Source organism: Pecten maximus, chromosome 7 (assembly GCF_902652985.1).
Source record: "Pecten maximus chromosome 7, xPecMax1.1, whole genome shotgun sequence".
NCBI lineage: Eukaryota > Metazoa > Mollusca > Bivalvia > Pectinida > Pectinidae > Pecten > Pecten maximus.
In genome coordinates this window covers 23,740,514-23,868,355 of record NC_047021.1, presented here as the reverse complement: position 1 = coordinate 23,868,355, position 127,842 = coordinate 23,740,514, and the positions used below count along the sequence as shown (strand labels likewise).

At 35.5% G+C, this 127,842-nt stretch overlaps 5 protein-coding genes and 2 long non-coding RNA genes across 8 annotated transcripts; 5 read left to right on the top strand and 2 right to left on the bottom strand.

Annotated features, from left to right (window-relative positions):
* Positions 1-48,337: 48,337 nt before the first annotated feature.
* LOC117331135 lies at positions 48,338-50,086 on the top strand. Its single transcript, XM_033889730.1, has 4 exons — positions 48,338-48,367; positions 48,764-48,892; positions 49,570-49,669; positions 50,010-50,086. Exons 1-4 carry the CDS (start codon positions 48,350-48,352, stop codon positions 50,084-50,086), a joined length of 324 nt encoding a protein of 107 aa, XP_033745621.1. The 5' UTR covers positions 48,338-48,349.
* Positions 50,087-50,166: 80 nt separating this feature from the next.
* On the top strand, positions 50,167-51,069 carry LOC117330311. The gene is made up of 3 exons (XR_004533322.1): positions 50,167-50,178; positions 50,548-50,724; positions 50,953-51,069. It is a non-coding gene; the product is annotated as an uncharacterized LOC117330311 (long non-coding RNA).
* Positions 51,070-72,957: 21,888 nt separating this feature from the next.
* Positions 72,958-78,400, bottom strand: LOC117330310. Its single transcript, XM_033888500.1, has 2 exons — positions 77,625-78,400; positions 72,958-74,175 (listed from the first exon to the last, which is right to left on the bottom strand). The coding sequence occupies exons 1-2, from the start codon at positions 78,030-78,032 to the stop codon at positions 73,621-73,623; spliced, it is 963 nt and encodes a 320-aa protein (XP_033744391.1). The 5' UTR covers positions 78,033-78,400; the 3' UTR covers positions 72,958-73,620.
* Positions 78,401-81,931: 3,531 nt separating this feature from the next.
* On the top strand, positions 81,932-83,730 carry LOC117331134. Its single transcript, XM_033889729.1, has 4 exons — positions 81,932-82,072; positions 82,607-82,782; positions 83,159-83,321; positions 83,713-83,730. The coding sequence occupies exons 1-4, from the start codon at positions 81,947-81,949 to the stop codon at positions 83,728-83,730; spliced, it is 483 nt and encodes a 160-aa protein (XP_033745620.1). The 5' UTR covers positions 81,932-81,946.
* A 405-nt stretch (positions 83,731-84,135) lies between these two features.
* On the top strand, positions 84,136-95,561 carry LOC117330307. The gene is made up of 15 exons (XM_033888499.1): positions 84,136-84,321; positions 84,765-84,854; positions 85,340-85,499; positions 86,562-86,722; positions 87,513-87,663; positions 88,369-88,559; positions 88,831-88,926; positions 89,221-89,371; positions 90,741-90,892; positions 91,852-92,005; positions 93,304-93,470; positions 93,911-94,001; positions 94,384-94,608; positions 94,916-95,045; positions 95,366-95,561. Exons 1-15 carry the CDS (start codon positions 84,146-84,148, stop codon positions 95,473-95,475), a joined length of 2,205 nt encoding a protein of 734 aa, XP_033744390.1. The 5' UTR covers positions 84,136-84,145; the 3' UTR covers positions 95,476-95,561.
* Positions 95,562-96,355: 794 nt separating this feature from the next.
* LOC117330306 lies at positions 96,356-98,355 on the bottom strand. The gene is made up of 3 exons (XR_004533321.1): positions 97,933-98,355; positions 97,410-97,544; positions 96,356-96,948 (listed from the first exon to the last, which is right to left on the bottom strand). It is a non-coding gene; the product is annotated as an uncharacterized LOC117330306 (long non-coding RNA).
* Positions 98,094-116,500, top strand: LOC117330305 (GRAM domain-containing protein 4-like). Of its 2 annotated transcripts, none has more exons than XM_033888498.1 (18): positions 98,094-98,198; positions 100,095-100,254; positions 100,494-100,620; positions 103,343-103,452; positions 104,208-104,370; positions 104,838-104,863; positions 105,320-105,411; positions 106,257-106,348; positions 106,838-106,889; positions 107,293-107,358; positions 107,954-107,997; positions 108,713-108,819; positions 109,655-109,809; positions 110,007-110,124; positions 110,732-110,822; positions 111,529-111,610; positions 113,221-113,286; positions 114,748-116,500. In XM_033888498.1, the coding sequence occupies exons 2-18, from the start codon at positions 100,107-100,109 to the stop codon at positions 114,964-114,966; spliced, it is 1,758 nt and encodes a 585-aa protein (XP_033744389.1). In that variant the 5' UTR covers positions 98,094-98,198; positions 100,095-100,106; the 3' UTR covers positions 114,967-116,500. The 2 variants fall into 2 exon arrangements, with proteins under 2 accessions (XP_033744389.1, XP_033744388.1); XM_033888497.1 differs by lacking the exon at positions 98,094-98,198 and adding an exon at positions 98,639-98,964.
* Positions 116,501-127,842: the final 11,342 nt, after the last annotated feature.

The window sequence follows — 127,842 nt, the reverse complement described above, 5'->3', positions numbered from 1 at the left end:
TTCTAGTGTTTCTTAACAGCAAACTAGCTGTGGTCACCTAGCTTGTGTACAAGACAGAGATGTCATAAATGTTATGGATAACAAATACTGTCACAACGGTTTCTGTTCATAAAAGTAAGAACAGTTTCTGTTCATATAGAAATATAAACAACGTTTTATTTGTTTTTAGTGCATCTAATTTAATAGCTACATACTTTGATATAACATTTGTCATATGTCTATTATGTTTCGAATGGGACACGGCGATAACCTTGAGCCTTGCGAGCGATGTAGGTTTCTAATGCTGACATAATGTGGAATATGGGTCACATGCTTTGCTTTCGGTTTCACTTATCGAAATAATGTTTACTCGGGTGCTTCAAAGCAACGCAATGCTTTACGTTTTTGGAATTTTGAACGGCAAATGTCTAAAAATATTAATAATAAAAACCCGTCAGTTCACAACGATTTTGAATATTTGATACTTTAGGTTTTTGATCAAAATCTAACAACTCCAAATATTTTTGAATATTAGATATTTTAAAGTTTTGATCAAAAATCTAAAAATCTGAAATTCCGAAATGTTTTAGATTTTGAATTGTTAAGTATTACACGGACCAATGTGCAGATTGGCTGTATAACATTGTACATTGCATGCTGATTTAGAATAAAAACAAACACGAGTCTCATGAGGCCTGTGTCGCACACTTGGATATTCAGCAAGTATTGCAATACATTTACTATTTTGGTACCTGCCTCTATCAACTTTTTCTTTAAAATGAATTTGGTGTGCTGATTTGGATGTCGGCATCAGTTAGACTCATTACACGCTGTGCTTGACAATAATAGTTAATCTGAGACGGAACTTGTTGATTGTGAATATATCAATTGATTAAACACATAAAAATTATTAAACAAGAATGTTGAGTTGTTCACAATACTGGTGTCTTTACGTAGATTTACTTGAACTATATAATTTTTTCTTGATTATGTCATCCTGAAATGTTTATTAATGAAAAGATAAAAAAAAAATGATCTTGATGTTTGACACAGTGACACTGACCTGTGGTCAGCTGACTTTTCTTTAAGTCTGACTTCACTTCATAATGTCATAACATAATGTTCACCGGTGAAAAGGTACAACAATTGACCCTGACCTTTGATCTTGGCTTCCGTTCAATTAACTTGTTTAATAAGTTTTAAAATTACTTTTTCAAACAACTTATCACAATGCCTAAAATTAATTAAAATTGTTCTCTTTAGTGCGTCATGTAGGCGCTGATCAGGATATCGGCTACAGTCAATTTTCGTATCCATTACATTTGTTAGGTGATACAACAACTTCTTAGGATATACTGATGAGACAGGCTGTTTACTCCAAAGACAAACTTTTAATTAGTTGAAGGATATGAGTAGGTCCTGAATGTTATCAAAGTTACATTGTGTATATATTTTAAGTCGGCATCAGTTCCACGCTAACACAAGGAGACGAACATGGACGTACGTACCGCAGCCACCCATATTACCCAGGCATACACCTCACTCATGCATGTCGCACACAGGGGAGGCCATTCTTAAATTACCAAAGATGTTGATAGGATGTTAAATTATACATAACCAAACACAAACTGTGTCCACTGATTATGTGTCCTTCGGTAATGTTACCTCCTATGTAGTCTTAGATTTATTTTACTTAGCGATATGTATATAAAGACGACTTACACTGTACGTAAACATAATAATGGTGGTCATCGCCCGCGTAATACATATCGGAATAATAGTACCAAATTTCACACATAATGCATTTTGCCTCCAGATGTCCATACTTAGTTTTATTGGACATACTATGTGACTTTATTAGACAGTCTAGTTTCCAGCTTTACAAGAAAAATACTTCAACAGGCCCATCTGAAGGAGATATTTGAGCAAGTGACGCGATAATATCGAAAGCGAGGCTGCTCTGTAACATTGGTTTGAATACAAATTTTACGCCAGTGATGAGTCCAAATGCTAGAGTACGAGCTTTTTATTTATTTCAACTACGACTTCATTAAAGATCGATAGTTTTATTTAGTTTTGATAAAAACTTAGTTTTTTTTCATTATTAAGACCTTAATTAATGCATTATAGGAAAGCGATAGGGATAAGGCAGAGCGTAAAAAGTAGACTTCCACCAACCTTAATCAAGTACGATTCGATACCTCTCCGTGTCTTGTTCAATAACATTCCCTGAAAATATCTTTCCTTCTGTAGATATCTTGGAATATTGTCTGTGGCGTAGTAGTTTTCTTTCTTTTATAGCTGTGGAACATATATAAAGCTTCTATTCGGAAACAGTTTACATATACAAGGTTATGAACATTGGAAAGCCGCAGTATTTACCACGAGATTCATAACAATAACATTTATATTTTTATATTATTTTTGTGTCTGTACTTTTACATATTCAGTTTGTTATTTCGTTACAAACTTTACCTGCTTATTATTGATTGGCCCCTGAGAATATAAAAAAATAACAATAGTTTCTTTCAAACACGTTTTTCATTCGGCTGTTTTTTGTTTACATCAGAACATCATCTTAAGCACTGCATTATGTGATTGGGGAGCCTTATATGTGAACCTCATTTGCATGTTATATCGTCCTCGACGGTTTTAATAGGTAAGGGGTTTGCATCTTTATTTATGTAATTTAGTACCAATCATTATCAGATCCCTGCTGTACGTAAAATTTAATAAGGGATATGGACAATCTGGACTTTTCTCTTTGTTTCATTTAATCAGGAAATTTAAATTTGCTTGGGCGGTGACCGCCTTTAATACTTATGATATATGTCTTTATTTGTTGTAATTAAATGGATGCTTTCTTGGTACGTTGTAAATAAAAGAATTTAGGAATGGAATTCAGTTCCCATTTTCCCTGTCATTTTTACCATTACAAAAAACGTCAATGACAGGATTTCAGTTATACAAAGAGAGACAATCCCTTTTAAATGTTCAGCTGTGATGTAAGTTACTCTGAAGTATAACACAAACTCTTAACAATAACTTCCCGCATGCCGCAATACCTTTGCAAAATCAAAAATAGTATCAGTATGTGGCATTTATTAGGATGTTACGATGAAGTCCTGGAGACGAAACAGAAGTGCATTTGTTTATTATCCGACTGGTTGATATCTTCTAACTGTGGACTGCAAGTTCCACAGGTTTACGTTTTACCCTACATACCAGGCCAACATTCTTCGTGAATAGAAACACGGGTATAGAATATACACATCTCATGGTCTTTAATATGCTCCAATAAACAAAAATGTATTGGGTCACGGGGTACCTGTACATACCAGGTTTCAATATTTTTAAGACATTTTTAATTACCCTGATTCCCCTTTAAGATTTCCACAATTCGTGGCGTCCAGCAACACTACAAGTCTTGGAAGGATAACACAACTGTACGGTTCTGTATAATACAATATTTATTACTAGATTCTTATTAAAATTTTATTTTCACTGGAGTGTATATTAAACAATCAACCAACAAGGACACACATCCTCATAAAAAGCACATTTACGTGACAAGATTTACACTGAATCCAGATTTTTGAAACATTGGTTACAATCTAATTAAAATCTAGATGGCCATTCTCATTACGTTACATAAACATCTAACAACATCCCATAAGGGGTCACGTCGGAGTGACCTTTTGGATAGGCCAATCAAATTACTACTTCCAAAATCTTGAAAGTGAATTTTACATGTCCGAATTAGCATGATTAGAGTCTTACGTACGAATTAGTAAATCGTACGTACGATTTTTTTTATAGTGACCCTAATACGCTTCCGTAGGTTATCATTGTATTGTAATCAGGATGAAATATTTTGTGTGGGTTAAATAGGAATTATTGTTTTTCCTAGTTTACAAATTCTTCAAATAGACTGTTCGAATATATGTTGGAATAAATCATACAATTTTCGCCTGCCTGTCTCGGTCGTATAAGACTGGTATATAAGTATTTAAAAAAAATAATGCTTACTTTAAAAATACAACATATTCCATTTTTTTAATGAAGTCTAACATCAGGAAGTACCATTGCTAGGAAACAATAATTCCATAATGCCATGCCTAGAACTATTAATCATAATAATGTATTTAAAGATGAATTCAGATTGTCGAGTTGTCTCGCTTTGAGTTAATGCGGTACAATTCCTTCATATGTAAATCACAAATTAAAATGTTAAATGTCACTGTGACGAGAAACACGAAAGAAATGTGCAGAAACATTTTTTTTAACAAATTACAATTGACAAAACCAGTCTTCATGATATAAGACAGACGCCGATACCAAAGACGGTTAGATTATCTACTCAGAAACCCTTAAACCAATTTCAATGAAGCTTTGAAGAAACCTTTCCTGGCTAAAGACCAACTCACGTTGTGAATTACATACTCTCACCCCCAGGAGATAGAGAGGCAGGTCAAAAGGGTTCAAATTGACTGAATATTTTTTTCTCTTGACCCAAATAAGAAACAAGCAAATACTCTTCATATATTTGGCATCATGGGAAGGGGTTAATTTTACTGTAGTTTATATAGGGATATCACGTTATTGACTATGGTTTGTTTAATATCTATTTCAAATCATTTTATCATAGTTAGAATTAACAGTATTGGATGACAGTTTGATGGTAAGCATATTTTGGACATTATTGACCCCCACAAGCTGGTGGCCTGAGCCAAAATTGGACAAATTGACTGAAGCAAATATTCTTTATAAATGGAAGAGTCTTAATGTGCTCTACCAAAATTGTGAATTTCATGACCGTAGGGTTTAATCTGTGCTTTGAGGAGGGCAATTTTTACTATAGTTTATAGAGGTCAACCACATGTTTGACCATCATATCGTGAATTTAAAATAAAATTAATTCTAACTTGGGTAAAATTAGCAGATTGCATGCACATGTTGGCTCAAACTGACCCCTAGAGGCTGATGAGCGCGTTCAAAAAGGGTCAAATTGACAGGAATATTTCAGAACTCAGTTGTCCGTTAAGGCCCATGAGCTTGGTATCAACAACATGAAGTTGAAATTTGGTTTCGACTCCCGTCCAGATAAGCTCGTTGATATGTTAAACATCGAATGAAAACATAAGGTAACATAGTTTGTTCCCATGGGTATCCCAATAGTCTTGTTAAAATAATTCATGTTCGATTCGATACATTTCTTCTGTGTGTGTGTGTGTGTGTGTGTGTGTGTGTGCGTGTGCGTGTGCGCGTGTGTGTGTGTGTGCAAATTACAGTCCCCAATTTAATGTGAAAGTATTTACCAAGATTGCACACATGATCAACTCTTAATAAATAAGATGAACATATACGCTAAATATGAAGTTTAAATGACAAGTTGTGTAGGAGACAGAGCCTAGACATATCTAAATCCTTACACTCGCTTCTTGTCCTTCTCGTCGTTGCACTTGGCCTAATGTTTGTTTACTTGATTAATCGCCCCGTGAATCGCCAGGGTCATTTTGAGGCGGAGTCTCCTTGTAGAAGTTGATGACTACCTCACTGAACTACATACACCGTACAACGTACCGGACGGGCGTCGCATGTCACCAAGAGCAACTCTCATAAGGTGTAATTGCCCATGGACCTTGAAGGTACAGACCGGCCTGTTGCTCAGCGTTTCGAGAAATAGAAACCGTCACGTATAGGGAATGTCGAACTTCGCAACTCGGATCTTCCCCTGAGGTAACGAAGACGGCGCTATCATTCAGCCATCATTTGAGAGTAGCTCCGTATACGAGTCTACGAGGCGACTTAACTTTGGTTTTTTAACTTTTCATTTTCTTAATTACCTTAGCTGTTGATAGGACGTTGACACTGCTCACTATTACAAACATGTACATAGCACAGCATCCCAAAACACACACACGCTCACCACACAGACATATACAAACTATCAATGTGATCGACGCACGTCCTATAGACCTCTTTTTTCTTTCACATGGTTTTTCAGGCTCTTAAAGCTGACAGTGCAAGTTAAAAAGCATCTAATTGAGATTAAAAAAAATAATACATGTACAGATTTCCAAAAATCGTTTCCGAGACATTCCCCAGTTATGGTAGTGTCGTATCTAAGGACGGGCAGACATTTTTCTTTTTTGTTATGCGTGGATACAACCACACCGCCGCTGCTATAAAAAGAACGTGCTTCGTCACACTCGCATTCACTCTAACCTCAGGTGTTCACGGTGGCACACCTGTATCACCTACACTACATCTGTACATCACGTGACCTACAACTGTATTCGCGAACGACACCAAACAGACGAAGCACTTACCTGTAACCTGAGCAGAAAGATGGTCAGTGTCTCTCAGTTTATCTTTCAAATCTTGTTCAAAATAAAATCTCCAAATAAATGCTGAAAATGCATAACGAATTAATCCGAAATACTCTATCCATTTTCTCACGTGTTTTTCGTGGGTGCAGCCATTTCGATAACAAGTAAACAGTCCGAGGAGTTCCAATTTTTACTCGCGTCTACACTAGCACTCGGAACACCTCGGATGTATTCATATTGTCCACACTACACTACACTACACTAGGGCTGTTGTAGTGCAGTTTTATCACGCTTCAATTGCGTTATGACACGTGCACAAATGATACGAAGACACGGAAAATATATCGATGGAAACTATGGATATAATACTGTAACAGTTGTAAAGACTCAGGTAGGAGTTCTGTTTATAATTGTATTAGGTGCATGTTTTTGTTGAGGCCCAAATTTATTGTATTGACAAAATTTTCTTTTCTTTCTTTTATTGTAAAATAAAATAAATATATATTTATATATATAATTACCTCTTCAAATTCCATATCCAAGTTCTACAGTTGCGTACAATGAAAACAAAAACCCGTTGGCGTATGTATTGAGAACGTATACTATATAATAATGGAGAGAAGTGTCGCTTTGGGCATGTATCGATAGACTGATACTTGTCTCAATGAACGCACGCGCCTTTATAGCGGTTCGTATCCATGCATAACGAAAAAGAAAAATGTCTGCCCGTCCTTAGATACGACCCTACCATAACTGGGGCATGTCTCAAAAACGATTTTCGGAAATCTGTACATGTGTTGTTTTTTTTCTAAATCTCAATTGGATGCTTTTTAACTTGCACTGTCAGCTTTAAGTCTTCTTTTGATTTCCATTTACAAATAGTCATATTTCAAAGTTTTGATTTCTTTTTATGACTCTTAGTATAGAAATATTCTGGACTATTGCACAAACACCCACTTGTTTTAACTACATAATCACTAAGACACACTTATAATCACCGAAATCTCAACTTTCCTGTAAGCTGGAAAGTTGCGATGACTGCCGTGCTGCAGTGTTGACATCTGATTGACTAAATTCCGAAATTTCACGCGGTGTTCAATAGTTCGCACTCAACCGTGCAGTATTCATTTTAACCGTGCAATAGTTCAAAATATAGCTTATGCGTAAAGTTAAGGGAAATCAAACGCATTATGAAATAGTTTTGTTTTGTTTTGTATTGATTGTTGTCCTATCTACAATACGGTAATTTAAGGGCGACCCCGATTCGTGTGAGATGCATGGTCGAAGTGAATGTGTGTTTTGGGAGGATGCTGTATGTTCATGTCTATCTCTTTGTGATAGCCGATAACTTTTTTATTTCTCTAAAAAACTGTTGTCGATGGCTCACCTTGTAAATATGGCATGAATCTAACGTGTTCTGATGAGTGTAAAAGGTTCACACATATCTAATCTTAATTGCGAAATGCAGATTAGTGTTTATTTCTGCATTAAGTTAAGTATGCATTGTCATGGATACTGTTTGACAATGGTGCTGAATTGTATGTCATTTGGAGAGCTCTAGTGCATAACAATCACCGACATACTGTTTTCTTCTTTCAAAATAACAATTGTTGAACAGAAATTCTGCAGAACAATAGTACTTAGTATTTATGCCTCCTTCATTGTAATGTTTTTTTTTATTATCATTTCTATAGATACTCGAATTTATGAAAAGAAAATCTTAAAATCACCGATACGAAAACTGTAACGAGATACTAACATATCGACCCTTACAATGTCTGTCGTGTGTTATTCTGATACTCGCTGAATACCTAGTGATTATAACATTTAATTGATAGGTGCTATTAGTGGAGTACGCTGAGCTGTCAGCGGCAGACATTCTCATTATGATATCCTGTCTCTTGCTAATGAACCACCAACAACATGCTGAAAGGAAATAGCATCTCACTGCTGCCTTGCAACGTTTATATTTATAGCCTTTTAAAGGAAGATCGTGACATCTTCTCATACAATATCATATTAACTACACAACCTGCAGGATTTTCAAACAACCTTCTTAATTTAATTACGCTTCTGTTGACATGTAAATGTACTCTTATTGAATCAGTTATACAAACGGACTCACACATATTGATTCGCAAATAATTAAGTAATATTTCTGTTTGACATTTTTACTGACCAAGAGGTCCAAGGGTCTGAACGGTCACTCGAGGACTAAAATATTTCTCTGAGAAACGTTTCACTTAATTTGTCCCTTTTTGGTCCCGCCAATCAGTCCCTGGGGGTCGGTCAGACAAACATGTACAACATTAAGCCGTCAAACCGAATTAGAATTTATTCCAATCGAAATTCAACAAATGGTTGTCAAAATGTGATTTCTTTGTATAAATTATTGTTAGGTCAACCCTCTTTCAAGGGGCAAACATAAGACCACGGGATCATGAAATTCATAATTTTGGTAAAACATCTTAATATCCTTTAACCTATGAAGAATATTAGATTCTACCTTTTAAGGGTCTTAAACGAAAATGAAAATTTTGTTAATTTGACCCATTTTGTCCTAGCCATTAGCTCATAGGGGTCAGCCAGGGCCAGCATGTATATAACAACAAAAGTATTAACTATAGTAAAGTTTGCCCCTTCCAAGGGTTAAACGCGAGAGTCCGGGGTCGTGAAACACAATAATGATAAAGCACCTTTATTGGATTAATTGGATTTATTGGATCTGGGTCTTGAGAGGAGATATTTGAAATTTTAGTCAATTTGTCCCCTTTTTGCCCCAACAGCCAGTCCTCTGAGGTTTGGGGACCATATAGTTCACAATTTCGGTTGCTTTCGGCCATGGGCGTTTCTGCATAATTTCATTAAAATCGGTTCAGGGTTCTCCAGGGAGATGGCGAACATGTTAATTGTTGGCGGAAGCACGAAGATGTAATAGAATAGGTCACATGAGTTTCGATGAGGTTTCTCTAATGGTTTTTGGAGGCATCTACTTAGTAATAACCTCATTTGTCAGCAAGACACTGCTCGCCCACATAATGCGAGCGTCTGGCAATATTTTATGACAGCAATATCCATCCTCTTGAATTTTCTTGCTTTCATCCCGAGATGCCTCCCATGGAGCATATTCGGGATGGGTTTTGTAAATTTATCAGAAAGCTTCAGAACACTCTAACCATACCGCGCCCAGATGATTGCAGCATTGACAGGGTGGCTGTACTCCTAATGAATTATATATATTCAGACATGGTGCCACTATCCCGTCGAATTAACTTTACTTCCAAACATTTTCAAATCGTTATAAATATTTAGACTGTTATAGAATATACAATATAAGTATTCGTGCGTATTTATAAAACACACTCGCACATACCTGTTTATACACGCAAAGTGCTATTTCTTAGACGACCGACTTATTAGAGCACCGTATCAGAAATACGGATGCCGTACAGTAATCACTCTGTCCGTTCGTCTGGTCGTCTGGACGAATTTATTTGTTTGGTCAACTCACAATTCACGCCTATAGAAGACGCATTTTCATAAAAACAAATTGTGCATTTACCTCAGAAATTACAATTAAACATCTCTGTACATCCATTTAGTCATGGAAATAGAAGTGAAATCCGTATCAAAATCAAACAATGTGTGTTGCACCTCACACAGGTTATAGGGCAAAACAGTGCAATTCACAAGTCAACCTCGTCTGAACATCAGCAAATATTACTCCTGGCTCTTAAGTATTCAATAACGATTTACACTGAACTTTGTCAAGGTGTTCGGTTCAAAAAATGCATTCTCAGGTAAAAATTGAAGATTATTTTTTAATCTTTCAACTGATGAACATTTTCTCATGGTACTAAAGCAATAATAATAAGAATCAAGGTAGTTTGACTCTGGATTCGATAAAATATATCAGACTTTTCAAATGAATATACCGTCGTATTGAGATGGAAGGAACCAAGAGTCCATTGCTTTGGAAGTCAAAATGTCAAGCTGAGCCTCAGCAATAAGGGCTGCTAATTGAAAGGGATTAATAGAATCTTTCACCCCTTTTGGGGTGAGATAGGGGGATCTCAACCTGAGGGGGGGGGGGGGGGGGGGGGGGAGATTGTTAGATTCCCTACACGAGGCTTTCCGATTGTTTGGGAACTTAACAATCTCCCCCGAGGGTTGAGATCCCCTTATCTCATCCAAAAAAGGGGTGAATGATTATTTTTCTCTTACCTTGTTTTCCAATCTAGTGTGAACCAAATCCAAACGTATGTAAACAACAACACGTGGACGGCGGGTGACTGTTGTGATAAGGCGTGAGCAGATATCGATGCTTTACACCTTACGATGTTGATTTCTTATAAAATATTCCGATTAGCTTATCAAAAAGGAAACTCAACACTCAGTTAACTCTGATAATTAAAACTTATTTAAAAAAAATTTGCGAATAATACTAATATTTAACATTCAAACGTTCCGGGTCAGGTCATATTGACGTCACCCTATCGAGACAAGAGCACGTTCAAAGAGCACGTTCAAGAGCACGTTCAAAGAGCACGTTCAAAGAGCACGTGAAGTTTGTCTTTTCCTAGGGTGAAATTAGAAAATCTCACCCCGATAAAACTGCGGATATTCCTATGCAGGGTAAGAGAAATAAAGCTCCAGGATTGGGCTCTTTCTGACTTGTCAGTATTCTAGTTTTATATAGTATTTGCACTTCTGTTTAATCTTTATGCATAGAAGTTCAACAAAATTAACAATGCCAGTCTTTACATCGTAAACCATTTGATAAAAGAAACATCTCGGGCATTCGACAAACAAACCATTCACTTACATTTCAAGTGCATTTTCAGTACACAAGGTGCGTCTAGTGCTCTGGAAAATTTCGACTGCCAGCATCACTACCGTTAGGCACGTAATTACTGTTATTAGATGAAGACCCTTCGAGCAATTGCTTTAATGACACTTGTAATGTCAAGAGATAGGATCTTATAATCTGTGAATCACTGTATTAACAGAAGTCATTTTCATGCGACGGTACCGATTTAATACGTTGTTTCTCAGAAGAAATCTTCTAACTCTATATATTAAGCTAAACAACATATATATATAAGGTGTCAAAGAGGATTGGTTTGAGAACAACCGTATTTTGTACCATTTAATTAATCATAGGTAGGCACATAGACGTAGCAACGACTCGCAGTTTAATGATATATGCAAATTAATTTGAATTGTCTATGATGTCTATAATTGCTTCTCTATATATTTTGTTACGCCATGTTATGCTGCAGCCTCCCACACCTAGCATCTCGCTAACAGGAGAGGCTGTCTTGATCATAGTTGTTGATAGGATGTTAAAAAAATTCAAGCCAGACCAAATCGAAGCTCAAAATCATCAAAACGAGGAATGAATATGAACAACCTCTATATATTTACATTAATCATTTGTCGTTTGTACACTGCTTATTAAAGAGTACCAAAATGTTAACAAAATAATCGTAATTTTAAATTGAAATCCTTAAGTGACGATGTTGGTTTAATTTCTATAATTTCAAAGTGAATAACATTTTTAGTCGGCGATATAAATCCAAATAAAACATTTTTCTTTAAAATATGTCGACGTATTTGGTACTCATGTATATATATGAATTAGTGTTGCCTGGCTTCGTTCGCCCCTGGCATCAATAATGAGTACGAAACAGCTGAAGGATGCATTAGTTATAACTACTAAAGACATGAACTGTATCCTTCCATTGTGAGATTTGCACTTGAGTCCGTTCTCATATATGTAATAAGAAAACCCCACGAGACTTCCAGTTGTCCATGTCTTTTGGAGTAAATCAGGAAGAGGTGTCTACTATAGATATTATTCGGGCGATACAATGATAGACTTGTTATCCCCATGACAATGACATTTCATACCGATATATGTTTAAGCGTTAATAAATTGGTTGTGTATATGGTGACAGAGGACGGTTGTCAAAGAGACGACAGTAAAATAAAACGTAAACCTGGAAGTAAGACAAGAAATAAACCATCGTTTAAAATTCATGCGTTTCGATAGAGTTATTGAAGGTAATAATTTCTAGTTAGAATAGTATAAAGTAAATACAAACAGTTGTTATGATTAGTAATGCTATATTGTTATAAAGAATTGTGGAAAATAATTAACCAATCGATTTACCTGGACGACAGGGGCGTACGTATGTTAATGATTGATCTTTCCGTATATTTTGATTCAAGCTAAAAAGTGTTGAAGGTGTACACTTTAACAGAACACTAAAATATAATTTTCACTATTAAAATAAAAATAAAAAAAGATAGGGAAATCACTTTCATCTCCGATTGCAGTAATATGTAGCGACACGACACAAGGATACTACTGGTTATAGTATATTCACTACCTCAGAATGAAAATGCAGAAATGATTGCTGCAATAAAATAGTATATCGAATATGTCTTATGTCATCATGTTTATTAGATAATTTACAAATGAAACACATTCTACATTTTTAGATTGGTACTCACCTAATACTACATGTAGTATGACGTAATGGTTGAAATGCAATGCAATTCAGATATCCAGGACGAGTATATGTTCAATGATTAATGACGATTGAAATGCGTATAGGTTATTTGCATGTATTTATCAAACTACCCAATTAAGGATAGTGAGTTCGGTATAGTAAAAAAACTATAAAGTTTAATCGAATCTGATATATGAAATGACAAAAACATAAAGGACACGTAAAGCATTGTGTAAAACTGCTGTGAATATAGGTTGTGTATGCTTACACATCTGCTTCATAAGTTATATCATTTCTGATATATTACAATTCCAACGGAATCTGACGATTCAATTAGGTGACATTCAACGTCTCCCGATGCATTTAAATATCATTGTTTTCTGCCATATAACCCCATCACTTCCGGGATACTGGGAATGACCGTAAATAGTTTTGATCGTTAAGCGACGCACATCGTAAATGAGCGTTTGTTTTTTATTTATCGATGTGTTACCATATGTAATCCTAGAAACTAATGTCTAAATTTCAACACTAACGACTACCTGGGGACATATCTTTCTCTCATATCTCGCCATGTTGGATAGAGTTTGCCCATGTAAGATAAATCTATCTTACATAGCATTTCACGCGCGCGGATTAATCTGCGTTCAAGGGGGACAACTCTCACAACGTCGTCTGCTTGTGTTCACATCCGACAGTCCTTGTCGTCGGTGTCGGTTTTGAAACGTTGGACTTAACTATACAAATACATACATTCTTAGATAAATATATATCATAGCAGTAAAGCAATAGGGCTACACGGTTAAACGATTAGACATTTCATCTGAGCGAACATATAACTCCGTTACTGTAACAAACAGTTAGACTACGCCTACAGGCCTGTTGTAACCGTTACAGTACAATACAGACTTGCCTACCCGACAGATTTGTCAGTTGTCATTAAAAACATGTAAACACACACAATCACCTGGCAATGACAGGAAGTAAAATAAAAGCCATACATCAAAAAAAAAATGAAAATGTCAAACGTCACAACCTATGAAATGGTTCCGTTTGCGTCAGCAGGGGGCCATGGAATTTGTTTACTCTACTGTACTGTCAGTAACTGCTAGGCCTACTCAGTAACCTATGAATTTGGAAGTTGGGAATTGGCTGTTAAATGAACGAACATTCGGTAAAAATGACACCCCTAGATGTTCATATAAAAATATTTATTTTAATTGTAACTCAGAGTCTATATTTGTGTAGAGTAACCATGAAAACTAACTGCCATCCTAGCCTTTCAATATGATCATCGTTAGCCTATCGACTGACCTACCTTCGTCATTCCATCAAGACAACCGGTTAAACACATATAATCCTATGTCACAGAAAAGATCGAATACTCGTATAGAGTCACTGTTCGCTGGTTCACACACGAAGTTACCAAAATCACAGTGAATTTAAAATTACCAGCCACGAAACATCGCCGCGTCATGGCGATCGAGATCGACATCACTCTCAATATCCTTGAACTATGAATGGAATTCCAATGACAGTCGTGACGTCATGCAGTGACGTAGTATTTTATCAAAAAAAATTGACTTGACATTTAAAAGTACAGTGTGTTCTGTGAAATGATTAAATATGCCGAGGTGCAAATCAAGTTATATGTGAAGTTGGAAAACTCATTTCAGCGTTGGCTTTCAGTATTGTTGATAGAACTTCTTTTTCTCGGATGTTGACAATTTGATCACGGCCACGTACAAGTCGGTCAAGTTACGGTAATTTTTATCGGCGAATTGTTCATTCGTTCATTACTTAACCACAAAATGAATGAAATTTGTGTCCAAACTTAGTTTGCCAAAATAGGGTATGATCTTTCAGAATATCACAAGTATATTTAGTAAAAACGTCAAATAAAGAAATTAAAAAAATTGAAGAAAATGGATGGCTGAGGGACACTTTCGCCAGAAATTCGGTAATGATATAAGAGAAAAAGACTCTTTCATTATGTGTGTATGTAGGATAGGGATATTCCACCCTCGGGATCACAAAATGTAGTAAAACCCTCGGCAAGCCTCGGGTTTCACCACATTTTGTGACCCCTCGGGTGGAATATCCCTATCCTACATATACACATATGAAAGAGTCTTATAATCTTCGTTATGGACATACATTAATCTGTTTAACACGTTCCATAAAACAGCTGAAATTACATGTTTATAACAAAATGCCGATATCCGTATTTGGGGACGCTGTCAAATAATTAATTGGAATCGGACATAGCAAACAAAATGAAGTCGTTTTAGATACATACATACGAAGTGCACTCTATAATGTGGTAGTCACAGGGAGTGTCATTGTCAATAGTATCAATATCACAGTTGATATATCTACATAATATACCACGACCTTTTTCGGGACCTGGGGAATTAAACAAAAACGTCAAACACTGATGGCATGCAATTAATGCGTAATAATTGTACATGCTACTCCATCGCATAATCGTAAGAGGCAACCTAATTTGGGATTAGGATCTTACTTTATTTCTTCTTTCTAAACAACAACAACAACAACAACAACAACAACCCCTATTTTTCGATGAAACCAAGCGACAGTTCTACAACACGATATATTTGAAATCATGTACCAAATTATTGCAATATTATCTCTCTGTCAATCGAGACCATTCCCATCGACATATCTTGAACGGTTTGTCGACCATCTCAGTTTTCTTGAAATTTGGTCGTTTCATTTGGCCGATTGAGTTCCTAACCTTAAAGAATATTGTGTATTGACAATCACGCGAGTGTATTCGGTTAAACGTTCGACCCTGTGATGAAGCCTTTGGATTTTGTCCTCTTGCCGATACATGCCGGAGTGTTTAGAAATGGTAGTTGCTACTCCTGCTTAGACGTCAGCCTTATGAGAGTTGGACGACTTATTCTCACGTTGTCAGGTAATGTGACCGGGTGTTGTGTCATGTTAGGTGTATTCGACAGTGTGCCTCAGTGAATGGTAGCATCACACTTCAACTTCCTAAAACACTCATGACTCTGGTACACACGATTAGAGAAACATGTATATATATGCCCTTGATTCATTAGAGATTTCAGCTTTGCCTTGATAATTGCATAGAAAATATTTCAAACTTGGTTACAATTACAAAATTGTGAAATCCATGACCCTTTGTCTTAAGTTAACCGTCCGTTTCATTGTCATAAACGATGGTCCGTTTCCAGAGTCAGCCCTTTTCAAGCAGAACGTTAACATGATGTTATAGTGACGTAACATAATAGTGACGTCATAATAGATAGTGATTGATAGTGATCGGGTGAGTGAGAACTATCGCTTCATAGTACCCCTGTGTGTAGCCAATAGGAAGTTAGTCAGTCACATGGTATACTACTAAAAGAAATAATTTCTTTCTGTCTACATGTATTTGGTTTTTGTATCATCCATAATACGTAATTTTTCTACTAGTTTTATCAAAACCAAAATTGCAAATGGAAGTCAGATGACCTGTTTTCTCTCAGTCTACAATTACAATTGATTTTTAATATATTTCGTAACACGAGTTGCTTTATGGCCGTTTTTAGGTCACCTGAGACAAAGTTTCAAGTGACCTATTCTAATCGTCGTGCGTCGTCCGTCCTGCGTCCGTAAACAGTTTCTATTTTTGACTTCTTCTCCAAAACCCCTAAACCAAATTCAATGAAATTTAGCGGGAAGCATATATGGCTAAAGGTCAACCAAAATTGTTAATCATATGGTCCCCACCCCCAAGGGGCATGAGGGGCGGGGCTAAAAAGGGTCAAATTGACTAAAACTTCCAAAATCTTCTCTACTCTCAGATATGATGGAATCAAAAAACTCTTCATAGATGGAAGGGTCTTAAGGTGCTTTACCAAAATTGTGAATTTCATGACCCTGGGGTCACACGTTTGCCCCTGGGGAGGGGGTAAACTTTACTATAGTTTATATAGGGAAATCACATTTTTGACTATAATTTGTTTGATTTTATTGGAATTCATTCTAACTTGGTTAACATAATCAGCTTGTGATGTCAGTGTGATGTTATACACATGTTGGCATTGACTGACCCCCAGTGGCTGATGGGCGGGGCTAAAATGGGTCAAATTGACTGAAATTTCAAAAATCTTCTTCTCTACTTTCAGATATGGTAGAATCAAATACTCTTCATAGATGGAAGGGTCTTAAGCTGCTTTACCAAAATTGTGAATTTCATGACCCTGGGGTCACACGTTTGCCCCTGGGGAGGGGGTAAACTTTACTATAGTTTATATAGGGAAATCACATTTATGACTATAATTTGTTTGATTTTATTGGAATTCATTCTAACTTGGTTAACATAATCAGCTTGTGATGGCAGTTTGATGGTATACACATGTTGGCCTTGACTGATCCCCAGGGGCTGATGGGCGGGGCTAAAAAGGGTCAAATTGACTGAAATTGCAAAAATCTTCTTCTCTACTTTCAGATATGATAGAATCAAATACTCTTCAAAGATGGAAGGGTCTTGAGGTGCTTTCCCATTTCATGACCCTGGGGTCTCACGTTTGCCCCTGGGGAAGGGGTAAATTTTACTATAGTTTATATAGGGAAATCATTTTTTGAATATGATTTGTTTAATTTCTTTTGGAATTCATTCTAACTTGGTTAACATTATCAGCAGTGGATGGCAGCTTAATGGTATACACAGGTTGGTCCTGACAGACCCCTAGGGGCTGATGGGCGGGGTCAAAAAGGGTCAATTAAATTAACTGAAAATTTCAAATCTCAGGTGACCGTTAAGGCCCATGGGCCTCTTGTTTTATAGCATATGATATTCTTAACTTTAAACGTCCACTGCAGATACAAATTCACATAAAGGGAAATTGTTTATGTTAGAGACTCTCTTATTTGCCTTGTGTTTCTGTTGTCTTATATTGAGGATAAGTCTTTACCTACATTCGCCTAGGATTTGTATGACAGGTGTCGTTGACAGGGCAGAACACACTTACCTTACGAAAGACCTGCCGCCCCTCCCTCCCTTTGTTTTTTTCTTTTCATGCCACTTCTAAGGCCCCTGCTTGGCAGGAACACTAACTGTTTATACAAAACAGATGAGAGACCCATTCTCTCTAACTACCAATAAGAATCATGACTTCTCGGTGTAACTTGGATCTCGGAGGGAATCGTTGCTATATTTTGTTCATATTTGCCCTTGTTTTATCAATTGGGTTGAAAAAATCATTTGCATGTCCGTATTCTTTATTTCATTCTCATTCCTGTAATACTGCTCAAATAGTAACTGCATGTTTAGATTAAGCTGTTTTTCATATGAACATATCCTATGTCAAGTAAGAAGTGGAAAACGATAAATACCGAATTTGAAGAAAACTTATTATATTTTTGTATTTGTAACTCAACATCAATTATACGGTATAGCAAATTACGGCTTGTGCAAATACAGGGAAACTGTAATTGGTTGGTTGGTTTGATTTGTTTAACGTCTTATTAACAGCTTAGGTCATTTAAGGACGGCCTCCCGTGTTTGCGATATGCATGCGTGTGGTGAGTGCGTATGTGTGTTTTAGGAGGCTGTGGTATGTACGTGGTAAGTCTCCTTGTGATAGGCCGGAACTTTTGCCGATTTATAGTGCTACCTCACTGAAGCGGAATCTGTAAAAGAACAATCCTATCCATTAACGCTGGTCCTGTAGGGTTCACTTTCGCGTCCCGATCACGTGTCCATGTTTTGGCCCTGATGATCTTTATAGTGTGGATGGATTGTTAAAATGTAATATGTAGCTTACAACCCAATGCATGCTCAATACCTCATGTAAGTGTTGTTTCCATTTCGTCAATCGCCGGCGTTGTATACACGTAACACCTTGTGTACCACCTTGTATTACGTTTACTACGGTTAGCAGTCCAGATGAAGCCTCTCTTATTTGTGTAATCAGGTGGGTTTTAATGGACCGATTAATGAACTGTTTATGAAATTTGATTGGCTGATACACACAAAGTAAGGTATTGGTCAGGAAGTTTTGGTGCTCACATTTGTACATTCATTAAAGTAAACAGGCGAAATACGGCGGTAAGCGATTCGGTAGAGACAGGTCCTAAGAAGAATTTTAGGGACTTAATCGCAAAGATTACGTGTCATAGATACACCAATGCATCCATTCATGTCTAGGTTACCTCGATTACGATAATAAAGACGTTACGGTACGAAGGCATTAAGATGGTTGAATCTATTTTCATGTGTCCTATACTGTACTTCTTAGTTAAATTTAATATGAGTAAAGATCTGAAGTTTGGAAGCGTTTATAAAATATTATTTTGATGCAGTGTTTGAAATTGTACAATATCATAAGACATTTGTAGTCGATGTTTATGTAAAGCGTTTATTATGAACTGATTTTAAAAAATGAAATCATAAAGGATATTAGTTCTTCTCTGTTCTGTCTTCTTGCTGTAAGTATGAGCATTTTAATCAATTGGAAAGTATCTTTGATTGACAAACACCTGTTACCACATCAATTTAAACTTTTAGATGGATAAATTTTACACGACGATTATTCATTAACAAATATCCTTGAGGTAAGACCAGGTTTTTCGGAAGAATAAACGTCTTTTCCCTCATCAACGTCAAATGCAATCTTGATCAAATTAAAGAAAACTCGATATTATCAACGAACTGTTATCTTTTAACTGCTACTACATAATAAATCGAATATTCGTTGATTAATCCGTTTGTTTTCTTTTCTTCTTTGATTTGATTGTATTTGTTACATTCGAAAAAAAAATTTACTTCATTCGAATGATAAATAAATAAAAACAAAAACAAAAACCTGCCACTTCATCTGTGCACAAACGATATTTCGTAATACACATATCTGGTTCACAGAACAGGGATAATAAATGGAGATGTGCTCAACTCTCGATATGTAAATGAGCCACGAAAAGTGTTCCTTACACGCATTCGAAATTTGGTTTGTTTTGAAGAATGGTGAGATGACTATCAGAGCCTCAAAGTCATATGCCCTGGTTACTGCCGTAAAGGCAAAGAATATGAGTGAGCAACATCAGTACATAATTAACAGCTTACGAAGGTCAACGAGACAAAAATAAGAGTTCAACGGTAAAATCTGCCATAAATTGCCGGTGAAACTTCCCGGATATTGATAAACAAATGAAGTGGGTGTCTTCGGCAGTATGCTTCAGTGAGGTAGCACTATAAATCGGCAAAAGTTCCGACCTATCACAAGGAGACTTAACACGAACATACCGCCGTCTCCCAAAACACATACGCACTAACGCATGCATGTCGCACGCACGGGAGGCCGTCCTTAAATGAACTTAGCTGTTAATAGGACGTTAAACAAAATAAACCAAACCAAACCAAACCATGCTTTTCTGTTTATCATCCGGGGATTATACTCACATAATGTCGGTTCACAAATGGAGATATGTAATACATACTTGCGTTTTCTTTGACGTATCTTTGATGGAGATAACAATGAATATGATCCCATAAGGGGTACCGAAGCTTAGCCTGAGCAAGCTTTCTATATAAACATAAAACCTCCAGAGGCTTTAATCAAGCATTTACATGATTATATGTCAAACAACAATGTGATATATTTTCAATTATTTTATTTACTAAAGATTGACTTTAACTACATTAAATCATACAATACGAGCAATACAAACTGAATTTTTTACATAGTTGTCGTGTATCAAATAACATCTGTCTTAAGATGTCCATAAAAAACTCTCACATGTTAAATACACCGACCGAAAACTTTCTCCATCTCTACGTGAAGACAATGGCTTCTTTCACACCTTCCTTATCAGTGGGACTGGTCTACACGTCTGTATGTGGAACAGGTTGTCTCATTTCATAAAATTATCGAATAACAATGTTTTTTCACGCACACACTCATGCATATATATCAAAAGGAAGAACGATCCTCACATATGAGCACGCGACATCATTTACGATTATGTACGCACAAAAACTAGTATAAGCCACTTCTTGCATTTGTGTGAAAACTAGTTCTGCAACTCGCATCAGTACGTACACTGCTTTGCACTGAATTCATACCATTCGTTTAAAGAGACGGCCAGACAGACAGACAGACAGACAGAAAATAAAGACAGAGGCGATATGTAATATCAATATGTGTGTACCTCGGCTAAAACTTAACGCAATAAAAACAGCCTGCGTGATTTTTGCCTTTTTTTGGAATTTGCAACTGTATCATAAGTTTAGGAACATTATTCTGTATTGACACATTTAACTTTGCTTTGCGGAGAAACAATTGATATCTTCACTGCGACTTCGTCGTCTCTTATGAAGTGGATTCCACATTTGTTTGTTACATGAGGAGGTTTCAAGTGGAATGTTTTCAAGCTTTTCATATACAAAAATTATGTATAAATACATCTCCTCTTTATTTAATTGGAATAACGATAATTTTAACGATAACACCAGAGGAAAGAAAGCATGTGTTAAGGAATGCGGCATTTCTGCTAGATCTGTTTTTATTCCACTACCCGACTTCTGAATGTTAAAATTTGGTATTTCTCGTACTTGATGACAATCGAGTCGTTTGTAAAGCATCCTCCCGCGCGGCTTACCGGAACACCTGAACCTACTATGCAAGTCAATAACAATATTTTGGTCTAAGATGCATCCTTTAATCACCTTGAACATAACTGGTACTAATATGCCACGATAAACAACGATACAGTTAAAAATAATTAGTGAAATACATAACTTGATCATTTACCGGTTTATGTTTGAACAAAGTGTCTTATTAGGCAATGTATACAATCGACGATGCTATAAAATTCACTTGCTAGGATTTGATGTATTGTCTATTTTTCAATTGACACCCGCTAGCGTTTCGTTGATGACATAAGGAGCAATGTTTTTCTGAATCTTATACGGTGCCCTTTTTCCAATCAGTACCTGATCTTCGCCGGCTGTAACCTGATTTGGTAGTGCTGAGCATGGTCTACATGTACAACCATTCGGGATATTAACCCTTACAGCGATACGACGAAGACTTTGTCCATCACTCGAAGGACATCGGAGAATTGTCATTTTTGTTTCGAATTCAGTATTTTTGCAGCATTCACAAACATGTTCTACATCTTCCGGGTTTGTTGAAGATGGCCGTGAATATGACGGGCATGTGCCTGAGCAACCCCAGGATAGAAGACGTTTTGGCTGACAGTTACGGAAGGTGAGAGTGTGAATGATACGTCCCCGATTGCATTGGCAGCTTACAATAGTCAGGACCAAAAGAAGGTATACGCACACATGTTCTATGCGTGGTAAGTGCGTCATCTCTGCCATGTTTTCTGCAATAAGATATTATTAAAATTTAATATGAGAAGAGAAGTGTGAAATTTAAAATTAAAAAATTAATTTTTATATGCGCAGCATGTCAGCTCTTTGTTTTTATCGTTCATCAGTAAAAAGCATTACAGTGCAATGTAGCTTTAGCACATTTAGGACAGAAATGCTAAATTAATTTTGACTTATTGGTGACGCCATTGACACACATGTATGCTTTTAAAATTAACATTGTACTACATCACAAAAACAGCAATACTAAGTCATATGTTGGAATTAATTGTGATAATGAAAAAAACACATATGTTATTAAACTAATATAAATCCTTGTAATATTGAAAATTGTTGGTTTTTGTATTGTTTAACGTCCTATCGACACCTGTGGTGTTTTCAACATAAGCAAAACATAAATTGCAATAAACAAATTGCAACGAGATATAAAATGCCACACTAGAATGGAATAACTTTAAATATCGAGTTATAAAGTGTCAACAACTTTTGAATCATCTAAAAAATCATATATTTAGAACTACTATCACTTTTAATCAGAATTTGGACTTGAGGATTGTTTTCCTGAAAACTGGACATTTATTATTTGTCACATGAATTTTGTAGACGCTATGACGTTAATAAAATGTTTTCTGTCAGAACTAGATTGTTACCGAGTCGTCGAGTTATCAGAGTTCGAAATAATGAATATTTAATTGAAATGCAACAGGACCTCGATATTTGACAGCAATTAATCGTCTTCGCAAGTACATGTTAAACCATCAATACTTTTCTGTAAATAACGACTGATACTATTGATAAAAATAGATAACCTTTATTTCATCAACACTACTCTCGCTCTAGTTATGGTGATATTTCACTGCAATTAAAATAAATCAACATACACGAAAGGGAAATGTTCCGCTTTCTTCGTAAATCGTGATAAACTACCATCTTATATACTATGGGTGAGGAAGTGAACAAGGCTGTTATCTCCAGTAATGCATGGTTTATATGCCAGGATCGACACCCACATCCGAGACTCCTTATGACTTCCCCGGGGCTAGCTGAACGATCCTAATTACGCCCAGAAAAGGAGGTCAATATTAAAACTAATGGGTAGAGACCTTCAGTCTATCAAATCTATTTAAATGTCGAGACACAGATGTCACTGTCTACAGGAGGCGAGGTCTTCAAATATAAAGTCTTGAAAGAGAACGGGACGTCGTGCAGATAAGGGACACATATTTCAATAACAACGACACACAAATGATAAAGATGCACATTGTTATTATTACGTGGGACATGTTACATTAATACTAATATAACTGTCGGTATGTTTTTTGATAATATATTGCATCTTGACATACTGCTTTTAAGAAAACGGATCATCAAATACCAGACACGAAATACAAGTACATCACAATGCAAAATGTATTATTTTGTTTTTCCCATTTTTTTTTCAGAACAACTATCTTTTCGGAAAGTCATTAAAATAGAACTATAATAAATCCTATACTTATATTAAATATTGCAATGTGTTGTCTATGGTGCTAATATCATTATAACACTAAGTCCGGCCAAAATGACCTGTCACATTGACCTTTCAATGAGATTTTTATAACAAAAACGTTAATGAACTATATAACATGTTGCTTAATATAAAGCTAACAAATACAAAGCAACGAACCATACCGTATTCTCGTAAGCTTAACAATCCATAAAACAAGATTTCAACTACCAGTTGTCCATAAACTAGTATATCGAATTGCCATTGTTTTTTTTTATTGGTAACTTACAGTGTATGTGCAAGCTTAAGTGTAGATAGTTACCCAATTAGTCCTGTATGGATATACATATGTATGAATATTGACTGACTAATTCCACCACATATGTGTCACAGCTTGCAAACAAAAATGCCATCCCTCATTTCAATATCAGCATTATGATTAAATGTGTAATTATTAAAATTCGGGAACTTTTTTCTTTGGTTGTCACAGGAAAAGTGAGCGGGGTTTAGTTGTCTGCCAATAGATTTTGCAAAACGCTGTGGATAAACTTGACATCAAAATATTTCAAAACGTAGATCACAAGGTAAATATTTGATTGCAGGTATTATTAAACGAAACTATAGAAAATAAAAATATAAGTGTTCACCTTTTATTTTGTTTCGTTTATGAGATCATAAATCGAGTGCAGAAGTCGATTTACTCAACATACCCCGTACTCCATTGGATATATGTTCTCAAAAACTATACAAATTGATAATGCAATACATTTATTTGTGACATTATTAAAGCAAAACCAAGAAGTGAACAGTACGAGTCCTTCACAAAAAAAGTATAAATTACATGTATGAATTGATTAAATGCATATGTTATCACACATGGGTTTAAGACAAAAATTGAATGTAATGTTTTCTGCCGTTTAAAAGATTACCTTCAACGTTGTATGTCGATGTTCGTTTTAAAGCATTTTTTGTTAATTAAACGAATTAACGTATGGAATGTTTTATCAGTTTGAACAAAAAAAACATTTAAAAAAACGTGGCGAACTAGACTTAATTTAAAATAGAATTAGCGATATATCTTAATAACCTAAAGCACTACGGAAGACAATAAAAAAAATGAAGAAATGTTTATCTCAGAAAAATTAACAGTGTTGGTGTTTTAAACAAGATAGCTGTTAAAACCATAGTTTTAAAATGCCATGACTACGAGACGTTTTGGGCATATAAATGTTTTCCTTAATCTGTATTTGTCGATTAAATACCACATACCTTGACGCAGGGTAATGTTATCGAGTGTTATAAGATACTATGCAATTGACATGAGCCATATCCATATAACCTGAGCTGTTGTGAAAACTTAAGACCCCAAACAAGCCACGTTGTGCTACTGAATCAGGTGATAATACAGTAGTGCAGAACTAAACACTATTGTGTACTTCTGTATAAAGTAATACTTAACAAACTAGATAGGCGATACGTAGCATACATTTACTAGATTTAACAACTTCACATTCGATGTACAACCTCACTGTACCACTTGTGTTAACAGCTTAAAGCCGTAAATCAGGTCAAAACGTAGTCGTAGAATATCTTGTCGAACAGTCTGAATTACATTTTTTAAGAACTGAACTTGGCCTTAAATCACGGCAACATCTCTGGGAAGCCAAGAAAGCTATGTCATTATAGTTTATAAATGGGAAGCTATGATCACAAAGGGAGATTAGTAAATTATGATTAAAACATTCACTGAATGTTATCAGTCATATATTGATGCATGCGATTACCATACTCAAAATGAAACAAAATATGAAAGTAATTTTTGCTTACTTTATTCTTCAAAATTGCAATACATAAATATGTATTATATGACTGTATTATGTAGATCAATCTATAAATCATCTTTGCAATGATTGAAGCCTAATAAAGAAATATGTGTATCACTTATCACATATTTGATTTTATCTATAATTGCTTAAAACATAGCAATTTCTTTTTACCGCAATGTAAGTACATCTCAAAGATTAGCACATGCATATATCGTATAATACATGAAAGATACTCATAAGCTAGAACACCAGAAAATCGCCACCTACCTGATAAATGGAATGATCTCGTCTTCTTTGAGTATCTTCGTTGTAGAAATGATGAACGCTTTTGGCCCTATTCCTATTTATACAGGAGAAATTATTCACACCTACCAGCCGGACCCTGTCATTGAACGGGTGCGGCGGAGGCGTGACCTAGTTGTAGTACAGAAAAGTCATCAGTGCCGTTACTGCTACTGAGTTAAATGGCAATCCGTTTGTTTTTAACTCTGATGATATTAACATATTAAATGTCTATATTATCGCTATGTAGGCGCAGTAATATCGGCAAACAACGACGTGTTTGGCTTTTGTTCGTTAATCGCTTCTGGTCAGCAAATCTAACATTAAGAGGTTTACAAGAATATCAACAGTAAAGCATTTTTTAAACAGTATAATCGTCAAAGGAAGAAATTTGTTCACACTCAACCCAATATATATGTCTAGCAATGCATTGAACTTACTATCGTTGATATTTTGGTGTAGATGCGTCCGCTTCCGCATACCGTGGTGACAATACTAAAAATTAGACCCCGGAATTAACCTTCAGTAAGGGTCTTGAGTATAGATATATTATTTAAAATCACCGACAGATATTGTTTAAAAACATACATATTTGGTTTGGTTTTTATTTGTTTAACTTCCTATCAGCAGCTTAGGTCATTTCAGAACGGCCCCGTGCGTACGATATACATCTGTGTGGTGAGTGGGTATGTGTGTTTTTGGAGGTTGCGATAAGTTCGTTTTAAGTCTCCTTGTGATAGTCCGGAATCTTTGCCGGTTTATAGTGCTACCTCACTGAAGCATACTGCCGAAGACACCCAACAGGATACCCTACTCGGTCACATCATACTGACCACGGGCAAACCAGTCGTCCCACTCTCGTTTACCAAATCCTTAGTCCAAAGTATCACAGACCAGTCCTCGTTTTGAACAGCTGCATGATGTTCCTAACATCGTAGACCAGTCCTAGAAGGACAAAACAGCTGCATTTTGCAGTTTTATATTCATATACGGCATTGACAGTACATGTTAATTTCATATTGTAATGAGTTTTTGTACAAAACTTAAGCTCCTCACTCACTATAGGTTCCACATTTTTCAAACGATATTTGAATAAAATGACTGATGAATGCCCATAAAACATAACTTTATCTGTATTTGGTTTGAGTGCATTGGAGGCAAGTCTATAGCAAAATGTTGATCGCAAAGCTATCAGTCACCATTATTAAACAATCGCATCAAAAGAGATAACCAATTGACCAGTGACTGCTGCAGTAGAAATATTACCAAAATATGAATAAAACTACATTATCAAATATTCTTTTAAAACTCTCGTCACTGATTTTAATGTCAACATTTCAAATGCAAATATACATACAGAGGAGACTAACAATCCTGTATTCTGTTCACTTTTAGAGTTTGGGAGACTGAACAATTTAAAATATATTTATAATTGGTGTGAATATGTGCACAAGTGAAAATAGAATAAAATTAGAAAGTAGAAACATTCCTTTAGGAATACGGGCCACGGTGGCCGAGTTGTTAAGGTGTCTCGGCACTTAATCACTAGCCCTCCACCTCGTGGTTGCGAGTTCGAAACCTACGTGGGCCAATTGCTTGTTACTGGCCGTAGATCGGTCATTTTTCTCCGGGCACTCCGGCTTTCCTCAACCTCCAAAACTAGGCACGTCCTTAAATGACCCTGGCTGTTAATAGGACGTTAAGCAAAACAAACTAAACCAGAACCTTTATGAATACGTTTTAGTGACTAACTTTGAAAATGGGCGATGACTGCTTGACATATAATTGTTTCTCCTTTGAGAATACAGAATAACCAATGTTAAACCACATGGAAAATATGTTCTATTAAGTAGTTTTCCTGCACCAATGAATAAACAAAACGTAAATAGAACCGAGACCGTAATATATTATTTTACCTCGGTTTTCTTTTTCTAATAATGGCGCGTTGCAGTGCTTGATATAACCGATTTACAGCGAATATTATATCATTTTCTACATGCAAATTCCAAAACGATATCAAATTTTAGATAACAGAAATATGAATGTAAATATATATTTTCAATGAATAATCTACAATGCAAAAACAGTACATTCAAACTCATCAAAGGTTTATGAGTATGGATGAAGGTGCGGGGTTAGGGGCACACAACATAACAATTCATTTTAGTTATATAATGGTAATTATAGCATCATATACATGTATGTAAGTGTATTCTTAGGAAGGTGGGAGCAGGGTTTAGGCATCGAGACCCGAAAACCGCCAGTCAACTCAAGTGATTGTATAAAATAAAGGTCGTTCAGTCAGTGTTGCATACCTAGGACGCTATCCTCCTAGTACAAACACAAATATCTCTGTATCTATGGAGGTATTAAGCCAACATGGTAATCCGTTAGTAATCTCGTGATCGCCGGTATTAATGTTTGCACCTACATAACGAAAATTTCTCTATGTCGTGTTATTTGATCAAAAAAGGATACATAAAAATACATCCTACTGCACCAGGAAAAAGATTGGAAATTTATTCACTGTAATAACACTGATTGTTTATATGATTTTCTAAAAGGTACGATTTAATTCTCTATCGGGTGTGACACGTTGATAACACATCCGTATGTGTAACATTGGTATTTAAATATAAACTTGTTTGAGAAGAAAATAATCGAAACGCACGAAGAATGTTATTGTGGGAAGAAATCCGAACACCGATGAAAACCTACGTGGTCAGGAAGATGACCCCAAATCTGTTCACGTCCAATCGAGAAATCGACCCCCGGTCATTAAGTTGATTGGCGAATGTGTTATACAACCTGATCACCAATTACCGGTTTTTGGATGCGTTTCGTTATTATCAACTGGATGTTGTAGGATATTTTGTTTAGGGTCATCTAAACGACTTATTGCGTTACTGGGGTCAGGGTTAACAGAATAAATTATTAGTTTGCAACATATCTTTGCTTCTGTCATTTAATTTGCTATACTGTTAGTGGATTTGGGCAAAATCTGCAAAAACAAGGCATGTGTTAGTTTGTTTTGTTTAATGTGTTAAATGTCCTCGCAACATGCGGGGTCATATGAGGTTGGGTGTCAAGGAGAAACGTAGAGAGAGAAAATAAAGCACAGAATGGGAGCAGTGAGAAAAGATCGAAACTGCTAAGCTTCGTATTGTTGTAATGGATGTGGGTGCAGAATTTCAATGTCCCCTAAATAGAAGACGCGAAGAAAATCGCTGGGTACAAAAGAGAAACCGCCCCGACCATACAGGGGACCCGTAATTTGTCACCTCTTACAACATACAGTGAGATATAGCAGGCATATTTTCCACGCACCTGCGGGGATTGAGAACATCATTAGCTCGAGTGGATCGCATAGTAGTAAATTGCACCAAACAACTATGTCGTTATGATCTCTACAGCATGCATGTAGAAATATAATCCGCTTCGTTTCCATCCGACAGATATTTCGCATGCTGACCGTTTCAATATCATATTAAGTTAAACCATTAGAATTATGTGTTTGGAAAATAATAATATAAGATATGTTTTATGTTTATGAGATATCTTATGTAAGATCGCATACACTTTTCATATAATATATACGGTATATAATGTATTAAATAAGATATCTTATATAATATATAAGATATCTTATACACTTTTCTTCATGATTTTATATTTAAAATATCTATATTCAATTATATCTTATTAAATATATAAAATATCTTATATAATATACAAGATATCTTATAAAGAAAAGTGTATGATATATCTTATAAAGAATAAGACTATGCTCCCTCTGTAAGGTCACTTCCGTTTTTTTGTTTGAAGGTCAGAAGTATGGCTAAAAGAGTAGCCGAAACGGCGGCTGCCGCCATCAACTCAATAAAATGATAACATATTATGAATATAACAATTTTAAATATGTATCAAATCATTGTATGAAGTTTCAGCTTCTGTCATGTTTTCCGATGAGATTTCCCTGGCTCCGTCATCAATTACAGGAGGCTTCTTTATCTCAAATTCAAATACCGTTCTTTATAAGATATTTTATTTACAAATTATATAAGATATCCTTTATAATTTTCTTTATAAGGACCACAGAACCAAATCAAAAATAGATTGTGGGTTCCCCGTAGATTTAATAGGAAGGTGAATGCATCCGGGCCTACTGGTAGGATATTCAGGTGAGAGGAGTTTCCAAAAATGTATGTGTGAACTGGGCAATACATGTAAATATACAGAAAAAAAAGTTTTTATCTAGCCTGTTATTGTCAGGGGGAGTTAATTAAGTGTGAAATTTGTTGTACATTTAGGTGATTGTTTTTGTGCTAAATTCAATACAAGATGGTGGCCCAATATAAAAATAGTTCAAATTGGTAGAATTTTTAAATATTCTATTTACAGGTTTCTTCAAAATTATTGCTAGTGGACCAGTGTTGAAAACTCCATTTAAGAAGGACAGTTGTTATCGTTTGGTTTGGTTTATTTGGTTTAACGTCCTATTAACATCTAAGGTCATTTAAGGACGGCCTCCCGTGCGTGCGACATGTACGAGTGTGGTGAGTGCGTATGTGTGTTTTGGGAGGCTGTGGTACGTTCGTGTGAAGTCTCCTTGTGATAGGCCAGAACTTTTGCCGATTTAAAGTGCTATCTCACTGAAGCATACTGCCGAAGACGCGCAGCAGCACACCCCACCCGGTCACATTATACTGACAACGGGCGAACCAGTCGTCGTCCAACTCCTAATTTGCTGAGCGCTAAGCAGGAGCAGCAACTACCATTTTTAAAGACTCTGGTATTTCTCGGCTAGGAGACAGAACCCAAAGCCTTCCTCACAGCGGCGAACGCTCAACTAAAGGCCAAAAGTGAGGCTTTGTCAAGGGAGACATTAGGAAGAAGAAAGTTGTTAAGAAAGAAGAGAAAAGATAAAATCCCAAGTTTAGTCGCCTCTTACGATCATGCAATGGGGGCAGCAGGTACAATTCTTACGCCCTACCTGTAGGGAAAGTTGTTATCGTTAACATTATCGTCTATGGGAATCATTTTGTTTAGGGGTTCCTATAAAATATCAAATATAATATATAAGATATCTAATATAATATATAAGATATCTGATATAATATATAAGATATCGTATAGAATATATAAGATTTCGTATAGAATATATAAGATATCTTAATTAATTTTCTTTTAAAATTTTTTTATACCTTTTATGCGATATCTTATATATTATTTAAGATATCTTATATCTTTTATGAGATATTTCGTTTATTATTTAAGATATCTTATAAAGTATATGAGATACCTTACATATAATAAGTTTATAAGATATCTTAAATGATTTGGAAAATTCCTAGATCAACGTTGGTCCGTGAATAAATGACAACTTGGCTTGCCATATTGTCATGGTAGTTATTTCAGATACAAATCGAAAAGCACTTTTGAATATATAGATATATAATCATAATTATATACATTCTAAATAAATACTAGTTCGCCCGTTGGAAATCAATAAGCATCCGTACAGGGGCTCTATCATGTAAAGAGACCATCCTTCAATGAACTTTGTTTATAGGACGTAAAACATTGCCAAACCACTCCTACGTTTCTGTTAAGTTTTCTGACATCGTGACATCTGAGTGCAGAAATGGCAGTAGAATACTTTAAATTACATCAGTCTGAGGGAGTGGCAAATGTTTGAAAAGACATGGGCCATGGTTTGACTGACGGCTGTGGACGACAGAAACAAATTATATAATATAGTGTGCTGAATCCGGGCTACATATTTTAAATAAAATGTTTATCTTAACGGGGGTTTCTAGTCTTCTTCGATTTAACACCGGCAATTCATTTCATTGGATCTCTGACAAGAAACGTACATACATGTATATTTTCCTTATTACAATTACTTCAATGGTATCTATTAAAAAACCTCTATTTTGCTTACAGTTGATAATGTATAACTAACTATATCAAGATGTATTTTCGCTGGGTGTCTTCGGCAGTATGCTTCAGTGAGGTAGCACTATAAATCGGCAAATGTTCCTGCCTATCACAAGGAGACTTAACACGAACATACCGCAGCCTTCCAAAACACACATACGCACTCGCCACACGCATGCATGTTGCACGCACGGGAGGCCGTCCTTAAATGACCTTAGCACATATTTAAAACAACTGAGCGTACTTTAAATAAAGCATCTTTAGTGAACTGTCACCAATATATAACCCTATAGAGCATCCTTAATGTGCCTTGTCTATGTGTTGAATATTCGTTTTGTAAACAACCTCATCGACTGCTTTTATGAAACCACACTACGATAACCGGATATCACGTATTTTTAATCTTAAAGCATCTTTATTTTCAACTCTGATAACACACCTTAAAAGTGAGATTAATGAAAAGTGTTTGGGTCCCAGCTCGAGTGTCACCTGTACATCCTGACAGGGCGTCACTAAAGATGTCGGCGGGTCGGTTTGTATCCTTTCTTCTTATTTGTTTGACAATTTCGTATGGTGAAATTTTGCACAACAATGACACAAATTTTGTTGATGTTCTTATTTACAACGTATCGATGACACTTTACAAACACAGTGAACAGGTGTTGAATTTCCAGGGTATGCAATCACTGTACAAGAAATATCCGCCGGTGTTGTTGCAGCCATTAGAATCTGATGCTATTTTGGATAATATAGCGCTTAACATAAGGACCCGTCTGATCAAAGGAAGTAATATTTTACAACGCAATAAAAAATTTATTGAAGCATCGTACAAATTGGAACAGGTAAATCAACAGAATCAAGAGGCATGTTGTGAACGAAAAACGTCCCAGCCCGACGGTAACATATTCAAAGAATCTTTGGGCAGTGTGTGTTACAAAAATCCGATAAGAGGGAGATACATTCCGAGTTTTGAGGCTACGGAACTGTTTAAACACAACACAGAAGAGGACTTTAACAACATTTTTGTACAGCAGTATTTTGGAGATTCCGATGGAAGTTATTTGCAATACCCTTCTCCTTCGGACAGGAGTTGCAATAACACAACAATGAGGAATCATATATTCAGGTACTTATTCTGCTGTATACGTGTTCATGTACACAAACCCTGCATGTAAATCGGTGTATTGATTATATTAAACCATTAATTATGAGGTCTTACATAAAACGTAAAATCGTTAAACTTTCGAATATCAAAAAACAGTGTTTGAAAATAAGTGTGTTCAAATATTCTTAAAGAAGAAAAATAAACTTTATAAGAAGTAGAGAAAACTAAACTTATCATAAAGGTTATTTTAGAACTGATACATGATAAAATACCATTTTCATGTACCTAAATTCACACTGATAGAAACGATTATTTACATGCTTGCGCACGGTAATAAATACACTCGGTTCTTGAAACCTTGCAATAATTGCGGTTATTTCATTAGACATGAATATATTCCCCCTAGTGTGTTCAATTCAAAGTCACGTGTGAACATGGTTACACCATTGTTCAGCTATATGATTGACCTTCACGTTGAATGTGATCAAAACTGAATCACGTAGTTAAAGTTTAATTTGTCTTATTACAATCACAACAATATCAGGTCATTGACCAATGCTGTTAATGTAGTATCCCAAAAATATGAGTCATGCATATGATCTACGATATTTCCGCAAATGATGAAGTGTATACAACTTTCTGTAACCTTGAACATTACGTAAGAAATTCGATTTTGTATGTTGAAAATCGGTGATTAATTATCTTCGCGCTCAGTTTTTTTAGTGGGACGGTTTGTCCGCTAATTGTCAGTGTAATGTGACCGAGACAACAAACACGAACATATAAGTGTCCGTCAATAATGGCATATGAAACACTCATAAGATGCTAAATCATGAGAAAAAGATTTCTAATCGAACATCAGACCTACGTTTGAGTACAGTTCGTAAGATCCCCTCAATGTAAGTACCTTATGTAGCCTGAACCCTATTGTTATGTGACACCAGGGAAACGACAAAACAACGTGATGAAATATGAAAGGGGACATAACTTTTAGATCAAAAGAATTTACTGTGTAATGTCATAGTGAATTTTATGAAATCTGTTGTAATATAAACATTATTGGACATTTTACATTTTCCATAATTTTGGATTTCTTCGCCGTCTAATTATTCTTTGTAAAAATGTTACATTTATAAATAATTTAATTACATCTCAACCAGCTGTCCGTCTTTTGAAAGGAATATGTATAATTCCCCTTTTCTCATTGTTATCGGAGTAAACCGCGCAATATGTATGTACATTTATCTTTTGATGTTAAATGAGTTACTTAACTGGTCCGGCCAGGTATGACACCTAGCCTCGGACAAAGGACAATTAAGGTCATTATCTCACCTGTCTGAAATATGGCCATCTGAGTACTAAAATGCCACCTGTCAAACATTTGTATTAACTCTAGCTTAAATACTATGTGTAACATTTTGTAAAATTAATTAGAACCTAGAGTTCGGACTGCACGGGTCGATTTTCGGATATTCCGTAAATCGTCTGCCGACTCTTTAAACGTTTGACTTATTAAATTTTACATTTGGACTACTATTCACCATCTATGGATTTTTATACTTTTTCACAACAAAAACCTTGTGAAAGTAACATTGTAAGGCAATGTTTTTGTCCTTCCATCATCTAATATTTCTCATAATTCATCACTACGTGTAAGGTTATATAATATTTCCATATGATGATGAGATATAAATGTCGCCTACCACCCCCCCACCCCCTTCCATTGCCCCCACCACTACCACGACCCCCACCAACCACACATACACACACAAATAATGATAAAAAATAAAATTCGTACCTGTAGATAAAGTTTCTGAATTAGAATATGATTCTCCCTTTTACGACTAAACATTTACATTTGTTAACCTCATATGTATACATGTAGCCAATTACCTAACATTTATGCTAGTAAGATCTTACTTGAAAAGTTATTACACTAATTGAATACATTTCTTCTATTTTAATGTAGCTCCTGTGGAGTATACTCTTTTAACGAAAGTAAGATTTACTGGGTTATACAATGTTTTTATCCCGACTTTGCTCTCCCCGAGGAGTTTCAATATCAGCTATGTATGAATAAAACAACACACACAAGTGAGCACTCAAGACAAAAAGACGTAAAAACAGATGATCTAACATGACAATTACTGTCATTTTTACGCCAGGTTTGTGGGCGGAACGACCGTTCCCATTTCTTATTGATCTTGTGACAAGGTTTGGTTATTATTGCAAGAGTATATGGTTCCTGCCAGTTTTCGTGTTAAGCTTTTTTTCTCTTTGTATCAATCAGTTATACTGTTTAAGGCAAGTTGAGTGGGGATGACTTTTTTGGGTTGAAAGGAGATATAACAACCTTATTTCGTTTCTTTCCAAAACTGTTAATACCGAAAGAGTTCCAAAAAAGGAGAATATACAAGTAAATGAAAATAAATAAAAAGTACTCACGTGGGTGGTTATTAGTAAAATACATAACCGAATAGTCTGTCACAGGAAGAGTCTAGCATTTCATACCTCGATGATGATGATGATGATGATGATGATGATGATGATGATGATGATGATGATGATTTTCCTTGGTCCCTTGTTGTGGCAATCCTATTTTAAGACCTTTGATTTTGACAGTTGAAGTAGATTATCGTTATTTCTTTAGAAGAACTGAAAGGGTATTTCTGAAACTTGAGGTATCGGTTCAACTTGATCCCTAGTTATGCCTGTTGAAGTTCTGTCGTTAGGAATTGTACCTGCTGTCCTATTGCATGATGGTTAGAGGGAACTAAATTTCCGATATTTTCCTTGTTCTTCCCTTAAAACACCTTTCTTCTTCCTACATGTAATGTCTCCCTTGACACTGTCTCACTTTTGACTTTTAGTTGAACGTTCGCCCCTGTGAGGAAGGCTTTGGGTTCTGTCAATAGGTCAAGACATACAGGAGCCTATATAAATGGTAGTTGCTAATACTGCTTAACTCTCAGCCTGATGAGAGTAAAACAACTGGTTCTCCCGTTGTCAGGATAATATGACTGTATTGGGTGTCTTTCTGGTTTCTTCAGGCATGCTTCAGTGTGGTAGCACCAGGTCCGCGCTATCACTAAGAGACAAACACAAACATACCGCAGCCTTCCAAAATACACACGCATACACCTCATCCATGCATATCGCACGAAGGGAAGGCCGTCTTTAAATGACCTTAACTAATGATAGGATGTTAAGCGCTCGTACATCTCTAAACCTAAGTTATCACTATTTCTTTTATGTGTATGTCCGATAGATTTAAACCAACTTAAGCTTGACAATGGCATTTCTCAAAAACTTTTGATTTGTCTTTCTAGCATATTTAGGACTTTTGTGGTCCCTTATCGGACATGCCAAGGCTAATTGGCAAACGAATTGACTGGAAGGCGGCATTTGTTTTTTAATTTGTTAGTTTTTATCGCTATTTCTCACAAAATTATTGATGAATCTTTGTCAGATTCCCTTGGTTTCAAATAAATACGAGGAAAATATAATAAGATGAAAAAAGATCAGTCTAACATTGATTCAATAAAGATAATTTAATGTCGAGCACCTATCATCCTTAGAGACCTCTACTTTTATTTGGTGTGGTTTTAAGCTTCTGTACTATGTATTAATGTATATTGTCCCTGCAAAAAAACTCTGGAAGGAAATTTTACATTATGCATTACCACCTTTAGCTTAATTGATTCAATTTAGCTTGAGTGCATCTTCTTTTCTTCAACATTTACTTCACTTAGCCCCTTTGAGGACTTTCGCTTTGATGGTCCATATTAATAGTGTGAAAATTCAATTTGCTCGTACGTTCAGCGACCTTCTTCCGGGAATGCGTTGTAAGCGTTGCTAGTAGTTTTTAGATTAACTGTAGCCCTGTATCGCACGGCACCGTTTCAGAATATTCACACGCATTTATTAATTCAATTTTCGTCTTCTTAATTTACAAATATTCAGTTTTATCAATTAATCTAGTTAGGTGATTTAAAGTCTGTTTGATAGGTGATATAGGTGTTTTTTTCTTGTTTTTATAATTCTTCTTTATCCTTCCAGTAACTGGTATGTGCTAACAGCATCTCCAAAAAAGAAGAACGTTATCATACTAATAGACGCCAGTGGATCTATGGCATGGAACATAGGGGGACTTGGCCATGTCGACACACCACATAGGATAGATGTGGCGAAGGAAGCTGCCTACACCGTCATAGATACACTTAGTCCCACAGATCATGTATGTATATTGACCTCCAGTCAGACGGACCATTATATATTTGTGCGACTTCAGATGAGGTATATTCCTGATTTACGGACCTGGTTCAACAATATACAACGAGACCGAAGGTTCAGACCTGGTCCGTAAATCTGAGGTCAACCGAAAATGTTTTATTATATAACATTCACACTGATAAGAACTTTCATGAACACATGGCAAGGCCCATATTTAAATCGCCAGGTAGAGCATACAAATAAAATTACATACATAATTTGTTTACAAACACCATTAATATTGCGTTTATGACGTGAATTATAATTGTGGTGTTACAATAACCGTCAAAATTGTTATAGATCGAGGTGTGTAACACTTTTCTGTTCATATAACGAGTTCTGTAACAGACGCGCCACAAAACTTCTCTTCTCATTTCAGTCATGTAATAGTGTATTCATAATGACTATGTTTTCCTTTTTCCTGATCGGTCAATTCTCCATATTAAGGAATAAGAAAATTAACCAATCAGCGCGCTTCTAGAACAGTGGTATTGATGATTTCGTTGAGAAAATGGCATTTTCGAGTTCATTTTTTCCCTTAGGAATGAAAGATATTCCGATATCCCAATATGAAGGATAGAAAGGATAATAACATTTTTTTCGTGGTATATTGAGTAAAATTAATTTTTTTTTTGCTCTAAATTTCATTGATTTAATTAAATTAAAAAATTGAATGTAAATTTTCTCGAAAAATTGTAAAATAAACTGCTGTTTTAACAACAATAATAGTCTCCGATACAATATATACCTTTGTAAACGTTGGTTGTTAAACCATCCATTTAATTTTTGCTAGATTCGAAATTTAACTAGTAATCAGAACTTTGACCTTTTCCGTGATCGTTTGAGAGATTCTCCAACATGAACTTGTAACTTCGTTACACGGTTGTTATGATTGTTACGAAGAAAAACAAATATATACAATTGTATATCAATATATATCAGAATGTATAACTAAACCTGGGAGAATTGCTTAAATACCGGCACTTAGTTTGATGGCTTGGGGATATACGCTATTTTATACGGAAATTAGTTTCGAGATGATGGCTTACGTAGGTTTGCCTGATGGCAAATCTATTTGCTTCTCTAGCATTAAATTTTGTTGAAATGAAACACTGGAATCAGGTTATCCCACTATCTATCTGTCTTTCAATCTTTTATGAAACCGCTTATTTCAGTGAGGTAGCACTATAAATCGGCAAAAGTTCCGGCCTATCACAAGGAGACTCATCATGAACATACCGCAGCCTCTCAAAACACACATACGCAATCACCACACGTATGCATATCGCCAACACGGGAGGCCGCCCTTAAATGACCTAAGCTGTTAATAGGACGTTAAACAAATAAAACCAAATTCATTTTAGGATTATTATGCTCACGTTCCTATGCTTGCCTCCTGGCGAGGGGCGTAAGTTCTGGTGATTTTTTTAAAGAAAGGGACGACTATCTTTGCAAAAAAAACTTCAATTTACCTGTGAGATTTTCTCTGAATTGTTACGTTTAATTACCTAGGTTGGAGTACTGTCGTTTGGTGATCACACGAAGAGTCCGCCCAGCTGTCTCGGGACACACATGGGCAAGGCAAGCGGACACAACAAGGCACTTCTGAAAGATTTCATCGAAAAGATCGTTCTTCAAAGTAATGTTTTATATCATGATACATGCATCCTATTGCTCGTGTCAACACCATGGACCTTTTTGGATTATTTCTTTTTCCTTTGCTTCTTTGCACATCAGTTTGACCACGCGTTTCCCCAAAAAATACTTATGGAATGATAATGATAATAAATCGTTATATGAACTTGGATATAAGTGATCTTTTTTGATTGAGCAAGATGTGTCTTTGATCAGTGTGACCGGGGTTTGGCCTAGATTTACAGTGCGTGGCGATTGCTCAATTTAGCAAATGTACATGATTTCATGCTATAGACACCACACCCAGTAATCCGCCGGTGGAGTGTATGTGAAATCGTTTCACCACGAAGATGCTACGAGAAATTAAAAGATGAATATGGCAATTGTCGTAAACGAAGCAGGAAATGTTTTAAACAACTTTTGCCAAAAACGCTTGCGATATTATAGTGAAAAACAACACTTTGTTGCCAATGAAGGTCATGTCATTGAAGTTAATCAGGAAATTACGCCAATAATATTTCTTCTTATCATATTAATATACACTGTATTTGGATAAAATATGTAAACATCCGGAGATTTGCAAATGTAATCAACATAAGCGATTCAGGTAAAATAAAGAAGTTAATCCTTCACTATCTCTGAATGTAGTAATTGTAGAAAGGAAAGGTGAGGAAAGAAAAAAATCCTTTTTCCTTGTTCTATAATAACAAAAACATCAATGTGGAAAAAACCGGCCAATCACGCGTTTGGTAATCAATGAATCTTTGATTGGGACATACACGATTAAACCACATACGAGCTAGTTTTAAGGCCGTCTCAGGTGACCTTTTGCGGTCGCCTTTTGTCTCGCGTCATCCGTCGTAAACAATTTACATTTTTTACTTCTAAGTAATCAGAAATCCTGGGTCATGATATTTGGCCATAAGCATGCTGATATAGAGTTGACATATATGTTACCTAGCATACTTTCAAGGTTACAGGGGTCAAATTTGTTAGAATCTTTAAATGACTTCTAGGTCCAATGTCATGCTATTGGGCGAGAAGCATGCTTGGATGAAGGGTTATAAGATTTGTTCATTTGTCTTCAAGTTCACACTGGTCAAATGTGTTCAATTCTTGAACCCATGAACTATCATTATGTTTTGCAGAACGCGGGTGACCGTTAAGCCCTTTGGCCTTTATTGATAACAGAAGTTGTGGCTATGGAACATGCAAAACGCTCAGAAATAAAATGAAATTAAGATAAGGCTTTTTATTCTATCTTCATGCTTTGCTGTCGTGTTAATTTGAGGGACTGAAAGTGTTAAAAACGAATACAGTATTACAGAAACCAGAATAGCATTATATAACGTATCAATAACAATTGTTTACAGATAACACGTACTTCAAAGAAGCTTTTATAGAGGCATTCAAATTGATGTCAACTACTAAACAAAGGTTTGCGGTAAGTAAATGTTTTCTGTAGTTTTAATCCTTACCTCAATGTTCTCGAAGTAATTAGATATCTACTCGTAATAATCCTATGAAATAGAAAACAGGGCGTGTTCGAGGGATCATAGTATTCCCAACTTCTGTATGAATGATTATTAATCGGACTTGTATAAAAAGTATTAGGCCAACTAGATAAATCGTGACGAAATAGTCGGTCATACGGATTTGTGTTGTATACACTCAAAACTAGAGCACGCCAGATTATTGGCTCAAACTCCGACCTTTATTGTTCTTATGTTAAATGACACATATGAGATTAGACATTACAAGGGTATATGTTCTAGTACATATTGTAATGCAATACAATATGCTATACATGCAAATATCTAAAATTAGATTATAATTGCATTGTACAATGCAATACAGCTGTATATTAAGGAATACTAACACTATCGTCGTACAATTATATTCTGCTAATGATATCACATGCAAATAGCACGGTTGCATTGAAATCTGTAACTTAACTTGTAAAGGTAATATGTTGGATACTATATGTGGTTTGCTGCTGATAAATAACACTACTGGCATATGCATACATGTATATTAATACAATATTTATAATAATTCAAACAACTTTAAGCAATTTTGCAACCATGCCAAGCATATGTATTAAAATCAACTTTATTTCTAATTGAATCTGATAAAAAATAGTATACTGATTGCATCATATATAAACAATTAAGGAATTACCACACCTCACTCTCAGTCATAAAACACCACCTTAACATTGTCGCGATCATATACGGGATACAATACATTTGTGTTTTTGAGAAGTTGTTATTGTTAAATTCATTCAATTCTTTGTTGTTTTGAGTAAACAGTTTGAGTTTAAAAGCTGAACCAGTTTAAAATAAATAGGTCGTTTGTAATAATAACGTTTAATGAACTCGGGCCTCAATTCAACATAAAAGTCACATTTATGTATGGAATGAAATTCATCGTTTGTCATTATTGTTACACATGGTGCAAAATCGTTTCTAAATATACCTTGTTCAATATTTAAGTATGTGAAATATGGCGGAAACCAGCAATTCACTTTTTGTATGAATTGTTCAATGGCTTTTCTTAACAAAACATATTTAACCGTTGATAAAGAAACCCTCTTGATCATTTTAAAATATTGATATATATATATCATACTTTCTCTGTTCAATGATTTTATAACGTGTCGACTATTTATAACAGTTTAATTCTAATTTAGTATGTTCATTTCATATGCCCGAGGTCAACCTGTCATTTCAAAATGTCCGTTCTTCGTAACACGCCTTTAAAACGCATTTTTTTTCATGTCCTTAATTTGGACAAGTACTTTATGATTTACAGATAACGTCAATCTTCCTAATTTATAGTAAACACTAAATTAATTGGTTACACGATGAAATGCCATGCAGAGGGAATCTAGTTGTTGTACAAGTGTATCTTGTTTTCATTTTTTATATGTAAGATTTGTCCTCAATTTTTCAGACACAGTTCGAGGATTCCGAAGATATCATTCTGATGCTTACCGACGGAATTCCTACCGAGAACCCGCCACATAAGAAGTTACTTCAGGCTATCGTAGACGGACAGAGCACAATGGTACCGTTTATATACTAATTATATCCATAATTATATATTTACGTTGTAATGTGTAGATTAATAGAGACCTAATCATTTACGTCGGAATACATTTTTTCTACCACTGCCAGTCCGTGTGTTAGAAGATCAGGCATACACTTGATGTCAACATTATGCGATGAGATAATACTCCAACACTATTTTGCTAACAATAGATTTTGTGTTAATTTCTTACATCGTCGTTTTTTTTTTCCTGTCTGATATTTTAGCAGATACAATATGATTATTCTAGAAGAAATATATTGTCCATCAAATGATAGTTCATTGTCGCGTTATCCAGAAAACAGTTGATGATTTTAAAATTGTTGGAAGTTACCGGGGAAACTTCTTGACTCTACACAACTTTGGAGTTAGACACATGTAATTTGTTAAAGTTCGAAACAAAGCGACAAACATCCATCAGTTGTTATGAACCTCCACTTGTACACACAAGTTGCGTTTGTCATAAACACGGCAACAGTAGCTGATAACAACATACGGGTACCTGCCATGTATCTATTAACACGGGCAAACACACCTGATATCCCTTAGATACAATATACTCCTGTTTTTATTTTAGGCTGTATAAGAAGGAAGATGTTTGTTAATGTTCATGTTTTAAGCGAAAAATTGATTTTATTCATCGTAAAATTACTGTTGAATTAAATTCTACAAGAAAATATTTCTCAAAATTTAGTTGTAACGAAATCGGTAAGTGTCACGGATAAAAACATGTGTGTTGACAACGTTTTTAACTCCATCTTCATAGATTATACTGGTCCTACCTCTATTCCCATCACAGTATTTTGGATTCTATAAATTCAGTTTATATATTGCTAGCTTGATGATATTATTATAATGTTAGGCAAGATTTAGGTTACCAGTAAAGCGGATCCTGTTCACATAGTATTTCCTTTATTTCGTTTTTTGATCCAAAAGTATCCAATGTCACTTTGACTTACATAAGTAAAAAGAAAGTAATACAATGCATAACGTGAGATTATAAAATATAAGAGCGACTAACAATTAGATTATCTTTCATCAGAACAGCTGACTAGCACATTTTGTGACCAGCTTTGATATGAATGTATTAATGACGTAAACAAACAGCTCTAATTGTGAACAGCTGTTTTGTATCACTAGAAGTCTTCTCAGTAGAAGTCCACACGTTAATAAGCTCTTGGTTGCCACAGTCTTGTTATTCCATCATAATAACTAAGATAAATCCTACGTGTTTAACGATGCAGTTATTCTGAAATAAAATCGGTCACATGAGCTAACAACTGTGTGCAAAATGTAGGTTAATAGAATCGATAACGCCATAAATGTTTCCGATGGGTCTTCAGAACGGTAGCCGTCCTTAATTGCAACACGACAACCAGGGATGTCAAGGAACTTCGAACATGTCCTACTTTTTATCGCATGAAAAGAAATGATAATTCTCGATGAGATCGTGTGTCAATCATAAAATGTTCTCGTTTTTGGTCACAAATATATCTCGAGACCACGTCTTGTGTTTTCTGTAAGCAGACGACAAATATCCCGTTTTACCTTAGTATTGTAGGTCGTGCAGTTTTCTGCTTCATATCTTTTTACTTTTTTTCCGCTTTTCAGAACAACAGTGTGCATGTGTTCCTGTATGCTTTAGGGTGGGAAATGTTCGACGGGAAAAACGCTAATCTCAATATTCAAACACTAATGAAACTGGCTGATCAAAACAACAAACTACTTACTCCTCCTGGGAGTTCACCCGATGTTCTACAGTGGCAGGTAGGATATCTGTGTAACAATACGTACATATCACCGAAAAACCCTTATTGAAGTTCTTTACATGTTTTACAATGCAAGGTTGTATAGAATTGAAATAAACACTATATACGAGGGCTGATATATATGCCGTGAGCCTCGTATTGAAGGAGATACTCAAGGATGTTCTTTTTTTTAAGTCCTACTTTTCTCTGCCAATATAGGGCCGTGTACCCTAGGACTGGTATCATTTGGTTAGTTTTTTTATCGCAGAGGTAGCACTCTAAAGTAAACAAGACAAGCGGCTTCTGGAAAAGGGACACTTAGGGTTAGGGTGAAAGACTCTGTCATTGCAATGGCTGCCATTTACGATTGTGGCTTTAAATTGATTGAACATTCGCCTTATTCACCTGATCTCACTCCATCAGACTTTTATCTATTCCCAAAACTGAAAACAGCTATTTTATACACCCTAACCCTAGTCCTAACCCTAACATGCAGTGGATGACTTTCTGAACAGCCAAGCAAAGGAGTTCTATAAAAGTGGCATTGAGGCCCTTAATCACCGCTGGCAAAAGTGAATAGATACTGAAGGGGATAATGTTGAAAAATAATACAATATGTCCGGCAAAATTCAAATCTCACAAATTATCAATCAGTCCTGGTATATCATAACACAGCTGATACCTACCGGGAATTCGTATGTTTTACAATGCAGGAAAGAAAAGTTTTGTAATGATTAGTATATATTTCATAACACAACACAAACCCTAACGGAAGTCTTGATGGTCTGGTACATAACACGGTTATCCCGGAAATACCATTTATAATACATTGATATTGTACATACCACACATATCCAAGCGATACCATTTATAATACATTGATATTGTACATAACACAGCTATGCAAGCGATACCATTCATAATACATTGATATTCTACATATCACGGCGATACCATTCATAAAACATCGACATTGTACATAACACTGTGATACCATTCATAAAACATTGACATTGTACATTACACGGAGATACCATTTATAAAACATTGACAGCGTACATTACACGGCAATTCCGCTGATACCATTCATAAAACATTAACAGCGTACATTACACGGCAATTCCGGTGATACCATTCATAAAACATTGACATTGTACATTACACGGCGATACCATTTATAATACTTTGATATTGTACATTAGACGATAAGAATATTTCAACAACAGCAATCATAATTACATTGAAATCGTTTACTCTGAAAGACGAATTAAATTTGTCACTGGTGTTGTGGCAATGTTTTCCCGGTTATATTTGTTGGTCCCCGTGGTTACATTATATATTTTGTTGTTTTAACAATGAATTCCCGCACGCGGTTTTCGGTCCCGTATTTACATTTTCTTGTTCTAACAATGACCTCCTGGACACACAGTCCCCTGCTTATATTGTATATATTATTTTATAACAAGGATTTCCCGGATACACCTGTCGGCCCTCCAGGTTATATCACTTTTATTTCTGATGATGATGGGAAACATCTGAACAACATCCTTGGTATATATTACACGCATTTACCAAAAGTGAACCTTACGACGCCTACCATTAGCCTGCCTTACGTCAAACAGACACTTGGTAAGTCCATAATAGAGCAGGAGTGATGAGGAGTATTGCTTTGTTTTCCCAACATATTCGTCGCTTTTATGTCTAATCAATACTGTTTTTGTGATTACGCCATTTGTTTATTGATCCATCGTTTGTGATTTTGTACAAAAATAAGATTAAAAAATCAATAACTTAAAAAATGGACCTATATTTAGGTCACGTGGTGACTCTTGGACTTCCGGTCTCCGATGATGATGGTGACTTTGTAGGCGTGGTAGCGTTAGACATATCCTTGCGAGGTTTAATTTACGATGTTCATCAGTTTGAAGCCGGTCATCATGACAGCTATGTCTTTGTGGCTGGTGTCGGAGGTAAGATTTGTCGTAAGCTAATTTAATATTTATCCCGACAGAATGATAAGTTTATGGTGGAGTATTTTTTTCATAATTATATGTACGTACAATGTTCAGTGTTCAAAATAAAAACAATATTCAAGCTAATTCCATTATCTGCTATTTTAATATCATGTCTGCCATATCTTGCTTGAACAACTTCAGTTTCCTTCACATTACATACGATGAAAACCACCAGTTGGTAATGTAAATGAATATTGTTCTCCATGAAGCTTTTCAGTTGCAGAACAAACATGACTTACCTGGCTCACAAGGTTAACCTGAATATTTAAAACTGACTAGATGATAGAGCTATCCTATATAGGATTACACCAAAAACTACTTTTCCAAATTCACCAGACTGATTAAACATCAGGGGTTAGTGAGCAGTTCCTATATTTTCGTTCCATGGTTCCCACCGTAGCTTTATATTCATTTTGCGACATATAAACGTTTATCAATTTGACTTCATATGAAGTATTATTTGCTTGCATTTTATAAGACTCGTAATAGACGACTAGATTTCTAAACCATCTTGTTCGCCCATTTTCAGCTTAATGTGGCGAATTTTGGTATCTTTGGCAGTTTGCATCAATTACGTAGCTCTATAAATTCGGCATAAATTTAGCTGTATCACAAGGAGACAAGTATTTACACAACGTAGTCTCCAAAAGCACTCTCACACACAGGAGACGTCGTCATTTAATGACACGGGTGCTGATAGGACGTAGAACAATACAAAACCTATTCATTCCAAGTTGACATTTTCAACTATATTCGCCATTGTTAACTCTTTGGTTATTCTTATTGCGAAATTATTAATTACGAAATAAGCACGCACAGAAATTAAATGCTTTTTGATAGATAAACTTCCTTCAATAGGTACAATGATTTGGCATCCTCTTCTCAGACGGCCTCGTTACCAGAAGGGAAGCCGCCTGTTCCATATTCGGGACCTTGAACCGTCTCTAAGCGACGAAGCCGTGTACAACATATCGCGTGGCATAAAGGGGCGTCAGGCGACTCATGTTCGTATCAAACGTTAAGATAAAATACTCACTTTTAGAATGTTATGATTTCCTCCATTTAAAGCGAACAAACATTGACGACGGTAGAATGGGCAACATCGACACCTACATGATATTACATAATTATGTAAGATTCAATTGTTTCACTTGTATATTACGTCATGAAATTGTTTATTGTTATCTTGCTACATTTGCCTACATAGTACATGTTTTTCGTTTTTTTTTTACTTGATAAAACTGTGAAATTGATTAATGATAATATAACTATTGATATAACTATTTGTTAGGTAGGGTATAAGAATCCTACCCAGTGCCCGTTACGTGATAATGAAAAGACAAATGAGTTCGGGATCTGATTCCCCCATTTTTAGGTCATCTGATCTGAATGGTAAGGATGACCTATAGACATCGTGTTTTGTCCGTCGTCGTAAACTTTACACATTTTATACTTTCTCTCAAGATTCAGTTTTAACTTACGTGAAATAATCTTGAAATGGTCCTGACTAAGTGTAATTATTATTCATCGAGTCGGTCTGGAATCCAAGATGATCGCCATGGCAGCCATCTTGAAAAACGCATTTTAAACTTCTCCAATTCCACTGGTGCCATTGAGCTGAAAATGTATAGGAATGCTAACAAAGGGGAGCCATCAAAGTTTTGTTATTTTTCGGCATTGTAAAAACGTTGACATGGCAGTCGTGGCGGCCATTTTGTAACATGATTGCACAATCATGATTGTCCTGAACACCTATTTTAAACTTCTTCTCAAGTTCCACCAGTAAGATTCAGCTCTTACTTACCTGAAATGATCCTGAGATGAGCCTGACCAAATGTTGCTACTTTTGCGGGTCGGCCAAAATTCAAGATGGCTATATTTGGCAACACTACCCCTATAGTTGCTAATGATTACAATGGTCTTTAGAGTCAAATGACCGTTTAGGCACATGGACCTCTTGTTTCTTTTCCAAATGCTTACCTTTAAGTGTCTTACTTTTGGCCTTTAGTGTAGCATTCGCCTTTGTGAGGACAGCTTTGGATGTTGTACCCGGCCAAGACATACACGATACCTTTCGAATCGGGCTGGGAGTCCTGCTTGGTGTCTTCGGCAGTATGCCTCAGTTAGGTAGCACTATAAAACGGCCAAAGTTCCGGCCTATCACATGGAGACTTAACACGAACATACCGCAGCCTCCCAAAACACACATACGCACTCACCACACCCATGCATATCGCACGCACGGGAGGCCGTCCTTACATAACCTAAGCTGTTGATAGGACGTTAAACAAATAAAACCAAACCAAACCAAATACTACTTTTAACGCTAAGCTTTGAAAAGCGACGACTCGTTTTCCCCTTGTCAGTATAATATAATCGTTGTGATGACCTCCTGGTGTCCTTCAGAATTTTACTTCATTAAGGTAGCCCTATAACGTCAGCATTAGCTCCGCACTATAAAAAGGTGACAAAAAGGACCTAACGTAGCCTCCCAAAGCACACACACAATCAACACACGCATGCAACTCGAGCACAGTGGTGGCTGTCCTTAAGTGACCATAGTTGTTGATAGTTCATATGACAAAACTAAATTTTCATATGACCTGACGTTCAGGTTTTTTTTTATTAATTCCTTGTTATTGTCGATAGGCTGAAGATTCGAAAACCTGTCTCGTGACTTTCTACTACACTCCAGTCAGTGGGTTTGAAGAAAATTTCGTCGTTATATTGAAGAAATGTGAAAATAAGAACATGGAGACATATGAGAATGTAAGTGATATAATTTTGCACGTTTGGTTTCAGCTTTAGGTAAAATTAAAGAGACCCAGAACCTTGATATTCGGTCAGTATCATGCTAGAATGAAGAATTGCAAAATGTGTTCGAATGAATGACCTTGACCTACTTTTCAAGGTCCAGGGGTCAAATGACTTAAGCCCTTTAAACAACTTTTCAATAACCAAGAGGCCCCGTATAATGATATCGGGCCAGTAGCATGTTGGGATGAAGGGCCACCAAGTTTTTGAAAATGAAACTTGACCTACTAACAAGGTCACATGGCTTAGATTTGTTTATTGTTTGTTTAAAAGTAAAACATCATATATAGTATACACATCAGAACAGTGACCATCAGGCCCCCTGAGCCTCTTGTTTATAATCCTTTTCAGACTTCAGCTGTTGGACCAAACTCAAGGGTAACATTGCAGAATATGGTATATGATAAGATAAAACTCGCCAATCCCCACATTTGCATTCGTGAAGGGATCCCTGTGCTAAGCAACGAGGCAGTTACATGGGTAAGGTTTTAAATAAATGAGGATCCAAGATAAAAGAAATCCGATTTAATGTCATCAGTTTCACAAAATGTACTGTAGTGCATTACATTAGGTAACACTTTGGAATGAAGATTTGCTTTTGACAAAATCTAGTATTGACTCACAGTTAGAGTGGAGGCCAATTTAGTGAACTCTGTTTTACAAAGAGTAAGTATGATCGATTGAAAACAAGAACTGACAGTTGTATATATTTATAACATAACAAAAAAGTTATTGTGCTATTACCACCCTCAAAACGATTGGTATCGGCAAAGTATCATATCTTAAAGTTTGTCCACAGAATGTAGCTCAAAATTATAATAGTAAGCAATTAGCCATGTTGATTATGTGCGATTTATGGAATTACTGGCTCGCGTCGTTTAGTAGTATCGCGGCCAATCATCATGCAAATCTAAAGTTAACTTTGGATTGATATCATATGATGTATAGTTGCAGTTATATTTTGAAGGACTTTCACGCGCGTTTTCGTTGCGCTATACATATGTATTTTTATTGAATGTACTTTTTCCCGGGATTATGTTTGTCTGTCTTTGACAAAGCTTTTTCGTTTTGTTCCACGTCAATGCTTTTCTTGGTGTTGTATTTTGTCTACCTGGGTTTCAGTTTTCTGTATGAAAGTAAAACCATATCTCCTTTAGTTTCCATCAGATGTAGAAGCTGGACACACACGCATTCAAAATCTCTCTCAAATAGATGAAGGCTTGTTTGACAACATTACCGATTTCTCTTTACAATTTGGTAAGTAACACTTGGTTATTCAAGGATATGGATATTTCTAGCTGCAAATCACATCCTTTTGGTACAAATATACTATATTTCATGAAGAATTAATGTTATTTTTTTGTCTGTGGAATATAGTGAAATACAATGTACAATAACACTTTAGTTACCAAGCAAGAATAAAATACTGGACAAATAACATTGCATAAAACTAACCAATTGCTAGTAGACAGATCAGCAAATTTTACCTGAATGTAATATTAAATGAGTTATTTTCTGTATTTATATGTAATAAATATTATACAGTGCTTTCAATATTACATTGTTTTATTTATTTTAAATCCTGGTTTTGTTATAGGCGTATCGAGCGGAACAGCTATTGATGTGTTTCTTACAAAACAACGAACGAATTCTAGCGCCGCACTTTGGAGGTGAGTGTATGTTTACACTAAAAGCTTTGAATAAACCTCACTTTGGAGGCGAGTGTACGTATACCATTATAGCTTTGACTATGCCGTACTTTGGAGGTGAGTGTATGTTTACACTAAAAGCTTTGAATAAACCTCACTTTGGAGGCGAGTGTACGTATACCATTATAGCTTTGACTATGCCGTACTTTGGAGGTGAGTGTATGTTTACACTAAAAGCTTTGAATAAACCTCGTTTTGGAGACGAGTGTACGTATACCATTATAGCTTTGAATATGCCGCACTTTGGCGGTGAGTGTATGTATACACGTACGGGAAGCTTTAGATAAGTCTCACTTTGGAGATGCGTGTATGAATACCCTTAACACTTTGAATATGCAGCACTTTTGAGATGTGTGAATGTATACATTAACGCTTTGAATATACCGCATTTATATAGATTATATGAATCAAATGTTTATGGGACAGGTACGTTGGAACAGAAAATGGCGTGTTCCAAGTTTATCCCGGAACGATGTTATCCGACGTTTATGATCCTCGTCTGGACACGTGGTACAAAGAGGCTATCGGACACAAAAATGCAACAGTGTTTCTCCCACAAAGTAACACTACCATTACACTTGCTCGAGCTTTCTTCAGGGACAGGTAATCATAACAGACAATAAAGATATGTATTTAGGTAGGTCTCAATACCAAGTGCGTTTTAATGTCTTGCATGCACCCGGATTTCGTAGTCATCAACATAATAACGGGCAAACAAGGTAATTATGTAATTAACCTACAGTTCGGATCATTGCTTTCATAATTAAGTAATATTGCATTGTTTATTCATATAAGAAAAACTAACGTCTGTTTAATGCACCACTATTACAGAGGGCGTGTCGCTGGTGTGTTGGCTGCGGACGTCGATACCAGGCAAATGGACGCAGTGTTCACCAACATTCTACAGCCCTGTATCAGGGAGAACAAGCACTGTTTTATTATAAATGACGATGGGTTGGTAAAAAGATGGTGGCGTTTTTGTTATAATGATCATCTACACATGCCTTAAATAACTACGTGTGTCGGAATCCTTTATGCACTCTTAATCACTAACGATGAATGTCGCGACCATTAACATGCTTTTAATTTCTAACGGTGAATATCTGAATCATTTACACTCTTAAGGTCCCAAACAGTCTATATCAGAATCATTTAAACGCTTTAGGTCACTAACGATGATTGTTTTAATTTATTCCAAGCTCTGAATGATATAAACACGAAGCTAACTTTATTTGCTGGAGTAAACTGGCTACGACAATGTTTGTTTTTTAGGTACGTTATGTATGAAGAAACGCATGGGCTAACCCATAAGCATGTCATTCAGGTTTTGCCTGAGGTCGCCAGTTCATTACTACAAAAAGGACTGCTAGAGGTAAAGAGACGTTCATTGACATTTAATGTATATATACACAATAGCACAAAAACGTGCGTCTTTTCTACAATTCTTACCAGACAGTAACTTCTATAGTGAGTTACACCTTAGGAGCTCAGTCAGCCTGGAAGTACGTGCTTGCATCTTGACTTCAGTAATATTCAATTGAAACACTACTAAATTTTCGATTATGTTGCCCCCTCGTAAATGTATTCGAGTGGCACAGTGGTAATGCACTTGCCTTTCACCTAGGCGGCTGGGGTTCGATTCTCCAATCGGACGTGAAAAAGTATAGGGCCACCTTCCCGATCACGTGGGTTTTCCCAGGATACCCCGGCTTCCTCCAACGGTAAGACCCCTCGCGCGCTTCCATCCTGGCCAACAAGCATGATTAATATCGGTTTAAATGAATTGTTTCGCAATTGTTGTACAATAAATAAAGTTTACATTTCAAATGTGTTCCCATAGTAAAGTGCTTCGTAATAAGCCAAATACAATGTCTAAAAAGGGAAAAACAATATTTTTCTCATCAGATGGTTGTGGACTAACCATATCTCCTTACATCCATGGTCTGTTGTCCGTCCGTCTGTTAGTGATCCTTGTTGTCGCTATTTCTGGAAGGAACTTCTAAAACTTCCCTTTGGTTCCGAGTTGTGCTTATTTGATTTTGAGTCTGATTTTGAAACAAAACGGCCGACAGGCAGCTACCTTTAATTTTGACAGTACTTCTCAAGTATGTTTCCCTTGATACCTTTTTGTGCTCATTTGATTTGGAGTCTGATCGGGATATAAAATGGCCGACAGGAGACCATCTTTGACAATTTAAGTTTGTTATCGCTATTCTTGACAAGAACAGGGAAATATTTCTCAAATTTAACATGTAAATTTCCCTTTGTCCCTAGTGGTGTCCATTCAATTTTGAGTTTGACTAGGAAATCGCAATGGCCAGCAGACAGTTGTTTTCCTCGTTGTTATCAGATTATTGAAAGGAAAAGAGTCAAGACGGGAAAAGTACAGAAAAATTCATTCTTGCATAGAACCAATAAAGATCATTCAATTGTCGGGGCCGTGATCCCTTCGGGATATCTTGTTTAATCATACTTTCACCCGTCTTCATTTAAATATAAGAACGTCATTACACGGATGACATGATTATGATGAAGAAATATTCTTTATATAAGATGACGCCACCTCAATCGGGAGGAGCGTAAAGCATGAATGTGGCGGAAGATACAAGCATGAACTTTTTCGGTCCGATCACAGAGAGATGTAGAGAACTAATTGAACTAAAACAAATGTTCGCATGTTCAATAATAACTAGTCTATTAGTATAATGTGTTGATTTTAGCGAAGGACTCATGATTTACCCATGCTAAGGCACCTTAATGACACGAGTCGAGACAAAGGATTGTCATTTACATTTTCAATGGTAAAAGAAGCCTGTGAATCAGATTAAGATTTGTTTTGTAATCATAATTTTTGGATGTATACACTTTTCGATTGCTGTGAAACGTGTGTCCTTGTTTCAATCGATCTTGAAGGCACGTTGGTATGAGGGAGAGCCCTCGTAACTGGCGACGGTGAATGTGAAGCAAATTCCTTAGCCTACTATTGTAGAAATCATACTACGTCTGTGTAATACAAAACCTGTATGTTTAAAATGTTCTAAATATAAAAGATACACAGATATATTGAATAATTTCTTGTAAAAACTCTGTTGTCTAAGTAAATTATTACAACAAACGACATTTTCGCCAAAAATCAATATTGACCCGAATCTATGAACTCCACGGAGCGGCGTCACTAGCTCTAGGTATTCTATCTCATAACACTGTCTGTTTTTCACTTTTTTATGGCATTGATACAGAAAATAAAACACAAAATATCATTCTGGAAGTACCGGCCAATCCACAGATTCGCTGTTTTTGGCAGTGAAAATGTAAAGAACGATAATTCGTCTTTTATCACGTCATTACTGTGCATTAGCATGCACAGATCGCGAATCAACCACTGGAATCAAAACCCTGTACCGATCGTCTACTTATTGCAGAACATGCCAAAAATGATTTTAGTTAAATTAGCTATCGAAATCTCTCCGTGATCGGATCGAAATAAACCATGCTCATATCTTTCGCCATATTCACGCCCCCTCCGTTGCTGTGTCGCGCAACCTTTTACAAGGCACAATAGTTCTGCGCCCTCCGTTAATCTCCGTGGTGTGTATGGCCTATAAAGCTATGAATAGGTCTAATCATGTTGCATGTTTGCAATGAAATATCTGGGAATTAAATGGAATATCGTAGAACATGAAAAATTAATTCTACTAAATATGATTTAATAACATCCTAATCAGGAAGAAAGATGAATGATAGAAATATATGCAATTTAATGAGATTAAACTTGCATTTATAAACCGAATCCTAATTGATAAGCATGAACTGATATATACCGGACATCCTTCTAACAAGTACAAAACAACAGGAATTACCATTGATTCGAAATTTCTATTGTCACAATGACGTTTAAAAATCCCTTAGCTGTGACATTCGAATGCCCACCTTGAAAGATTGTTCGTTACCATTCGATTGCAAATATAATTTATAAAAGCCTGGCTAAATTTTCACTACAACTCCGTTAATATCTACTCTAAATGCCACGACTCTGAAATTTACGGTACTCGGTTAATACATCAGTGAAACTATCTAGCCGTCGTGAATGTTGTTTAGGGAGTTCATACTAATTCGTATTTAATTGGATTTTGTTCATGTCAGTTGCTTTTTAATCGCTGCCATTTCGTTAATTTTGCGGTAATTTTGTAAGGAATTTGAAGGTTCGGTTCTTGTTAGTGTTATTTTAGCCTTATACCAAATTATATCGACAGTTGACAATGTTTATATTTTTACCAATCAGAAGGTAACATTTAGTTTCGATGAAATTAGAACAGAGAAAAGACAGGCACCTTGTTAAATTACCAGCAGGTAATTAATGTTTTGACTATAAGGTCGGTGACATGAAAACTCTACATCAAAACGACACTATATTCCAAATGGACAAAAACAGTTTCACCTTACAACGTCATCATGCATCGTTCATACCCGCACATTGTAAGTATGTCCGTCAACAATTCATCAACAGTTCTATAGGTGTACATTGACGGAATTCAAGACATTCGGAACAAGTTCTTAATCACTAGTGTATCATCATACACAAGATAGGGGGTTCAGGCATATGAGTTTACTTTTATGTCTGTGGATATTGAAAATTCATTATGTATTCCGAGATGCGAGTTCTTTCGTACATGTCTATTGACATGAGAATATGAGAATACCCTTTATGTATTCCAAAACGCCATAATGGCAACCATGAACCTACATTGATATCGATGATCTCTCTTTATAATTTCCTTTCCGAGCGTTAATAAAATGCAATCAATGAAATACACATTCTCAGGAAATTAAAGGGACATTTGATTTATCTTAAAATTATGATTCTGTTTCTATTCTATCTCTATCTCTTCCCTTCTTACACCACCAAACCATTTCCCTGATATGAGAGACAGTTCGTAGTAGCACGTTACTGTTATGTAAGCTCACTTTGCAACACATGGTAAACATCACGAACGAAACTATTTCATCGCCTTGATTGATGTTTGCTTTCTGTGCAATAAAACGTTTGTCCGTATCAATATCCATTAAAATGCCTAGTGGTTCTGTTGTGAACACCGCGGTTCTTATTTCGAGATTTACATAGCGAATGTCATTGATAAAGCGAAAGGTGCTTACTCTTCTGGTACACCAGGTCTTATTTACATTGAATAGCTATGTTTATTTGAGGATTTACTTTCTTACAAAGGTTAGTGTATGTTGGTTTGTATTTTTCATAATGACACTGTCTGGTTGTAGAAAGTTAATATACATTTCATGTTGTTGTAATCTAAATTCCCATTTTAACACCTTGTATGGTTTGTTTTATTTTCAATATTCTTTCTCATTAATTCAATTTTCTACGTTTTTTTGGCATTGGTGATTTAAACTTAGTGGTCAGTTACTTATTTTCTCAGTTTGTAGTTGTCAAGGCAACTCATCACTTCATGAAATCCTGCTTAGCGCTCAGCTTATTAGGAGTGGGATGACTGGTTGGCCCGTTGTCAGTATAATGTGACCGGGTGGGGTGTCCTGCTGGGTGTCTTCTGTAGTATGCTTCAGTGAAAAAGCACTATAAATCGGCAACAGTTCCGGCCTATCACAAGGAGACTTAACCCGAATATACCGCAGCCTCCCTAAACACACATTCGCACTCACTATTCACATGCATATCGCAAACACGGGAAGCCGTCCTTAAATGACCTAATTTTTAAGCTGTTAATAGGACGTTAATCAAATAAAACCAAAACAAACCAAATCATCCTAATGTTTCCTTCGTTATATTATACAGTTATTGTATGGATGTGAAGGAAATAGCACTTTTATTGTCCCCCGAGACACATTTACATTATTCCTTTTTGTTCAAGTCTAGTAATAAAAGCAAAGTCTGTTTCAATGATCAAATTTCAATGTAAATTCAAAATAAACAAAAAAGGGCATTACTTGTTGTGTGTTACCGTTGTCGTTGTCTTTCAGAAACAATCCTCTCCGACGCATCTTCATCCAGATTATATAATCTTGTAGATGAAGCCATTTTCCGAAATGTTCCTGTAGTATTCAATCGAACGATTTTAGTAAACGCTTACGTTTTCGAAAGAGTTTTCGGACTTTATCCTAACACAAAGGATGGCGGTAGAGAGGATCCAAAGGGATATGACAAATGCATTGTCCAATCAGAATGTACAAAGTAAACAATTCGCGAAAATATGAATGCGTTAATTCCGGGTAAATAGCACTTTCGATTATTAACCTGGTAAATAGCACTTTTGGAGGATGTGTTTCAAATAGCAATTATATTGTCTACCTTTTATATAGTGTAAAATGAGGAAAGGTGTAAATAACAGCGACTATAATTCGACAAAGAACTACATAAGCGGGTGTTTTTATTAAAGCAGACTAGTTTGCGTTGTATGTTGAATGAAGTATCTTTTACGCGAATTCATTTTAATGTTGTTTTAGAACAGTTCATCTTTAATAACTCCCATTAAGATGTCTTTAAGTTTGGTTTGGTTTGGTTAATTTTGTTTAACGTCCTATTAACAGCAAAGGTCATTTAAGGACGGCCTCCCGTGCGTGCGACATGTATGTGTGTGGTAAGTGCGTATGTGTGTTTTGGGGGGCTGCGGTATGTTTGTGTTAAGTCTCCTTGTGATAGGCCGGAACTTTTGCCGATTTATAGTGCTACCTCACTGAAGCATACTGCCGAAGACACCCAGCACCACACCCCACCCGGTCACATTATACTGACAACGGGCGAACCAGTCGTCCCACTCCAAATATGCTGAGCGCTAAGCAGGAGTAGCAACTACCATTTTTAAAGTGCTTTTTTAACAAGTAAAAGGGTATGAGTATACTTTAAATAAGTTTCTTTAGTAACCATAAGCAAATCATGTTGATCGGTAATTTGTAAGTGTTTTTGGAGTTAATGCAAGTATAGTTTTAGTGTTTTGATATGACTGATAAAAACAGAGATTACTCTATCAAAAACTCTTAGTCAAAGGATAAACAAATTTAAATGATTTTCAACTGCATGTTGTGCTTTTTCTTTGAAGATATCTTATTTTAGAAGTTTTATTCCTGACACAAAACCTGAATCAATTCGATGTTTACAGGCGTACAGTATACAGCGTAATTCCATCATTAGACACGCCATTTTTATTGAAAAAACACCCATATCGCTGCAGAAGATATTACGGTCTTTGTATGATAGATCTACATGTACATGTATCCGACATATGAATATATATATCGGCAATACCTTACTCATCAAAATGATATATATCTGAAATGAGAGCATTATTGCATCTGATCTATCATTTCGTAATATTTATTAACCATTGTATAATCCCCCTTAGATTGTATGAAGTTCTGTAATCCCACAAAAGTACATTAAAATGTTATGATAGGTAGGTTTTATCAAAGTGTTGTTTTTAAATGCCCTAACGTATATTTATGATTTTTAATCAGCAATATATACTGATTAATAAGATAATATTCTAAATTTACAGGCAGACTGGTGTAATGATCTGGATAAAGGCGAACGTGTGTTATCTTACAAACTAAAGAACAACGCCTACACACCGAGCACGAGCAATGAGTGTAACAGCTATTGGATTCTGCCTGTCAACGAAACCAACCTGTTTCTACTAGTCACTGTCCCCTCGTCAAAATGTAGGCAGACAAAGGTACACTATATTTTGTAGATACATATGACATTGCCTAGCTGGGGTTGGACAGGGGCTAACAGGAGATAAAGGATTTTTGTGTCGTTTTAACCAATATTAAAGTGTAGCATGTACGGAGATTTTTTTCCATTTGATTGGGTTTTTTTTGAAGATCTCATCCTGATTTTGTTTCCTTTGATGTATTTCAACGATCTTTTGTGGATCAAATCCCCTTTAATTTATTTCATTGACCTTTAATGCATTTCATTTTCCTTTTGTAGATTTGTAGTTTCATTATAATTTGTACATTTTATTGTCTTTTTGTGGGTTTCATTATCCTTTCGTGTATTTCATTGCCCTTTTGCGGATGTCATTAATCTTTAGTTGATGCCATGGTTCTTTTTGTGGATGCCATTGTCCTTCTTGTGTATTTCAATGCCCTTATATGGATTTCGTAATACCCCCGCAACGAAGACGGGGAGATACTGGAATCGGGTTGTCTGTCCGTCCGTCTGTCTGTAGACACATCTTGTCCGGACAACTCCCCCTAAACCGATGGGCCAATTCCAATGACATAGAGAGGACCATATGTAGATGGGCATGCTTCCAACATCTTGGTTGCCATGGTTACTGGTCACTATTCATAGGATTTTCTTGTCTGGACAATTCCTACTGAATTTGTGAACCGATTTTCCCAAACTTCGCGGGAATGTCAGGGAACATATACATATGTGCATGTGTATGCAGCTCTTCAAATTGGAATTTAATTTTTGGTTACCATGGTAACTTGTCACTATTAACAAGTTTTTATTGTCCAGACAACTCTTCCAAAACCGTGGGGCCGTTTCCAATGAAATATAACACAAATAGAGAGGACCATGTGTACATATGCATGTAGCTGTTAAAATTCAAAAAGTTTGGTTGCCATAGTTACCGGTCACTATTCATAGGTTTTTATTGTCCAGACAACTCTTCCAAAACCTGTGGACTGATTCAACAAACATTATGGCTAAATTCTCTTTATTATTAACAACACATATTTCAGCCATCTTGAATTTCAGAAATAGGGGCATGCACAGGTTATCTTAGTTAGCCTCTTAATAACGGTTCCAGTTGACCATTGACTGTTGATTGTGGATTTCATTGCTATTTTTTGTCTTTTTTTGTGGATTGTATTGTCCTTTTATGGATATCATTGTCCTTTTGTGAATTCCATTGTCCTTTTTTATCGAATCCTATTAGCATTTTGTGATGACATTAACGTATATCGTGTTATGTTGTGTTAACCCTCTCATACATGCTTATGTTCTTTGCGTTTACGCAGGGGTGTAAAATGTCCTCATGAGAGTGTGTCAATACGTTTTCGCTCCTGGTGATTTTTTATATTGGTTTATATTTACGTTTTGTGTTGTATACATTGTAGTATCCTCTCGAGCTGATAGTATGGTGTATATTTACGTTTGAAACATTAACTAATAACATAAACAGTTTTAAATACATTTCTGCTCAGGCATGTTCGTGTACAGCCCAGTGCTCCCCTTGTACATCGGCACGACGGAGTAGTGAATGCCAGGTAGGTAGGCATTAATTGAAGGAAGTCAGATAAGAAATAAACTACTACTACAGCACTGCTGTGAATGTCATCATTTTAATCCTTTGTAGAAAGCGAAGATTTATTCTATTTGAGTAATATTTATCGATAAAGACTTCTAACTGCTAAAAGACATTGATGTATCATAAATGCAGTAGTAGTGTAAATAACATACAATACTGTTTTGATGCGGAGTGTTTGAATACGATGTTGAACGTATTACAGTGCCCATGTACGTGTAGAGACAAACGTTGGGATGAATGTAACTTCAACATCAGCTCCGGACACGAGGCTTGCCCAGGTATATTAACACATGAGCATATTTCTTCGTTTCAGGAATAAAGATCGCGAAAATTTCCCCCACGTGTATTATTTTGATATTAATTTGAGTAAACTCGAACTACAAACGAAGGTGGGTCAATCGCGAAATCGCGAAATTAACCACGTTTACAGTAACAAAAATTGCTGTACATGCACTAACAACTATTACTCTCCATTTACACAAGTTCCTTCATAATAAAACACACCTCCCTTTTCCTGCAGTAAACAAGCACAAAACCTATCAAGGATGGATGAGAAATGTGATAATTATAGTATTTCCTTGTGATGCGAATTGTCTGCGAAACAAACACAAATTAATATGTCTTTAGTCCAGACGGTATAAAAAAACTATAAACACGTATTGTTGACAGCATTTTAAATATACACTTACATATGCTAACTATTTACCTGTACATTCTTGTCATAAATCACAAAATACAACCAGGCTCGTATACAGATTATATACCACACTCCAATACCGAATACTGTGCAAGTCATGTGGTGCAGTATGTGTGACGATTCCATACAAGATTCGTCATTTTTAAAATGACATCTGAAATATGTATATAATCATATGCCGTCATAAAAAATGGATTGCTCATTAAAATATCAATAGAAAATCTTACATGAGAGGCATTTCCCCCAGCGATAGTGTATAGTATACATGTCATTAGAATATTTTAAATGACTTTGATAATATCACTTATTGCATTAGAAATATACAAAATAAAACTGATAAAACTTGTACTTTCACCGCAACGATGAGCAGTGAAAATAAGCTTTTTTCGTTTTTGATCAATCAGAGCGAACCTTTGTATTCACCTCATTCAACGAAGCGAAGATAGATAAATGGGTTATCCTGCTGAATTTCTGAAATATGCAGATTAGTTTTTGACAAAATACTCACTTAACGTTAGCTTTTCGTGCACAGACTCTCCGATTACAGCAGAAAACGCTTCAATTGCGTTGATCAGTCATTTCAAAATGGCGCCGTCAAGTTGACGTTAAGTAACGTCACAAAGTGACGACGTCATGAATTTTGTTACTGAGTAAAACGAACAAATCAAGGAAGTTCGAACAAAGTATCCAGAACAAAAATACTATGAAAGATTAAGAGACTTGAAATCAGTAGTTATTGGGTTTTTTTCAGTTTACTTGTTAAGTTATATTATTATATAATTAAATATTATAATCAAGTAAATATAAATATAAAGTTATTCGTTAACTTATTTATCTGCTATATGGAATCCTTATGACAGGTGCTAAGCAGCATAATTTGTAGATACCGTGATAGGAACGCGAGTACATGGACCATATTATGAGGTAAACGTGGCTGACAGGGATAGACATGTAGGCTAACACGTAAATTTTAGATTTAGACCAGAGCCGATTGTAGCACAGGATGTGTTTTCGATGAAAATGCACAATTCAAAAACATGCTCCCTATGTGGATACGTACACGGCCATGTGTTGAAAACCTGAATGGCGGTTGTGCACATGGAATGATATCACGATATGGTCTCAGTTACTGTCTCAAAAATTATATTATCTAGGTGATGAAAGCCATTTCTTCGCAACAATCCATCATGTTTGCAAAGACACCCCTCTTATGCATATTTCGTAATTTTGATTCAATAAAAGACCATGTATGTGATCACCGTGTGACAAGCGGAACTTTAAAATAGGAAAATATGGGAGAATCGAGGACTATGATTTTGGAAATATTAATGATGTATTGAATGGAATTTAAGCGGTAGATAAAAGGGGACAGTGTTTGTGTGGCCACCGCCACATAGGTATATAACAAATAATCTTCTGGTGCAAACCGTAATAAAAACAACATTGAAATATAATTTCCTCAGTAGTTTAGCACGGGTTTAAGTAGACAATATTTACCGATACTATAACACGTAGAGCGACATGCCGTTGCATATCGGTTTTCTAACGATACTGTATTAATTAACTCGCTGTAGGACGGATCGTGTTTAACACGTACGAGATAGTCTGCCCGTCGTTTCATGGTCTGTTAGAATATGATATGTATTCAACCTATCGTAGGTTAACATGTAAATGGACATAACGTCTGTGTATTTGGATTAACAGCATTTTGTCGAATATTTTTTTTTGTTCAGACAAACATACACAGGGCTGTGATTATTATATTTCAGACTGTAATGAAGACTATATGTTATTTGACGTCTCATAAATACACTGCCTGCAATACTAATTAACTATTATATATTTTCAGGGCGGGGTACACATTGGAAAACTTTAACGAAAAAGATAATTGCCCGACCAGAAGAACTTAACCTGACCATCTGCGAACCATCCTGCAATTCACTGTAGGTACTGGTACTGGTGTGGGAGATGGATATAATCCCCGCCATCCTTCCTCCCTCTAAGTAATTCATTTATTTTGATGACGACTATGTTTGCTTTCTACTCTTATTTAATTACTTTGTGTTGAAAATGTTAAAATCGTAATCATCTGTTTAAGAAGAGAAATAGTCATTAGCAAGTATAAAATATATTCCAGTACATCCAACCCTTAACCTCATTTTCTGAATTATCAACGGAATCAGTGTGTACAAAAACCTCCTACCATGGACCAGTTTGACACCAAGAATTGACAAATATGTCCATTAAAAATAACGTACAAGAAATGTAAAAACTATTTTAAAGCCGTGAATATACTTTTCTCTCGTTACTATAGATTTCATAGTCAGGACACATTTAGTTTAACCTGTGGATAATTAATGAATAGGCTGAAAACAGGACCTCTCCCACTGATATGCTTTATATTTATATTTTGGAATCTTAATAAACATAGTTGCGGGCGTTTTTAATTTTTTATATTTAAACACTTGCATGTGTATTTTAGAGAAACAAGTAATTACGTCCGATAATATTGATTAACATTGATATTTACATGTAGTCGCTTTCAGATGCTACACTTTTAAGTATTATCCATAAACACGCGTAGTGAATACAATCTACCTGTATCTACATGGATGTGCATGTAGTTACATGTATAAATTCCATGCCAAATGTATTGCCATTTCCCATTTATCAGCAAATATATTACCTAACAATGCTACTAAATGCTGTTACCTTCACAGACTTGTGTCTTATTTATGTTATTGTGTTTATTGATATGCATTTCATCATATTAAAGGTCGGATGTCACTAACTGCTCGTCAGTACCTGGATGTGTATGGTGTACAACTGGCTTTTACAAGTCTAGTCCACTGTGTACAAAGCACTGCATAATAGATACGTAAGGTTATATAAAACTTTGCGCCAACCATGGCATTGCTAAAGTCAGAGTTCAAATAATTGTACAAAAAAATCATTTTGATAAGTATAGTTTTATCAAGATAGTTGATGTTTGTACCTCACATTCCACTTTTCATAATATTATAATTGCCATTTTTGTCTATATTTAGCGATAAATATAGCACCCAGTGAACCTCTGTTAGTCTAGATTTTGTAATGTATTTCTATAAGTAGGCTGTTACATGCCTGTACTGCACTGTCACATGACAGTTATTTATATAAACGTATTTCTAAACATTAACTATTTTAAGACCTATTGATATAGAACGGCCATATTGATAGGTTTTATTGGAAGACGTGTGTTTCGGTATGTATTTTGGCATGTAACATTAACTACTGGTAATTATCACACAATTACATTGACACGAATGATTATAAGCAGTAACAGCTATACAAAATGTCGATACATGTACTTACGTCTATCCACCAACTGCTAAATCCGCTGATAATAATTACTCTCTATCAGTTAAGTATTATGGGTAAATCTCGTTCAGCCGTATTGTTAAGGAATACAATTAGCAGTTTATCGATGCCTCAACTTATATTTCGTTAATCTCTTCCAGGATAGATGTTCAGTACAGGTCTCCGTGTGTAAATATTTCCTCACTTGATGCCAGCAGCATTGGAACAGACCTGGTACATAACGTATCTATGGCATTTGACACGTTGCTATCTCCATTTAGAAATATCATTTTCTCTTCGCCAATGGTAGACCCTGAGGTAAACTTTGTCGAATGTTTTTTTATCAATATTACAAACCTTCGTAATTTAGTGTTTATTTTCGGGGTGAAAACAGAGCGCTAGAATATGACTGTACTAATTAATCCTTTTGTACCATTTCATTAGCATATAACTCCGATTCTTCATTTCACGTATCTGTTAGAATTTGGTAATGTGCTAATATTTGAGTGTGCCAGCATTTCTAACTTTGCAGTAATTTGATGCAAAAAAAGTAAAATTCCGGTTTAGGGAATCATTATCGCTTCAGGAAGAGTATCTATAATCTGATTTTTTTTGTGTGCAATTACTGTATCTGCAAACATTCAAAATTGCATGCAATTTCAAAGACGCGCGATTCTAGCCCTGATTTATTTTTCACATTGGATCCACTTCTGTTGAGGGTGAATGAGATGGAATGACGTGCGTCATTTACAACTATATGTACATCGTTTTGTTGTTTTGGTAACTCGATCTCTTGCGCAAACAGGGTGTCATCACAATAATTGTTAACACCGTGGATGGTGAGCAGATTGAAGATAGTGCTCTTCGTGTCTTGAATACGAGGTCAATCCTGGTCAACTGCAGTGTCTGCAACACCACACTTCTATTATACCCTAAAGATTCCGTTACTGAGTAAGTACGTTTGTTGTTAACCTGTCCTTTGTCTGCCCTGCAGGTAGGGCGTAAGAATTGTACCTGCTGCCCCCATTGCATGATCGTAAGAGGCGACTAAATTTGGGATCTTATCTTTTCTCTTCTTTCTTGACAGCTTTCTTCTTCCTAATGTCTCCCTTGACAATGCCTCACTTTTGGCCTTTAGTTGAGCGTTCGCCCCTGTGAGGAAGGCTTTGGGTTCTGTCCCCTGGCCGAGACATACCAGAGTCTTTAAAAATGGTAGTTGCTACTCCTGCTTAGCGCTCAGCATATTTGGAGTGGAACGACTGGTTCGCCCGTTGCCAGTATAATGTGACCGGGCGGGGACGTCCTGCTGGGTGTCTTCGGCAGTATGCTTCAGTGAGGTAGCACTATAAATCGGCAAAAGTTCCGGCCTATCACAAGGAGACTTAACACGAACATACCGCAGCCACCCTAAACACACATATGCACTCGGGAGGCCGTCCTTAAATGACCTTAGCTGTTAATAGGACGTTAAACAAAATAAACCAAACCAAACCAAACTGTCCTTTGTATTACACCACAACTTCTGGTTAAAGGTCGGAGTTCCTGTTGTTGTTGTTGTTTTTTTAAAATTTATTTAGTACGAATCTTCTATACTTACCGACTACGCCCAACCATTGTTTTATTACCGCCATTTCTATATGCCTGTATCGCATTGTTATACACGGGCAAACATGACCGATCAACGGATTCAGCATCACGTTTATATAATAACGTGTTATATAATTTGAAATATTAGACCTCTTTTAATTTAATAACGCTTTTTTATTTTGTTTTTCTAGTCTTGGTATTACATTTCATCTGAATGCAGTCAACTTTACGTCAAAGTTAGCTACCGCACTTACCTTGAGGCCTTTTGTTGAAAAGATGTTGCGTGATTTCGTCCATGCCAATCTGCAGACGGGTTTTGCCAATTCTCTTGGTAACATTTGGCTTTCGGAAGTAAATATAGAAATTGCTAATTTAGTCGAATTGCTTACGTGAATGTAATTCTTTTTTTTTCGTGGCAATCTTAATAAATTAGAAAAGTATGCTGTATTGAAATATTGTATTATGTTGACATTTTTCAATACAGCATACTGCTCATGTAACGATAGCTTGAAAAAGCACAAATATAATTAAGCTTTACCGTTTCAGCTTTTCTTTATTGGAAAGCTAATTAAGAGGAAAATTAGCCAGCCCAAAAATATCACTTTGACTTTAATAATTTCACGTTTCGTTGTCTTGAAACAATACTTCTTATACATGTATACTAAAAACCATTCACTTTGACAGGTAAATAATCATATATACAGTGTATATTAATGTGTATGGTTTAGTTTCGATTAGCGATATATGTTGCATTATGTATTGCAAATTGAATTTGGTGACAAAATAAATCACAATATTAATGTTTAGTGTTTCAATTCACTATAGATATCCTAAAATTTTCGTTTCAGGATATGTTGAGTTTTACCTTGGCAGTACCCGCAGATACAACAAGTGACCAAGTTTTGCATCAGGTTGAATCCCTCTTTAGCGAAATGCTTCAAAATCAAACTGTATTTTACTTCATGGATACCATTACCTCGTTGAGGAACGTTACCATAGCAACCGGAAACTTGGAAGTATGTGGGCAGCCATGTAACTACACGTATGTATTGCAGGGAAATATCATAATGGGTATCATTCATGTACTTGAAATGTTTAAAGGAAACATCAGTGTGCGACACGGGTCAGACTATAACACGCGAAAAAAGCTCGCTTTCTCCGATGGGGAAATAAACAGACTGCTAACTAAATAGTATTTGGAAATACCAGTTCTAGTTAACGGTGTTTCTTGTTTGATATTTCACTAAGCGTGGCTCCCTCTTGTGTAAAATAATTCGAACAACAACCAAGACAAACATTATAGATTTGATGTGATATACAGGTTAAAGGCAGAACTTGGGGATTAGAAAACCATGGTATCCACCATGGTATCCACCAGTCAAACTTATTACACGTACATATCTTTTACAAAACAAAATAGCAAATTAAATCAAATCACGTGAATGAATTAAATTACAAAACATACGCCCCGGAAAACGCCTAATCTTTCCGGTAGAAATTATCTCATTCTCCTACTTTGTTTGTATGCAGACTCGATCAATTTATTACGCCATGCGTCTATACTACAGCAGATTGGTCACATCGTTCATTAACGACCCTCAGATTAAAATGTATTTATACAACATTTCTCGTATATTGATAAGTAAACTCACAATAGTGTGTCACTTTCATTTAATACATGTTAACATACACGACATACAATCACAATGATATGTAATTATAAAACTTAAGAATAGCACATCTTATGAACAGACAAAACGAAATTGGTATACATTTGTTTAAAACATGGCGCATTATACTATAAACCTGTGAAACAATGAATTAGAAGAGGCCCAAGCTTCATGCTTGTGTTTCTTCGGTTTTTTTATCAAGCCGTATGTGCAAATTCCAATATCAAATTCACCCGATTCTGGACCAAATATCAATTATGAGATAATTTATGCCAAATAAAGTAAAATAAATTTCATAATCCGAGAAAATAAACTCAATTTTAGTTGACTGAGCATACTTCTTAAACAAGTTTGAAATGTTTGAGAAGATTTAGAAAAACGACGATAGAAGAATAATTATCAACCTTATGATAGGGAAAATAAATTCAAAAATTAAAGCACGGGATGTACCTTATGTAGAGAAAATGAAAAACAATTTGAAACCTTAAATGCGAGTAACCTTTGATGTAAACTGGATATGCCAAAAAACAAGAAACATTTGAAACAATCAGGTATCTTTTAAAGATGTCATTGTCATTATATCACACCAAGATCCCAAATGTATGTAGAACAGAAACGATACAGTATGGAGGTGGAATCATTTCACTATTTACGCACATATTTGAAACAAACTATATATTGAAATCTAGAGAAACAAATTACGAATAATCTCAACATTTAACGGTACATGATACGCACTTCTAATGATTTTACAGCTATATATGTTAATGTGTAAAAGCACACTATGGAGTTCATCTTTCCAGGAAATAATCCCTCAGAATTTTTATTTTGGGCACCGACGCCGAAGGTACGTCGTGCGCTCAGTTACTCGTGACAAAAATTGAAAAATGAATTCATCTTTGGATCCAGAGAGGGAACTTCGGTTTCTATTCCGATTTTCTTTATGAATATTCATTAATTTTATGAACATCACGTTACCGGGCGCAAAACATATTAATGAAAACACACATTGAACTCGGAATAGCTAAAATGTGCTTCCCTTTTTTGTATTTTTGTATCTTTAAAGGCTCCATGTCAGATTGATCTTCTCTCTATTTTTCCCTTCCTCTTACTAATCTGTGTAAATTGAGAAACGTCCCCCCAGTACTTTTCAAACAAGGGGAACTTATATATGAAATTTGAGATTTAGCGATAATGGCTGTCTGTCGACCACTTTGTTTCCAGATTGGTCCCAAAATACAATTCGACGGACCAAGGAGAGCCTACATATTAATTTTGAGAAATATCCCCTCAGTACCTTCTGTAAAAAAGCGATAAAAAACTTCAATTGTCAAAATCCAAGATGGCTGCCTGTCGGCCATGTTGTTTTCCGATTGGTCCCAAAATGTAATACACATATAACTACAGACCAAAGGGAACCTGTATATGAAATTTAAGAAAGATCACTTCGGTGCTTTCTCAGAAATAGCGATAACAAGAATGGTTTACGGACGGACGGACGGACCACGGACGCAAGGCGATTTGAATAAAAAAAATATAGAGTAGGACTGTAGGATCATTCGATATTCCAAATTCGACTACATGATAACTTATTTTCAGAAACAAAAATAAGTTCTGTTCATGTTACGGTATATGCTAACAATGCCTAATTCTAATTGTAAAGATAAAAATACCATGTATTACTGGCGACCTTGTGGGTCTACCATTACTCTCACAACAATGACAGATATCTGTCACATACACATTAAACATCGGTCAAACCTGTGCGTAGGTGTGTATTTAGACTTTTCCACGCCAGAATAACCACAGCTAAACAACCGGTTTTATGGAATGTAGAGGCAATACTAACTATGTTATAAATATGCCACTTTTGCGATAAATACCTATGATCTCCGTACTGGAACGGACAAGTGCAAAAAAAAAAGAACAATGCATGCTGTACGAACAAGAATGAAGTTCCTGTGTAACAAGAAAGGAATTCTCACTAGAAAAACAATGATAGAGGCGGGATCAGTATCACAGTAGGACAAACCTGATATTTGAATATGTACTATGTGTTGAACCATGTCTAAAGCAATAAATAGCTGGACATGGTTTTAGTTGTTCTTCAGTTATGGGAAAGAGATAGATATTGTAAACCTCCTCAATGTAATATTTATATAATGTCTCAATATTTCGAAATTAGCCATTAATTAACGCCATATACCATTTTCGACATCAAGAATTCCGTCGCCCTTGATCTCCCCTACAACCTTGGAATGAACGATTCCACCTATCTGGAATATTACAGTTCATGAATGCACGTATGTGATATTCTTAACGAATCGTACCGCAGCATACCATATCAAAGTAAAATTAACCAACTTTTGATATGTGTCACTAGCGGATCCAGGGGGATCCGGGACCAACCCCCCCCCCCTTTTTCGGAGGAGGATTTTTTTTTATAGCCTTAAGAAAGCCTGGGCGGCCCCCAGACCCCTCGCAGACCCCCCCCCCCCCCCCCCCCCCAAAAAAAAAAAAAAAAAAAAAAATTCGGCTACGGCTTCGAAAATCCTGGATCCGCGCATTTGTGTATTCCTCCTGTACATTGACTGTAGATTGACGTATTTCTACTTCAGAACCAAACAAACGGATCCATTTTTTTGTAATTCCATGCGTTTAGAAATATCCATGTGCATTATAAGACATAGCTACAGTTGATAATGTAGACTTGCCAATGCCAACGTCATGTAAGATGGAGATGAATAGAAGAGTTTCCATTGGAAGAAATGCTATTAATTTGAAGGATAAATAAGAAATCTAAATTATTTAAAATATACTTTTACATAGACAAACAACGTATATGGCGAAGATAGTTCGTGATTTTACAACGATGTACACAATACATATAGTTTGTTTTTTACTGAATCACGTAGAGCAAGGCAAATATACATTGTACACAACAGACGTTAACGGCGATTCGATTTATGTGGTCATTTGTCAAGGGGAAAGAAAGTGTATTGTGTTTTTGCGTTTATTTTTATTGATCTTGTATCATTGCTATATATACTATCACATCTTCGCAAATTGACGCCATCCACAAATTTGCTAAGTTTTCAAGTTTCCCGACATACTTGTACTACAGTACGTAGTTTATAACTGCACTAGAAGCAATACAAAAAGGAAAATGTCTCTCCTATCGACTACGCATCCTTAATTATCTTCCTTCACTGTCTACAGCTATAACAAAACAAAAGAAACTTAAGAGTTACAGTATATGATATGTGTTTATTTCATAGGTGCAGATTGGAATAGTCTACAGTAAATAAAAATGTATTTAAAATAAAACAAGACACTTTACACATCACGCAGTCTGTTATTCAAGACAGGAAATACATTATATGCAACCATTCACACCATTTAAGACTGATTAATATTGCCAACGAAATCGTGTAATAACCTGGAAACCTACATCCTCTAAAAATTATATAACATATAGAACACATTGGGTTGGCATTCCATGCTTTAGTACAGTTTATCTTATGATATGTGACAGGTGCTTGATACAAAGTGTGATATATTGCGATGGTAAAGCGGGCAAATCGTGCTTTCTTGTTCTTGCTGTCTAATTCCCTTTCTAATAAATATCTGATGATCACTATGAACTGCATAGTTCGGAATTACATCGGTGATGCGAACTGATATAATTTCATATAAGTGTCAAATAAGCCTACTTTATAGGGTTCAAAACGTATGGCACAGTGTTAGTGTGGGAGTATGGATATAGGCCAAGGGTTATTTTACACTAGTGACCAGACAACTACGGTCACTGGTGTAATTACAGTGTTGTCCCTCAACAGATAATCAATGGATAGTCATCTCGTACACGGAAACAACCATACGAAATCACATATAACATCTAGTACTACAACTTAACACAACGTAAGTCCCAATCGTGATAGAATTTTATCGCCGACGATGAATGACCCAGCAATAAAAGTTAACAATATATGCGGGTTTATTCAAGTCGTTTGTTCCTTACGGTACCATACATACAGTCTTCTGACAACGAAGACCAAAGACAATACCAAAGTAGTTAACCGATATGAACATAATGAATACGTGTAAATTCGCCACATGATGACTACAGGTCTACTCAATTAAACACCTGAAAAACTAATAAATTAGCGGAATTTTTATCATACAACAGAATCAATTTCAGATATCAGTACCAAAAGTATATTATAATAAGGTACCGTCTACATGAAGTATTCAATATAGAGATAAACATTACAAAGTATGTTATCATCAATACGTTATGAATTCATGAGCTTCATAAGGGACACGGTTCTTTACCAAACCCATCTAGCTAGGTAATTATATAACCATGGTAACCAAACATCACGTGCTGGGTACATATGTGAATTTCATACACGATTCTACTTTCTAACCTACACTGAAAATGCTACCATAAAACAATCTCGCTGTAACCTGTTTTGTGAATTACGTTTAATCTTTTATACACTTGTTGCACATCCGAGTGTATGGACAAATATGACCATCCCTCTATTTTTCGGATAGGTGCTTAAGAGTGGAAAGCCACATATACACTGTACATTAATCTAGACATATTGGATTTTGAGTTAAGGGTATATCCTAAGGTAGATGTAAGGGACTTTTTGTGTATAGGTTACTTTCAATGAAGAATCACGTATGCGACTCCTTCACACATCATTACTAGTATATGATCTTCAAACGAGCAATGCTATTTTCTGATTTATATATGTCTGTAAATAAGATATTGATTTAATTTCTCAAAACAGATGTCATGTTATGACTCATATATACACAATGCATGCATTCACGTTGATTGATATTTGTAATCATTATCAATATTTTTCAAATAAATGCATTAGTCGTTTTAAATGCTGGGCCCATTTCTTCAAAAGGATTAACACAGTTTAGCAACAATTTTGAATTCTTCATCAATCAGTTCTGGTAAAACTAACTTGACAACATTTTAGGAAACAAAATAGCACTCTTCAGTTTCTTCTTATCTGCCTTTTTAAAGTAATATACTCAATGATACTTTCACTAATCAATCACCTTTTGAACAACTGGGCCTGATGGGATTCTCTACGCGAAGAATTCAGTTCAGCAGTTAAAACATTGGGTATAAATATCACAACAGATATTGTGATGTTCTTACTTCGTTATTTATTTGATTGATGTTAAGAACCTTGACACAAAGCGTACCAACGTTTAATGTGAAAAAAAACCCAGAGCAAATGTTTAAAACATTTTATGGAATGTTTTACTACGGAAATACAAAAAAAAAAGATGTTTGAAATTGTTGAATCTGTTAAGTAAAGATACACATAGGGGGACAAACGAATGATCATTTATGATGTAGGCAGACAGGAATTCAAATTCATACATTTTTTATGATATAGTTAGTTTAACATATTTGCTTTCTTGTATAGTTAGACCTGTTAAAAATTTAAATATATTTGCTATAAAACAGCCTGTCTACTAATTAACAATATAAGCTCACTTGTGGTCAAAAACCTCCTGTCTAAAGTACAGTGAACATGTACCATTGGAAAGATGTTGAGCCCTTTTTCTCATTTTTCTCCCCCTCCTTTAAAATTGCCAAACATCATTCTACACATCAACAAGAAATTGATTCCTCTTTAATTCGTATGAAAATGCTTTCTCAGAAGATAGTGTAGGGTATCAAAGAAGTGTAATTCCCTTGGGTTCAGCAAGTACCATGACTTTTCTACACTCTAGAGGATTACCCTATTTACAGAGACAGATACACATTGCTGTGAAACTGACAAATGATTTAAGTATGTGCTGCTAACAATTAATACGTGTTTACCAGCTATAGGGACACAGACAACCTCTCCTGTATACCTTGTTAGTCAGTAACACTATAGGCTGATTAAATAAAAGTATTACCAGCAGGTGACAAATAGAATATAACATCCAGGGGGGGGGGGGGGGGGGGGGGGGCTTGGGGGCATAATTTTGTGAGATATTTATCAGCTATAAATCAAAAGGCTATAGAGGGGAGACAAATCCATCAAGGTTTGGATAGATATTGTCTCATTTCACTCAAAAACTCTACTCTAGATCTATTGAAATCTATCATATTAATAAGGTGCTGTTTCTTACACTTCAATGATGTTTGACAGGGAGATTTTGTTTCTCTGACATACATTTAATTACTACAAACACACAATAAACAAAATCTGACCATTAGTAATTCAAATTCATTACACAATTTAATCATAATTCATTATTGTCTATTAATGAGTAGATATATTGTAATATTTTGCACTAAATGAAATGTGCTTTGATATATACATTGTATTACAGAAATACTATAAAAATTATAAAGCTCAGTGAATGTACTTCCTTATGTGTTTAGGTACATGTAGACAGTGCTTAAAATTATCATGAAAAGTTTTGACAAGCTTGATGTTACTGACAAAAAATGTGTTACCAAATTATGTTTATATGTATAAGGTTGATATACATAAGAAATTAAATAAAGCATATGAATGGTTTTGATGACTCAAAATGTGACAAACTGAGGCAAACCGGTCTTAACATGAACTATATAATGTTTCCAAAGTTTCTGAGAGGAAGATAAGAGTTCTCATATGAACATGCATATGGCTAATTAGTAATTACACACTTAATTGTACCTTGCCTTCTCAATTAGTCACAATAACTTACAATTATAACCATTCTAGCTATATAGGTTAACATATAAAAAGTCATCCTGAAATCAGTATTACACAAGGAATGTGGTGAGGTCTAGGAAGGTGCATAGTTTTCTGATGTCACCTCATCATTATTAGTCATGAACTTTTAATTGTGCAGTTAAAATGATTCTATATATAGTATTAGACACTCCACTGAATTAGTAATTGACTGTGGTCACACCTAGGGGGAACAGGTAGTTTCTCTTTAGGTCCTGGGTACTGAGTTTATTGTAGCACACGTTGTCTTTCTGGTTGGTGTGAAAATGACTTTTATGGAAATGGGCAGTTGTGGTGAGCACTTCTGCCTCCTCATCTTTGTAGGCAGCTATAAAGTTTGTGGAAAAGTTCTCATTGTGGACATTTAGATTTTCCATAGCCCATTGCATCTTCACATCTGACACTAATCTTTTCTGCGCTCTTGGAGTCCGCGTTTTTTTCATCATCCTCTGTGTAACTGATAGGGTTTTCTTGAATTTCTCACCTTCTGGTGACTTTTCTGGTGTTACCAAGGTCACATTGAACGCCGTTCCTTTGTTACGAATCATCAGGAGAAAAATTTGGAATAGTCTCTCCTCGTCAATACGAGGTGTCACAATGTATAAAGTAGCTCCACATCCAAACCAATCATCGATCAGGCTCTTCCAAAGCCGCATGATAAAATCATGCTGCATGATGCCTCCTCCTTCTGGTATCATGTCAAGTAAGTCCTGCACCTGAAGAAACAAACAAAATGAAAAAGTCAGTTTAAAAATTAAATTAAACATAGAAAAACAGTGGATGGTCCATTACAGGTCAATTCATAGTGAAATACCAGTTACTGGTCAACAGCAGATTGTCTATGACACGTCAACAGTGAATTGTCTAAATCTATTAGAGGTTGCAATTTGTAAACAGTGAGCTGTCTAGATCTGTTACAGGTAGTAAATGGTGAACAGTCAATGGTCAACAGCGAATTGTCTATTACAGATGGTAAACAGTGAAATGGTAAACAGTGAATTGTCTATTACAGATGGTAAACAGTGAAATGGTAAACAGTGAATTGTCTATTACAGATGGTAAACAGTGAATTGTCTATTACTGATGGTTAACAGTGAATTGTCTATTACAGATGGTAAACAGTGAAATGGTAAACAGTGAATTGTCTATTACAGATGGTAAACAGTGAATTGTCTATTACTGATGGTTAACAGTGAATTGTCTATTACAGATGGTAAACAGTGAAATGGTAAACAGTGAATTGTCTATTACAGATGGTTAACAGTGAATTGTCTATTACTGATGGTAAACAGTGAATTGTCTATTATTGATGGTTAACAGTGAATTGTCTATTACTGATGGTTAACAGTGAATTGTCTATTATTGATGGTTAACAGTGAATTGCCTATTACAGATGGTAAACAGTGAATTGTCTATTACAGATGGTTAACAGTGAATTGTCTATTACTGATGGTTAACAGTGAATTGTCTATTACAGATGGTAAACAGTGAATTGTCTATTATTGATGGTTAACAGTGAATTGCCTATTACAGATGGTAAACAGTGAATTGTCTATTACAGATAATAAACAGTGAATTGTCTATTAAGATAATAAACAGTGAATTGTCTATCACAGCTGGTTACAAAACAGTTATTGGTAAACAGAAAATTGTCTATTACAGAAGGTTAACAGGGAATAGTCTATTACTGCATAGTAAATAATATGTTATTATAAACATTGAGTTGTCATGCTCAGATACAGGTAAACTGTGATCAGGTAAATGGTGAATCATCAGTTATAGGTACAAAACACTTACCCTAGTACTAATGGTGATTATCATCCACAAGTAAACAGTGAATGGTCAAATACAGGTAATTTATATAAACAGTGAATTGTCAGTTACAGGTAAAATGTGAATTGTCAATTACAGGTAATTAAACAAACAGTGAATTGTCAGTAACAGGTAAACAGTGAATTGTCAGTAACAGGTAAACAGTGAATTAACAGTAACAGGTAAACAGTGAATTGTCAGATAACAGGTAAACAGTGAATTAACAGTAACAGGTAAACAGTGAAATGTCAGTAACAGGTAAACAGTGAATTAACAGTAACAGGTAAACAGTGAATTGTCAGTAACAGGTAAACAGTGAATTGTCAGTAATAGGTAAACAGTGAATTAACAGTAACAGGTAAACAGTGAATTGTCAGTAACAGGTATACAATGTAATTATGAATTGCCACAGGTAAGCAGCGAATTGTCATGATCAGTTACACAGATCAAGTGTAAATGCTTCGTTTGTTGGTTCATTTATAGTTATAACTTATATTACAGTAATTATATATAAAATGTCCACCAATTAACATGTTCAGAATTATTGTGGAAATATATATAACTCTCAATGACTAATATATTACCTACCAGTACATATTTCACATAAAAAATACCAGATTATATTGATGTCTTAAATCATAATATTATTCTTACAAGTTATATATAGCTACTTATCCAACAGCTGGCAGTATATATATATATATATATATGTACAGGTTACCTAGTGATGTCATAACACATTCTTATTATCAAAATAATAACACATCCGCTAAGTATACCTTATATATGGGATAACGCCTAACAGTGTTGGTACAAGAATACATAGTGTTGGAGTACAGGATTATTGTAAGCTTCACAACAGTATTTGTTTGTTGTTTGTGCAGTATTTCACATTTTGTGTAGTCATAACAACTAGCCATATGAAAAATTTATCTGCAAGGCAATTAAGGCCACTTAATGTATATTTGATTGTGTTATTGTCCTGACAACAATAGCTCAGCCTAGAGAAAGGGGTATGTGGTACCTAATAATTCACTCTGATTTGAAGGAGACATTGCGAATTGCCAAAAAAAGGGACGAAAATGACAGCTGATGAGGGTCTTGCATGCATATTTCAAACATGTACCAGAAGTACATGATGATCAAAGTACATTTAGGTTTTAGGCAAATGACCCAGATCTAGAGTGACCAGGCTGCAGTCAGTGATAATGTACCATACAGGTATCATACAAACCTGTATACATGTACTTAACCTAATTAGCAACCACACAGCAATCAATGTATAATATATATCTGTGCAGGTGTTCTCAGTGTAGTATATATGATCAACAACAATATAGTGTATACAGATAATGATCTCAGATTCCTAATGAACTACAGTATATCTTCGTGTCTTGTATTTCATTATACCTTTTCTTTTTTTATAGTCATATTTTATAGAACTTTCGCTATGCGTGGCCTTCCCTTGATATAATCAAATATAGCGCTTGAAGAACCTTTGTGAAATTGTACAGAAACAAAATGGAAAAAAAATCAACTAAGAAAGTCAATTAGGCCAAAATTTACTAGGTCACACTCATTTGTTAACCTACTTCGGCATGTAATGATTAAAATATCTAAAATAGATAATAATCAGTAATTTAAATATAAGGACATTAAAGGTCAAAATGTAGGTCAGGTGATCTACATGTATACTCTTCTGGTATATGACTTAATACTTCCTAATTAAGAAAACAGATGTAATTACACACAAACTAAAGACCATACATGTAATATAACAAAGAGCTATTATGCGCTGAATCCTGAGTAAAAGATTTCATAAGAGAAATCATGTAAAATTCAATAATATTGTTTCATCACCTTGCATCTCCAGATCTGTACAATACATTCAAATGGTTATGACACAGCACTGGTTTATGAGTAGCTGATGTATGGTATGTTACTTAGTTTTTCTATGTCACAGCACTATATCAGCTTTGAAGAGTAAGTGATTTGTATATTTGGATGTTAATCAAAGAGTCAATTTTGGATCCAGTGCGGTTTTATATATGATTAACAGCTTGAGGAAACAGATAGCTTAATTACCAATATAAACCCCCACCTGATCCATCAGATATAGGGCATCATTATATAGCCTGTTGTAAAATGGAATCAAATCAAAGAGAAATCAACATCTATAGAAGGACACATCTGCATATGGTTAACATCTATAAAAGAAATATTAGCCCCATTAACAGTAGGAGTTGGGGAATTTTTTTTCTTCTATTTTTTTTATTAAAATTAATTAGAATCAGACACATATGTTCATCAGCCTTATTTATATATATATATATGACTAGACATCGCGTATTACCTCTTCCACGTTTTTGTCGAGCTGTAGGTAACGAGTAACTGAGTCAGCTACAGATTGTTGCTCCTCAAGTTCCTGTGCGTCAGCGTTACCCTGGTCCAACACCTCAGAGAAGTTGTCCACCATCCAACGCCAGTGGTTTTTACCACTGACCTTCATGATTCCTGTACGCTTATTGACTTTAAGTGTCACTCCTTCTGAAGGTTTGATCTTCGTGACGTCAGCTTTCTCTCTGTACACTTTATCAGGGTACAGAGCTTGGAAAATACGTAACCACCATGACGTTACGTCTCCCTTGTATGACGTCACAACAACAACTTCATTCCCCTTGTCAAAAAAATCTATATCAAATGGGGTGGGTGTTGACCATATTTGTGATAGAACCTGAAGTCGTTCCTTCTTTGAAGGCATGTTTTATGTTTTAGAGGTACATAACACTGATATACGTACAGGTGTGTCTATATCAGGTAAGTCTCATGTGAAATATTGACAAATCGATGTGTACTGTGTTTCACATAGCAAATAACAGTACGATAAGCGTCGTAAACACTCACTTCGATAAACACTGCCGGATGGTTCAGGTGTGTTTACGTTCTAAATACCTGTCCGGTTAATGTAGATCCCAGACTCCGATTCCAGGTTAAAATCTCAAACAAATCCTATATCATCACAGTGACATATTATATGTCCATTTTTAACATGAGTAATTAAAGATATTTGGTTATACTTAGCACGCTGACTCAGAGTGGTACTTCCTACTTCGTAACACCTCCACGGCTTACCTATGCGTGTCATTACCTGTCGTTTGATTGGCCATGCGATAAGCATCGGACCAATCAGAGTACTTGTAACATATTCATGCGATAACAAGCAGGTAAATAGCCTTGTGACGTGTATTCTATTTTTGTTGGTGAAATTCCTTGGATCGTGATTGTTTAAACGCCCTACCCAATTTCTCCAAACATGGATATTTTCTCTTAGAAAACAACAAAAATACGTGCATGCATCATTAATATAAAATTTAAAATCATGGTCGCGGTCATTAATTTATTGTCTGCGTCCATAATATGGTAATTGATTATAATTGATTTATAGATAAATGTATAGGCCAATAGATAATAGGAAAGGGGTTCGAACTCATCAGGGATGTGTTCTGTTTTTTGTTTGTTTTATTCTTATTATTATTTCTTTTTCTCTTTCTGTTTTGTTTGCTTATATATAAATATAATATCTGGGGCAAAAAAGTAATACAATCACATTATAAATATCTATTCATATATTATTATTATTATTATTTTTTTTTTAATATTTCATTTAATTAAATCGTGTATTAATTTGATATTAACATGCATCAACCACATTGTTCAACTTGAAATTTCTCAGTTTTCTATAATAATAGTTATTGTTATAAAGCGCCCTCTAGCTTGCTATAACGGTATGTACTAAATATGTGCCAAAGATACAGGTATCATCAGGTAACTATATACTTTGTGCTTGTACAATATATATGATTATGATATATGACACTTTAATAAACATATTGATTGCTTGATTGTATAATGTCCCTGATCGAATGTTGTAAACGTGTATTTATGCGATCTCCAATCTAATTAAAATCTAGATCCTCACTCTCTCTCCGTTACACGAACCGGAGTGAAAATGAGGATCTCGATTTCAATTAGATTGTGCGATCTACCAGCTCAAATCATTGATGTAAACTTTATTTGTCTCTTTTGATAGAGTATATGACAACATTTGTGTGACAAAAAAACAGAAACAGGATATGGAAACAAGCTTGAAAGCTTATACTTGTCCACTTCCTTCAATTGGAAAACGAAATCTGAGAAAGAGAGAGAGAGAGAAAAGCAAAAAAAAAAATATAAAAAAAATAGATGTGATCATATATAAACCTATTTTCTACTAGAAGGAGAGGGTGTTCAGGGAGGAGGGGATTGGTGAAAGTGCAGTGGGCTTGCCAGCTTAATTATTAACTACATCAAATCTTTCATGATTATAATTTTCTCCATTTAGAGAAGAAAGAATACAAGGTACCAAATGATTCGTTAACTGAGGTAGTAATTTCCAAAGTGATGAAAGTAACGAACATATTATGTAAGAAATCAAAAGCGTTTAGTATCAATTATAAACTTTTGGATACATTTAAACAATTCCTTATTTTCAAGCTCAAATCATTAAATTCGTATACTTTTACGCGAATCCCTATCACAATTCGATAAAACAGAGGTTAGTTTAAGCAGAGACATAAAAAGGAGAGAAAAAAAAAAAGGAAAAACCCCCATTGATGAATGATTATGTAATGAAACAAGAGCTGTCGGAGAACAGCATAGCTCGTCTTGCATATGTTTGTCAATAAATAATTAAAATAGTTTCGCAAATTGCATTAATAATATTTATATTGTTTACTTGATCAGATTATGTTTTGTAAATTCATGCAATTTTCAAAACCATACCAGTTTATATATATATAAATTATCTATTGACAAATATTCGGGAGACAAGCTATGCTGTTGTAGATTAAATGAATATATTAAATACAAATGTAATTGCTTTTGGACATATTTCTTCAATTTTTTGATAAAATATTATTCTTATGAGAGTTGTCTCCCTTGAAAAATGTGGCCCGGTATAAATTGTCTAATGTGAGCATTTTCACATTGCTTTATTTTCAGTTTCACCCCAAGAAGGGATAGTGTAACTCCATAGGGACTCTTTTACCAAATATCAGCACCCTAGTACAATCATAAAGTGATGCGTTAATAGCTTTCAACATTTGCACAAACAAAATTTTAAAATGTGTTTTTTCCCCAAAAAAATCTTTCAGTTAAACTCCGGCAAGGGATAGTTTAACCCCCACAGGGAACCTGATACCATGTATTATTATGCCTTTCAACCCTCACAACATCAACTTAACACAAAGTCCAAAGATTAAAAAAAAACCCCAAAAAAAACCACAGATTTAAAAAGAAAAAATCCAATATTTTTTTTAAGTTTTACTCCATGAAGGGATTGTCTTACTCCATAGGGACTCTATTGCCAATTATCAGCACCCTAGTACAATTTAAAAAGTGATGTATTAAAACCTCTTAACACTAGCACCAAAACCTTAACGCAGAAATATTCTAAGTCCAAAAATTTGAAAATTCTGGTTTTTCCCCCCAAATTTTTTTTAGTTTAACTCTGGCAGGGGATAGTTTAACTCCATAGGGACTCTATTGCCAATTATCTGCACCCTAGTACATTTATAAAGTGATATATTAATACCTTTCAACACTTGCACCAAAAACTTAACGCAAACATATTCTAAGTCTAAAATTTTTCAAAAATCTGTTGGTTTTTTTTTTCCAAAACATCTTTTAGTTTAACTCCGGCAGGGGATAGTTTAACCCCCACAGGGACCATATTACCATAAATTACTATGCCTTTCAACACTTGCACCAAAAATTTAACATTTGAAAAATCAACGCCGACGACGGAGTGACGACAAAATGAAATATTTCTATTGCATTTGTATAGTGCCTTTTTATATTTTAATTGGTATTTGGGGTAGTGGGCGACAACTCGCATACTCGATTGAAGAGCATCGCACTGACAATTCGAAACGAGATAAGAGAATAGAAAAAATGCATAATAATTCCAGTACCAATTATCGGAGTACATTGAGCAACGACATAATTACATTAAATTACAATATGCATTTTCAGTTTAAACAGAGCTGATTGTAATATCAGGGATGAGTGTAGGTGGAACATTGGCCACAGCTACAGAGAAAGCCATTGTTCGGAGGACACGTATCTGCCCGAAAGGTAGGCTTTCTCTATATATTTTTTTCTTAGTTCTAATTGAAGGTTCTTCCAAATATACAAACACCTGAATGAATTTAGAGGAAGGAAAAAAGATTAATTGCCATTTTAGTTTTACTATGATATCTCTGTTTCTTATATATATGGATGGTAACTCCTACGTGTATATTAGCTTGCTATGTAATTTGGATTCGGTATACATTGGGGAAAAATGATGATGACGAAAACCCATGCAGAGCATATGCCGCCGCATTACACCACCTCCCCGACAAAGCTGAAATATATGCACATTAACGCTCATTTAAATTTCTTAATTCTTTTTTATTCAATTGGCGTTTACCCATTAAATACCACAAAAGAGCCTATGACAACATCTGATCACCCATGGAAATAATCATCAACATTTTGTGACCTACTATAGAATTTGGTGTATGAATCTTTCACGTGTTAAATGTTCACGTGACCTTCTAATGCAGATACGAGGCGGTGGTGTACTTCCCTTGTATGGGGTTGTACAGTAAGCTCAGCCTCTCGGACCAGGCTCAAGTAGTGACAGAGGTCAAACTCAACGTCAAGAAAATCCTACATACCTTCTCGGATAAGGCGACCTTCGATTTTCACTATGGCCAGGTATGCTATTAAGATGTTTGATATCAGTATCGATAAAATTATACATTGTACATGCATATCGAATGAAAAAGGTTACTTCAGAAAATTGGATTGATTATTAGCTAATTTAACGTATGGGTCATAACATTTGCCAGTTAGTTAGTTCAACGCTAATCAGAAAACGATTCGATGGGGATTTTGCAATATATCAAACACAATTAGTGTATTTCTGTTGCGCTGCGTATACATGTGTATACATGTGTATATGTATATTCCAGCACCAGTTACAGTAGAAGAATTTTCAGACATACCATCACTTAAAAGGAATCGCCTACAATAAGGAAATCTAAATAACAATTAAGAAATGAATGACAAACTGTCCGCGTTTTGGCTCGAACCATGGAGCTCTAACTATGTGAGAGGATATCCACTAAGCTATATGGACATATCCGGTTGCCTAAGTTTGCAAGGTGGTCTATGTCTGCACATTTACACACGTGCCGGGTCCCTATGCGCTTACCATACATGGCTTATTCTTTAACTTGTTAATTTTAGGACAATATGACGATTGGTGCCAAAGTAAGTTTTACCCTTCAAGGTACCATAAAGGACCCACCAATATCAAACTCGCTTCAGTTCTTGACGGATGCGTTGGAGAGTTTGACTGTAGATGTAGGAATACAGAAGTACGTCGGATACAGCAAACCGAGAAGGAAACGACATTTCACCAAGTATGTGTAAACACGGAGTAAAACTCTCCCCAGGTTAGATCAATTGGTTAAAGGGGCATCCTTCGTTTGAATAAAGTTTTAAGTCGTCAAAATTAAACTTACTGGAAAATATGTATTTTTCAAAGTAGTAAAAGTTAAAATCTTTACATCAATTGACAGTTTTACTCTCAAGATAAACCAAAGTTATCAAGCCCTTAATTCGACCCGAAATATCCCTAATTACCGCAAAGACATACAGTATTTACATGGCAATGTAATAAGTATATATATGATTGAAATAACGATCCCATTAGTTACTGATTTATGTTGACATAGAGATACAGCTGATAACGGGAGATAATTTTTACTGCAGTAATTCAGCGATCGTTCTGTTCAGTCTACAGGTGGTCCTGACAGTGTCCAGTCTGGACTTTGATAGACTCTTCCTGAACAGCCCACTGACAGCAAGGGAAGACATCGAATATGCTGTCCGAGCATTGGTGGACCGATATTTCATTCCTGCAATTACACAGACTCTCACGGACATAAACCCCCACCAGGTATATAATCACGTGACGTACAAAAAAAGTACTTATTATCGTTTCTTCGTAAGCACCATATGCTTGACTCTGTGTTTTGTTTTCCCGTTACCTGGTTTATTCTCGAAGAGTTTAGAATCCCTTTGTCTAGATACGTCTTTAATGTATAATCTTAAAGTCTCATGAAAATGTGTTTGCCTGCATCTTCATTATGTTTGATTATGGTGGTAGTGTCTCCCTCTGTAGACAGTTTTTTATCGACTAAGAGTGCTCCCTCAGTGAACTGTCCCACGTTTCCAGAGGTATATCTCCATCAATATCTTGAAGATTTTAGATAACGTATTCTGCCTTTTCTAGCTATCCCATTCGATATTTTGACGTTGTTGTACAAGTACACCTTGCTTGTTCCAAGATAATGTTTCCTTCATAGTCTTTCGAAATCCAACAGCATCGTGCTGTCGCCACTGCTATCCAGCAATCGGCGGTCACCAATCTCCCATCAAATATCTATCACAGTCCGTGTATAATTATTATACTATCCGTGTCTCCATGTACTCTCCTCCTTCTTAGTTGGTACTGTATATTCCTTAGCCTCTCATAGATTATTTGTCTATCGTGTAACTGTTTTCGTGAACACTGTACATTCACCGTTTTCATAGTATCTCCTGCAGCCACTGTCACAGCCATCCCCTCAATTGTCCATACAATTATCATAATCTTATTGCTTATGAATTATTGTTTTCTTAGATATGTAAATATACCCACTGCATCCTGTCATTCTACAGACCGTCTGGTTTGTTAGCAGCGCTGATTTATTTGGCCTGTTTCCAGATTTATCTCCCTTCATGGTCTGGCAATCTGCAGACAGTGACCTTGACCTGGAGCTTTACTATGACCAGATTCGCAGAGATGTTGAGGAAGGGCGAGTTTGGATAACCCTGGGTGGACGACAATATCCTGTCGATAATCTGTACTACCAAGGCAGTTTCTACCAAATATGCCCAAGGTCTTGCCATCAAAAGTAGGTGTTTACTGTCCGTTCGCTGCATCAGTATCACATGGCAATCACGTGATACGTATTATCAATGTCCGGATGAACGCAAAAATTAAATTGCGCAATTCAAAACTGTAGCCAAAAGATTTGTAAAATATGTCGTTATTGTGAATCTTATTAATAGTGTATGTGTGTAACTGGGTTGCTAAGATACAGATGGTGAATTAAAATGGTTGTCATTTTTGTGTTCTATATCACTTATACATGTCAGTCAAACACACAGTGTAACTTGTTTTCCTATAGGTTTTTATGTCCCATGTTACATGTACCTGTATACATGAACAAATGTATGTCACTCTAACAGTGTAACTTGTTTCCCCGGATGTTTTTTGTTCTATATTACTTGCATATGTAAGTCTAAATCAAAGTGTAACTTGTTTTCCCGGATGTTTTTGTGCCGTATTTTTCAGTCTAACCCGCAGTGTGTGTAACTGGTTGCCTACCTGTAGTTGGTCACAACAGCTTGGACAATGTACGGCAGATGCTTTACTACCTGAAAGGTAACTATTCTAATTACTTGTAATATTATGCAATACTTCACTCAATTCATGTAATAGGACTAAAGATTTTGTGTTTCATCAGTTATAAAAAAGCTTATCTTGGTAAGATTAGCACAGCTCGTTTCGAAAAATCCTGTATGAGGTATTAAAAAGCGTAACGTTGTGTGTTGTCTGTATCGCTACTGGGCAGTAACACTCCACTTTTTAACTACTTTATATTCAAATAACAGGACCCAGCGTACGTCTTACAAACCAATTTTGTAATAGTAATGCTGTGGTGCCGAGATATAACGATATGGATCATCTATCATATGATATGTAACTTTCTACCCAATAAGCGATCATTTTTGTTTGGTTTGTTTTTGTTTAGGACGTTGTTTTTGCGAAATTGTCTTGTTACAGTTGTAAACTGGAAGTTTATTCATGTATTTATTCATATTTATTCACTTCACTTTTTCACAATTTCGATAAATGCTGATCTGTAGATATGAGATGGCAGTGTTAATACCGTGCGATATTCTACCTCGCCGATCAGCCCTGGAAAGAGAGGATCTCGTTGCTTCCCTCAGACAAAGTGTGGAGTATGCCTTAAACATGTGTCCCAACATCAGCTCCAAAAACGTCCACAGCTTCGGAGTCGGCAAGGTGAGGACACCTCTCCTAGAAAGCTGTTTTGTTTTCTGTTATTTTTAACTGTGACTGTTATCTTAATATTAAAGACATGTTAATCAGCAATAGGTGTACCCATTTGAAGAAAAGATGACAATTTGATGAAAAAAGATCTCATTTGCTCTACCACGAACTTATACATTTAATATACATGTCCGTGTCATTGTTTATGACGTATAGGGAGTGCCTGTGATATACATGTTTACTGCTATTCGTTACAATATTTAAAAGAGACGTTCAATTGTCACTATTTGTCCTACTTGTTTTGCTTCAAACCACTTTTGGTTTTCGCCACTTTTGACTCTCCTAACACCCCTTTTATATGCCCACAATTTTGGTTCAAAGAAGGACGAAACAGTTGTATGATACAGCTTTGTGTAGTAAATCAGCCAGATTCTCGGCCCGGTGACAAATCACAGACCTCCATCAATGGCTGCTCACGTTCTGCTTTTTATTCGGAACACAACTTTGACACTGTACAAATGGTAGATACAGAAATGGTGTTCCGGGAGGTACTAAGAAACATTAAAGATGCTGACCTCACTATATGTAGCTAAACTGAATTCACTATTTGTATTAGTAATTCAGCATAGACTATTACTAAATTTATATATAAAAGTGTCATTATCTGTTTGTCCAATCTCTCTAGCATGATTAAAATAGCAAATACATGTATACATAATGAAGATATTACATGTGTGTTTTCTTGGTTTATGGCCCCGTGAACAATCAGGATCATTTTGAGTCGGGGCATTGTAATAGTTGGTGACTACTTAACTGAACTATATACAGGAGGCCCGTCGCATGACATCCAGAGTATTTAGGGTAAAGAGTGTTGTCCAAGGACACAACAATGATAACATAGACTGGTCCGTTTTTCAGCTTCCTGAGAAACATATACCGACACGGATAGGGAGCATTGAACCACACACCCCAGACTTTCACTCGATGTTACGTGGCCGGCGGTCACACAGACTGAGCTATCGCGGCCCCCTGACAATATTTTATCTTTCTGTATGTTACATCTCTAATTTACAGGTATACCCCAGCAGCTTGGTGTTCACAGTTCAAAGGTCGATGCTCAGTCCACCTCTTTCACGCATGGTGGAGGATCTGGACAGCTTGGTAGCCAATGGAGGACTGCAAATAGATATAAACAATACCTATTTAACTGTGGAGGGATTAGGTAACTTTTCACAGTGAGTATCCGCACTACTGTTTAGGAAAAACACTTTTTAAAGAGCGGGCATTTAAAGTGTATATGTTAAGGGGGATATATAATGATGAATAAGTCTTCATAATGTCATTGTACATGTATTGTATATAGTTTGGCCTTCAGGAGCACCTGATCTATTTATTTTCCCTGTACTTTTTGTCTATACAGTGTATATACAATTTGTTCAGTTTGTTCACATTTTGCTTATTTTATCAATTTAGAGGTTTTGAAAAACAACGAAGAATACTGATTTTACAACAAAACCATTATTTACTCAAATCTATTTAAACGACGGTAAAATATGCATGAAGTCCCATGAACAGGTTGAATGAGACAATGTCTTCTTAAAGGTTAAGCACATTCTGCTTCGTCGCAAATGATATCATAATGTCGACCATAACATTTTTCGTGGTCTTCACCAAAGGAAGCAGGGATGTTGCTATCTAGAAGTGGAAAATTGATAATTAAGAAATTGAAATCATTAGGCTAAGCTTGAAATGTGTTTGATAATTTAGAGTTTCTGTACTGAAACAAGTACCGGGTGCTGAGGTACCTGTACGTTTACAAAATATTTTCTGACCCGTTTTCATTTCACGCTAACTACTTTGGCTGACAATCATCAATAATTCTACATCAGGTGTTCTTCTAAACGACACAGAGAACGTTTTGTTCCATCATTGTATACAATTGATATTGAAAATACGCTAATTCAGCTTCAAGAATGAAAGATATGGAAGAATATTAAATGTTCACTGTATTGTCTTTTATTGAAGACTTGAAGTAACGTTGACGTACGAACTGATGAATTTCACTGACACAGGAAATCTTAAAATCCGAAAGTTTATTGCGAAAAACATCACCAGACTTATTCAAGACGTGTTCCCACTGGATGCCATTTCTGTTTTAAACTTTAGATTTTTGCAGGTTTGTATATTGTAATTGCTTAATAAAAATCTGATATATCACATTCAAATAGACTATTGAATTATACTATTTCTTCCTCTACATATATTTAACACAGAAGAAAATAATTTGATGCTATGGTTCCTGCTTTTGATTTGTTTTATTAACTTAATATATATTGGTGCAAAACCGAGGGCAAAAAATGAACAAAAAATACATTTGCATAGAGAGTAATGAATAAGTACAAAGAGAATAAGACCAGATACACTGGAATAGTAAGCGTCTTCTGCTTCATCGACGTCACCTGTCATACAAGTATATGTCAAATCAAGGTTAAGTGACAATGAGAATGGGGCATCAAGAAGCACAAATCAAGTCTGACTTCAAATCGCATAAAGAAATAGTATATAATTCGAAATGTAAACAGGACACTAGTACATATCATGTCTCCAAACAACATATTGAAAAGGAAAATGTTAACACAATCATCTAAAACATTTGATAATATTCTTTTATTGAAGGAGCGTATTTCGTCAATATCCCTAACGCAATAAAACTAAATAAGCTAAAGTACTTCGCATTTCAGTGATAAATGTTGTTACTTTATTCTTATAGAAATATCCAGTATATGTAAAATGGTATAGAATATAACACAAACCCCGATCCCTTGAATCAAATGTGATAACTGTTAGCAATGTTAGTGTCACATGTATATATTTAAAACAGAACTACGTCCAATTTGATGCTGAGAAGACAAAGGAAGGCATCATTAGCCTAAATGAAACGGAGAAACTCATGCGAGATCTCTGGAAGCTTGGGGGATTTGGCATTGTCCAGGACAACGTAAAACACGTTCCAAAACAAGTCTTCTTCCAGGAGAAATTCCACAGTAACTGCACGCTGGACTGTGGTACTAGGTACATTTTACATTGTGTTCAGTTATAAGGAACTATAGAAACAGGAATATGTCATACAAGATACAATGTTTACACTGTAAAACTCCGATACAAGCAGTCTACACTGGTTTAACACTATATGTGTATACAATGTAACACACTTTCGTCTACACCTTCCGACATAATTAATAACTAGATGTGATAGTTGGTATAGATAAGGAAACTCACAAATGTTTGTTGTTGTTCAAAATATCTAGCTTATAAATAACCAACGACTACAATCTCTTGGCAGACTTGATGCTGCTGACTGTAACAAAATGAAGAAATGTGTTTGGTCTACCGAGGGAAACCTGTCGCATTGTTCTCGGGATCAGAAATTACCAGACAGGTAACACAGAGTCCTGCTGAGGTTAATCTTTTGTGAAATATTAGAAATATCGCGTTATAAAAGATGCTGCTGATTTTTGACATTTGAGTACAAGTATATTTTCATGGGTTTATCATTCAGCTTTTATATATTTTCTCTCCAATATCATAATGGGTTAAGCTTTATCTGAAATACCCATCATTTGTTTTCCAATACACTGGTTTTGTTTCCCTTTCGTCTATTTTACTGGCTTTAATAATATTCTGCTAACGAACGTACTAGTTTCTGAAATGCATTCTGCTGTATTTATTATAGATATCAGTTAGAACTTTTTGTACCGTGTATCGACTTGAGCTCGTTTTCCGCGGCAGAGGTAAACAAAATGGAATGGATACTGCTCCAGAACTTCACCAATATTTTGGGGACACCTACAGCAGATGTCATCAATAATATAACTATGACAAAGGTAAGATTTGGTGGTGGTATATCACATAAAAGCCAAACCGTAGTTTATATATGTATAGCTTCAACTTTTTAGAATGCATTACTCAAAATCAATAATGTGTCAAAACTACTAAAATCAAGAGAATATGGAAAGCAAGACTGAAAAAGCTTTCTAACCCTTTCTAACTCAAAATGAACGGACAATGTTTGCATTAGCAATTTTGAATGTCCTATCAACTTCCAAGGCTATTCAAGGTAGCCCCTCTGTGTGCGAGATCCATGCGTGACAAAGAACAATGGGTATAAGTCCACGCTTTTTGTAGGAATAAGCATCTTCCGTTTTCAATGAAAACGCAAACTATATGACTCAAATGCAGGAAATACTATGTCATTGTCTTAACATGGTTACCATGGTGATTACAACACACCACTTACGTGCATAGGAATACGTCGAACTGCAGACTTCATAAGGAAAAAAATGTCTCTTATCATTATGCTAGGGGCCATTCAACTTCCACGTAATCTGAATCTCATACTACAGTGATATGATCGCAAGTCAACACGACATCATTCAACACTGTCTATCGCAGAAATCGTAGTTTAGGGAATAATGCAAATGCCACAGCCAACAAGGAAGTAATCAAAAAGGTATATTATCATACTGGTCTAGTTGAGATGGTAATACGCCTGACATGTTCTCATCTTTCTACATGACAACGCATAATCGATTTAACTACCCGCAAGCGAAATTAAATAGCTGGAAAATGTCTTCGTAACGGCTCTGTTACTTGTCATGATGTGCCTTCCAACAAACCTAGCTTCATAAAAAAATAAGCCGGCAGTTTCTGGGTTATCTGTCTTGTAAAATAGGAAACAAATAGGAGGATGACAACATGAAAAACTGTCATGATGTGCCTTTCAACAAACCCAGCTTCATAAAAAATAGGTCGGCAGTTTCCGGGTTATCTGACTTGTAAAATAGGAAACAAATAGGAACATGGCAACATGTAAAAATGACACCGACAAACTACAGATCCCCATCCGTCATTTATAAGCAAATCGGTATTTTACAACAAAAACTGAGACATTAGTGAACCAGTGCGGATGAGTTTGCTTTGTTTTGATAATTTTCAGGATATCATGTGTATGTATGTGTGTGTGCGCGCGCGACATACAACACACGAGTAAATATCAACATTACAGTAATATAGGGATAGCGAAGGAAGATGGAATTATACATAGATATCAAGGAAACATGATAACATATCTAAACAAATAATGCATGTATCAGAACTGACATCTACATAACTTAAAATCAATCCAATATTATTACATTATATAAATGTGTGTCTAATAATATTCTGTATGTAATCTTGGCTTTTGGCAAACAGACAGGTGTACTTGTTGATCTTCAAGCCAGCGTCCAGTTGCCCTACCTGCAGAGATACGCTGCCATTTTATCCAGACAAACGGACTACAGGACTGGAATCAAGTTTGGTATTTCACAGCGCTTCTCTGTCAGGAATCGGCTAGATTATACCAAGTACGTACAACTGAACCAAGACCGGTCAGGGGAATACTTTACTGAATACGTCAATATTGAAATAGACATGTAGAAACAAGACTGACCAAGTGGACATTCGACTGAGGAAACCGATGTTTAACTATATCAGTCTTGTAACATACTACAAGTACACAATAACAGTCTTGTAGCCGATGCTAGTGGACACCCAAGGGACAGTTGTAGCAGATTCTCGTCGTACTGAAACTGGAGATTGCGATCACTATTTACTCGACTAACCGAGAGGGGATCATTGATATAATCTTGGACTAAGACAATATAGACAAATCAAGTATACATAAAGTGGTGAATTGTTTTCATACCCACAGATATAACCAGGCCCGTTGCTGAAGTAGGCCTTTGACCGAATAGAATTAACTGATATAACCAGGTAAAATCTAATTTACTAGAAATAATAATAATAAATCAACTTAGTACATACTGAAGGCATCAACGACTACTCGACTATCCAATTACATACTGGGGAACCGCTGATTTACTAGGTTGAGCAAGAAAGCAATCAACTGGTCTAGCAGAATATAGTACGGATACACAAATGGCTGCACCCGTTACAAGATATGAACAAAGCTTACTGCACAGAATCTGTTATGAAAGTGGCTATTGTGATACAATTCTTTATCTCCTTACATTCTGTCGTCAACTACTAGGACAATATGGGATGATGATAATCTTCTGGTAACATAACATACGTTTATATTAATATAATGATATAGCATACAAATATATTACTATAAGACCGACAATATAAATATGATGCTCTTTTTTATAATTCGAAATTAAGGATTCAACCACATGAAAAAATATCCGAATACCTAATGGGAATTTCCGTCGCCGCTATTAACGCGGAAATACCTCAATGCTTATCTGGTGTGCATGTATATGTAAGATCACTGTAATGGAACATATATTTTATATTGCAGTGTCCATGTTAAACTAACATTCCATAGCATAGACTTCGAATTACTGAAGATTAAATACAGCTATGATGACTTGACAGCGAAGATTGTACAAAGTCTCAACGACGTTTTACTGGGAGTATTGGTACAGTCAATGGAAGTTGTTACCATCCACAGGGTAAGATTCATATAACACTGCGACTATGCAAGTGTACCGCATGTACCTGTGTATACAAATAAGAAGTGGTACCAATTTGGACCATGCTGCTGCCTCTCATTGGAAAGCCGAAGTAGGCCATTAAACAAAAGAAAATTAAACCAAACGCATTAGGCCCTGTTAGTGTAACGCCTACTCTTTTTACTGACGGGTCACAGAATGGCCATGGGCGCCATTCCTTTTTATTGTGAGTTATCTAATGTGTGCCTTCTCTGCATAAGTGCATTATCCTTAGTAATGTACTATTAAAACTCGGATGTTTCATTCAAATTGATGATTTTTGAACTGTTAACATTTCTGGCTAAACGACCAACGTCTACGTTAAAGACATTTCAGATCTATCATGTTAACTTGATTGATTTCTGGATAAAATATATGTCAATATTACAGGGATTACACGCAGTATGCTAAAATCTTTTATCTCTTCTTCATCTACTCGAATGAGTTACTTTGTACCATAATTAATTTTTTTCTATTTTGAAAATTTAATTTTACAATAATAAAATAAGCTAGTGGCTTTTTCATTTGTTAGTTAATTTCACCAAAATAATCACATATGATATGTATACATAGTCATCACCTCTGTTTGATAATGTAAAAAAAACAAACAAAAAACATTAACACAAAAACGTAATTCTTACTCATAACAATAACACAGGAGATATCATAAACAAATTATAGAGTTGAGTCGAGACTGTTGAAAAAGTACGGGGAGAAAAAAACTCCTGACGGATAAGCGTCTTCTGTTTCCTGGTCGTGACAACAGACCCACAAGGCATACAACCAAGCATCGAATTCGTCTGACTTCACATTGCACAGAGAAATCAAATATGTCCAAATGAGTGTTTGATGTCAACCTTAAAACGTACCTGTAATCTTCATCAACATTCAACTTCATGAACCTATTGTTATTTTTCCTTTAGTAGTAAATATCTTTCATGGAAATTGTGATAATAAAAACAATTCATTGAACAATATCGACACAGTAGGGATGTTATAAGTGGCCCTACTGGTCGAGGCAATTTGCATTGAATTTCACACTATCTAATTAGTTCATCATGCATGTATTTTATGTATTCCGCACAAGAAAGACATAAGGTTTTTCAGAATAATTGTTTCCAATGTTGATCACAAGAGTGATGATTTGAATCTATCATTATGATTCTAAAGACGAAAGAGTAACTCTTTTAAATATGTTAGATCTGTAAGTGATCTCCGTTATATAAAGATCTAGCTATGCTCTTGAATTGTTTTTTCAGGAAGTTGTGGAGTTTACATTACAGAAAAGGAGAGAGAGTATAGTTAACATGGATGATCAAATTCACATCTTATCCAACGCTGTAACCAAAGGACAATTCTCTTTGAATATTCCATTTGTTCGACCTGTGGTCGCTTCCAGCATATTCATTACTGGATCATTCAGACAGTGAGTTGTAGAGTTTAAATGTAAATAGTATAAACTTTGTACATTTTTATTATAACAGTTTAACATTTATCATTATAAGTAATAAAGTACATTTGCAAGTGTCATCTTCGTGTACTCGTAACGATCTAAGGTAATCGCACGAGAGAGAAGAAACTTAGAAAGTCTATTATTTTCCATCACATGACCTTAATCAGAAGAGCATTAAACAAGTCAACGTAGTTGATATGTTTGTTATTCTACCTCTATTGTATTTTGTCCTGTTTGTTCGAATGATTGGAAAGGGCACACGCACAATCAAAAATGTGTTTATATGATTTTGTATTTCCGCAACAACATTTGGAAAGAAATGTGAGAATGCAATTTCCTCCGGTGATATATATATTGACCGAACGTACAGTAAAATGAGCTATATATGTCGCTTTTGTTGTTTCTTTTGTCAGGTTGTGTCCAGACAAGTACCCTGTCTTAACGACGACGACGGTAGTCAATGTTCCAATCACCGTCTCTGTGGCCAATATGACTCCTACACAAGTACGTAAAGTTTACTATTTAATCATCATTAATTTAAGGCGTGCTTTCATTTATGATAAGAACTGAATCGTGTTTCAAAATAAAAATAAAGAGGATTATACTATTTGGGCCTTTGTTATAACTCGAGCGGATAGTGGGTGTTGCTATGGACGTTCTCCATGGGCCTTTGTTATAACTCGAGCAGATAGTGGGTGTTGATATGGAAGTTCTCCATTCTTCGTGTCTCTGAATTCAATGTATCTTACATGTACATTTTGTTTATCACTGAATTTAATGAGAAATTGTAACATGCAAATATCCGAAAAGAGTAATTTGAAGGATTTTTGTCTTCACGTAAAACATTCCTGGGTAGCGTATCTGTTGATCTTTACTCATTTTACAGCCAGTCACAACGACTTTGCCCTTGTCGCGTCCTTCAGTCATCCTCATTTACAACCGCTCTGAGGTTGAACCTTCCTGGCTACAGAGACAGATGGATAGCTATGGACTCGGCGCGTGTCTTGTGGAAATACGCCAATGCCCAGCTTGTATGACCGGCTTTTCCAGAAACACTTGCAGTTTTCATCATACCTATCTACCTCCCTTAACAACGTCGACGCCTGATGTAGTAAGTTGTCTTCTCTGCCAACTATACAGACATACCGGGTATTTATACAACACCTCTCAATATAGAATAAGTTTGATGCAGTCGAGCCAAAGGACTTGTCAGTGGTGATTCCTAGGGAGGCGAAGTAGTAAACCCGATATAACTTGAAATGTCAAAATCTGGGTGGAGAGATGCAATATTCCCGCAGATACAAGAAGTCATTAAAGATTGAAATCCGAATGTTATTCATGTCAATACGTTGTATATTCCGTTCCCTCTGCTCCAGGACGGGCTATTTATGGTCATATGTACTGTTGTGTTATTTCAGACTACCCTGCATCGGTCCCATGCACTTCCAATACCAAAGGACGACTACCGTATTGGTCCTGTGGCCGCAACGGCAATGGCTGTGGGAGGGTTCTTTGTACTGGCACTTTTAATGTGGGCGATTCAATCTTGTACGTACATGTATCATATATGTATGACTACATACAACATGTGACCAATTTAAAATGAATGACGATTTTTATAAATATGAAAAAGATTTCTTCGACTTAAATGTTAAATTGTATATATACGCAAGATATACTAGAGTTCTTTAACCGCACTGCACATTCAAATATACATGTATATGTCTGGTTTTCGATTTAATTTTGAGGTGCATCCGATGTTTCCATTGTTTCACACTGGGCTTATGCTCGCGTTAAATGTTGTTTACTAAATTGACATGCGAGAAGGAATCGAGCGATAGTGACTACATGATCATTTCTACTTGCAGTACATGAAGCTATGAAGAAGGAAAAAGCAAGCAACTCAGAAATCAAAATCGATTCGGCATCAAATTCTCCAGCAGGAAGGGGAATTGAAGAGCTTCCAGTAGATTACTGATAACACCACGCGTGTTAATGATCACATATATATACATAATAGAACTTATCAAGAAATTATACTTTTTAAATAAAATCTAAATTATAGCATTATTGTGATTTCTTTCAATATCGAGTAGAGTCTCTTCAGTAAAACACCCTGGCTACAGCATTTGTTTGACGACATGGTATATCTACCTCTACGGAGACACGTACAAACAAAATACATCTGTAACTAAAGTGAAAACAACATCATATCTGGATTTACACTAAGCTTACTAAGGCAAGAAGACCAACGGACATATATCGCTACCGGCTACTGGATCAATTTCTATTAGATAATTAATACAATAAATAAAAACAGCACCATGTGGAGTAAACATGTATGAAATGTTGTTTTCATCTTTAATATTTATCTATCACGTTACTGTAAATGCGAAGAATTTTTATTCATTATGTTTAAATCTTAACAAACCTTTTTTTTATCTTAGCATGTTTTAATTTGTCCTATCTCATAACCCAAGTATATTGTTTATTATTAAGTCGTTTGAAGATTTAAACACATATGAACGCGCCCCAAAAAGTAGGTCAATGTCATTTATCTTTGAAATCTTTGAAATTATTCATCCTATGCAACATTATATGATCTGGTTTCATCAACGTTCCTCAACTAAACATTCTCATAGCAAAGCATTACAGAATTTGAGGAAAGTTCCTCAGCTAATTTGTTCTCTCTTAAATCAAACAATACGTTCCAATGGAAAATTTTAAGTTAATGAGTTTTCTTAAGCTTAGGAATATTGATGAAACTGGTCCGAGGTCCCCGAGAATAATAACATACTTTGTAGATATATCCAGTAACGTTCTTGGGAGAAATTATCAGTTAAAACAAATACATGTGATCATTATTTGAAAACAATTTATTAAGAAATAACAACGTACGTATTATGTAAAAGTGCCTTCCATAATTACGTGACGGGCTAGCTTCAGCAGCTGTTCCAGTGTCATGACAACACCTTTACCAACAGTTACGTCATAAAATCGTCAGCAATATAAGATTCAGCACATATTTTCATACTTATTTTGTCACTCACTTTTAAATTTTGACCATCAGGTTATTTACATCTTGCTTTTTGCTGTAAATGAATTATATTTTTATCAAAGGCAGAGAAGAATTGCTTCAATCTATGATATTATCGGGTATGTTTTGATCATTTTTGGAAAGCTTTCATGAATGAAAATAAGCTGTTTATTTGAGGTTATCGATTAAATTTCTTCCTGAAATCTTCAACTTATCACTGAACACTGTAACTTAAGACCAAACTTGCATGATAACACTATCAATATCCATTCTGATTCATAGTTCATTTGTTTTCGGTTTGGCGGAGTTACTGTGATGATGATAGACCTGTGGTGTCTCGGGTCGTGTGATCTCGGACGTGTCCGTCATTCTCCGACTGCTTTACACTATTTGGACTTGAGCTCGGTTTACTCCCTGAACAAAATAGGAAAGCACGCAAGACATGAGGGAATTGGATAACTATATTGTTAATTTCACAAACTAATTGACGAACAAACGCTTGTATTACTGAACCTGTCATTTCTGATTTATATCTATGAATTATATATAATATTATCAATATAGATCGTAAAGAAATATCAGCATTTACCTTTTAGAACATTAATCGTAAAACTATGATGTATCAATCTTGTTTTATTCAATAGTAGTTTTTCTTTAAACTCGCATGACCACCTTGTCTTGTATTCCCTCTTGTGATAGAGCCGGCAAGCTGTTGATAGCCTTTAAGCTGTTAGTACTTTCCTACGAACCTACAATTTTTATATCTTTTAGGATGACTATGATAGAAATATGAATAAATAGCCAATTTAGCTGTCGGGTGTTATATTATATTCCAATACAGTCCAGAGTAAAGTTACAATTAGACCTTTGCATACCTTTGACGGTTTCCTGGACAGGAACTCCACACTGCCTGAAATCCTTTATAGGAGCTTTAGACTTCTCCCCTACCTCGCCCAACCTTGAAGTCCTGCTCACCACGCGACCAACTTTGTCGGCCACATAGCGACAGGCTGAAAGAGAATGCAAAGAATCAACCTGTCTGTTTTACCGTTGCAAGGGGAACAACTCCAACACAAATCAGCGATTATGAAACAGTTCAAATTATGTCCTACGTACAAGTACAACATGTTACATGTTCCTCTGAGTATTATACACTGTACTGTTATTCCCTAGAAAGAGTATTGATAAATAAATTCCGTACGTCAACTTTAAACTAGATATAGCTTAAACGTAATCAATCAAAAAGAGCCATTGTGATTGTGTCCGTTGTACTTGTAAGACGTCGAGGTCGACGGGGTCTCACAACTTTACAATGTTTGTCGGACCCCGTCGACCTCGTCGAAACAAGGCATTGTACGTAGTAGTATTATATATATTTATCAATGTAAATATACTTACCATCAACTATCAATCAGACCATCCCGATAAATCGTTACAGAACCACAGAAACTTGCTCCTTATTTTGGTCAAGGGTTACGGACGGACTGTCTACCCAATATGTTCCGAGTGTTTTATAGTCATTTGAATTACATCGGGGTTTTTCTATCACCTGCTGTTGTAATGTTACACGCGTGTATTGTTTACATGCATTGGGGCCCAGATGATGTCCGACCACTTCGAATCACTTGACTGGATTTAATATTTCCGTGTACATCACAAGGCAGGTAATTGTGTTAAGAGATGTTGCATATATAGACATCAACGGCCATTCAGTTTACACCGCTACAGGGTAAACGCCACAGTTGTATTCAATGTTCAAAGCATGACCCACTTATAACAACATTTATTCTCGCGTTGTGCCAGTATTTGACCTTACGCCTATTATACACCCGATATGTACCCACCATATCATATCTATATATAGAACGGGTCCAACATAGACGAATTCACGTGATAATAAACTCCAATCAAACGTACAGTACGGTGTATATGGCATACCTTTCTGATATTAAATTGTCATGATTCGGTATTACTGTGAGACTGTTTGGCAATTGACTGTTTGTTGTATTTTAAATTTTAAATTTTAATTTTATAATTCACTTCCCGTTGTTAGTCCTGATGTCGGTGGCTGAGCATGCGTGTAGTCCATAAACATGTACCACAGGCGTCCGCATCTTGTTAGTATGCAAAAATATTAGCCCCTACTCCTACCTATACCAGCTGACACAGAAGGAGTATTGACTGATATGTTTTCTATAAATACTTACCAGATGCAGACGCCTGTGCATGTATTTTACTTGTGTATTAACACGTGCCAAACTAGCATGCAGGTATTACGCAGCATGTATCAATGCACATGACACATGTACACTGGTATTTAGTTATTCGGCGTTGTTTACAAGTATACAGCACACCATAGTATGCCATATAACATACAACATGAGATGGTCATTTATTGCACGAACCAAGATCTGTAATTGTATCAAAAATGTAAGTAAAACTTTTCTTATTGGCTATGTAATCCACAATCTGTACTTTCGGCCAAAATTCATTACGAAATTCAATTGGAAATGTGAAAACCTATGTGAATCATCAATCGTAGACGTGTGTAAATGTAACTGTACCGTAACCATGGTTAAAAACGTCCCTTTCCTGCAATTTACCTTAAATGTGGATCTGTTTGATTCATTTTTGTATAAATATTGTGTGAACATTGTACCGACGCAAGATAAATTTCTTCAAAATGTGTCCTAAATTTTGTAGCTGACGATATATCTGGAAATATTTTATAGTCAATCATTTTATAACATTTTTGCAAGAGGAAACATACTTTGGCAATATTTTGATTTTCCAGTCGCGTTTCGATTGGCTGGTTTAAATGCCAACTGGACATGAGCGACCATCTTCGCTAACTAATGTTTCTGATTACGTTGCACTTCATGATCTTCACTTTAATCAGACTGTACTGAGACCAGTTATAAGATACTAGAATTTGAATCGTCATTGTTTAAACAAGGTAACGTTAGTTCAGTATGACTTACAATGTACAACTTTATCAAAAGTACATTAACAGAACAAAATTATCACAAATAGTATAATGAATTACAATTGAATATGAATTGATTTGTAGTGATGAAATTTATAAGACCAACTGAACTTGTGAAGTAATTCGTGTTGATTTATGTCAATTTTGGTTAGTGTTATTATTGCAAACATAAATGTATATATGGAACTCGAAGGTGAAAATTAGATTTAAACATCATCACCAGTGGACAAATGTCATTATTCTTGACGTTTGCATCATTCCCTGGCTTCTCCACTGATACGGTATAAGGAACGGTTTTTATTTATGTGTACTTTGTGATAATTGAGTCAGTTTTGTGCCATAAAAACCCTTTGATCATTTGTCATTTTACAGATTTTCCCCAAAATGTTTCAACGTTAGCTAAATTTTTATTTTAGATTATTACCAAGCTTATCTCGATATAAAAATGGTATTCAAAATACTGCATAAGTCATGTGGCGTACATTTCAATGTGCTTACATATATATATTTCATCAATGATATTCTTTTCATGGTAATATCATTACCATCATTACCACGCATCACTAATTGACAGGTACCAGCTGGAATGTCTTCCAATGGGAAGTCGTCCTTAGGGACGCATGGTCAGCGTGTCTCCACTGGGGATGATAACACCGACCTGACAGTGTTTGAGAACCAGCTGACTATTCTTCACGAACAGTTGGTGACTGTAATGATTGAAAACCAAGAGTTAAGTGAGTATCACCATGGTCAGCTTTGCTGGTTAATAGTACATAAATAGTTGCCATTTTGAAAAAAGCGCCCATTTTATAGCGCATACTATATATACATGTATATATAGTATTCATACGTCATTTGATACGAGATATCAACGTTGAGTTTTGATTAATTGTCCATCAAAACAGTTTAATCCACCACGTACCCACGATATTACAGTGGTCCTCTGGATGAATATGCTTATGTATGAATTCAGATTCCAAACTACGGGAATATGACGATGAAAAGTCAATGCAAAGGCTTCGACTGGAGATCGACATCGAGAGAAAACGTTATCGAGAGTTGGAGGACAAATACTCTTCCTTGGTGACAAAGTCGGCCAGGTATTTAACATGGATATTTATTAAATGAAAGTTGTTAATTATAGTGACTGTCAATAGTAGTTGTAAAACTGTACAGAATGTAAATTATGTGTTTAGATCTCATGATTACTTTATTCATATACATATGTATTGTATTTTATGTGATGTAAATTGGCAAGAAAACCTCAGAATGTATACATACATGTACTTTTGGCGATATCCTTGTAGATTTTAGGTTTGTTTTTAATCTTCTGAGAGTTCACATTGGGGTATCCTCTTTTTCTTTTGTATTTCTCAAAGAGATTGTGAATTAACATGTGTGCTCTTTGAAAGTAGTACGGAATGGCCTCTGTTTCATGAATCTCAACCCTGGAAGTAGTGCTTAATATATTAAAATTTTCACTGGTTGCTTCCTGAAAACAGGGTGTACATGTATATGATGAAATATTCACTGTTTACTCCTTGAAAACGCGGTGTATGGGATGAAATATTGACTGTTTACTCCATGAAGATAGGGTGTATGGGATGAAATATTCACTGTTTACTCCATGAAGACAGGGTGTATGGGATGAAATATTCACTGTTTTCTCCTTGAGGACATGGTATATGGGATGAAATATTCACTGTTTACTCCATGAAGACAGGGTGTATGGGATGAAATATTCACTGTTACTCCATGAAGACATGGTATATGAGATGAAATATTCACTATTTACTCTAAGAAGACTGGGTGTATGGGATGAAATATTCACTGTTACTCCATGAAGACAGGGTGTATGGGAGGAAATATTCACTGTTTACTCCTTGAAGACATGGTATATGAGATGAAATATTCACTATTTACTCTATGAAGACTGGGTGTATGGGAGGAAATATTCACTGTTTACTCCTTGAAGACAGGGTGTATGGGATGAAATATTCACTGTTTACTCCTTGAAGACAGGGTGTATGGGATGAAATATTCACTGTTACTCTATGAAGACTGGGTGTATGGGAGGAAATATTCACTGTTTACTTCCTGAAGACAGGGTGTATGGGATGAAATATTCACTGTTTACTCCATAGCGACAGGGTGTATGGGGTGAAATATTCACTGTTTACCCTTTGAAGACTTGGTGTATGGGATGAAATATTCACTGTTTACTCCATGGCGACATGGTGTATGGGGTGAAATATTCACTGTTAACCCTTGAAGACTTGGTGTATGGGATGAAATATTTACTATTTACTCCATGACGACAGGGTGTATGGGATGAAATATTCACTGTTTACTCCATGAAGACATGGTATATGAGATGAAATATTCACTATTTACTCTATGAAGACTGGGTGTATGGGATGAAATATTCACTGTTACTCTATGAAGACAGGGTGTATGGGATGAAATATTCGCTGTTTAATCCATGAAGACAGGGTGTATGGGATGAAATATTCACCGTTTACTCAATGAAGACAGGGTGTATGGGATGAAATAGTCACTGTTTAATCCATGAAGACAGGGTGTATGGGATGAAATATTCACTGTTTACTCCTTGAAGACAGGGTGTATGGGATGAAATATTCACCGTTTACTCAATGAAGACAGGGTGTATGGGATGAAATATTCACTGTTTAATCCATGAAGACAGGGTGTATGGGATGAAATATTCACCGTTTACTCAATGAAGACGGTGTATGGGATGAAATATTCACTGTTTAATCCATGAAGACAGGGTGTATGGGATGAAATATTCACCGTTTACTCAATGAAGACAGGGTGTACGGGATGAAATATTCACTGTTTAATCCATGAAGACAGGGTGTATGGGATGAAATATTCACCGTTTACTCAATGAAGACAGGGTGTATGGGATGAAATATTCACTGTTTACTTCTTGAGGACAGTGTGTACGGGATAAAATATTAACTGTTTTCTCCTTGAAGACTGGGTGTACGGGATGAAATATTCACTGTTTACCCTTTGAAGACTGGGTGTACGGGATGAAATATTCACTGTTTACCCTTTGAAGACTTGGTGTATAGGATGAAATATTCACTGTTTACTCCATGACGACAGGGTGTATGGGATGAAATATTCACTGTTTACTCCATGAAGACAGGGTGTATGGGATGAAATATTCACTGTATACTCCTTGAAGACTGGGTGTATGGGATGAAATGTTCACTGTTACTCCATGATGACTTGGTATATGAGATGAAATATTCACTATTTACTCTATGAAGACTGGGTGTACGGGATGAAATATTCACTGTTTACCCTTTGAAGACTTGGTGTACGGGATGATTTATTCACTGTTTACTCCTTGAAGACAAAATGTATGGGATGAAATATTCATTATTTACTCCTTGGAGACAGGGTGTATGGGATGAAATATTCACTGTTTACCCCCTGAAGAGTGTGTGTATATGATGAAATATTCACTCTTTGCTTCTTGAAGACAGCGTGAATGGGGTGAAATTTTTCCCGTTTTCCCCATGAAGTCAGGGTGATTGGGATGACAATTTCATTGTTTTCTCTGAGACTTCATTGTGAACGGGAGAAATGTTTTACTGTTTACTATCGGAAGGCAGTTATGAATATGTTGAATGATCCATATCCTGTATTGAACGGCAATAGTGACCGAATACTGGCGAATAGGTAAAAAATTCTTTGTTTTTATCGAAGTCTGTGTTGAAAGATATAATATTCCCCACTTTCTTGTTATAGTTCTTAGTTATAGAACGCTCTTGATGTCTATTTTAGAGATCACCATATACAACGAACTCGTGCCGGAAGTGGATGTGAATCCAATTCTAGAAAGACACTAGAAGTAGCTGAGGATGCAACGAAGGTGGCAGAGAAAGAGGAAAAAGGTATCATAATAATATAGAATAAAGTTAAAATGTCCATGTGACGGTAAATAATAATAAAATAAAAAGCCAAACACAGATCTGCTGTCCCCGTAGTACTTTCGCGGCTACATCGTGCCGCTCTTTAGGGGATTATCTGTATATATATATATATATATATACTTATAGTACCTTTGTACAGGACAGTATTTACTTTTATTTATCTTTTGGGACCTATAATCTATACATGAGTGGTCTACGGGCGATCAACTATTGTGATCAACTAATTGCTTATAACCATCACTAAAACATATCTGTTGGAGCAATATAACGGAATACAATTTTTAGGCGTTTGGAAGAATACTTACCACATAGGGTTTTCGAAAGATGCAGGTTGATGAAGACGACTGGAAAGTTTTATCGCCTACGCAATGATCGTGATGACTGTCGTTCTGTGGTCATTCCCTCCGGTCCTCAAATAACTTAAGGGGTGGTACCCAGTCTAATTACCTGGATTTGTTCTAGATTTGTATGGTGACTGGTGGCATTGAATAAAAGAGAGAGATATGTGTGATTTAAAAGTGTAGAACGGTGATATGTGATTTCAATAGATTTATATAAGATCGAGGCCTGGACAAGAAAGAATACCTTATCTTACCTAATACACATTGTTTTTAGATATGTCATGTGTACTTATAATATGACACAGAGTCAGACTTAGTTCAGAGAAGTACTAGACGCGTTTTATATTATAAGTGTTTCATTTTCCTGTTGTATAGAGAGCACAGTTCAGAGAAGACACAAATTTCTCCCTGGCGCCATGGACAGGACGTGGAATCGAATGTTACTGTTTGTGTACGAGACGATGGATGACTTCACAGAGGAATTACCAGAGGGCACGGAGGAGGAGCAGTCAGATGGCGATCCCCTGACAGTGAAAACGTCAGTACATTATAACATGATAAAATGCTGTTTGTGTTTAGATTGTACCAGTAGGAAGTGTCCTTCGTGTACTGTATTACAGATTAATGTATTAATGTAATATTGGGATTAACATAAACAGATCCTACTGGATAGGGGTACTATACACTATATACAATGTTTATAATGTAGTATAGGGGATCTATCAAACCTTTTAATACAAAAAATCTATCGCAGTTTTAGTTTATATATATAAGGTAATCCTTATGAATGCATAGTGATTTAATCACAAATAGTGGTTTATTTTGTAAATATGTACCTAGTGCACAGAAATACCACCATCCCTTTGATAAGATATAATGTACATTGTATATAGGGCATTTACCACATTTGAAAGAAATTTTTACAATCTTCTAAATAATACAATGGTGGTTAATATGATTTTCTATAATCCGATCTATCAAGGTTTTTTCATCATTTGTTAACAGTTTGAAAGAAAATATCAACAGATTTGGTATGTATTTCTATTGATGATGTCCCTGTTTATATTAATATTCTATTACGTAATGTATTATGTGTATCATGTTCCACCTTAATGTGACTTTATTGACGATAAGTGGTCAGTCTAACTGTAAATTAATTATACTTAAATTGTTTATGAGCTGGTTTGTTGTCCTAGGTCTATGTAGCATGGCATCAGGACATATGGTTTAACCAGTACGGATTTAAGTTCACCAGAATTTTGTCTTGTATAACATCAGTAAATTTACAATTGAGAAACATCCAAACTGCTAGCAGTGGAAAGTTATAGACAGTTATATAAAGGTAGCCTAAATGGCGGATTGACTGTATACATGAATTGTAATTTTAAAAGTGAAAAATTCGTTTTACTTGTAAAAACAACCCTCGCACACAGCATTCCTGCACGTGATACTGTGCCTGAATTGAGTCTTTATATTTTTAATCATAGGTAGCGCTCTGAAGCCTTACATAAGTACCATAAAAGGTGTTAACAATTTACTGGCATGGAAATCTCCATCTTACACAATACTCGTATTTATGGTAAGTTCAGTTGACTTAATGAAACAAAAGGAAAGAGAAATGTACGTATTAATTTACATATGAATTAAGTTATTGTGTGTAGATATGGAATTAGTCATAATGTACAAATTGAATATAAGTTACTGTATATATAAAAAAGCCATAATGTACATTTTAAATTCAGTGTACATATGTCATTCAAAGTGAACATATGTCATTCAAAATCTACATATGGATACAAAGTGTACATATGGAACTCATAGTGTATATATGAAATGTATAGTGTACATATGGAATTAGTCATAATGTACATATGGAATTCATTATGTACATAGTGAAGTTATAGCGTACATGTCGGGGTCCTAGTGTACTTATTGAGTTCATTGTGTACATATAGAAATCATATTATGCTGTGGAAGTCATAGTGTACATATCGAGGTCATAATGTACGTATTGAGTTGATAGCGTACATATGGAATTAGTCATAGTAAACATATGGAATGTTAAGTGTACATATGGAAGTGAAGTCATATATTTCAGTCATAGTGTACATGTGGAAGTCATAGTGTACTTATCGGGATCTTAGTGTACATATTGAGTTCAAAGTTTACAAATGGAAGTCAAAGCGTACATATGTAAGCCATAATGTACATATCGAGGTCATAGTGTACTTATGGAATCAATCAGTGTACATATCGAGGTCATAGTGTACGTGTGGAATTAGTCATAGTGTACATATGGAAGTCATAGTGTACATTTGGAATTCAAAGTGTACATATAAACACACAAATGTATCTACAGTTCACGTAATTAATTGATAAATAACTTTAGGTTGTAGATGTAGATATGTTATATCTTTGTTTTAGATATACATGTACACCGTATGGAAAGGCTGGCTGCTCCCCGTTGTCGTCGTACTCCTACTCGTCAGACTGTTCATCACCTACCTACAACATCAGTAAGATCTATCCTAAGAAACATAAAGTTACACCTGACTCTTGATTTGTTTCCGAGCAGTTTATAATTCTTAATTTTTCGCAACAGAACCATTTTTGATGTTTCATGTTTTCCCACACATTGAAATATATCATTGCTGTTGCCAATGTTCTTGAAAGCTGATACATTGTAGTTGTTCAACGTTCACTTTAGAAAGAAAACGTATGATGTATTTCCTACCGTAGGGCATATATAATTACACCTGCTGTATTCTTTACAGCTGATTATTGGTATACATAATGAAATGCGGACGTAAAGGAATATGGACTTACATTGTACTTAATGATTAAGTTATTTCAAATTTGTACATCAAAATCAAGATAGTACAAAGCGTGGCTACAAATTATTTATGAAATGATATTGTAGCAAATAGCATTATTACTACACATTAATGAGTGTACATTGAAATCGGATTAAAGTTGATACGAGTTTAATCGAATGTCTTTTGCAGCGGCTTCAAGTTAAATTTTAACTACTTTGATCCTGGCCGGGAGTCTGAAAAGGTATACCACAGTCATTATAAAAATGAAATACATGTACTTGTAAAACAATTTATTGTAATACTGATCATAGATTGTATAGCATTAATGATACCAAAATGTTCGTCATCAAACTATTACATTATTATTAGTTACTCTTCATCAATTGTATTACTACTGACGACTGAAATACTAGTGGGATAATCACACGTATGTAGCAGGTAATGTTGAAGGAATATATCCGACTGGAATCCGGAATTTGATAACGAGCTCAAGCTAATGAATATCTAATAGTAAACCAATAATATTTCATTTCTTTATAAATAGTATTTACTAAATTAATTTCGTTATTTTGAAGACTCGTGTTTTTATACGCATGTTTCTTGGTACAAGCAACTAAAGAAATATTAACTGTTATATTCCCTAGCCGGAGGAGAACTTGGGAATATCCGACAAGTTTAATCTGGTGTTGCAAGTAGCAAGGAAAGTTCAGGTGAGAAAATATAAATGTTGTTTAATTTACTACTTTGGTCAGACACTGTAACGTTCAGTTTGAAATTCATTTTTATATACAAGTAATATTCATCAATATATTCACTTCTATATACAAATGATATTCATCAATATTAGTGACTTTATATGTGCTCTTATAATGAAAAAGTAAATATTTCCATAACTCTGTATAAGTAAATTATAAAGAAGAGGAGGTTTACGTTTCAAAAAATATACTATTTATTTATGATCTTGATTCTTGCAGGATAATCATATTTCGTCTTGCTTCCTGTCTACTGTTTACAATGTAATTAACGTTTACCATATAGCACCATATATACCTATTTGTACTGATCAGTTTGGTGAGGCGACGTTTCTCGTATGAAACAATACCAGCATTTGCTTACAGCCTGAAGCTTTATCGTGATTTATTTGGGAGTTTCGTTCACTATTTTGTACTTAAATCGGGAGACTTACGTTAATACATATCATACTTTAGTGTAAGTATCATTTAAAAACGCTTTATCATTGACATCTCAAAACGCTAGATATTTATTAAGATAAAGATATGTTCTTTGCTATTATTATTATTTTAGAATGGTCTGAAAGGCGCTGCTGATAGTCTCGAAAAAATTAAAAGGTTGGTCTACTTCCTGTATATAAAATTCAATTTGAGCTGGAAACAAACAGTGCTAAAGAAATAGAAATATGCATGCCAGTAAGTAATCAAATAATGACAGCAAAATGCTGATATGAATATTTTACAGTCATTTATTTCTTTAGGTTGATTAAAGGAATTGGTTACCTGAGAAAGGTGATATTCCCCGGTGCCGGACAATATCAATTCTGAATTTCACACGAGAAGTAATATATATTAACAATATTATACATTGGATTAAAACAATAAAACAAAAACCTCGGTATGGATTATTGGCACTAAATTGAAGCTTTTCAATTACCGTTACAGAAATGACTACTGTACTACAACAGTACATTGAACAGTTATCACATTCCTCATACTGAACGGGCTACGGCATGTACATGCTATATTTTCAAAGTTAACGTCATGTCCTGTATCCTTCTCCTGATAATCAATTAATATCTTCACCGATCCCTCCTGGTATTATTCTTTGTATGTTTCCTATGATATTTTGAAGATTGGTATTCAAAATACAGTCAAAACGTTTCATATCAAACCCGACAAATATGATAATCATAAAGTGATATAACCATGAATTCTCGGTAGAAAATGCGTACACTATAACACACCTTCACTGCCTGTACAATTCCTTAACCATCGATAATTTTCAATATGTATGTGCAAACTTTTTCTAAATTGTTTTTTTTCCCATTAGCTTACTGACGTGGCGACACCCAGCTACACGACAATTGTTCTCCGGTCTGATGTTTGTCTTCATAATGACCTGCTTCGTACCGTCCACGTATCTCTTAACCATTGGAGGTATGTAGCCAATGCAATTATTGCATAATAACCTCGACCGTCCAGGTATCTGAAACATTGTGGGTATGCTACCATTTATTGTATAATAACCTCGACCGTCTGGTTATCTGAAACATTGGGGATATGTAACCGTTTATTGTATAATAACCTCGACCGTCTGGTTATCTGAAACATTGGGGATATGTAACCATTTATTGTATAATAACCTCGACCGTCCAGATATCTGAAACATTGGGGATATGTAACCATTTATTGTATAATAACCTCGAACGTCCAGATATCTGAAACATTGGGGATATGTAACCATTTATTGTATAATAACCTCGACCGTCCAGGTATCTGAAACATTGGGGTTATGCTACCATTTATTGTATAGTAACGTCTACCTTCCAGGTATCTGAAACATTGGGATATGTAACCATTTATTGTATAGTAACGTCTACCGTCCAGGTATCTGAAACATTGGGATATGTAACCATTTATTGTATGATAAAGTCTACCATCCAGATACCTTAACCATATGAGGTATGTAACAATTTATAATGCTAACCTCTATCGTCCAGGGATTTTAACAATTGGAGGTATGTAACCATTTATTGTACAATAACATCTATTGTCAAGATATCTTAAACACTGGAGGGATGTTACAACTTTTCTATTCGTATTGGTCATTCTATTGAAAGGTCTGCTGTCACGCGCTATCCACGTATTGATGACAGGATTCTAACAAGATAATGCTTTCTCTTTTTATTATGTACATGTATAGTGAACACGCATGGTAATATTGATGTTTTGAGTAGAACTACTCTTAATTAACTGTTTTATATACATATAGGATTAATGTTTGGAGTGAAGTTATTCATCGTTAACTACTTCTACAATAAGTATCCTCGACTTCAGCAAAAGTATGACTCCGCATTAAAGACGTGGAAATCCCTACCAACTGACGAACAGTATCAACAGGAGTGTATGAAGACGGAATTAAACAAAGTAAGTGACACGGATCACGTTTTGAATTACGGCTTATTTATCTGTACATGGATTGTGTGACCTGTATTTCTCTATTCAAATGCTATCGTGGTATCAGTGTGGTTGAGAGAAGATCCTTTACAGGATTGATGTTCAATATATTAGTTTTTTTCAACCGGTTTGTAATGTTAAAACACCCCGTATTCCTCTCTTTGCAGTACGTATTTGTTGAAACCAAAGGTGAATTAGAAGACTGTGGCTCAGAAGTTATCACTAACCAGGACAGGCAATTCTGTGAACTGTTCACACTCCCTCCAGCAGAGTCCCCTTTATCAGGTTTGTTTCTGAATCCGCTTTCCCAAACTCACCGACACGCAACGATTTTGAATTGTTAACACTCACTTTCCCTTCTTCCGATTGTATTCCTTTCACCAAGCCTGTCGTTTTGCTAACTACCTCCATCATTGATCCATTCACCAGGCCAATTTGTGAACATTTCTCACTGACTACAATAGTTTGCGTGTTTCTGATACCCGCAATATTAATTCTTTAACAAGCCAAGTTTACAAACATTTCTCACTCCTTCCTATATTATGTATGTGTCTGACTCCCTCCATTCTCGGTTTCATTTACCAAACCAATTTCAACGTGTTCGATTTCTTCGAACAATGATCCTTTACCAGGCCAACAGTTGTCTCTTTCAATGTCAATTTTGATGTTTGTCGTAAACCCCTGACTGTGATCCCTAAAACAGCCATAGGATACAAAAATCTCAAAGAAAGAAAGACTAGTTGGCATCTTACTGTATTTAAATAGAAACAATCACAGTAATTTGCAAGACTTCAAAATAATGGAAATTTTTCAATGTCCATTAATGAATTCCAGACTGTTTTAATTTACGTTAAGCTTTTCATCGAGGGTAAACTGGTTAATTTTTATTTAGGCTGGAAAGGTGGTCGACGTTGTGCGCTGATAAATAAAGAAAAGACATTTGCATCAAGATTGAAGAACGGCAAGATATATCTTACAAAAAGGTAATCTAGACTATGTAATGTCCCCTGACCGATTGCAGATTTAGCATTGTGCAGGTACTCTCCTCTCTGTGTTATTTTATTCACAATAATTGGTTTTGTCATTATTAGTTTCCAGATTGTTAACTTAAAACTGACCTACTCCTTGCAAAATAGCCTTATAAAGGGGTACAAATGTATGAATTGCTAGAGTGCATGTCAAATTATGTTAGATAAATCGACTAAAATAAATATAGAAACAAGAAGAACATGTGCTGTATACTCTGTATTCAGTATATTCTTTTAAATTTTAGATATCAGATTTTGTTTTTACAAGAACTGTCAAGTGTGTTCGAAATGTGTTATGCGTAGTGGTACCATTGTTCTTGAGATTGAACTAAACCCGGATTTTACACGTCTTTTACCATCATGTCATCGATTTCGATGATATCGGTATAATCTGAACATACACCTATTTTTAAGAATATAATGCTGTTATGCAAGAACAATCTATAAATGTATCATGTGATCTAAGTGCTAAGAAGGTGTTGTATCATCAGAAAAAGTTAATATTTTAGCAGATATTAGTATATGATACATATCACATGTGGTTTCCTTAATGCCGAAACTAACACTTGTTTTTTTTTTTTAAATATTCATGTCCTGTTTGGAGCATGCGAGCCAACTGGAGAACCAGGTCGATGTTAATACACATGTATATTTCTTTCAGTTTTATCTGTTTTGAAAGAAAAACATCCCCGTCACCGAAAAATATAGTCATCCCATTAGCAGATATTGTCAAATTTCAAAAGGTAAGCCTAATTAAGTGAGGTATGGGACAATATAAAGGTAAGCCTAATAAAGTGAGGTATGGGACAATATAAAGGTAAGCCTAATAAAGCGAGGTATGGGACAATATAAAGGTAAGCCTAATAAAGTGAGGTATGGGACAATATAAAGGTAAGCCTAATAAAGTGAGGTATGGGACAATATAAAGGTAAGCCTAATAACGTGAGGTATGGGACAATATAAAGGTAAGCCTAATAAAGCGAGGTATGGAACAATATAAAGGTAAGCCTAATAAAGTGACGTATGGGACAATATAAAGGTAAGCCTAATAAAGTGACGTATGGGACAATATAAAGGTAAGCCTAATAACGTGAGGTATGGGACACTATAAAGGTAAGCCTAATAACGTCACGTATGGAGCACAATACAGGTAGGCTTGATTACGCAACGTATGGAGCATGGTGTAGCGGTAAGCCTGATAGTGCAACGTATATAACACAATAAATGTAAGCCCAATAATGCAATGTATGAAACACAATAAAGGTAAGTCCGATAACACAACGTGTGGAAGACAAAAAAAGGTAAGTCTGATAAAAGCAACCTATAATGTAGTGTTTGGTGATTATTACATTTATGAAGTGGCAAATTAATTCTAACATTACATGTTTAATCGTGTATCTCTTGTCGTTATGTAAAATAAATGTGATGTAACAACTATTGTTTTATCCCGTCTTTTTTTGTAATTAAGATTGTATTCAATGTCTTTTCTCATGTATATACATGAAGTAAAATTGAATTCGATCCCATTGCGTCTAAACATTAAATCATATTCATTTCTATCTCTCCTGTACATAATTATATTCAATATCATCTCTCCTGTATATATACGTATTCAATGTCTTTCTCCTGTATATAGAAGTTGGTCCTTTCTTATTTTTGATGTATAAATTGTATTCAATGTCTTTCGCCAGTATTTTGAATTACGTTCAATGTCTTTCTCTTTTTTATAATATTGTTCAATCCCCAAATCTCCTTATATATGTATTATTTTGCTTTCGCCCACTGTAATGTGGAACCTGCAATATGTTAAATACCTATCATTTCTTAGTTACCCGATACAGACTTGAAAAAGGCGGTATATAACTGGATTTATGAAATTTATACATTGATATTATATTTCACAATTGTAAATACAATTCAATAGCTTTTTATAACATTAACAAGGGAGGCAACTCAAACGTGATTATGTTGAGAAGACAGGGGATAGTTGCTCTTACATTGGTTAAATAAAAAAAAAAAAACATCTGAAACTGTTTACAATATGCATTGCCTTTATTTGTGACTCCTCCGATTCTCATTATGCAAACACGACATTAAATCTAACTTATTCTTTATTGTCTAAGAAGATAACGACGCTCATTTTTACTTAACACCTACTGGTTTCTCGCCGTGCACGATTTCACGTTTTCCTAAAAAGTCTTCTTTTAAATCAGATTGTGTCCTCATTCAGCTAGTTCTGAGTTATATACTGGTTTGATAAACATACAACAATGGTATATCGATAATATCATTTATACAACGTATCAAGTGTACTCGAGTGTATTTAAGCCTGACTTTATCATGTCTTTTATAGTGCAAACCATACAGTTTTCTTCCTGGGAATGGAATGGCGTTGGAAATAGTGGTATTTGGCAACAAGGTGAGAAATTATTTAACAGATTATTCTGTACTGATAATTACAACATTACATGATTCTGTTGGAATACGATTAGATCTGATATCGTATAGCAAATTCTCATATATGTAAGGTGTAAATCGAACACTTTGTTCAAATTGAATTAGCCGGAATGGAATTGCCAATCTGTTAAACTGTCAAGTTCTGTCCTCAGAACAAATCCACAAACCACACAATCACCGGTGCGAGACACGGTGTTAGTTTCGTGTAGAACGCTTTCCAGTCGCCAATCGTACTCCTGTTATCAGCGTGGCACCGAACCGGGTTGTAATAATGACAGAGACCAGCTTATATCAGTAACTCGTCTCTCAGATTTAGTCTCTCAGGTTTTAATTTCAATAATATGTACATGAATCACTACTCTTTTCTAAATCCAACACCCATTAAAACATGTTTTAATTCCCCTAATTTCTTACGTTTTGGTTACTTGAGACGAAGTAATTCTCACCGCCTTTTGCCCGCCGTTGTAAGTTATCCGTCGTGCGTCCCATGACCTTCTTTTCAGGAACGCATGAACAATTTTCAATGGAATCTTGCTGAAACCTTCCTTGGCCAAACATCAACCAAAATTGTTAATTATATTGTCCCCACCCGACTAGTAAATGAGGGGCGGGCGAAGTAAGGTCACATTAAACTGATTTACCAAAATTGTGAATATCATGACGTTTGCCCTTGGGGACTTCATTGTAGTTTATACAAAGGAATCATATTTTTGAGTATTATTTCTTGAATTTCTATTGAAATTAATTTTATCTTTGCTAGAAATATCGGATTGAGAGGGCAGTTTGCCCGGAATGACCTCCAGTGGCTGATGGGTTGGGCCAAAAAAGGTCAAAATAGCTGAACTAATTCAGCACTCATGTTTCGGTTAAGGTCTTTGGACATCTTGTTATTTATTTCAAATTTGTATCGAAACATTGTTTAAATTTTATACATATCAATCGTTATATATCGAGGAAGTTTAGCAATGTTTTAGTTCCTCAGATATTTTATTCCATGTACAGTCATGCTAATAATATTCATTAGCCAGCATAAGATACATTGAAATAATTATATGTCTTTACACAAACATCGAAATATAGGTATATCAGTTATAGCCTTGTAAGGAGGATATGACCAAACGTTTCTTCGTTACTTCAAAAATTAAACATGACTTCACTCCTGTAGGAAAAACATGTATTTATATAGATTGATGAAAATGGGATATTGTTTAAGATTGATAACAGAAGATCGAGGGTCATATGAACAGTAGGACATTAGTTTATAGACAATACATCCTGTTGAAATCTCATTTATCGCAAAACGTGTTGTTTTATAGACATGCATTTATTGATTGTACCTAGATATATATCTGTGTCATTACAGAACGAATAATATCCAGTAGAATGTGTCAACTTGGCCTGTTATTGTCTCCTTATCTTACAGACATTCATCTTCGGTGGTATTCTCAATAGAGACGAAGCGTATGACCATATCATGGAAACAGGGCTTGAAAATATGTTACCATGGGCAACTGGCGAGCCATTGATTATAGACCAAGATGATCCGAGTGTGTCATCATCCACAACACTTAGAAAAAGAAATAGCGGCAGTCAAAAATTCCGGAATTTTAGCCTGGCTTCAGAGTATAAAGACTCTGATTAAATATTGAATAGACCAATAATGTTTATAGGAGGTTTGACATAATCATTAACAATAATAGGTCGTTGAATGGATACATACCAGTGTGTGTGCACCATTACAAAGTGCGTGCGAACTTTCGGTGCTTACCAGTAACTGAATGTAAAAGTTAGTTTTATATGTAACATTTCTCAACCGAAGTGCACATTCCATGAATATTTTGCCTTTTCAAAAATCATTTATTTTTATATTTTGCATTCGTGTTTAAAAATACTGTCAGATGTATATTTGGTTACCGTATGTTTCTCAGTGCTTAACAATAACTGAATGTAAATGTTAGTTTCATATGTAGCATTTCTCAACAGAGGTTCACATTACACTAAGATGTTACATTTTTATTTTTTTAATGTTTTGTATTCTATGTGTTAAAATGCTTTTGTCCATTTATGTGTCGTGTAACTGACTGTAGTGTTGATGTTCTAACATAGTGACGCAATGTATCGATTGTATGCAAGTGTGATTCAGTTCGATACATATGTGATTGCATAACCACTGTTTTGTTACTGAAATACAAAAATAATGTATAGAATATTAAATAGTGTTTTCATTAATATCAATTATACTTTGGAGAAAGCAGATATTTTTTATCTTTCGTCCGAGGGAAAGATTATAACACGTAAGTCACACTGATGAATAACCTTGACAACAAACACACGTAATATTTGTAATGAAAGAAGCACGTTATAAGATATTCGATTTCATTAAATATTTTGACCTTAAATTCATCTTAAGACTCCACACGCCCTGTATCCATTGGCAGTTGGCACTTTTTACTTATTTGTTTGTGGAAAAACACAGTAAAAGATAAACTTTCACCAGGATGTGAATTCTCTATATCCAGCCGGTAAACGTAATTGATGATTTTCCTTTGGTTGATTTCAACTAGTAATAATTCCTCACTTTTCTGTCTGGAATATATCGTATTCTAACAACTACGCATTTAAACATTTACGTATCTGAAATGATCCCCAGACCTTATACCTTTTTAGAAAAAATCTAGCATTTAGCTATTTTCAGAATAAACAAACTTAATCAAACATGCTCGGTAGAAATGCCAAAGGCAGGGCTGGAACATAACACTGTTGTTTTCTGAGATGGCGTGAAGCGTATCAAATATTACACATCGAAAACTGTTGTAGTAATGTTATCGATATAACTGTTTACATGCATTCTGAATAATGGAAGATTTATTTATAGAAATTAAGGTTTGTCTTATCTGTGTGTCTTTCTTTGGTAGTGTTTGATTCCATGCACCGTTGACGTTCAGCGAATTAGAGTTTAGAGTATAATGCTGTTTCGTATTCAATTAAAGCAAAATACCTCGTCAAGCAATCATATCATCAGGAGCTCCAGAAGGTAAACGTGTGTCGTACAATTGTGAATTATTCGTGTTTACGTCAATGTTGTGTAATAAGCCAATATCGGTATCAGTCGTATGTCCATGTAAGGCATTTATTATATTTCAAACATATTAATAAAGATTATATTTTCCATTTTACGATTCTGTTGCTTTAAGATAATCATATTTTGGCATGCATGACATCCGTATGATAAATAATCAGTAAGCAGTTTATCAGTACGATAACTAAACACTATAAATTGTATTATTGCTTACAGCAATAGCTCTATACACGTAGATGATATAAATATGAGTCGACAGCAGACCTATCTACTGTACATGTATAAGTATGTAAGACTGTATCTGTACATGTAATTGTACAGGTGTGAAAATGATAGTTCGTATCATTGATTGACAAATATCATATATGTGTGTATGTGTTGATATTAGAACATACCTCTACTTGTGTGTAAGTATGTGTTAAGAAGGAACCTTCATGTACAGGTATGTGTGTAAGAACTTACAAACTCATACGTGTGAGGCATGACTGTTGATTTTACACTACTAGCAAGGACACTTATTGTATTATCATGTTATGTAAAACATGTATTACTACAAAAACGACAGATCGATGAATACACGTTGCTTTTTTAATTGACCAGATAATCAGCAATTTGATAATATATATAATATTTTAGGTATTTCATAGAACTAAAAACAAAAATTATAAAATCTTGTATAATTGCAAAATGTTTTTAGTTTCCCTTATTACAACGTATATTTCAAAAAGTATTTAATTTAGCCAAAAACAATTCGAAATGCGCTGTCGATGTCAGGGTGTAGTTACTAGACAGCGGAAACGCCAATAAGGCAGTAATTATATTTAACCAACCCTAAACCTCGATGGAAGTGCGTCATTTCAGAATACATATCTGTATAAAGTAATAATTAATAGTACTAAAATATTTAAATCTAGACATCCACACGAAAGATTGTCCCAATTGTTTAATTTGGTATGCCAGAAATCTCATCAATTTAGAACTAACTTCCTGTATTTTTGCGCTGATTGCGCTGATAAATCTTACTTTGTATCTATTTCTATCAAAACAGTGTTGCTGTAAAAAGATTGTCAAAAGATTGGAAAAGCGCAAACTTAGAGTGTGCCAAAATTAGCACATTCACAGTAACATGATTTTATACAGTTATAGCATCCTTCCATTAGATCTAGACCTACCATCCAGACTAAGTACAATAGTTATGGTACGTAAAGAATTACTGATGAACGGACTGACAAACGACCGTGATTTTGGTCCTGAGGAAACTTAGGTGTAGAGCATATATAGTTTCAACTTTTACAGCATGTCATTACTTGATCCCATTATGAGTTACATTTCACAGCACGTCGTTTAAAGTATGCGAATGATGCCATCAAAGCGATTAATCACTCTAACTTACCTTAGATGGTGAGGTACGAGGACTGATTGATATGATGTGAGCCTCATATGGAAGTATTTGAATTTTGCAAGACATATTGTATTATTTTTCAACACAATACCCTTAAGTATCTATACACTTTTGCCATCGGTGTTGAAGGGCCTCAATGCAACTTTTATGGAATTCCTTTTCTTAGCTGTTCAGAAAGCCATCCACTGCATGTATGACGTCATCATCGGACTGAAAGTTGGTGCCTTAAATAGCTGTTTTCAGTTTTGGAAATAATTGAAAGTTTGATGGAGTGAGATGAGGTGAATAAGGCGGATGCTCAATCAGTTTAATGCTACAATCGTGAATGGCAGCCATGGCAATGGCAGACTTGTGAACAGGAGCATTGTCCTGATGGAATAACACACCTTTAGTGAGCTTTCCGCGGCGCTTAAGTTTGACATTTTCTCGAAACTGCCTCAGAAGTGAAGCATGTACGTGCCATTGATTGTTTGTCTCTTTTGGATATAATCTATCAGCAGAATACCATCTGCATCCCAGAAAACCGAGGCCATAACCTTTCCAGCTGATGGAACCGTCTTTGCCTTCTTTGGCGGAGGATAGCCAGGGTGCTTCCATTGTTTTCACTGTTGTTTGGCCTGTGGGGTGAAATGACGGACACATGTTTCATCCATAGTGGCAAATCTCTGAAGGAAGTTGGCAGGATCCTCCTCAAAAAGGTTAAGATTAACACGCGATAATGTGCGCCTAGTGTGCTTCTAATCAACTCTCAGAAGTCTTGGTACTCATCGGGCCGAAAGCTTTCTCATTGTACAGTCATAACAATGTCATGAACTTTATTGACCATGTCTTGGGGTGCAGATATATATGTAAAACTACTCGATTCTGGAGTGTATCCGTTGATAACAATCTCCCTGAATGTTTTTATCGAATACGATACGGGAGTTTATACATGTAATATACACGTAAATTAATTAACACAGTCGTTAGGCAGCGTCTGATAAATAGTAATAAATAGTGTATGCTATAAAATCCCTTTGGTCGTCTCATAGTCTATAATGGTTGTTAACGATGTGAGCATTGTCCGAAATCCTAATAGCATTGTACGGATTTGTGTAGTGTTTGTACATCACGATTCTGCCGCAGAACTCTGTGCCTTGTCTTTCTCATCATTGTCGGTTATCTCTTGTCACGTCCGTTGGCAGTAGTCATTTGCACTGGATCCTTGACTGTTCCCGCCTTCTACAATTTCATATGATAAAAAGCGACATGTTTTGCGTATTGTGGTTGTATATCTTGTTAAATAAAATATAAAAACTACTAGGAATTATGCCACTTCTAACAAAACATTTAGATACTATTTATGATATCAAACGTTTGATAATATTGTCATAAATTGGCATAGACTGTCGCTTATTCCCTGTATTATATGCGGTAGAAGCTAAAATGTATACCATCATAATATCAACTCTGTCGTTTTGTGTTTCTCTACACAATCCTCAGCATTTACTTGTGTACCGAGTAACCGTTTATATCCATCAATATGTAAAATGTATACTAGCCTGGGTTTGATATATTAAATAGGTAGGTAGGTAATAAAACAGGTCAAGTTAATAAATAACTATAGAGGACACCTCCACTTCATAATGATAAAACTTACGTATGAAACAAACTTACTTGTATATTGATTCGTGTCTGTAAATGAAAAGTCTGTATCAAACTCACATTTGGAATACCACTGACTTGCTCGTTAACCAGTCATCGTTGCGGTTTCAATTGTGTCATACGGGTTCAGACATGTCAGATTTCACACAGAATTTTCAACAGCGATTACGATGTGCAGGGCGTACAACAGGGTAATCTCTTCAGGCTTGTTTGTAGCGACTTCACACATTGGCTAATACTAAAAAGCCACCGAACTTTGTAATAATCACCACCTTTTATTTCAAACGTGGAAGCAAGTTGATGAAGAACACTGGAAAGTTTATCACCTATGCCATGAGCATGATGACTGATGTTCTGCTCTCACTCCTCCGGTTCTCAAAAGTACTTAGATGCTGATCACATGGATTTGTATGGCGACCTGTGTCATTGAAATAAAAAAGTACCTGGAACTTTCGAGAGCCTTCATGCAATTTTTTCGAAATTGAGCCAAATTGGCCCTTTTCTGCATATATTCCTTGATGATCCAAAAATATAAACAAATGATAATGCGATTTCAGTAGAATTATGACAACTGATTATGAGGAAAAGTATAGGTATAACCAGACCAAAACAAGACTGAATACATTACCTTGTCTGTAACATAATAGTTAGTTGTGTCACGTGTACTAATAGTATGACACAGAGACAGACGTAGTTGACGCGTTTTTTATTTTAGATGTGTCATTGTGCTGCTGTATAGAGGGCACCTTTTCAGAGAAGACACAAATTCCTCTCTGGCGCCATGGACAGGATGTGGAATCGAATGTTACTGTCTGTGAACGAGACGATGGGTGACTTCACAGAGGGCCTGGAAGACGAGCAGTCAGATGGAGATTTCCTGACGGTGAAAACGTTAGTACATAATGTAATAAAATACAATGTGTGTATAGATTGTACCAGTAGGATGTGTACTGTATCACAGATTAATGTATCAATGTAGTATTAAGATTAATATCAATATATCCTACATAATAGGGTACATAATGAAGTATATACATATGGTATATTTTAAACCTTTTAATACAAAGTTTATCGCAATTTGTACATATTAGATAGTCTTTATGAATGCATAATAATCTAATCCCAAATAGATAAAGTCATGTCATCGAAGCTTATTTTGTTAAGTAAAACTAGCAGTACGTCTGGTCTGTTTTGTAAATACGTATGTAGTAGTATATAGAAATGCCATCAGTTATAGATTGAATATAATGTATATTAAGCGTTAAACACTTTTTGGAAGATTTCCTTTTACAATCTTTTGAATAATATTATGGTTTTATATAGCTGCAATCCGATCAATCGAGGTATTTTTTTTCACTTTGATTACAGTTTGAAAGAAAACATCTATCAATATTCTATCGAATAATGTATTATGTGTGCCATGTACCATCACAATGTAACTTAATTTACGATAATGGCTAAATCTGACTGGTCATTAATTATACGTACATTGTGTATGAAATGGTTTGTTGTCCTTGGACTATGTAGCATGACATCAGGACATATAGTTGAATCTCTACGGATTTAAGTTCACCAGAATTTGATATTGTATAACATCAGTAAATTTACAATTTAGAAACATCCAAACTACTAACAGTGGAACATTACTTATATAAAGGTGGCCTAGATGGCAAGGTTGACTTTATATATGTTTTGAAATTTGAAAAGTAAAACTTCCCTTTACATGCACGTGATACAGTACCTGAATTAAGTCTATTTTTTTAATCATCGCTGGCCCTCTTAAGCCTAAAATAAGTACCAAAAATGGCGTGAACAATTTACTGGCATGTAAACTTCCATCTTACAGTTGACTAAATGAAACAAAAGGATAGAGGAATGTAATATTGAATTCATAGTGAACATTTATGGAATTATTCATAGTGAACATTATACAATTATTAGCCCTATGTGAATGGATATATCCAGAATAATGTCCCTGGTGAGGGTTATTTCCCTGGTAAGGGTTATTTCCCTGAGGGCGTAGCCCGAGGGAAAATAACCCTCATCAGGGACATTATTCTGGATATATCCCGACTCCGAGGGCAATAAACGGTGTATTATGCCGAAACAAACAACATGATCAATAATTATAATCACAAATAATATGATATGATTTTCAGGGGGACGTGTCTCATATAAAGTTTGGTCAACAAACCTGCTAACGTTTCGCGGCTGGTATTCAACAGGTCGATGTTCCGGTCTGTTTTACAGGGCTAGTAAAGCGCATTTTGTAGATTTCTTTGCATTGATACATTGATACATTCTTTACTATTCTCTGATGTCTTCTTCCGTTGACTAACCGAACCGTGCTGACACTTCAATTGCTGTTGTTTTGAAATTGAAGCAGACGACATCCGGCGCATGCGCATTCGATGATGAGTGAGGCTATACACAGGTCATTGGAGGTATGTAACCATTTATGGCATAATTACATCTACCGTCCAGGTATCTAAAAGATATGAGTTATGTAACCATTTATAATAGTAGCCTCTATCCTCCAGGAATTTTAACAATTGTAGATATGTAACCATTTATTGTGTAATAACCTCAACCCTCCAGGTATTTAACCATTGGAGGAATGTATTCATGTATTGTGTACTAACGTCTACCATCAAGGAAAACTGTTTTATATAATATAGGATTAATGTATATGATTAATTCTTGGAGCGGAGTTGTTCATAAAAATTGTTTTATATACACATAGTGTAGCAGGGTCAAGCTGTTACGTTATTTGTATGTCCGCGCCCGCCGTAAAGAACACCGAGTTGTATGTCCTCGCCCGCCGTAAGTGCTAGCGATCGTGTACCTACCTAGTTTGACCACATGTAGTATTCCGTTGTGTGGTTCATATAGTGTACAGACGTATTGCGTGTTGTTTCTCGTGTTTATGTGGTTTTCTACGTTTGTATTCTATGGTGTGGTTTTGTACGTATTACGTAAAGTTGTGTCAATTGTTTTCATTGGTCAGTGTTGTGGTCACTTGGCGGGTATTTGTCTTTGTCTCGGGTAGGTGTCAGTTCCGAGTTGGACTCGACGACCGTACGGGCGTGTCTGGAATGTAAGTGTTGTCTTTGTTTGAAAGATGTTTTAAGTCTTTTAAATAGTTAACTATCATCTGTATATCTCCATATATTAAGTTGACAAAGCGTTGTTAATGCTTTGTATTGTAATTTTGGTAATAATCTATATGTCATAATGTACGTGACAATGAATCTTTTCAAGGTCATAATAGTTTCATGTATTCTTTGTAAATCAACGTTCTAGTATTTAGACTTAGATAGTGATACTTAATTATTTATACTTTGTTTACAGTTTGAATGTCTCATAGTATTGGGAGTCTCGCAAGGTCTATGTAGATACGGCTCTGCGCCACACGCAGGTAGCTATGTGTTATTTTTTAATAATGAATATCTGTTATTTGAATTACCTGTAGTAATTAATAAGTGAAAGTAATGGTATTAGTATTTATAGTAATTTATGTATCATTAAGCAACCATTGTATTTATAGCGGATCGCTGTAATATAAAAAAACCTTTAGTAAGCGTTGTGCTCGAAATGTATTTTTAATCTGTGTCAGTGTATAGTATGTATGTTATATCGATTGTTATTTTGTTACAGGGTTATACGTGTACCCTGGTACATTCTTCGAACAATAAATGACAGAGACCTCGACCCAGAGTGTACGTTATTTGTTTATCAACATGCACCTCTACTACAATAGGATTAATGTTTGAAGTGGAATTATTTATAAAAAAACCCGGTTTTATATACACATAGGATTAATGTTTGAATTAGAATTATTCATAAAACTGTTTATACATATAAGAGTAATGTCTGGAGTGATGTTATTCATCGTTAACTACTTCTACAATAAGTATTCTCTACTGCAACAAAAGTATGATGTATAATTCTCTTGATCTACCAACTGATGAACAGTATCAACAGGAGTGTATGAAGACGGAATTAAACAAATGGCACGGATCCCGCTTTGAATTACGGTATATTTATCGGTAAATGTATCTATCAACTGCCGAAACTTAACTCGAAGAAATTGCAATGTTATAAAAAAAAAAAAGTCAACCCAACAATTAAGGTCAATAGAAAGATTAATAGCATTGTATGACTCTCATTTAAAATGCTGTCTTGGTATAAATGTGTTTGTGCGAACATCCTGTACAAGATTGATGTACATTGTGTTATGTTTCTAAACGTGTATGAAGTATCAAGGTACCAATATTCCTCTCCCTGCAGTACGTATTTGTTGAAACCAAAGATGAATTAGAAGACTGTGGCTCAGAAGTTATCACTAACCAGGACAGGCAATTCTGTGAGCTGTTCTCATTCCCTCCAGCAGAGTCCCCTTTATCAAGTTTGTCTCTGAATCCGCTTTCCCAAACTCACCGACACGCACCACATTGAACGTACTTTCCCTTCCTCCGATTGTATTCCTTTCACCAAGCCAGTCTTTTCGCTAACCAACTCCATAATTGATCCATTCACCAGGCCAATTTTTGAACATTTCTCACTGACTACAATAGTTTGTGTTTCTGATTACCGAAATATTCATTCTTTAACCCGGCAAGTTTGTAAACATTTCTCACTCCTTCCTATATTTAGTAAATGTGTCTCACTCCCTCCATTTCGGTCTCATTTACCAAGCCAGTTTTCAACGTGTTAGATTTCTTCCAATAATGATCCTTTACCAGCCCAACATTCGTCTCTTTCATTGCTTATTTTGCTGTGTATCGTGAACCCCTGGAAAGGTAGTAGATGTTGTGTGCTGATAAATAAAGAAAAGACATTTGCATCAAGATTGAGTGCCCTAGGCTCAGGTATAACCGGAACAAGGGCGTTAAGCCCCATCGATCAATCAATTAAAGCATCAAGATTGAAGAACGACAAGACACATCTTACAAAAAGGGTAATCTAGACTATGTAATGTTCCCTGACCGATTTATTCTTGTGCAGTTGCTCTCCGATGACAACTTCCTAATTTTGAATGAAGTTATAACGCACGCACGCACGCACGCACGCACGCACGCATACCATTGTGAATACAATTCAATATGCTTTTAAACATTAACAAGGGAAACAACTCCAACGTTATTATGTTATGAAGCCAGAGGAAGAGACAATGTTGTTGTACTTGCTCTTATGTTAGTTAGGGAGAGGGCTCATATAGGCTTTGTTGCCTGTTGTTAAATACCCATTGAATTTAATTCAATAAAATCTTTGTGAAAATGAAAAGTATCAGTTAAAGACATTTATGTAATATATTGTTATAGGGACTAAATGTATTTGCTTTACCCGCATTTCGTTTAGCTGTAGTTATGGTGTTTATTTTACTTTCAGCATAGCAAACTGTGGCCATTACATATATATATTTGACATGGTGTCCATTGGTAAAATGCCAGTAAATGTTATAAGTCCTTGTCAGATATTTCGGTTAAATAGCGGTAGTGTCTGCGTTTTTATGTTTGCTCGACTGTAATGTGTCGACTGTGAGATACGATATAAATGCCGCTCTGGCACGTTTTATACAATATCGTGTATAGCCCCATAGATGGCGTTTTGTGTCTGACGATAGTGGTAGATTTTGATACTGCTTGTGAAGAAGTAAAGCTTCGAGGCACATGCAAGTCAAGTTTCAACATCAATCATCTAGTTTAAATATGACCGAAAATCTCACGATTTATTCTATTTTAGTTCAACTGGGAAAATCTTGTTTTGTTTTTAGTTTATTGTTTGTTTTATATTTTTAATTGCATTAAAGCGTGAAAATAAAAAGGCATCAATCAAATATCCCATTTATTTGTTTACACATAATACGGAAAGGAATATCTATGTATAATATAATTATAATAAAATAACAGTTCATTTGATTGATAACTCCGTCTGTAACTTGATGAGTAAATCACATTACCAGTCCTTGTTATATAAAATCTAAGCAGCAGATCGTAAAGAAAATTGTAAACCCCTCACTGGGTTATGAAGATATGTATCTGACTGTTGGACCATTCCATACATGGCATATCAATGATTCGCCGGTGTTTTTCAGCTGATATTAGAATAGTTCATCAATCGAATTCGTAATTGTGTACAATGTAACCCTAAGTATATGAATACAATACACAGGCTTTCAAGATATAGCGACTGCTATTATCCATTGACAAAATTATGATCTCGTAACGCGAACACAACATTAATCGAATCTGACTTTTTTATCGTCTAAGAAAATAACGACGCTAATTCTTTCGGAACACCTACTGGGTTTTCGCCGTGCACGTTTCCAAGTTTTCGTGTAAATATTGCTTTAGAGATCGTTCTCTCGTTCAGCTAGTTCTGACTTATATACGTTGTATTCCGAACAATCTATTTGTATAGTTATCAAGGTTGAAAAGTAATTCTTCTTTTTTTAAAATTCATTTTAATATTCAGTTTTCATTGTTATTTTTGTACGTTGTGCATTGGTGCATCTGGTTTGTTAATAAACATATACAACAGTGGTGTATCGATTTTATCATTTATACCATGTATGCTCAAGCTTACTCTATTGATGTCTTTTACAGTGCAAACCATGCCGTTTTCTTCCTGTGAATGGAATGGCGTTGGAAATAGTGGTGTTTGGCAACAAGGTGAGAAATTATTTAACAGATCATTCCGTACTGATAATTACATAGTAAGATGATTCTGTTTGAATACGATTAGATCTGATATCGTATAGCAAACTCTCATATATGCAAGGTGTAAAGTGAGTTCTCTGTTAAAATTGAATTAGCCGGAATGAAATTGCCACTCTGTAAAACTGTCAAGTTCTGTTCTCCGAACACAAATCCCCAAATCACACAATCACCAGTGCGAGATAGAGTGTAAGTTTCGTGTAGAACGCTTCCCAGTCGCCAATCTCGCCATAGCTGTTCTCCAGTAATCAGCCTGGCACCTCACAGTGATTACAATAATGACAGAGAGCAGAACACATCTGTAACTCGTCTCTCGATGTTTAAAGAAATAACAGGTTTTACTTCTAGCTCATCTGTCAGTCATCCCGACATATCGCCCGGTACTATGGGATGCACATGAATCACTACTCCTTTTTGAATCCCAGACCCACTAAAACCCTTGACATTCTTTTCAGGAACCACTGAACCAGTCTCATTTAAATCTTGCAGAAACCCGCCAAGGCCAAAATCAACCAAAATTGTGAATTATATGGTTCCCAACCGATAGGGAAATGAGATGCAGGGGCAAAGTAGGGTCAAATTCAACTGCTTTACCAAAATTGTGATTTTCATGACGTTAGCCCCTGGGGACGAGTAAACTGTACGGTAGTTTATAGAGAGGAATCATATATTTGAGTATAATTTCTTGAATTTCTATTTGAATTAATTTCAACTTTCCAACAGATATCTGATTGGGATGGCACGTTCATACTATGCACATGTTGGCCCTGGCTGACCCAATCGGCTGATGGGCGGGGCCAAAAAGGCTCAAAATAACAAATAATTCAGCGCTCAGGATATATATTTCAATTTTGTTTTCGAAACATTGTTTAGATTGTGTACCTAGCAATTAATGATGTTCAGACAGTTGATTCATTAAACAGTATAAGTTAAACTGAGATGTTAAATATCTTTAAACAACCATCGAAATATAAGTATACAGCCATGTAAGGATATGAGGAAAGTGACTGTAAAAACACATGTCTTCAGTTCACTTGTATTATTTCATATAACATACAGTTTGATGAAAATTGGATATTGTTTCAGATTGATGTCAGAAGGTCGAGGGTCACATGAACTTTCAAGAACAACAGGACATTAGTTTACAGACAACAAATCCCGTTGAAATATCATTAATAGCATAACGTGTTGTTTTTTTAGACATGCACGAATTGAAACGGTACTCAAGCAAATCTCTGTGTCATAACAGAACGAATGACTGCCGGTAGAATGTGTCAATGTGGCCTGTTATAGTCATTGTCTCTCGTTATCTCACAGACATTTATCTTCGGTGGTATTCGAAGCATATGACCATATCGTGGTAACAGGGCTTTAAGATATGTTACCATGGGCAACTTGCGAACCATTAAATATGAACCAAGATAAATCGATTATGCCATCATTCACGTTAATATGGAAAAGAAATAGCGGCGGTCAGAAATTATCGGTGCTTACCAATAGCTGAATGGAATTTTCAGTTCATATGTAGAATTTCTCAACAGAAGTGCACATCCATTAAGACGTATCTTTATTTATTTTTACTATTATGATTTTTTGTATTCCGCATTCATGTTAAAAATATATTTGTTTTAGATAACCTTTACGACAAACATATATGATATTTGCTATGAAAGA

Excerpts from the sequence above, each read along its gene's own strand:
- LOC117330310 (XM_033888500.1), bottom strand. The coding sequence starts at position 78,032 with ATGCCTTCAAAGAAGGAACGACTTCAGGTTCTATCACAAATATGGTCA. Across the intron at positions 74,176-77,624 it reads TCGACAAAAACGTGGAAGAG|GTGCAGGACTTACTTGACAT; the intron begins GTAATACGCGAT and ends TTGTTTCTTCAG.
- LOC117331134 (XM_033889729.1), top strand. The coding sequence starts at position 81,947 with ATGGGGTTGTACAGTAAGCTCAGCCTCTCGGACCAGGCTCAAGTAGTG. Across the intron at positions 82,073-82,606 it reads TCGATTTTCACTATGGCCAG|GACAATATGACGATTGGTGC; the intron begins GTATGCTATTAA and ends TGTTAATTTTAG. Across the intron at positions 82,783-83,158 it reads AGGAAACGACATTTCACCAA|TCTACAGGTGGTCCTGACAG; the intron begins GTATGTGTAAAC and ends CGTTCTGTTCAG.
- LOC117330305 (XM_033888497.1), top strand. The coding sequence starts at position 98,761 with ATGTATTTTACTTGTGTATTAACACGTGCCAAACTAGCATGCAGGTAT. Across the intron at positions 104,371-104,837 it reads GATCCCCTGACAGTGAAAAC|TTTGAAAGAAAATATCAACA; the intron begins GTCAGTACATTA and ends ATTTGTTAACAG. Across the intron at positions 110,823-111,528 it reads AAGATATATCTTACAAAAAG|TTTTATCTGTTTTGAAAGAA; the intron begins GTAATCTAGACT and ends TATTTCTTTCAG.
- LOC117331135 (XM_033889730.1), top strand. Across the intron at positions 48,893-49,569 it reads GCAACGAGGCAGTTACATGG|TTTCCATCAGATGTAGAAGC; the intron begins GTAAGGTTTTAA and ends TATCTCCTTTAG. Across the intron at positions 49,670-50,009 it reads CGATTTCTCTTTACAATTTG|GCGTATCGAGCGGAACAGCT; the intron begins GTAAGTAACACT and ends GTTTTGTTATAG.
- LOC117330307 (XM_033888499.1), top strand. The coding sequence starts at position 84,146 with ATGGTCTGGCAATCTGCAGACAGTGACCTTGACCTGGAGCTTTACTAT. Across the intron at positions 92,006-93,303 it reads AAGTTGTTACCATCCACAGG|GAAGTTGTGGAGTTTACATT; the intron begins GTAAGATTCATA and ends TTGTTTTTTCAG. Across the intron at positions 94,609-94,915 it reads CAACGTCGACGCCTGATGTA|ACTACCCTGCATCGGTCCCA; the intron begins GTAAGTTGTCTT and ends GTGTTATTTCAG.